The sequence below is a fragment of the Meriones unguiculatus genome, assembly GCF_030254825.1.
Source record: "Meriones unguiculatus strain TT.TT164.6M chromosome Y unlocalized genomic scaffold, Bangor_MerUng_6.1 ChrY_unordered_Scaffold_35, whole genome shotgun sequence".
NCBI lineage: Eukaryota > Metazoa > Chordata > Mammalia > Rodentia > Muridae > Meriones > Meriones unguiculatus.
The window spans coordinates 1-144,179 of NW_026843712.1; the positions used below are offsets into that span (position 1 = coordinate 1).

At 39.8% G+C, this 144,179-nt stretch overlaps 2 protein-coding genes across 2 annotated transcripts; one reads left to right on the top strand and one right to left on the bottom strand.

Annotated features, from left to right (window-relative positions):
- Nucleotides 1-3,495: 3,495 nt before the first annotated feature.
- Nucleotides 3,496-86,023, top strand: LOC110543549 (transcription initiation factor TFIID subunit 1-like). Its single transcript, XM_060376867.1, is given in 40 exon segments — nucleotides 3,496-3,615; nucleotides 4,216-4,330; nucleotides 4,469-4,582; nucleotides 9,164-9,286; nucleotides 10,741-10,982; nucleotides 12,545-12,736; nucleotides 12,738-12,764; nucleotides 13,167-13,385; nucleotides 13,922-14,129; nucleotides 16,425-16,601; nucleotides 17,473-17,600; nucleotides 17,701-17,808; nucleotides 17,905-18,078; nucleotides 18,916-19,089; nucleotides 19,614-19,718; nucleotides 25,742-25,942; nucleotides 26,077-26,218; nucleotides 26,553-26,683; nucleotides 27,958-28,035; nucleotides 29,466-29,615; nucleotides 29,787-29,906; nucleotides 30,149-30,324; nucleotides 30,975-31,153; nucleotides 31,472-31,682; nucleotides 32,177-32,342; nucleotides 36,735-36,946; nucleotides 42,569-42,677; nucleotides 43,481-43,579; nucleotides 44,733-44,910; nucleotides 48,171-48,238; nucleotides 50,756-50,878; nucleotides 52,438-52,530; nucleotides 52,616-52,700; nucleotides 69,607-69,674; nucleotides 71,417-71,533; nucleotides 77,665-77,790; nucleotides 78,440-78,553; nucleotides 78,813-78,969; nucleotides 79,858-80,035; nucleotides 85,807-86,023. Coding segments are annotated over 40 exon segments (5,724 nt in total).
- Nucleotides 86,024-130,440: 44,417 nt separating this feature from the next.
- Nucleotides 130,441-135,611, bottom strand: LOC132651893 (transcription initiation factor TFIID subunit 1-like). The gene is made up of 5 exons (XM_060376847.1): nucleotides 135,606-135,611; nucleotides 132,686-132,811; nucleotides 131,923-132,036; nucleotides 131,507-131,663; nucleotides 130,441-130,622 (listed from the first exon to the last, which is right to left on the bottom strand). The coding sequence occupies exons 1-5, from the start codon at nucleotides 135,609-135,611 to the stop codon at nucleotides 130,441-130,443; spliced, it is 585 nt and encodes a 194-aa protein (XP_060232830.1).
- Between the last annotated feature and the right edge of the window lie 8,568 nt (nucleotides 135,612-144,179).

Below are 144,179 nucleotides of genomic sequence, written 5' to 3' on the forward strand. Positions count from 1 at the left end.
ACAAACAAACAAACAAACAAACAAACAACAACAACAAAAAAAAAACAGAATTAGTAGCAGAATGATTTGAGCCAAAATACATTTTCTCACTGACATGAGATTGCAAACTCAATCCTTCTTAATCTACAAACTCTTTAATGACAAAGAATGGGGTTGTTTTAATCTCTAACTTTGAAGAGAATCTAAGAATAGTATCTCAAACCTACAGGGACTTAAACATATTAGAAGAAAAATGCTTTGATTTGTGCTAGAGGTAGGATTGCTACGTACTTATTCTGAATTTACATTAAATCCTCATCATCCTTGTCATTAATCAACAATTTGAGACTGAACATTACAAAAAGAAAGGCCTGAGTTTGGTGAAAGCGGATACCTACTACCTGGAACTGAACTGACAATGGCAACAGCAGACAGAGCACATGTATAGGAGTCAAGTACAATGACAGAAATCAAGTATAGAAGTTAGAGCCCAAAACAGACTTATACAGGAGAAAAATGCACTACACCACCAATTTCACAACATTAAAGAATGCTGGGAATCTTTAATCCCAGCACTTAGGAAACAAAGGCAGGTGGAACTCTACCACCCCAGGACCATATGGCAATATATATAGTAAGTTCCAGAACAAGCAGGGCTATCTATGTTGAGAGACCTTGGCAAAGGCGTTGCAAGCTCCTCGTTGTATGCTGGTATCTTTGGCTTTCATCTACTGCCACCTCATTGATGTCTGAATAGTCCACAGCATCTTCTCTACTCCTATTACACCCTATGGATAAAAAACAGAGAATACTCAAGAAAAAGCAACTAGTTATCACTTTCTTAGCTGGTCCCCACTTAAAAGGGAGTGTACAATAGCTAGCCTCCTCCCAGACTCACACAATACTCCCCACAATCCACACTTCACCTTCATCATTTACCAAGGCACCGTCAGTCTCAGCCAATTCTTCATTCACCGTGAGTTCAGTGATGTGGCTGCCCAGGCCCAAAGCCCCCAAGCCTGCCACATGTTTCTGACACTCCTGAAAAAGGGACAGCCCAAGAGTCAAAATTAACAATAAACCTGAAGGTCCTACATGAGATCTATTTCCCTTGCTTATAACAAAGTCACAAATCCATTTGAGAAATTATTCCACAACGTGCCCAAGAAACATCATGTTCAAAAACTGTGTAGGAAATCCATGAATTCCAAACATTCCAGATCCAAACAAGATAGGTTCCATCCATAGTCCTGGCTTTGTAATAATTCCAGATCAGCAAAAGGCAGAAAAACATAGTTCTAACCGTCTTCAAGGAGGATCTTACCCAGTAGCGGTTCTGAGAGGTCTACTAGGTTTATCTATTAATTTTCCAACCAGGCAAGCAGACCGTTAGGTTCAAACAAAACCTCAGCGGCAATGAAAGGCACTTAACTGTTACCCTCTTTTCTCCCTGTTTTTCCTCAGAGTTGAACACCGCCTCTCCCTCCAGTGTTCCCCAAACCCAAGAGAAGGCGGATCCTCTGTGTCCCCAGAATGGGCTAAAACTCCCTCTACTACTACAGGTTCCCAACCGCCTGCACTCTTCCACCCCTAGTCTCCTGACACACTGCCCTCCGCCTCAGGCCCACGCCCAAGTCTCACATCATCCAAGAGGCTTTCACTCTCCAGCTGCCCTGATCTACTGATGTTGCCAAACGGGAAGCCTGTTAAAGTAAATGGGTCTCCTCCATCGGAATCGCCATCACCATCTGTGTCTGACATGATGGCGGCAGGTGGGCCGACACCCGTCACGTTCAGCCGCACAGCACAGCACAGCCTGGCTCCACGGGCCGGAAACAAATACTTCAGTCGCAGGAAAGTGACTCGTTCATGTCTGACGTATCATATCCTTCCGGAAAGTGAAAAGAAAAAACCGGAGTGAGCTGGCTGTCCTTCGAGATCAGAGACTAAGGTGCCCTACTTCACTGTTTGTGATTGGCCCACCCAAACTGTCGAAAACCTTCAGGTTGCTAGGGTAACAACGGCAGATTTTCCTCCAATAGGAACGAAGTTCTAACGGCTCATGACTTTTGCCCCCTGGAAACTTCGGGTCATAGGTTACAAGACCCGGAAGGAAGGATTCGAAACAGGATTTTCTGGATCGGGCCATTTTTCCAAAGGAAAAATGCTTTGATTTGTGCTAGAGGTAGGATTGCTACGTACTTATTCTGAATTTACATTTTTCCAGAGAAAAATGTGGAGCTTAGCATAGCGAGCGACCAAAGCTTCGACATTCACAACCTATAACAATTTCATACCTTTTTTTTTTTTTTTTTTTTTTTTTTTCTGAGCATTAGTGGACAAGGTGCTAGGTTTCGTTCCTGGCACCAACCAAAACAGATAGATGATAGATATTACAAAAACTGAGAGATGATAGATATTACTCCCTCCCCCATACACTTCCTGCCATTCGCTCTCCAGCTGTTTCTATCCTATCTCCAAAACAGATAGATGATAGATATTACAAAAACTGATAGATAGATGATAGATATTATTCCCACCCCCATACACGAGAGGGAACTTCGGGTCATAGGTTACAAGACCCGGAAGGAAGGATTCGAAAAAGGATTTTCTGGATCGGGCCATTTTTCCAACCAAAACAGATAGATGATAGATATTACAAAAACTGATCCTTTTTCGAATCCTTCCTTCCGGGTCTTGTAACCTATGACCCGAAGTTCCCTCTCGTGTATGGGGGTGGGAATAATATCTATCATCTATCTATCAGTTTTTGTAATATCTATCATCTATCTGTTTTGGAGATAGGATAGAAACAGCTGGAGAGCGAATGGCAGGAAGTGTATGGGGGAGGGAGTAATATCTATCATCTCTCAGTTTTTGTAATATCTATCATCTATCTGTTTTGGTTGGTGCCAGGAACGAAACCTAGCACCTTGTCCACTAATGCTCAGAAAAAAAAAAAAAAAAAAAAAAAAAAAAGGTATGAAATTGTTATAGGTTGTGAATGTCGAAGCTTTGGTCGCTCGCTATGCTAAGCTCCACATTTTTCTCTGGAAAAATGTAAATTCAGAATAAGTACGTAGCAATCCTACCTCTAGCACAAATCAAAGCATTTTTCCTTTGGAAAAATGGCCCGATCCAGAAAATCCTGTTTCGAATCCTTCCTTCCGGGTCTTGTAACCTATGACCCGAAGTTTCCAGGGGGCAAAAGTCATGAGCCGTTAGAACTTCGTTCCTATTGGAGGAAAATCTGCCGTTGTTACCCTAGCAACCTGAAGGTTTTCGACAGTTTGGGTGGGCCAATCACAAACAGTGAAGTAGGGCACCTTAGTCTCTGATCTCGAAGGACAGCCAGCTCACTCCGGTTTTTTCTTTTCACTTTCCGGAAGGATATGATACGTCAGACATGAACGAGTCACTTTCCTGCGACTGAAGTATTTGTTTCCGGCCCGTGGAGCCAGGCTGTGCTGTGCTGTGCGGCTGAACGTGACGGGTGTCGGCCCACCTGCCGCCATCATGTCAGACACAGATGGTGATGGCGATTCCGATGGAGGAGACCCATTTACTTTAACAGGCTTCCCGTTTGGCAACATCAGTAGATCAGGGCAGCTGGAGAGTGAAAGCCTCTTGGATGATGTGAGACTTGGGCGTGGGCCTGAGGCGGAGGGCAGTGTGTCAGGAGACTAGGGGTGGAAGAGTGCAGGCGGTTGGGAACCTGTAGTAGTAGAGGGAGTTTTAGCCCATTCTGGGGACACAGAGGATCCGCCTTCTCTTGGGTTTGGGGAACACTGGAGGGAGAGGCGGTGTTCAACTCTGAGGAAAAACAGGGAGAAAAGAGGGTAACAGTTAAGTGCCTTTCATTGCCGCTGAGGTTTTGTTTGAACCTAACGGTCTGCTTGCCTGGTTGGAAAATTAATAGATAAACCTAGTAGACCTCTCAGAACCGCTACTGGGTAAGATCCTCCTTGAAGACGGTTAGAACTATGTTTTTCTGCCTTTTGCTGATCTGGAATTATTACAAAGCCAGGACTATGGATGGAACCTATCTTGTTTGGATCTGGAATGTTTGGAATTCATGGATTTCCTACACAGTTTTTGAACATGATGTTTCTTGGGCACGTTGTGGAATAATTTCTCAAATGGATTTGTGACTTTGTTATAAGCAAGGGAAATAGATCTCATGTAGGACCTTCAGGTTTATTGTTAATTTTGACTCTTGGGCTGTCCCTTTTTCAGGAGTGTCAGAAACATGTGGCAGGCTTGGGGGCTTTGGGCCTGGGCAGCCACATCACTGAACTCACGGTGAATGAAGAATTGGCTGAGACTGACGGTGCCTTGGTAAATGATGAAGGTGAAGTGTGGATTGTGGGGAGTATTGTGTGAGTCTGGGAGGAGGCTAGCTATTGTACACTCCCTTTTAAGTGGGGACCAGCTAAGAAAGTGATAACTAGTTGCTTTTTCTTGAGTATTCTCTGTTTTTTATCCATAGGGTGTAATAGGAGTAGAGAAGATGCTGTGGACTATTCAGACATCAATGAGGTGGCAGTAGATGAAAGCCAAAGATACCAGCATACAACGAGGAGCTTGCAACGCCTTTGCCAAGGTCTCTCAACATAGATAGCCCTGCTTGTTCTGGAACTTACTATATATATTGCCATATGGTCCTGGGGTGGTAGAGTTCCACCTGCCTTTGTTTCCTAAGTGCTGGGATTAAAGATTCCCAGCATTCTTTAATGTTGTGAAATTGGTGGTGTAGTGCATTTTTCTCCTGTATAAGTCTGTTTTGGGCTCTAACTTCTATACTTGATTTCTGTCATTGTACTTGACTCCTATACATGTGCTCTGTCTGCTGTTGCCATTGTCAGTTCAGTTCCAGGTAGTAGGTATCCGCTTTCACCAAACTCAGGCCTTTCTTTTTGTAATGTTCAGTCTCAAATTGTTGATTAATGACAAGGATGATGAGGATTTAATGTAAATTCAGAATAAGTACGTAGCAATCCTACCTCTAGCACAAATCAAAGCATTTTTCTTCTAATATGTTTAAGTCCCTGTAGGTTTGAGATACTATTCTTAGATTCTCTTCAAAGTTAGAGATTAAAACAACCCCATTCTTTGTCATTAAAGAGTTTGTAGATTAAGAAGGATTGAGTTTGCAATCTCATGTCAGTGAGAAAATGTATTTTGGCTCAAATCATTCTGCTACTAATTCTGTTTTTTTTTTGTTGTTGTTGTTTGTTTGTTTGTTTGTTTGTTTGTTTCCAAGACAGGAATTCCCTGTGTATCCCTGGCTGTCCTGGAACTTGCTCTGTAGACCAGGCTGTCCTTGAAGTTACAAAGCTCCCCCTGCCTCCTTGAGTGATGGGATCAAAGTGGCATGTGCCACTATGCCCTGCTATTGAGCAGATTTTTGAAAGGAAAAACACTTTCAGCGGAGACCACCCAGCATTTCTGTTTTCTTTTGTTTTGGGATAGGGTGTTATGTTTCACAAGCTGGCCTCAAGCTTCCTATATAGCTGAGAATGACTTCAGGGGTTGGTTCTCCTGCTCCTGTGCCCTTTATGTTGGGATTAAAGACTTAGTGACTCAGACATTTGTTGTAAAGATATGACTTGTCTAGAGATTTGAGAGGATGAGAAATAAGAAAGTAATGGTGAATCCAGATGTGGTGACTCTAACCAGCACCCTAAAGGCAGAGGCAGAGAGGCAGAGAGAGGAGAGAGAGGCAGAGGCAGAGGCAGAGGCAGAGGAGGATGGATCTCTGTAAGTCTGACACCAACCTGGTGGTCTACATACTGAGTTCCAGGTTAGTCAGAGCTACTTAGTGAAACCCTGTCCCAATCAAACACGTAAGAATTAGCAGGTAGCGTTTGCTGTTTTGAGACAGGGTCTGGTCACATTGTGCAGCTGGCAGGCCTGGAACTTACTAGGTAGACAGACTGGCCTGGAATTCACAGTGTTTTATTTGCTTCAGCCTCCCATGTGTTGGGATTAAAGATATGTGAGTATCAGGCCTCAGCAGGCTTTTTTTGTTTATTTGTTTTTGTTTTGTTTTAAGAAATGAGAAACATACTGCTAAGTGGGAAAAACCAAGAGTCAAACATTTTGTAGCTTCTTTATGTATATATATTATTTGAGACTTGGTGCCATAATAAGTTGCTGGCTAACATGATTGTTAAATACTGTAGTAGAATGAAAAGAATATATTTCAGATTCAGAACGCTAAAGATTCTAATCCTAACTCCGTATTTCAATTATTATATGACATTTGAATTTTTCACTTGGAGTAAGTTTTCTTCTGCAACCAATAAAATTGTTAATGCTTTGGGAAATTTAAACTTTTGTTGACATGATGGAAAAGCATCTAGTAACCTCCGCCATCCCCAGCCCACCCCATAAAAAAGAGCCTTGATAACCTGACTGGAAAGGTCCTCTTAGGTAGCCACGTTGTGGAAAAATTATAGAAATAAGGTAAGTCAGGGCAAAATACATCTTTTTAGATTAAAATTAGTGGGGTGGGAAGCAGAGGAGGTGGATTTGGCTCAGCCTCTATTTTTTGTTATTTTATATTTTAATTTTGTGTGTGTGTGTGTGTGTGTGTGTGTGTGTGTCTGTATGGAAGCAAATGAGCCAACACATGTACAGCTTAAAAGAATCAGTTCTTCTGTCATGTGGGCCCTGGTTATCAACCTCAGGATTAGTTTTAGGATTAGTGGTAGGCACCTTTACCCACTGAGCCATCCTGCCAGCTCCCTTTGGAGCTTTTTGGTTGCTGTCTTGAGGGAGGATGTCATATAATTTAGACTGGTATGTAGTTAAGGATGGTCTTGAACACCTAACCATCCAGCCTCTCACTCCCAAGTGTTGAGATTACAGGCATGTTCCACCGTACTGGCTAGTAAGGGTGATGGTTGGAGAAGGGAAATATTTAGAATAAAAGAATATTTGGGCAGGTGAGGTAGTGGATGCTTGTAATCCCAATACTTAGGCTACAGGTGACTTTATGTCAAAACATTAAATACAGAATGTGGGGGGCTGGAGAGAGGACTCAGGAGTTAAGAGCTCTCTTCCAGGGGTTCTAAGTTTAACTTCCAGTAACCATATGTTAATTTACGACCAGCTATAATGGGGTCCAATGCCCTCTTCTGGTGTACAGATGTACATGCAGACAAAGCACCCATATGTATAAAATATATTAACAGACCTTTACCCAGTTGTGGTAGTGCTCACCTTTAATCATCCCAGCAGTTGGGAGGCAGAGGCAAGTGCATCTCTGCTACACTAACTCCAGAACCGTCTGTATAGCATAAAAATGTGTTATGCAGGCATAAAACTATGCAAACAGACAAGAAGACACGTTTCCTATGGGAATCAGCTTCCTGGAAGTCCCTAGCAAGAACCCTAACATGGCCATCTAAGCCAAAAGACATATTTTAAGTCCCACGCTTATTTGGTTACATGACTGGAATTGATGAGCTCCTTTTTTGCTGTTTCTCTATGATTCTTGAAACAGTACAATTAACTATTCAAGGAAACATTTCTAATAGATCACTAAAAGCTTTAGCAAATAAGAGTAGAAGGAAAATAAAATTTTAGGAGAGGTAATAAATCAGATTCAGCATCGGGAATTGCTTGTGGAATAAACCAAACATTGTAGGTGGTAAAAGGACAAGAGTTTTAGGGCTTTCTAAAGAAAATGTTTAATCAGGATCTGATAGGATAAATGCTCTGGATATTCCCGCTGCAGTAAAGCTACTACAAAACCATTACCTACCACAGGTATTTATGATGAGGCAGAAAGAAAATAGGCAAACATAGGAGGTCAAAAAGTTTTGTATTATACTATAAAGTTTTACGGACAGGCTAGTTCAAGCATCTTATCTAAGGAAAGGTTGTAAATCTTTAGCTGACCTAGTTCGGATGATTATTAACAACCCCTAAGTAACTAACAATAAACTACGTAAACAGACCACAAGTTTAACAAGCCCCTGGCCCTCTACTCACTAAATTGGCAAACAAGCCACTAGTTCTATGTTTGCTCCGCTTATGAGGCTGTTAGGCCAAGATTTTTGGCAGACACTGCTTCTACCAGGTTACTCTTTCAGTTAAAATATAAACTTTGTAAATGTTCCGGGGGATATGTCAACTTTAAGGTGCTTCTTTGTAAGATTACTATAAAAGTGTTGGCTTGACTTCAGTAAAGCACAGAAGATCCAAACCAATACCACCTGATGTGGGTCTGACTGTCATTTCGCCTCTCTGTGCCTTCCTGATAGCCGAATTCTCTGATTTTCCCGCGGTCACGGGGCACCCGAGGGGCCCGGTCCTCGGCACGTCTTTTTTTGTTCAAGGCCCACCTCATGTACAGAGCAAGTTCCAAGACAACCAGGACTAATTAGAATCCTTGTCTTGAAAAACCAAAACAAGGGAGCTGGAGAGATGCCTCAGTGGTTAAGAACACTAGCTTCCAAATGGACCTGAGTTCAATTCCTAGCAAACACATGGCAGCTCACAGCTGTCTGTAACTCCAGTCCCATGTTTTCTGTCATGTTCATTCCAAGGCATGTAGAATTAAGTTAATTATTTAAATAGAAAAGAAAAACAAAACATGTTGTTCACCACCAATTATTGAATATTGCCAGTAGTTAAAACAGTGAAAAGAATGATCAGCTACGACTGATAGACAAAATGAAAAAAAAAAAAAATGTATCAAGGACTTGGGAACTGCGAAGAAAATCTAGTTTTTTGTTTGTTTTTTGTTTTTATTTTTTTTTAAACTGGGAGAGAATATTCAACTAGATTGAACAATGGAAAACAAAACCTAGTATTAAAAGGAAACAGTTTCAGACAGTTCCTGGAAGCTCTCATACCCTATGTAAAAATGAATATTTGGCTATACAATATCTTCCTCAAAACAGAGGCTATATCTTCTCTATTGTTTTTATGTTTTGTTGGTTTGATTTTTGAGATGCGTTTTTACTATGTGACCCTTTTTGGCCTCAAACTGAGATCTACCTGCTTCTGCCTCCTTTGTGCTGAGGATAAAGGCAAGTGGCACACACACACACACACACACAACTATTTGTGTATTCTTAAAGGGTTCATAATACTTCTGTGACGTTTTAAATTCTTGAGGGTTGAAGGGAGCTCCAGGGTATTATATAGCATTCTTCCACCTTCGTTTTAGCAGATTATGAAGAAGATGACTATGATGCTGACTGTGAAGATATTGATGGCAAGTTGATGCGTCTGCCTCCTCCACCCCCAGGACCAGTGATGACAGAGAAGGACCAAGATGGTAGTACTGGTGGTAAATAAAAATGGTCTACTTTCCTTTTAGGAAAGAGTTTCTGTTCATAAAATCAGGCTTTTGGCATGTTTAAGGGGCTTAAAATACATTATGGAAGGATGGGGCTTAGAGAATAATTATATATTGTCAAATGATGATATTGAATAGAAGTTTTCCTTTTAAAACGTTCAGTAACAGACAGTCAAGTAAATTAACCTGCTGCTTCTCAAGTTAAGCTGCTCATCACAGTTACCTAGATACCTGGTTCTTCTGCAGTGTTTGATTCAGAAGTGTTTCCAAAGAATCTTATTTTTAGACTGGTTCTTACTATGAAGCCCCTCATTGATATTTGTATAGTAGGCCATACTGCCTTCAAACCTATAGTAGCAACGTGTTTCTTAGTGCTGGGATTACACGTCTGAGCTACCACCTTCTTTGTTCCACCAAGTCTTTCTAATGCCACTGAATTATGCACTTGTATTTGGAACTTACATGTTTTGAAAAAACAAAACAAAACAAAACAACAACAACAACTTTAAATCTGGGCATGGTAGTGTATAGTGTACACTTATGTTCCTGTACTCTGAAGGCAGGAGGATGACTGCTATTTTGAGGCTTCCTAGGACTATGTAACAAAGCACTGTCTCAAAAATCAAGCTTCTGGAATGCAGAATCACTCATATTCAGAATTTTCAAAGATTGTCATGGTATTGAGCTGTCATTTCACCATTCTTATCCCTGTAACGGTGTTATTTCTGTCATAGGGGAGACAATAGAAAAAGAACCACTTCTTTTTTGTTGTTCTTTTGGTTTTTGGGTTGTTTTGTTTGGTTTGGTTTGGTTTGGTTTTGAAACAGAGCCTCACTGTGTATTGGTGGCTGGCCTTGAACTCACAGAGATTTACTTGCCTCTGTCCTGAGTGCTGGGATCAAAAGTTTATGCCCTGATGCCCAGCATTGGTCTTTTGTATTTTGAGCTTAGATTAACCTAAATTCCTCTAGTTGGAACTTTGAGCCATTTTCTTCAGTAAATTTAGTAGATAATTCAGAGTAAATGTTATTTAACTTCATGTATAGCCTTTATTTTTTTGTTATTATGTGGGGTTTAATGTTCTCCATCTGATAGATCTCTGAAATGAACATAACAGGGCCTGCTTAATGTGAAGTATCAATATAATTTCACAATTAATCACAATATTGGGCACAGTATTGGTCATTAGTGGAAAGTAGTAAATGTAGCGATACTGTTTGTTTCCTCTCATCACAAGTCTAGGGTACCAGGTCCTAGGTGAGTTGGGGATGGTGGGAAATGACAAGTTGGATGTGTTTCCTGGCCTGCATAATAGCAATCAGGGTCCTTGGAACTATATCCCCTGTCACAGAGCCATGCCTAGTAGCTTAGAAGTGGTTGTTGGCTGATTTTGAAGAACTGTGTTCACAGGTACATGCCAAAGGAGTTTCTCTTCCTTTTTGCAGTGTCTGAAGGTGGAGAAGACATTATCTTGCCCTCCATCATTGCCCCTTCCTCTTTGGCCTCAGAGAGTGTGCACTTCAGTAGTTCCTCTGACTCAGGATATGAGATGGGAGCTCAGGAAACAACACAGGCAGAATCTGAGGATGGAAAGCTGACTCTACCTTTGGCTGAGATTATGCAGCATGATGCCACCAAGCTGTTGCCACGTGTCACAGAAATTTTCCCCGAGTTTAAGCCTGGAAAGGTACTTTGCATGGAGAAAGTCCATAGTGAAAACTGACTTTTTTCAGAGTCCAAGTTCTGTAGTTATAATGCTGAATATACAGTGAATGAGATTTAATGATATTCTTACTCAGTGGCAGCTAATTATTTAAATAGGAACTTCTTATGCTATAATAGGTCATTTTTTGAAATTGTAGGTATTCATAGGAAATGTGAGTTAGAATGTTTGCATTTACCATCCAGCAAAAAGAAAAAAAGAAAAAAAGAAACAAAAAACAAAAACAAACAAACAAAAAAAACAACAAGCACGTCCTGTTGCCAAATGTGACTGTGAATGCCTTTAATCCCAACTTGAGAGGTAGAGGCCAGTGGGTCTCCATGACATGTAGGCCAGATTGTTCTATGTAGAGAGTTCCAGGACAGCTAACGCCTGTCTCAAACAACAACAACAACAACAACAAAGTTGGCCTGTTAGTGGCTGGTGACATGGTTCATTGGTTAAAGATACTTGCATGCATGTCTGAGGGTCTCCTTAGATCCCAAAAATTTTTCAGAGAGAACCAACTCTTGACCACCACACGTGTATTATGGCATGGACACCTGCCCGCGCGCGCGCGCGCGCGCACACACACACACACACACACATTAATTCATGGCTATTAAAATAAATTTCCTGATAGAACAAAAAGTATACCAAGTGTCATAGTTATTGTTCTGTTGCTAAGAAGAGACATAATGAGCAATGCAACTCATAACAGAAGGTGCTTAATTGGATGCTTGCTTCCAGTTTCAGAGGGTTAATCCATGACCATTATGTCAGGGAGTACAATGGCATCTAAGCAGTAGCTGAGAGCCTATGTCTGGATCTGCAGGCAGAGAGAGCTTGAGACTGGGTCTCGCCTGGACTTCAGAAACCTCAAAGTCCACCCCCAGTGATACACTTTCTCCAATGAGGCCCACCCTTTAATCCTTCCCCAAAAGATTCACTAACTAGGAACACAACATTCAAATGTTTGAGACTGTGGGTTCTATTCTCTTTCAACCATCACATCAAACTGAGCCGTGTAGACCTTTGACCCCAGCTACTAGGACGCTCAGACAGGAGGATCATAAGTTCAAGGCTTCCTGGGCTTCAGAGTGAGTTTGAGAACAACTGAGCAGCTTAGTGAGACTCTGTCTCAAAAAGCTGAAGACTAGCCAGGTAAGGTGGTACATGCCTTTAAACATAGGCAGAGGCAAGTAGATCTCTAAGTTTGAGGCCAGCCTGTTCTACATAGAAATTCCAGGCCAACGCTGCATAGAGAGACCCTGTCTTAGAAAACAAAAATAAAACAAAGCTAAAGATTGGGAATGTAGCTTAGTGGTAGAAAGCAAGTCCCTAGGATCAAATCCCAGTACCACCAGTCCCACCCTCATCAAGAAAAAGGAAAAAGAAAAAGAAGGAAAAACTGTCCTTTTCAGGGACAACATGTTTTGTGGTCTGAACTTAGCCCTCCTTCATTTTTCTGTCCTGCAACTGAATAGGCCACTTGAGAGTTTTTCAGATACTGAATCTCGGACATGCTAGTATATTCTGTGTTCTAGGTGTTACGCTTTTTACCGCTTTTTGGACCAGGGAATAATGTCCCATCTGTTTGGAGGCATGCACAGAGAAAGAGGAAAAGGAAGCACCGAGAACTTATAAGACAGAAAGAGCAGATCCAGGAGGAGTGCTCAGTAGAATTAGAAGTCAACCAGAAACCTCTCTGGAAATAGGACTACGCTCCACCCCTCCCTTGCAGAGCAATGTCTCTCTGATGATGAAGTAGGCAAAGCAGACATGGGATTAAAGTGCACAAGGGAATATGTAGAAAGCTCTCTCATTTATGTCAAAGTTGGAACTAACACTTTAGCATTAAGAGGGCTTTTTTGCTAATTATCAGTGAGTAATTATGAGTTAAATCCAGTGGTCTCACCTTCCCTGTTGTAACAAAATATTTGGTGAGTAAGGAAAGGCAGGATAGATGATGATACTTTGCTAAATACAAAACTATGACTCATGGACAGAACATGCCAGGATGTACCTCACAGTCTAATCAGGTAAAATTCTTGCGCCAGGGATCATCCTTGTGGTTCTTCTAAGTCTCCTTATAATTATTAATTCTCTGTAGACTTAGGTCCTTTGGTACAGGAAACCCCCACCTCAACATCTTTGACTCTGTTACAGATCACAATGATGGCTCCTGTGAAGTCCAAGCTTTCACAGTCAACTGGAGACACTGATAAAGTGATGGATACCAAACCAAGAGTGGCAGAATGGCGTTATGGACCTGCCCGGCTGTGGTACGATATGCTAGGTGTCCCTGAAGATGGCAGTGGGTTTGACTATGGCTTCAAAATGAGGAAGATTGAATATGAAGCTACAACAAAAGGCAACCAGATGAAGGTAATCAACTCCGGTATATGAGAGGATTCAGTGTGTTCACAAGGGTTTTATCATTTCTACAAACTTCTCAGCTGGGAACTTCTATGGTAGAGTCTTTAGTAGAAGATTTACACAGTAGGGCATATGATCTTATAACTAGGCCCGATTTTAAGGATTATCTTTTTGAAATGGGTGCTGTTCCAAAGTAGCAGTTGGAGAGGGGGCAGATATAATTTTTCTGTATAAAGTAATTTGCACAAGTAAAACCTCTTTTTTTGTTCTGTGCTGGAGATTGATCCCAGGGTCTTGCACATGCCAGACAAGTGCTCTACCACTGGGCTATTCCCAGTCCTTGGCTTTTGAAACAAGGTTTCACTGTGTATCCTGGACTGACCTCAGATTTGGAATTCTCCTTTTAGTTTTCCAAGTGCCAGGAGTGCAGGTATTGGACACTAACCCTGGAAAAGCACCACTTGTAACATCTCATGAATCATTTAGGATCTGGTTGTGAACTTTGATCAGTACTGGTTGATTTATTTTTCTTTCTACTTGTACAGAAATTAAGGACACTTGATGAAAGCGATGGCATTGATCTCCTGGCAGATGAAAACTTCCTAATGGTGACACAACTGCATTGGGAAGATGATATCATCTGGGATGGGGAGGATGTCAAACACAAAGGAACAAAACCTCAGCGTGCAAGTATGGCAGGCTGGATTCCTTCCAGAAAGACCAGGAATATGATGGCTTACAATGTTCAGCAAGGTGTGTTTCTGTGCTGGCACTATCTACCACACAGTTCTTCATCTCAGTCATCATAAAAGTGTTTGTTAAACACTTTTAGGCTGCTGAGGGATAGTGAAATGCTTGAAATCTCATGCCTGATTTTAAAAATAATCGTTCAGGAAGGCAATTTATCATTTTATAATTTTTTTCTCAACCCGGTTAAAATAAAGAATACTTTTTTAGTTGGGCAGTTACTGGCACATGCTGTTGATCCCAGCACTAGGGAGGCAGAGGCAGGTTGAACTCTGTAAGTTGAGGTCAGCCTGGGCTACAGAGTGAGTTCTGGGATAACCAGGGCTACACGGAAAAACCAACCAACCAAAAAAAAAAAAAAAAAAAAAAAAAAAAACAAAACAAAACAAAAAAAAAAAGCCAGACAAAAGCAACCCTCCATTGCCCATGCACACACAGACACACACACTCACAAATGTGCTGAACAGTATGAAAGCAGTGTCAGAAAGGAAAAGTCTGGTGTTCTAAAGATTATTAGTTACGTTAATTTTTTTTTTTTATATTTTGTTTTCTGCATGTATATGGTTAACTTTAATTACTTGATTCATGTTGAGATGACGTCTTTCTTTTTTAACTGAAGCTGACACTGTGTAGCCCAGGCTGTTGTCTTTAACCTCACCATCTTTCCAGTTCACACTTCCCAAGTACTATGATTACAGGTGTTTGTTGTCATGCCTGTTGTGAGTCAGTGTTATAATGCTGTTTGGTTGTTTTGTTTTTTGTTTTTGTGTTGTTTTTGATAGGGTTGCTGTATAGACCAAGAACTACCAGAGATCCATCTGACTCTGTCTCCTGAGTGCTGTGGTGGTGTTGTTTTTGGAGACAGGGTCTTGCCTATCTTGTATCCCAGATTAGTATCAGATTTGCTGCATTCTTCCTGCCTCGGCCTCACAAGTGCTGGGAATACATGTGTAAGCCACCACATCCAGCTATATATTCTGTGGTTTTTCTCTTGCTTTTTATTTTTCATTTTATTTATTTATTTATTTATTTATTTATTTATTTTTGGTTGTTGTTGGTGTAGTCCTGGCTGTCCCGGAACCTTATATGTGTAGAATAGGCTGGCCTGTAACTTAGAGAGATCTGCCTGCCACTGCCTCCCAAGGGTTGGGATTAAAGTTGTATGCCACCTTAAATTTTAAAATATTGTGGAACGGTGATTCTCTCCAGTTCTATTTAAATACTTTATGGGTTGCATATATACTTGAGACATCAAGTCTTGCTGTGGATCCCTGGCTGCCCTTCTTTCCCCCATCTCTGCTTCCTATGTTCTGAGATAAAGTGAGAATTCTGCCACACCCAAGTCAGTTACATAGTATACTTACTCTACTTTTTTGTTGTGTTTTGGGGACAGGGTTTATTTGTGTAGCCATAGCTTTCCTGGAGCTCACTCTGAAGACCAGGATGGCCTCTAACACACAGAAATCTACCTGCCTCTGCTTCCCAGAGTAATGGGATCACAGGCATACACCATTGCACCTGTGATCTCTCTGTCTGTCACTTTCTCTTTCTCTCTCCCCCCCCTCTCTCTTTCTCTCTCTTTCCTTGAGACAAAGTCTTGCCATGATTCACTGCTTGACCTCACTCTATCTCTGCTTCCCAAATTCTAGGATCAGAGGAGAGTGCTACCACCCCAAGACAGCTACATTGTATTTTTGATACAAGATCTTGATGTGTAGCCAGTCATGCCTCAAGCTCACATTTTCTCAGTCTCTGTGGGCATAGTATTTGTATTTTGTGCATAAAATTCTTAGAAATGAATTTTTTTACTTACCAATAATTGCTTTATTTGCTAATATAGTTTAAAAACAGTATTTATCACCATAATTTTTAATAATTTATTTTTGTGCATTTGAGTTTTGCCTGTATATGAATGTTTGTATAATAGGGTGTCAGATCCCCTGGAACTGGAGTAATAGTATTTAAAGCTATCATATGGGGGCTGGGAATTGATCCTAGGTCCTCTGGAAAAGCAGCCAGTGTTCTTAACTCCAGCTCCTCACCATAATTATTTAGATAGCCCCTTAGTAAGTAGGCTGTTTAATTATTATAAATAATATTGCAATGAATATTTTATCTGCACTGGTTTCTGTCAGTGAGATATACATGATCTCTGATAGATTCATCTTGATTAGCTATATGAATAAATGCACTAATTAGTCCTTTTTCTGTTTTCTAGGATCATGACTGAAAGAAGCAGTAATGTTTTGTTTGTTGACTGTGTTTTGTCTGTGAACTGTTTTATCTTCTTGTTTTGGCCAGGTTTTGCAGCCACAGTGGATGATGATAAACCTTGGTACTCCATTTTCCCCACTGATAATGAAGATTTAGTATATGGACGTTGGGAGGACAATATCATTTGGGATGCTCAGGCCATGCCAAGGATTTTGGAGCCTCCTGTCTTGACACTTGATCCCAATGATGAGAACTTGATTTTGGGTATGTTGATGTTAGAAGCCAGTGTTCTGTTATATTTGACATTGTACTTAATTAATGTCAAAGGGCAAGAAGAAATAAAAAAAACTGAGAGAAGACAAAAACTGGGAACTGTTAGGTGATGGTTTTTTAGAAAGAAGAGTTGTAGCTGCCAGTTTCTAGTGTATGAGTATTGTTTAGGAAAAACAGGAATGTTGAAAATTGTATCTTTTAAGATATCATCAGCCATGGCTGGGCAGTGGTGGCAAGCATCCTAAATGCCAGCACTTGGGAGCAGAGATGCAGGTGAATCCCCGAGTTCAAGGCCAGCCTGGTCTACATAGTGAGTTCCAGGACAGCCAGGACTACATAGGTAAACTGTCTCAAAACCAACCAACCAAACAAACAAAAACCATCAGACATTTACTTTCACTGGAGTGAATTTCCGTGTTTAAGTAGTCTGGAAGTGGAGTTAGAGATCTCTTAGAAAATCCACAGCTATCAGTGGGAAAGATGAACTGGGACCCGGTAGCATGGATCCAGTTATTTAAGAAGCCAAGGCAAGAAGACTGTAAGTTCGAGGCTACAGAGTGTGTTCCAGGGCAGAATTGGCAACTTAGTGAGATTCTGTCTTAAACTTTTGCAAAAAGAGGTCAAGAGAGTTGAAGATACAGATCATTTAAAGAGTCCTTGCCCAGCCTGTATAATACCTTAGTTTCATTCCTTAGTATAGCTCATAAGAATGAAGGAAAGGGCATCAAAAAAGGGAAGAAAAAGAGGTAAAGGAAGAGGAGGAAAGAAAGAAAATGAGCATTTAGGAAAGCAAGGAAGAGGAGAAAAGAAAATGAGCCTTTTGGGATAGTAATTCCAAAGTAATTTCTTGTTATAACCTCAGAAATCCCCGATGAGAAGCAAGATGCTACTTCTAATTCCTGTTCCAAGGCAAGTAAGAAAGAATCACCTCTGAAGAAGAGTCGAAGAATCTTAGGAAAATCAAAAGTCACTAAGGAAGAGCCACAGCAGGTTGGTGGAAAAAAAAAAAAAAAAAGACTTGGTATTTAGAAGAACAAAGAAAGGTATTAGGAAAGGGTAGTCTGATGATGCTTATTTGATCTGTCATTAGAACATGTCTCAGCCAGAAGTGAAAGATCCATGGAATCTCTCCAATGATGAATATTACTATCCCAAGCAACAAGGTCTTCAGGGCACTTTTGGAGGGAATATTATCCAGGTACAAAAAGCTGCTTTGGTTTTGATGGAGGATATGGGTAAATACTGCTTGGGAAGGAGTTAGTATTTGCTTTTAACTCTCATGTTTCCTGTTTAGCACTCAATTCCAGCTCTAGAATTACAGCAGCCCTTCTTTCCCACCCACATGGGAGCCGTCAAACTCCGGCAGTTCCATCGCCCACCTCTAAAAAAGTACTCCTTTGGGGCATTATCTCAGCCTGGTCCACACTCAGTCCAGTCTTTGCTGAAGCACATCAAAAAGAAGGCAAAGGTATAATTGACTCCTGGTTAGAAGAAAAGGTCTACAAGATAATTGGGGTACAGATGGGGGGCTATAATGGATATTGGATTATATTAGGGAATTGTTTGTCTTCTCAGATGTGATAGTTTCGTTTTGGTTATGCAGAAGAATATGCTTATTCTTAGAAGATACATATGGTTATACTTAAGGACAAAATATATCAGCGTTCAAAACTGATTTAGCAAATTCTGTAGAAAATTTTCAGATAAAGAGGAAAAATGTTTAAGGAGTGAAATAAAAGATATTCAGAGTACTAGTCTTCGAGTTTTAGTGGTATGTTTAAAAGTTTCCACAATGAAATTGTAAAAAATGTCATACAAAGAATGTTTTGGAGAAGACTGACAGTTACTCCACTGAAGGACTATTCACTCTGCTCAGATGTTGGCCATAGTTCCTCAGTATCCAAGTGAGCTCCATAGTAAGGGGAACAGAGACTGTCTCTGACAAGAACTTAGTGGCTGGCTCTTTTACCATATCCCCTGAGAGGGTAGCAGCCTTGCAAGGACACAAATGAAGACAATGCAGACAGTCCTGATGAGATGAAAGCTAGGATCAGATTGAAGGGTAGGAGCACCTCCCCTATCAGCAGACTTGAGGAGGGGCATGGCAGGGGATGACGGAGGGAGGGTGGGATTGGGAGGTAATAAGGGAGGAGGCTACAGCTGGGATATAAAGTGAGTGAGAGTAATTAATATAAAAAATAATTTTAAAATGAGAATGTTTTGGTATTATCTCAGATTGGATGATAACAGTGTGTGTAGTTTATCTTCCTGTGAGAATAGGCTGTTTTGTCTTCATTCTATACAGATGAGAGAAAAAGAGAGGCAAGCCTCAGGTGGTGGAGAGATGTTTTTTATGCGCACACCTCAGGACCTCACAGGCAAAGATGGTGACCTTATACTTGCAGAATACAGTGAGGAAAATGGACCATTAATGATGCAAGTTGGCATGGCAACCAAGATAAAAAACTACTATAAACGAGTGAGACTTTATTCCTATATATATATATATATATATATATATATATATACATACATATATATGTATGTATATATATATATATATTTATGATTTTTGTGGGTGTATGTTTAAAAATACTCATTTATTTTATGTGCGTGAGTGTTTTGCTGCACAAATGTATGTATGTGCACTACATATGTGTGCCCGGGGCCTTGGGAGGCCAGAAGAGTATGTCAGTCCCCTGGAACTGGAAGTGTAGATGGTTATAAGCAACCATTTGAGTGCTGAGAACCACACCTGGGGCCTCTCCAAGAACAAGTGTTCCTCAACTTGGAGCCATCCCTCCAAGCCCTGAATGTTTGTTATCAATATACCTAATTAGGTTTGTAGTGATAATCTGTGAACATATATTTTGCTGTATATATATTTTGGGGAGAAAGGAGGGGTATGTCTTGTTAATAGCCAATGCTACCCTTTTGGAAGATTACATGAACCTTTATTAATTTTATTATGTGAGTCTAACTGAGTTTCTATGTTTCTTCTAGAAACCTGGAAAAGATCCTGGAGCCCCATGTTGCAAATATGGAGAAACTGTTTATTGCCACACATCTCCTTTCCTGGGCTCCCTTCATCCTGGCCACTTACTGCAGGTGAAGAATTCTTTCCTGTCTTTATTCTCTCCTAAAGAATTGACAGATTATTTCAGCAAGTATACTGAAAGAGAAAAGATATTGCTCGACTGAAATAATGTTTATGTATTACATATAAGGTAGTATTATCCACTGGAGGTGATTGTGGGTATGAAGTTACGCACCCTTAATCTCAGCACTTGCGTGCGAGGCAGAATGTGAGACAAGTGTGGTCCACATATTGAGTTCCAGGTCATCCAGGGCCATGCCCCCAAAAGTGGAGGGGTCTGGAGAGATGACTAAGCAGATAAGAGCATTGGCTTCTCATGAAGTTTGATTTCCCAGCACCTACAAGGCAGCTCACAAACAATTTTAACTCTACTTTCAGGAGATCTGACCCTTCTGCTAGTCTCCTTGGCTACTTTATCCATGTGGTGCAGACATGGATGAAGACAAAACACCCATACATTTTTAAAAATTTTTAAAAGATTTAAAAGTAAAATATTAGTGTAATAGACTGGACATAAAGGACAGGAGGATCAGAAGTTCAGGGGATCATCCTTGACTGTGTAGCAAGTCTGAAGGCAGTCTGGTATATAGGAAACTTTGTCTCAAAAAACAAAACCAGCAAAATAGAAATATTAGTATGACTTAAAAATTAAGACAAACTTTTTTTCTTGAAAGTAGCTCTCTGTGTTGTTTTAGATTTTTAGTCTAAATATATAATGGTGAGGATTTTTATTGTTTGATTTGTGGGGGTTTTCTGTTTTCTGTGTGTCTGTGTCTGTGTCTGTGTCTGTGTCTGTGTCTGTGTCTGTGTCTGTGTGTGTGCTTTTTTGACCTAGTATCTTACTGTCTAGCACAGGCTGACCTGAAATTTATCCTGTAGCCTGGAATGGCCTCAAGCTTCAGGCAATCCTCAGCCATGTGAGTGCTGGGATTGCATGTGGGCTAATATAAAACAATTTTGGAAATACACACTGGCCAGGGTGGTAACGGTGGTAGTGGTGGCACAGTCCTTTAACTCCAGCACTCGGGAGGCAAAAGTGGGCTAATCTCCGAGTTTGAGGTCACACTGGCTGGTCTACAGAGCGAGTTCCAGGGTAATCAGGGCTGCTGCTAGTGGTGCCTGTTTGTAATCCCAGTACTAGTATGTCACAGGCATGAGGACAAAGAGTTTCAGTCGAGCCTTGGCTATAGAGCAAGACCATGTCCCCAAAATGAAAAAAATAAAATAAAAAATCAAAAGCCAAAATCACACCAGCAAGTATATATAGAATTAATGTAGGTGATAGCAGTTTTAAATTCTTTGTGTGAAATTAGTTTGATTGAGGGACTAGGGATGTTGCTCAGTGGTAGAATGTTTACCTAGCTTATTCGAGGCCTACCATTCGAGGGTTTGTGCCTACCACTGGCACGTTTTGGTGATAAATAATTATGGACATTGTTAATACTGAGCCATACTTGAATGTTATGGACTTGCCTAAGTAAAGTGCTACTTTCTGTGCTTTCTACTGAAGATTATAGTGAGGTCCTTTGGTAATGGCTTTGAAAAAGCATGATGGAGGTCCACAAATTATGTGGGACAGTCTCCAGAACTGCCCCCCGTTTCATTTCTCATGCCAATCTTTTCCTTTCTTTTTTTCTCTCTCTTTCTTTTTTTGAGACAGAGATTTATTCTGTGGTTTAGAAGTGGCCACGAACTTGGCATATAGACAAATCTGGCCTTATACTTGTAGCAGTGCCCCTAGTTCAGTCTCCCAAGTGATAGGATTGATTACAGGTGTGATAGGATTTAGGTGTGTGGCAGTGTCCACAGCAATCTCAATGGGGCATTCCTTTTTCCTTGCATCTTACTTATTTATTTCACTGTTACTATTGCTAGCGCGTGTGGGCCTGTAAAGTTCCTTTTTAATCATTTCCTTCTAGGTTAGTGGGGCCAGACTGTGCTGGAGGATTAAACCTGGAGCCTTGTGTATGCAAAGCAATTTATCTACTACCGAGTCACACCCTTAGCCCCTCTCAGCAGATTCTGATTATTGTTGGCTTTCCTATTACTGTACTTTTCTTTGTTGGTTTTTAAACAACCCTACTCTTAAGTGACTATATTTATAATTTCTTTTTTTGCACTCTTTATTTGTTTGTGTGATGGAAGTTGGAGGACAACCCGCAGGAGTCTTATCATATGGTTCTACCATCTGGGTCTTAAGGATTGAATTCAGGTTTAATTTTGTTGGCAAGGGCTATTACCTGCTGAATACTTGATGGCTCCTTTTGTTTATTTATTTTTTCATTCCTTTGAGATGAGAGTCTCATCGGGCACAGTGGCACACACTATGTAATCCTAGCACTCAGGGAGGCAGAGGCAAGCGGATCTCTGTGAGTTTGAGACCATCCTGGTCTACAAAGCGAGTCCAGGACATAAAAGGCTACACAGAGAAACGGTCTTGAAAAACAAGAGAAGGAGGAGGAGGACGAGGAGATGAGAGTCTTATGAGAACAGGCTGGCCTTCAACTCCTGCTACCTTTTCCAGTACTTCCCAAGTGCTGGGATTATAGGTGTGTTCCATCACTACAATGCCTAACTTACTTTTGTAGTGTGTGGGTATGTGTGTGAGTGTATGGATACATGTGCATGCAGAGGTCAGCTGGATCTTTTGCTTTTGTGTTTCTTCAAAATATCACACAAATGGCCCTGATGGACTGACTTTGAGGGATTTGTAAACCTCTGTCTAAAATTTCAGAATCCACGTCTCCATCATCTGCACCGTTCTCAGCATCATCTTCATAGTTTCCATAGAACAGCTACTTAGACTCTGTGCACTGAATAGCTTTCCCAGTCCAATGTTCCAACTTCCCCAAAACACACAAGAGTCAGGTATTTCACAGCAATAGCTTATGATCCTGGTGCCAGGTTCTGTCTCAAGATTTCTGTGATAGAGTACCATGACATACCAGTATTTACATGGTGAAAAGAGAGAACTGAATCATGCAAGTGGTCTACTTGACTTATACATGTACTGTGCTAACATACATGTGCCCACACATCTGTACATGTACACATACCTATACTCTCTAAAGGAATGAAAAATGTAATTAAAAATTGGAAGATGATTTACTATCTTTTGTAATTCTCTCTACAATGAATGTTTATTTTAATTTCTCAGTCACGTGGTGGTGGCGCATGCCTTGAATGATGGAACTTAAGAGGCAGAGGCAGGTGGATCTGTGAGTTGGAGGCCAGTCTGTTCTACAGAGCTAGTTCTGGGATAGACAGGAATACACACAGAAACTTTGTCTCAAAACCTCCCTGCCAAAAAAGAATTACAAATGTCCACTAATGTAAAAATCTCCCTTTTTAGTGTTCATTAGTAGGATTTTTTTTTTTTTTATTAGTTTTTGTTGTTGTATCTGTGCGAGGGTGTCAGACCCCCTGGAACTGGAGTTACAGAAAGTTGTGAGCTGCTGTGTGGGTGTTGGTAATTGAACTTGGGTCCTCTGGAAAATCAGCAAGTGCTCTTAACCACTGAGCCATCCCTCCAACCCTCATTATTAGGACTTTAAAACAATTTAATTTTATGCTGTGTGGTGGTGATCACAACTTAATCCGGTCATTCAGAAGGAGGAGGCAGGTGGATCTCTGTGACTTTGAGCTTGGTCTACAGAGTAAATTCCAGGATGCCCAGCACTGTTACACAGGAAAATCCTGTTTTGATAAAAAGCAAAAAAAAAAAAAAAAAAAAAAAAAAAAAACAAAACAAAACAAAAAAACAAAAAAAATAAAACCAGACAAACAAAAAGTAGTATCTGTGTATGCACGCATAGGAGTTCACCTGTGCAGATAGAAGAGGATGTGTCTGATTCCTTGCATCTAAAATTATGGGTATTTTCAAGCTGTCAGATGTGCATGTTGAGATTAGAACTCCAGGCCTCAAGACAGAGCATCTAGTTTCTGTGTCTCTGTCAAATATTTCTGTACAATTGCACTTTTGTGTTTTTGTTTGTTGTGCCCTCTTAGCAGACATACTTTGCTTCATTGTTTTTTTAATTAATTAACTAATGTATGAGAAAATCTTCTGAAGCCAGTTATGGTGTTAGCATGCTGTAATCCTATTCAACAGTCGGAGTGATACAGGAAAATTGCCTTGTTTTTAAGTCTTTTTTGGCTTCTGTGAGACCATATCCTCCTAAGTTATTTTGTCATCACATCTTGTGAGTGAGGCTGTAGGATAGGAGAATATTACCATGTTAATTATGAAGCTCTTCAAAGCAGACCTGTGGAATATACGCATTTTGAGTGTCCTGCATTTTGCAGCTAGGAAAACTTAAGCTCAGAAACTTTGACTTGTGTGACTTCATACAGTGTCCAGCAAAGGCTGTTTCTTCTGAATCTGAATACCTTTTTTGAGTCAAGAACTCTCTCATATAGCCTGTGTTGCCTCAGACTTGCTATGTAGCCATCAAGGATGACCTTGAACTTCTGATACTATTGCAAGAGCTGGGATTATGGGTATGGGTTATAATGCCTTTTCTCTAGCACCATTAATTAATTAATTAATTTGTGTGAGTGTGTGTGTGTTTGCGCTATCTGCACGTGTGGAAGCCAGAGCCGGAGGTCAGTGTTGGTTGCATTCCTGTATTACCTACTATCTTATTTTTTGAGATGACATCAACTCTCATAGATCTCAGGGTTCATAGCTCTTCCTAAGCTGGCAGGCTAGCAGGATTAGAGGACCTTCTTGTCTCCACTGTTCCTCTTCCTTCCACCACTGGGATAATAGGCTTATGCCTCTGTGCTAGCTTTTTTTTATGTGAGAGCTGGGGATGTAAACTCATGTTCTTACACTTGTACAACAAGCACTTGACCCACTGAACTATCTCTCTGCCACATTTTTTTTCTTTTTTGTTTTCCTCATTCAACCATGCTAGTCTCAAATTTACTAATGTAGTCAAAGCTGGCTTTGAAGCATAATCTTTCTGGATTTCTTTTGTTGTTGTTGTTGTTATAATTAGAATAGTGACAATTTATTACTATTATTTGTATTACATATGCAAGAAAGTAAATTTTTCCATAATTTTGATGAAAGACAGAGAAAAGAAGTCCAAGAACTAGGGACAAAGACAGAAACAGCAGACATTAGGCTATCAGTAACTGACAAAACATCAAAGACATACTAGCAATGGTACTCAGCCCCACAAAAACAGAATAAAAAATTGTAAAGAATTTACAGTAATAATAAACTGTAAAATAATAAATTGTGAAAATTCATTTACAAAGCTTTTCTTTAAAAAAAGAAACAAAATTAAAAAGTCATGGTTTATGGATATGGTTTTTCACATTTTTAGGAGACCAACTCTCAGAGCAAACTTCCTATTCTGACTTTTACAATCTTTCTGCCACCTCTTCATAATTATCCCTAAGCCTATTGTTTTATAATCTCAAAACTGATTTACAAAGAATTTTAAAACAAAGCATAGACATTTTTATCCTAAGCAACTTGAACACAGTATCCATCAAATTCAGCTCAATTTATGACTATGAATTTCAGTGAATATATATATATATATATTTAATTTTGTTCTTTTCTTATCAGTTACATTTTACCTAAATCTAGCATTACAGAATATCCCACTGTGCCTAGCTTTGACTCATTTTTTTTTTTCTTGAGAGACAATCTCCTGCCTGGAATTTACAATGTAGCCCAGGATGGCCCTGAACCTCCTGCCTCCCACTCCAGAATGTTGGATTTCCAGCATCCATTGCCATTTCTGGCGCTATTTTTAAAAAGGTTTTCTTTCTTTTTGTCTGTTAGATTCTAAAACAAAAAACACAAACAAACAAAAAAAAAACATAACAAAAAATAAACGGTAAGTCAAAAATATTAAAAATAATCTTGTTTTATATATCCCATGTATTTTGCTTAATTTATTGTATAGACTTTAGATCAATGATCTATATAGAAGCAAATTCTCTCCATTTTCAATAGTTGGCTGAATTTTCTAGAGCTTCTCTGTAAATGAGTTTTGTGGTTTACTTTCATTAGGCATTTGAGAACAACCTTTTTCGTGCCCCAATTTATCTTCATGAGATGCCAGAGACTGACTTCCTGATCATTCAAACAAGGCAGGGCTATTATATTCGAGAAGTAATGGATATTTTTGTGGTGGGCCAGCAGTGTCCCTTGTTGGAAGTTCCTGGTCCTAACTCCAAACGGGCCAATACACACATGCGAGAGTTTCTGCAGGTAAGGTGGGAGTTGTGCTAAGAGGCATGTGCTAATAGGAAGATGAAAACACATCTGTGCTTAGTTGGGGGGAAGGGAACCCGGTAAGGACTTTTGTCCTTTATCTAGTAAAATGTATTTGGCTCACTGGACAGGTTTTTATTTACCGCCTCTTTTGGAAGAGTAAAGATAGTCCACGGAGGATCCGGATGGAAGATATAAAGAAAGCCTTTCCTTCACATCCAGAAAGCAGCATCCGGAAGAGACTAAAGCTCTGTGCTGACTTCAAACGTACAGGTCATCAGTGTGACTACTTGTCTTCTCCAATGCTCTCATAATCCCAAAGACTTTCAGTTAAAATAAGTCATTGCTAATAGAATAGAAATTGCTGGCTGTCAAAATGAGAAGGTGCCAAATCTTGTCACTGGAGGCCTTGATTTTTTTTTTGATAATTTGATGCTAATTGGTTACTAATAAAGTCCATTTTTATATCTGTATGTCTTACATAAGATATAAGCAGGATGTTTGTTGACTAGGCATATCTAGGGCACTTCTTGGTTCAGTGTCTGTTTACTCTACTATTGCTTTTGGGTCTTTAGTATTCAGAACAGTTTCCCTGTATCTTTTCCAGGGATGAATTCAAACTGGTGGGTGCTGAAGTCTGATTTTCGTTTACCAATGGAAGAGGAGATCAGAGCTATGGTATCACCAGAACAGTGCTGTGCTTATTATAGCATGAGAGCTGCAGAGCAGAGACTAAAGGTGAGGCTGTTCCTGATAGGAACTGCTCATGTTCATATTTCTTTTCAAAGAGATAAAAGAGAATACTGTAGTCATGATAGCTACTAGATTAGTTCCAGTTAGTCAACAATTTAAACTGCATGAGGTACTTTCTGTGAGCATGGACTCTAAGGAAAGCTACAGTGTAGCTAAGTGTCAGTGGGAGGCTCAGTGAAGGAGTTAACTGCCTTGTCTTAAAAATGATAGTCTATTCATTTGAGTTGTATCTCTTCTGTAAAACAAGCCGGGACCTGTCTTCTCTGATTCCCAGGTTGGCAGAGAAGATAGCTGGAAGTGTGGTTTAGAGATGCACATCATATAAATCTGTCTTAATTAGGGTTTGTATTGCTGTCTTACACAGGAAAACATTGGGGTTATCTTACAGTTTTAGAGGTTTAATCCATTATCATCAATGACAGGAAGCACAGTGGCATGCAGCCAGATTGGTGCTACAGAGATGGAAGGAAGTTCCAAATCCAGATTGACAGGCCACAGGAAGAGAGCATTTGAGACCTCCAAGGCCACCCACACTGACACACTTCTTCCAACAAGGCCACATCCCCCAATAGCGATCCTATGGAGGACATTTTCATTGAAATCACTGCAAAGCCAAAACAGAAAAAGGGCAACTGAAAATTTCTGTAGTTAGGATTTTAGGTTGTTTACTTTTTAAATGGGCCCTAACTATCCACATGTCCACATAAGTTTCTTTGAAACTTTTGTCGTGGGGGGAGACCTGGAGAGATGGCTCAGTGGTTAAGAGCACTGGCTGCTTTCCCAGAGTACCCAGGTTCAATACCCAGGACCCACATGGCAGCTCACAACTCTCTGTAACTCCAGTTCCATAGGATCCAACACCTTCACACAGACATATGTGCAGGTAAAACACCAATTCACATAAAATGAAAAAAAAAAATAGATCATTTAAAACGAAATTCCAAAAAACCAAACTTGTTGTTTGAGCCCAGGTCCTTGCACATGCCAGGCAAGCATTCTACCATTGAACTGTTTCCCTAGTGCATCAAAATTCCTTGGAATTTGGCATATCTTCTAGTAGCTCAAGGATCTCAAGGATGTATAACAGTAACACATACATTAGCAATTACAGTATCCATTTTCCATGAAGATGGTCTGTTTTATATATATATATATATATATATATATATACATTTGATATTCAGTAAAACTGTTTTCAGAAGAAAAAAAAATGAGTTCTTCAGTTTACTTTATTTATGCATAGAATTGTCCTCTTTCAGGATGCTGGCTATGGTGCGAAGTCCTTTTTTGTGCCTGAGCGAGAAAGTGAAGATTTCCAGATGAAGATTGACGATGAAGTGAGACTTTACTATTTTTTTTCTGATACAAAATCTTGCTTTGTGATGCAGTCTGACCAGAAACTTTAACTCTTCCTACCACTGTCTCCCAAGTGTTAAGAGTATAGACACACCACCATGCCCAGAAACACTTTTTTAATCTTGATTGTATGAATGTGTGTCTGTGTGTGGGTGTGTGCACATAAGTAAGTGAATGTAGGTGCTTATAGAAGACCAAAGACATTGGTTCCTCTGTATGTGGAGTTGGTTGTAAGCTACCTGACATGAGCATTGGGAACTGAACCCAGGTCCTCTGAAAGATCAGCAAGCTTTCTAATCCCTAAGCCATCTCTCCAGCCTGTCTTCTCTCTCTCTCTCTCTCTCTCTCTCTCTCTCTCTCTCTCTCTCTCTCGCTCTTTCTCTCTCTCTCTTCCTGTGTGTGTGTGTCTGTTCCTCTCTTTTTCTTTTTTCTTTCACTCTCTTTCTTTCCTTCCTTCCTTTCTTCCTTCCTTTCCTTCTTTTTTTGTGTTTTTTTTTTTTGTTTGTTTTGTTTTGTTTTTCATTTTTCTTTCAACAGGGTCCCTTTTTTGTTGTCCTTGTCATTTTGGAACTCACTATGTAGACCAGACTGGCCTAGGATTCACAGAGATCTGCTTGCCTCTGGATTCCAAGTGCTGGGATTAAAGGTGTCACTATACCTGGCCCTGTGGCTTTCTTAATTTAAAGAAGACTTTTAAAGATTTATTTATTTATGTGTGCCTGTGTACATTATCTTAAGAGGGGATCATATAGATCTCTTACAGCTGTGTTTACAGGCTTTTGAGAACATAGGGCTTGTTATGTGTGTGTTTGGATGCACTGTTCCGCCCTTATGAGCAAATGCTTTAAATCACTGAGCCATCTCTATGGCCCTCAACTCTTGCTTTTATTAGTGCTTCTCGTTATCCCTTTCAAAATGAAGGTTTAGGGCTGGTGAGAAAGCACACATCTGTAATCCTCTCACTCTGGAAGCAGGAGGATCAAATATTCAAGTTTGAGCTCTAATTCATAGGGAGTTTCTGACCAACCTGGGGTAGAGACCCTACTATAAAATAAATGAGAATAAGTAAGCCATTTGTGTAACTGGACAATCAAATGCAGTTGTCCTTATAACTATGAGCATTATGTATATGGGTACAACACTAAAAACTGAAGTTCTAGGGATAATGGACTGAAGAACATCGCTGTTCCACATAGTTCTTATCCAGGTTGCACTCTGACTCTTTTTAATACCATGATTCAGGTACCAGAGAAGAGAGCTGAGCATTGGATAGCTGCTATATTTAAGTTGATGTTTGGATAATTTAGGAAACTGTGAATGGGATCAGGGTAGTTATTCTACCCATTTTAGATAGTGGCTAGGCATCAACCAATATTTTCCTCAACCCTGAGAATCCTTTTCTTTATCTCAGGTTCGTACAGCTCCTTGGAATACTACAGTGGCTTTCATTGCTGCCATGAAGGGCAAATGTCTTCTGGAGGTGACTGGAGTAGCAGATCCCACAGGCTGTGGTGAGGGGTTCTCCTATGTGAAGATTCCAAACAAACCAACACAGCAGAAGGTGAGGGTCTTTGAATTTCTTTAAATCACAGAGGAAGGGATGAGGGTTGGGAAATACAGATGAATAGAGTGGAGGTCCTGGAAATGGTTCATTTCCCTGAATAGCATATATACTACATTTCTACTCTTAGGAGATCAGTTTCATATTCTCACTTGTTTTTGTTTGAGATAGGGTGATAAGGAGCTTCAGCCTGTGAAAAAGACAGTTACAGGAACAGATGCAGACCTTCGTTGCCTGTCTCTGAAAAACGCCAATCAACTTCTTCGTAAATTTGGTGTGCCTGAGGATCAGGTGAGTATAGACAAGGGGAACTCCGAGTATGAGGCTTTCTATAGATAGAGAAACGGTAAGAAGGTATTGAAAGGAACCATCTGGGGTCTTTATGTCACACATATCATTCTAAATACTTTACCAAATCTTTCTTAACTTCATTTAGGTTTTGTGTTCTTGTCTATGTGTCCCTACTGTGGTCCTGGTTTGTAATTTTATGTCCCTGAATGAGTTATTTATGTGTAGCTCTGTGTTTTTCTCAGATTAAAAAGTTGTCCCGCTGGGAAGTTATTGATGTAGTACGCACAATGTCAACAGAACAGGCTCGCTCTGGAGAAAGCCCCATGAGCAAATTTGCCCGTGGATCAAGGTTTTCTATGGCCCAGCAGCAAGAACGTTACAAAGAGGAATGTCAGCGCATCTTTGACCTGCAGAACAAGTATGTTGATTCAGTAGTTTAGGAATTTTAAGCTGGAAATGGGTGGTTTCCTGTACGTGTTTTCTTTTGAACTACTAAGACAAATACTTTATCACTAAACTCTGTCTCCAGCTCCCAGGTACTATATTTCTGTTTTGAGATGAGGTCTTGCTATGTAGCCATGCTGATCTGGAACTTCCTGCTATGTAGGATAGGCTGGCCTCCTGTATCTATTTGTTTTAAGTGTGGTGATGAGTATATTGTGTCCTCTGGTGACTTAATAGTTGTGTGACAGAATAGTAATGTGCTATTAACGTGATCCATGAATGTAAATGTTGTGGTATGCTGGAGAACTGAGCAGTGCTTGGGAGGCTGAGACAGGGAGGATAATCCAATTTAAGTCATTCTTGGGGTAGAGGGAGGAAGAGCAAAGAGTGAGAGTCTCTTTCAAGAAAATTAACAAAAGTGGACTGTGTGCTAGCTTTTCTGCAATTCTGCAAATCTGTGAAATGTATAGAAAGATGTAGTTTTCTGTTATGGTTCCATATGTTTGTAGATATGTCCATACTTTTGAGTATTTTTTACAGTTGATTTCTCAGTTTACTACTCAAGCCTACTTCTTTGTACACTCATATTTCCCCTGGTCTTTAACTTTTTTCCTCTCTTGCTAGGGTTTTGTCATCAACTGAAGTCTTATCCACAGACACAGACAGCAGCTCAGCTGAAGACAGTGACTTTGAGGAAATGGGAAGGAACATAGAGAACATGCTGCAGAACAAGAAAACAAGCTCTCAGATATCTCAGGAGCAGGAGGAGCAGGAACGGAAGGAACTCCAGCAGATGCTACTGGGTAAGGGGGCTCCTAAGACAAGAAGAGGATCAAAAACGGGGCTTGGGTACCTGCAGGGTATAACTGAGTCCAAGCTGGAGGCAAATTAGAGAATGATTGTAGAGAAACCTGGAAATGATGTGGCTACATTTCTACAAACTAGACTGCAGTCTGTGGGGAATAAGTCCAGGTGTGTGTTTTTACAGGTAGTAACAACCCTGCTTTTAATAGAACTGTAGTTTTATGGCATGCTGAATGTCTCCATTCAACCCCAAGAAGAGGTCATTTGGGTGTTATGGGGAATATTTCAAAAACATTTTCTTTTTCACCTTGCATCAGCAGGTTCAACAGCAGCAAGAAATAATCACAGAGATGATGATACAGCTTCTGTAGCTAACGTTAACCCTTCTGCCACTGGCCGCTGTCTCAAGATTTATCGAACATTTCGAGATGAAGAGGGGAAAGAGTATGTTCGTTGTGAGACAGTCCGAAAACCAGCTGTTATTGATACTTATATGCACATACGGAACACAAAAGATGAAGAATTCGTGTGAGTTTTTGTTGTGTTGCTTTTGAGTGTGGCATGGAAAATGATGATGGAGACACACTATGTATGTGAGCTGTAGTGATAGGAATATACACAGTTATTCCTGGAAATCTGCTGTTAAGTAGGACCTTCTTGTCTTTAGATCTTTGGATTTGACCAGAGCCAGATTACTGGGAAAATATCCAGGTTGGCTACGTTTGGATTGTGGCTGTCTTGCAAAAGTCATTCCTACAATGGGGGATTTGACAGAAGGAGCAGGGATTGTAGACCAGTCTGGATTGCAAAACAGTGTCTCAAAAATCACCAGCAAAATATTACCTATTATTCAGGACTTGGACTGAGAAATGTTACTCAATATATGTGGGGGACTGACTACCAAGGAAGAGGAAGTTTATCTCACCGTAGTGGGTGAATTACATACATTCTGTGATAGAAGCTTTCAGGATACTCATCTTAATTTAGGTTGCTTAAGGTCCTGTATTTTTCCTGTTCTTCAGTCAGAAATTTGCCCTTTTTGATGAGCAACATCGAGAAGAGATGCGAAAAGAACGTCGCAGAATTCAAGAGCAATTGAGAAGAATTAAACGAAACCAGGAAAAGGAGAAGCTGAAGGGTCCTCCTTTGAAAAAGCCCCCAAAAATGAAGGAACGTCCTGACTTAAAAGTAAGTAGAGTAAGCTGGGCATGGTTGGCACATACCTTTTTAAATTAATTTTTATATGAGTTACAGTTTATTCACTTTGTATCCCAGCTGTAGCCCACTCCCTCATTCCCTTCCAAGTCTACCCTTCCTCCCTCATCTCCTCCCAACCTCTCTCCAAGTCCACTGAGAGGGGAGCACCTCTTCCCCTTCCATCTGACACTAGTTAATCAGGTCTCATCAGGACTGTCTGCATTGCCCTCCTCTCTGGCCTAGCAAGGCTGCTCCCCTCTCAGGGGGTTGTGGTCATAGAGCCTGCCACTGCATTCATGTCAGAGACTGTCCCTGTTCCCCTTATGAGGGAGCCCACTTGGATGCCAAGCTGCCATGGGCTATATCAGTCCAAGGGTTCTAGGTTGTATCCATGAATGGTCCTTGATTGGAGTATCAGATTCAGAAAAGACCCTTATGCCCAGATATTTTGGTTTGGTTGCTCTCCTTAAGGAGCTCCTGGCTTTTCCAGGTCCCACTATCTCCCCCTTCTTTCAGAGGATTCCCTGCACTCTACCCAAAGTTTGGTTAGGAGTCTCAGATCTGCTTTGATACAATGCTGGGTAGTGTCTTTTACCACAGAGATCTTCTGTGGTAGGCTCCTATCCTGTTGCCTGTTTTCTTGTTTGTCCTTCTGAGTGACGATTGATCATCTTACCCAGAGACCTCCTTTCTTGGAATCTTTAGGTATACAGATTTTAATATGATTATCCTATATTGTATGTCTAGTTTCCACTTATGAATGAGTATGTTCCGTGTGTCTTTTTGCTTCTGGGATAACTCACTCAGAATGATCTTTGCTAGATCCCACCATTTGTTGGCAAATTTCATAATTTTCTTGTTTTTAATTAGTAAGTCGTATTCCGTTGTATAAACATTCCCCAGTTTCTGCTTCCATTCTTCAACTGAGGGACATCTGGGTTGTTTCCAGGTTCTGGCTATTACGAATAAAGCTTCTACGAACATGGTTGAACAAAGGTCCTTGTTGTGTACTTGAGCATATTTTGGATATACTCCTAGGAATGGTAAAGCTTGATCTTGAGGTAGTGTTATTGCTAATTAGCTGAGAAAGTGCCAGATTGATTTTCAAAGTGGTTGTTCAAGTTTTTATTCCCACCAGCAATGGAAGAAGATTCCCTTTTCTCTACAACCTCTCCAGTATATATTGTCACTTGAGTTTTTGATCTTAGTCATTTTGGTGAGTGTAAGGTGAAATCTCAGGGTCGTTTTGATTTTCATCTCCCTGATTACTAAGGACGTTGAGTGGTTCTTTAAGTGTTTCTCTATCATTTGATATTCCTCTAAGGAGAATTCTCTGCATAGCTATGTAGCCCTTTTTTTTAAGTTTGAATACTTGATTTGTTGCTGTCTATCTTCTTGAGTTCTTTATATATTCTGGATCTTAACCCTTTGTCAGAATTGGGTTTTTAAAACTACTTTTTCAGTCAGTAGGCTGTCGTTTTGTTCTGAGGACAGTATCCTTTTCTTTATAGAAGCTTTTCTGTTTAATGTGGTCCCATTTATTGATTGTTGGTCTTAGAGTCTGTGCTGTTGGTGTTCTGTGCAGGAAGTTTTCTTCTCTGCCAATGAGTTCTAGACTCTTACTCTTAGACTTTTTCTTCTAACCAATTTATCTTGCCTGGTTTCATGTTGAGGCCTTTGATCCACTTGGACTTTAGTTTTGTGCAGGGTGATAAATATGGATCTATTTTCATTTTCTGCTTGTAGACATCCAGGTAGACCAGCACCATTTGTTGGAGATGCTGTCTGCTTTCCATTGTATGGTTTTAGTTTCTTTGTTCACAAATTACATGTCTGTAGGTATGTGTATTTATTTCTTAGCCTTCTTCAGGTTCATTGATCCATGGTTCTGTTTCTATGCTAGTACCATGCTGGGGTTTTTTTTTTTGTTTTTTTTTTTTTATTATTTTTTTATTTTTTCAATGCAGTTTATTCAGGAACATTGAACAATCCTCGGACCCTGGGGAAAGCCAGCCCACAGCTTAAATAGCCTCTGGGTAGCCAACCCAGGCGTGCCACGGGGGCAATGCAGATAGGTCCACATACATGGAAGCAAGCCAGGTCCTCGGCCTTAGCCAAATGTGGAGTTGTTCGTGACAGAGAGCACTCACCATCGGGAAGGTGGAAGGCGGAAACCAGCTCCATCTTTAAGGCATAGCATTCCGAAGCTCTCTACAGTTCCCCCTTTTTGTTTTAGACGCATCAGGCAAGAGTAGAGGTCTGATCTCTGATATTAGAAATAAATTGGGACTATATTTTATTATTACTGCTTTGTAGTACAGTTGGAGATCATGGATGGAGATACCTCCAGACAATCTGTTACTGTACAGGATCATTTTGGAAATTCTGTGGTTTTGTTTTTCTATATGAAGTTGAGAATTTTTCTTTCAAGTCCTGTAAAGAATTGCATTGGTAATTTGATGGGAATTGCATTGAATCTGTAGATTGCTTTGGCAGGATGGCCATTTTCACTATGTTAATCCCACTGATCCATGAGCAAGGGAGATCTTTCCATCTTCTGATATCTGCAATTTCTTTCTTCAGAGACATGAAGTTTTCCTTGACTAGAACTTTCACTTGCTTGGTTAGACTCACACCAAAGTCTTTTTTTTTTTTTTTATTAGTGGCTATGGTGAAGGGTTTTGTTTCCCTAATTTACTTATTGGCCCTTTTGTCCTTGGTATACAGGAGTGCTTCTGTTTTTGGTTTCTTTGTTTTGTTTTGTTTTGAGTTAATTTTGTATCCAGCCACTTTGCGGAAGGTGTTTATCAGTGAAGGAGTTCTCTGGTTGAATTTTGGGGTTGCTCATATATGCTATCATATCATCTTCGAATAGTGATACTTTTGACTTCTTCCTTTCTGATTTATATCTCTTTTGGTTGACTTAATGATTTAGCTAGAACTTCAAGTACTATGTTGAAGAGTTAAGGAGAGAGTGAGCAGACTTTTGGCACATATCTTTGGTCTCAGCACTTGTCAGAATCAGGCAGATCTCTGAGTTTGAGGCCAGCCTGATTTCCAAAGCAAGTTCCTGGAAGACCAGTGCAGTTTTACTGAGAAACCCCTTTCTTGAAAACAGCCACAACAAATGTTAGTATAGTCTAGCCAGGTGTGGTGGGACTCCCTGTAATCCTAGCACTTGATAGGCAGAGGAAAGATTGTGAGTTTGAAACACAGAGAGTCTCTGCCTCAAAAAGAAAAGGCAAGTAGAGAAATGTTTTGTGATATGACCACAGCTAACAAAGCAAAGGGAGAAAGTATACATTTTCCCTCAGCTTTTGTCATAATTGCTGACCAGAAATGAAAGCAACATTGTGGGGTGCTGGATTATATTATTTGATAATATACCTGTCACGACATCTGCCTTCCCAGCACTAGGGAAGCTGAAGCAGGAGGATTCAGGAACAGAGCAGCATAGCAAGTCCGAGCTCCTCTGGGCTACATGAGACCCTTGGGAAGAAGATACATAAACAAACACATACACTTTACTGTAGGATTTGACTATCTTTGGTATATTTTATTTATATCCATATACTTTTGTTATTGTACGTCAGACCCAGGACATGGTGTGTATTAGCTAAGTGCTCTCCTGCTTACCTATTTACCCAACCTCACAATCCTTCCTAACATGGCAGCTCACTAAAAGAAGGGGCTGGAGAGAGGGCTCAGGGGTTAAGAGTGCTTACTATATCAGAGGACTGGGGTTTGGATCTTAGCACTTTTGTTGTGTGGCTGCTGAACACCTGTAACTCCAGCTTCAAGGAATGTAACACTCACTTCTGTCCTCAGTAGTTACCTATACAAAGGCTTGTGCATACACATCACTTCACATACATAGAAAACATGCCTTAGGAACAGAGTTAGAAAAGGACAAGAATACATAGCATCCAGGTTGTTTTTTCATCACTTAAGTTAAAGATTCAAAGCACTGTTACATAATGTACACAATGAAATAAGGTATCTGTTGCAATTGGAAAGATCTGTGAACCTGGATTAGAAGATCTGGGTCTGGTTCTGCTACTTAGTAGCTTTGTGACCTTAACCTTTCTAAACCAGTTTTTATAAAATGTTGTCTGTTCACTGGAAGGTGGTGGTGAGATCATTTAATCTAGCATTCTGGAGGCCAGGGCAAGTGTCTCTCAGAGTTCAGGAAGCCAACCTGGTCCCTGGAGGAAGCCCAGGGCAGCCAGAGTTACACAGAGAAACCCTGTCCTGATCATGCCCCTTCCAGAAATGTATCATGACTATTCTTGTTTCTCCCCTCCTGCATATACATTTCTTACTAGTTTTGACATGTTTTACCCCATTTACATCTAACATGTTGATTTTTTTTTTCTGTTGCAGCTAAAATGTGGGGCATGTGGTGCTATCGGGCACATGAGGACAAATAAATTCTGTCCCCTTTATTATAAAATAAATGCTCCATCTTCTAACCCGATAGCCATGACAGAGGAACAGCAGGAAGAGCTGGAAAAGACAGTCTTTCATAATGATAATGAAGAACTTATAAAGGTTGAAGGGACCAAGATCATTTTGGGAAAACAGCTCATTGAGAGGTAAGGGACAGCAGGCAGGAAGTGCTGTAGGAAGATATGTTCAAGGTTGATGATGATGTTTGGTAGTTGTAAATGTGATGTGATTGTTCTTTCAAGTGGATCTAGGAGTTATGGGAGTTTTAGATTATCACCATGAATGTAATTTTTCCTGGTAATGAAAACTACAGTGATCATTAGTGTGCACTACTTGCTTTGTACACGCTATGCTTTCCTAATCTCAGAATTTTTTTTCTGTTTTTTGTTTGTTTGTTTTGTTTTCATACAGGATCTGTACACAGTCCTGCCTATCTTGTAACTTACTCTGTAGACCAGGCTGGCCTTGAACACAGACATCCACCTGGCTCTGCTTCTGGAGTACCAGGATCAAAAGTGCTTCACCTAGCTTGGCTAGTTTTAGTATTTATACAGTACCATAACCAGAGAAATTTTTTGATTTGTTTGTTTTTTTTTTTGTGTGTGTGTGTGTGTGTGTGTGTTATTCATAGGTGCTGCATGTAAGTAAGTGTTCTATCACTGAGCTACGGTCTTGGACCCTTGTACATTGTTTTAAGGTTTTTGCTAAATTACCCACCATGTTGGCCTCAAACTTTTAGTCTTCCACTAAAATCTAAGATTACTGGCATGGAACACCATACCTGGCATGAGGGTAGTGAGATAAAATGAGAGATGATGAAGGAAACTATGTTTATACCCAATCTTCTTATCCTCAGAATTTTTATTTTTAATTTTTGATTTTTCAAGATAGGGTTTCTGTGTGTAGCCTTGGCTGTCCTGAAGTTTCTTTGTAGACCAGGCTGGCATTGAACTCACATTAATCCATCTGCCTCTGCCTCCTGGAGTGCTGGGATTGACAGACATGTGCCACCATGCCCAACTGCCCGTAGAAATTTTAAAAATGAAAATAGAAATGTTAGAGATTTTTCCAGTTTTAAAATTGTGAACCAAGCCAGTCTGTGGTAGCACACCCCTTTAATCCCAGCATTTAAGAGACAGGCAGGCGGATCTCAGAGTTCAGGGACAGCCTGCTCTATAGAGTGGGTTCCGGGACATCTAAGACTGTACAGGGAAAACCTCTGTTGACCCCTCCCCCAATACAAACCTATTGAATAATTGAGAGTTCACAATAAAATATTACAAACTCACCTCTTCACCTTTTTGCCCTATTTGCTCAGTATTTGTATACCTGAAATATTTGTAATCTGAATAATTGAGAAGTAAATTACAGCTATCATGATAGTTCACTGTACACACATACACTTTTCTAAGAACTGGGCTGTAACACATGGTACTGTTACTACCTCTAAGAAATTAATATTAATTTAGTAATGTGTAATACTCAGACATTTTATTCAAATTATCCGTCATCTCATTGACCTTTATTAGCTCATTTCTTACTTCTCAATTCAATTCCAGTTTAAAAATTAGTGTATTTTCAGTCTGTCATAACCTAAAGCTGCCCTCACTATTTTTTGTACTGTTTGTGGTAGTGACTCTTTTTTTCAGCATTCAAATTGTTTCACAAAATACCCCAGTTTCTGGATCTTGTTTTAGGAAGAACAAAGTTTGGCTAAGGCCGAGGATCTGGCTTGCTTCCATGTATGTGGACCTATCTGCATTGCCCCCGTGGCACACCTGGGTTGGCTACCCAGAGGCTATTTAAGCTGTGGGCTGGCTTTCCCCGGGGTCCGAGGATTGTTCAATGTTCCTGAATAAACTGCATTGAAAAAAAAATGAAAAATCAAGAGTATGAGAGTTTTCAAGGGAGTAACTAATATCTGCCTTGTGTTCCACTGACTGGATCATATTTAAAATGTTCCATATGGTTGATGGTATGTATTTATTACATGTCAGGTTTTCCCACCATTTTGAAAGCCTTTCTTTTTTGGCTGGAAATTGAACCTAGGTCATTGAACCTTGCACTCACTAGGCAAGTACTCTTCCACTGTTCTCTGTCTCTAGACCTCCTGATCATTTTCTTAAAGTAGCAATCCTGAGATAAGGTAGTAAAGATGTACTTCTCTTTTTTAGTTAACATAAGGATATTCCAGGCTTAGTAGCTTTACTGGTTTTAGAACCATTGTTGATCATGGTGAAGTTATCTTTTTTTTTTTTTTTAGAGCTTTATTTGTTTATTATGTAGTCAGGGTTCTGCCTCCACAAATGCCGGCATCCCAGAAGAGGGCACTAGAACCACCATGTGTTTGCTGGGAATTGAATTCATGACCTTTGGAAGATCAGCCCATGTTCTTAAGTCTCTGAGCCATCTCACCAGCCCCTTGTGAAGTTATTTCATTGGGACTTGTGAGGTGGTGAACTCTCAAATCCTCCTTTTTATTATTGTTGTTGTTTTTACTTTTTTTTTGTTTTGTTTTGTTTTTTGCTTTTTGCTTTTTTGTGTCTTTTTGGTAAGGCAGTGTCTTCCTTTCTATTTTGACATATTACTATGAACTTTGTAACTATATTAGTTACATCTCAACTTGACTCATTTAAGCTAGATCCTGTGGTGTTTTTAAACATTCATTTTCATTTTATTAGTATATTACCTGTATGTATATACAGAACAGAAATGCACCTGGTGTCCACAGATGCTGAAGATGGAGAGTTGGATCCCCTGTATCTAGAACTGTATGAGAGGTGTTTTATATAGGCATACTGTATATAGGTATACTATATACTGTTGTATATAGGTTTTGGGAACTGAAGTCAGGTTCTTTGGAAGAGCCATAAACACCAACTGCTGAGCCTTCTCTCAGGCCTCTCAAATCTGTGTTTTTTAAATGATCCTATAAATCTTTGAGAAATCATTTGCTTTCTGGTACTAGTTGTTAAAACCTTTCCTTGTTTCAGACTTAGAATTCCATTTCTCTCATTTCTCTGAGGTCTCCAGACTCCTTGTTACCAAATGATAATTTAGAAACCAATATCTTGATAGGCATTGTGGTGCCTGCCTGTATTCCTAGCACTTAGGAGGCAGAAGAAAAGGGATTACAAATGTGAAGACAGTGACTCTTGTCTCAGAACACCTATAACAACAAAAAAAAGGGGCTGGAGAGATAGCTTACCAATTAAGAGCAGTTGCTTTATTTAGAAGACCCAAGTCAAGTTCCTAGCACCCATACCAGGTGGCTCACTACCATCTAATTCCAGTTCCAGGAGATCAAATGGCCTATGGCCTCTGCAGACTCATTTACTCATGTACACATATCCATACGTATCCATACATACCTCCCACACATAGTTAAAAATAATAAAAAGTAAATCTAATAAAAACAAATTGAAAAGGAAGCCAAGATCTTACTGTCATTTATGTATGTAACCACTGGATTATCCTTGTTTGGGGCTTTTTAGTGGACAGAACTAATAAGTATATTTATATTTTGAAACTGTAACTTCACGCTATTACTTTAATTAAGTTATAAATATCATCCCATTTCATATTTATTTCATTTTTCCTGATTCTCAACATCAATATGTTTGTCATCTCTTTCTGTCTTGTAAGTACAAAATTGTTCCAGAATTACTATACCATTAATAACAACAACAAAATAACACAATCCCATATAAAGTATGTTCAGAATTTTTTTTTTAGTTTGTTGTCTAACTATGCAGCTGAAGTTGGACAATGAGAGATTAAGTTCAGATAATGATGTAGAATCGTTGTACAGACCTTTAATCCCAAGTACTTAGGAAGTTGCACTAGGAGGATCAGAAGTTCAAGACCAGCCTGGACTGAAAAGTGAGTTCAAGGCCTGCTTTGGAGGGAGAGAAGAGGTAAAACAGAAGATAATGGAATACATATGAAGATGAAAGTTGGAAGAAAACTACTGGAGGAGACTTAGGGAGCCAGCAGGAATTAGGGGAGGAGGCTGGCTATGCAGAAGAAGTGAATGAGAACAAAGTAACATGAAATACGTGTATGAAATGCCATAATGAAACCCACTACATTATATGCTAACTTAAGAAAAGCCATCAGCCTTGGCAGCTTAGTAAGATCTTGTCTGAAAAATAAAAATAAAAAATAAGGCTGACCTTGGTAGTGTACTCCTTTGATCCCAGCACTTTCCATGAGTTCAAAGTCAGTCTGGCCTACACAGCAAGTTCCAATGCTACAGTAAGAGACTGTCTCAAAAATAATCAAAAAACCAACCACATCCAAAAACATTGTAAGTGCTGGGGAGATTGTTCAGTGTTTAAGCACACTTCTTGCTCTTGACTAAGAACTTGACTCAGTTTCCGGAACCTTTATGGCAGCTCACAACTATCTGTACTTCTGCTTTCTAAGGAGAATATCCTACACCCTTTTCTGGTCTCTCAGGTACTAGGCACACACATGCTGCATGTAAATTCATGCAAGCAAAGCATTCATACACAGAAATAGAAATGTCTTTGTTTTAATTGAAAAGAGGGATGGGAATATACTAGTAGCTCATTTGTAGACCTATTGCTTAGTGTTTCAAGGCCCTAGATCCACTCTTTCTGTATATAGTGTAGTTGTTGTATATAGTATAGTTACTATATTGTTTTTGCATTCAATTTAGGTTCTTCCATCCTTTATTTATCAATAAATGTAAGTCTTCATATCTTAAATATACATTAGAAAGAGGATATGTACCATCTTGAACCCCTACAGTGGAAAGGGAGAAGGTAGATTTTTTATTAATTTCTTTATTTTTTAATATTACTTAACAGTTTATTAACTTTGCATCACAGGTGTAGCCTTGCCCCCATTCCCTCCCTACCCCACCCTTCCTCCTCCTTGCAGAAACACCTTTACTGATTTTTCTACAATGTGTTTTAAAATTTTCCTCCTTTCCTTCTTGCCTTTTTTGTTTTTCTTTAACTACCTTTTTACCCCTTTTCTCCCCTTCTTTCATTTCTCCTTTGTGTCTTTCCTAGGACTATAGGCATACTTCTTTTTCATTTATGTTGGGTTTATGTATGTTGACTTGGCTTTCTTTTTGTTTGAATGAGATCTTGCAGCATAGAACTGGCTCTCCAGTAATTTTTTTGTAGGTCAGGGTAGCCTTAAACTCACTGAGGTCCTCCTGCTCTGCCACCCTGGTACACCACAATGTCCACACTCATTTATGTTCTGAATGAGTCAAATGTTCTAGCTTTTGAGCACCAAGATAGAGTATTAGAACCGCAAGGAGTTTTGAAGTGCTTTTAGCCTGGTGCCCTCATTTCCTAAAAAGGAAACTGAGGCAAATTTGTGATTTGCTTAGTTCTCTATTTAATTTGGAGGTTCTCAGGCCCTGTGTAATCTGAGCCTTAGAAAATGAATGTTTGACCTTTGGCTTCTTTGACTTTTATCATCCTGAGCTCACACTTAGGTACTTTGGACCTTTCATTGTAGTTATTTTATTGCTGGGAACTATAAAAATGTATTTTGAGTTATATGATTTATTTCATGTGTGTGAGTGTTTTGCGTTACATGTATATTAGTGTACCATTATGTGGGCTGGGTATACATAGAAGGACTGGGGTGAATGTAGTTGTGAGCTACAATATAGCTGAACCAGGGTCCTCTATGCAAGTACGTTTGGCCATTGAACCATCCCTCCACCCTTATTTATGGGAACTACTCTAAATAAAAAAGTATGACAGTGTTGTTGCTTGCAGTGCACATGAAGTTCGAAGAAAATCTCTGGTCCTGAAGTTCCCTAAACAACAACTTCCTCCAAAGAAAAAGCGACGGGTTGGAACTACTGTTCACTGTGACTACTTGAATGTGAGTATCTGCATTTTCTTCTTCTCTGATGGGTTCTCATTGATTCCCCAACCTTCTGTGTCATGGCTCGGTTAGTGTCCTGTGTTGCCTATGTCTATTCCTTGAGAATTGTGTGTACTATTTATTATATAACCTACTAAAATTCATTTACTGTTTTTTGAGACAGGGTTTCTCTGTGTAGCCCTGGGACTTTCATGGAACTCACTCTGTAGACCACCTGGTCTTGAACTCAGAAATCTGCCTGCTTCTGCTTGCCTAGTGTTGGCAGGCACCGTCCTTTTTATGTGGAATCTAAAGAGCAAATTATGGTCAATATCTTGTTGACAACTGTCATTACCCACTGAGACATCTTACTGCCTGCCCCGTTTTCTGCTGTGCATGAATGCTTTGCCTGCATGTGTATAAGTATGTTATATGCATGCCAGGTGCCAGCAATGCCCAGAAACGGGTACATTGTACAGTTAGTTGTAAACCACTCTGTGGGTGCTGGGAACTGACTCCAGGTCCTCTGCAAAAGCAATATGGATATTTAACCATTGAGCCATCTCTCCAGCTTACCACCTAGCTCAACTTTGCTTTTAAGATTGGGTTTTTCTCTATTCCAGGCTGGTCTGTAACTTTACATTATTGTGTAATGTAGGCTGGCCTGGAATTTTGCAATCCTCCAATCTTTGCCTTCCAGCTGCTGGGATTATAGACTTAAGCCCTACAAATCTAGCCTTATTGATGATTTCTAAAATGTATCAGTATATTTGAAAAATGTTGGGAATGTTTATCTAAATCATACTAATTTTTTTTTCTAGAAACCTCAGAAATCCATCCACCGACGACAGACAGACCCTATGGTGACACTGTCTTCTATCCTAGAGTCTATCATCAATGACGTGAGAGATCTTCCCAATGTGAGTTCATTGCATTAGATGTGTAGACTAGGAAAACCAAGAACCTTCTTTTTTTATTTGTTCTTTATTGTTGTTGTTGTTTTATACATAGAAATAGTGTGTGCACTTACGTATCTGGAACTCCCAATTCTTTTAAATTATTTAATTGAATATTAGGTGATAAAGAAGTGCAGAATGTAGGTAGAAGGACACATGAGTTATGAGGATATAAAGCTAATTTATTCTAGTTTCCATTCATTTTTTGTGATAGATATGTGAAGTCAAATATTTGGGTATTGAAGTAGCAAGAATCATTTTAATTATGTAATATGTGTATATCTCTGTATGCATATGCAAGTGTCCTTGGAGGCCAGAGAGACTTTTCATCACCCGGAATCAAAGTTACAGGAGATTGTGAGTCCCTAGACATGGGAACTGGGAACCAAACTTAAGTCCCCTGTAAGAGTGTATTGTGCTATTACAAACCACTGAGCCATCTCTCCAGCCTCAAACTTGTATGTCTTACAAGACAATTTTTTCATTCCATAAGTGTCTAACATATATGGAGTAGAAAGCCAGTTCAGAGGTTAGGAAGACATATTGCTGGGACTGGATAGTTGGCTCAGTCATTAAGAGCAGTTGTTGTTGCAAAGGATCCAGGTTTGATTCCCATAGAAGCTCACCCACTCTTCAGGCACCAGGCATACATGTGTTTCACAGACCAGCATGTAGTCACAACACTCATATGAAGAATATAATAAAAATAAATCTAAAAACATTTTTAAAAAGAATACATACTTGCTTCTAGAAGTTATGATTAGTTCCCAGCTCCCATGTTGGATGGCTCACAGCCACCTGTAACTCTAGATACAAAGAATTCAATATCTTGCCAGGTGTGATGGTACATGCAATAATCTCAGCACTTGGGAGGCAGAGGCAAGAAGGTCTCTGTAAGTCTGTGGCAAGTCTAGTCTGCAAAGCTAGTTCAAGGACAGCCAAAGCTAAACAGAAAATCCCACTCTCAAAAACCAAAGAGAAGAGGAAAAGAAAACAATGGTTTAATGCAATAAGCAGACTGAAAAATCCCTTTGCAAGTTGGTAAACCAGAATGATATAATTGGCTCTGTCAAGTGTTCTTTGCTCACAGATGGTGCTGGCACATTTGTTTCCACAGACATACCCTTTCCATACCCCAGTTAATGCAAAGATTGTAAAGGACTACTACAAAATCATCACTCATCCAATGGATCTACAGACACTCCGAGAAAATGTGCGCAAATGCCTCTATCCATCTCGGGAAGAATTCAGAGAGCATTTGGAACTAATTGTGAAAAATAGTGCAACCTATAATGGTAATAGTCCCTGTTCCTTAACTGCAAAGGTCACTTTTTCAATTCTTATCCCATTCCTTTTCTAAATTCGGAGTAAATTAGAATGAGTGAAAAGATTATAATGTGCATTCTTGAATATGAACATCAGGTGGTATACATTTCACTCAAATAATAAGTATCACTTTTTTTGTTTGTTTGTGCTGTTATCTTGAGACAGGGATTCTCTGTATAGCCTTGGCTGTCCTGGATTTATTTTGTAGACCAGGCTGCGTCTTGACATCACAGAGATCCCCCTGCCTTTACTGTCCCAAGTGCTGGGATTAAAGGCCTATACCACCACTCCTGATGTTTTACTTATTTTTACTTGCACTATTTAATCCTTTGTTTTAAAGACAAGGTCTCACTCCGCAGCCCTGGTTGGCCCGGAATTGACTATGTAGACCAAACTGGCCTCAAAATCAGAAAAATAGTTTGGATTCTTCCTCTCAAATGAGTGTCAGGATTAAAGCCATGTTCTACCTCACCATGTTCTACAAGCCTCCCACTATTTCATTTCTAATGTGAAACATTTGGGGTGAGTAGGGAGACAATAAAGAAAACCTAGGTAAGCTGAAGAGGCATTGGGTGTAGTCTACAAAGGCTGTTCCTATTATATTAATGATTATTAATATTTATTCTTGATTTATCTTTTAGTTAAACAGTGTTTGGTTATTCTTAAGCCAGCTGTATACCCAAATCACTACACAGTGACCAGGATTTATTAATTAACCTAGAGCATAGTGCTGGGCAATAATTACTTCATCCTAATACTCCAAGCCCACCTAGCCTTCTCCCATTCAGATTTTCCACATCATACTTTGTAGTCACATCTTAGGCCTGGTTCATCTCTCCTGCTTTTTCCAGATCTTCTCCTCTCAGATCTCCCTCCCAGCAATTCCTCCCACTCGCTTCTTATCCCCTCTCCTCCAGAACAGGATATCCAACCCTGTTCTCTCCATTGCTCAGCATTGGCTGGTTATTTTATTGGCAATTCAGAGAACAAATGGTAGCATATTTGCACAGACTTGAGACAGGTGATGCTTAGAATAAGCCTCACAATGCAATGTCCAGATTGAAGCCAGTGAATGAACAAGGGTAAATTATATACATTCAACAAAAACATTATACTCATACTATAGCCATAGTTATTTTGTATGTTTTAATTCAGTCTGCATTTTTGTTACAGGGCTAGAATCCATTTTGTTAAAAAAAAAAAACAAAACTAGAAAGGCAAGGAGGACGATATCATTGTGCATCAATACATATATAAGTATGGGTTTCCAGAGTATAGATAATACTAATAGAGCTATGATGGATACATTATTTATTTTCTCAAAAGCTCTTCTGTGTTTTTTATGTATAAACAGGACAAAAAATGATACCTAGATTCTGAAGCTTTACATAGCCAGTCCAACTTACTAATCAAATTTCATCTCCAAAGACTAGCTTCAATGCCCATTGTAGAATATAACCATACTCACCATTGTATTTCATTTTAATATCCCATAGTACTTCTTCATGTCTTTACAGTCATTTCTCTGAAGTTCCCTTTCTTCCCTTCAGTGGTGAATTTCCATTCTTATTTCCAAATGAAGTCATGTCATCCTCTCCAAAAGACGGATTATCAGATTACAGTTGGGTATGGTGGCACATGCCAATAATTCCAACACTTGGGAGTAGGGGCAGGAGAATCAGGGGTTCAAAGTCCTCCTTAGTGACTACGTAGTACATTTAGGGACATCTTAGGCTACATAAGATTCTGTTTCAAAAATCACAAATAATGTCACCCAGGTGGCTCACAGATAAAAGCACCTGAGTTCAATCCCCAAAACTTAGTGTAAGGATCTCACTGATTCTTGAAAGTTGTTTTGACTAAACATATGCCATGTGTGACTTACGTGCCCACATTTACACACACACACTATAATAAATAAAAAGAGGAAAAATAAAGAGAATTACTTATATCCTGAGATGGAATCTTTCAGGATAGTCATCTTAATTTAGGTTGCTTATGGTCCCGTATGTTTTTCCTGTTATTTAGTTGAAATTTGCACTTTTTGATGAGCAACATTGAGAAGAAATACATTTAATATAGAAGAAGAGAAATACTGTTTCATTTTATTTTAGTATCGTTAGACTTGAGGAGTGATAGGAACTTTGATTATAGTCTTAGGGTATCCAGGAACAAACTAAGTAGACAAGGCTACCCTGAAACTCTCAATGACCCTCTTGCCCCAGATTCCCAAGTGTTAAGATTTTAGATGTTTGCCACCAGGGTCAGATCAGTGTTCATTTTAAATAGTACCAATTTATTTGTGCGTTTTTTTCTCCAGAGGTTCTTAGCAAAATACATTATATGGCAGGCTAGGATGTGTACTTCTTTGATCCCAGTTCCCAGGAGGCAGAGGCAGGTGGTTTTATTAATTCAATGCCAGCCAGGGCTACACAGTAAGACTTTGTCAAAAAAAGCATAGTGTGGGGCCTGGCTATAAAAGATAGGTTGGTGAAGAAACTTCATGGTGGATCCTGCATTAATTCAACACTTGGAGGCCTGGCTGAAGCAAAAAGGTTATAATTTCATCTTTTGTTTTGCCTTTTCTTTTTTTAGATGAGATCTCACTATGTAGCTCTGGCTATCCGGGAGTAAACTATGTTCACCAGGCCAGCCTCAAACTCACAGAGATCCTCCTGCCTCTGCCTCAAGAGTGCTGGGATTAAAGCAGTGAGTTTGAGGCCATCCTGGTCTGCAGAGGTAGTTCCAGTACAGCCAACGCAACACATAAAGAATCCCTATCTCAAAAACCAAAACATGAACAACTACAAAAAAAAAAAAAAAAAAAAAAAAAAAAAGCAGCTGTAATACAAGAGTGTGTGGACATACGTAAAGAAAAATTAAAATTCATTCATATTGTGTGCCCTTTATATGTTAGACACTGAAAAGTGGAGTTAAAAACTGGTGGTATCTGTACCTGGTGTGATAGCACACACCTGCAATCCCAAGAAAGTAAAGGTAGAAGGAGTTGAAGTTGACAGTCATTCTCAGCTACCTAGTGAGTTCTAAACCAGCCTGGGATACATGTGACTCTCTTAAAAAAATAAAAAAGGGAATGACTGGTATGTTTACTTGGTTACTAGGCTGGTGCTTGGGACCTTTTGGGTCCTTTAGTAAATGAATTAAGTGTTGGAAATATGTGGCAGCTTTGAGGTGCCATTTATAATGGCCATTTCTTATCCTTCTGTAGGTCCACAACACTCATTGACTCTGATTTCTCAATCCATGCTGGATCTCTGTGATCAAAAACTCAAAGAGGTAAGAATTAAAGATAAGAGAAAGTAGTGGGCACAGTGATACACACCTATAAAAAAAATGGGAGTTGGAGATAGGAGGACTAGAAGCTTACAATCATCCTCAGCTACATATGGAATTTAAGATCAGCCTAAGATACCTGGGACTTAGACTCAAAAAAAGAATTAAATTTATAAAATGAGAAATACTGTGTTATATGAAGGTGGAAAAAAATGGAGTTTGGGAACTAGAGTATTTAACAGAAGGAACAGTACCTGAGGGAATGACAAATCTTTGCTGTATTTGAGGGCTAGGGATTTAGAAATTGTATAGACATTATCTTCTGAAAGTGGGAAAGCCAAGTCCAAACAGGAAAATTACTTTCTCTGGAATCATACAGGATTAAGAACCAGAGGCTTTAGGAATGATGATGGAAAATGACTCTCCCGGAGATCTCCTGTAGCTTACATTACTGTTCATTGCTATTCCAAAGAAGCATATTTAAAAAAATTGGGGCTACTACCCAATATAGCTCAGGCTAGCAGGGAACTCTCTGTGTCTAATAGTTGGCCATAAATTCATGATGCTCTTTCCCCCCAACTTCCTCAGTTCTAGGATTATAGATCTGTCTGAGCCACTAGGCCTAGGGACAGTTTAATTTTTAAAAAGTAATCTAAAACGTTAAAGGATAATGTTTTAGGCTGTTGTTTTTTTTTTTTTTTTTTTTTTTTTTGTTTTCTTTCCCTGTGTGCTAAAAACTGAACCAGGGTTTTTCTCACTAAGTAAGCACTGTACCACTAAGGAACAGCCTCAACTCTCTATAAACCCATGTTCTTAGCAAAGAAGATCGTGGTACCTTCTAGGTTTATAAAAAGCCCAGGTAAAAATGAAAGTTGATACTGACATAGATAGTTCACAAAAGAGAACATGAGTGATAAACATGGAAAATTTTCTCACCTTGACATAAATTCCATGTTTAAGCCACAGGTAGCTGAACATTGTAATATGTGTCTGTAATTGTAGCACTTGAAAGTCAGAGGCAGAATGAATACAATTTCTGGGACAGCCTGGCTACACATTGAGACCATGTCTCAAAATTAATAAACAAAACACCCTCACCATTAGATTTGTCTTTGTATCTGTTAAAAAGCTATAGTCCTGCATCCAGTATGGAACTTTAATATTGGTACACAGGATAGGCAGAGATTCAGAAATCCAAGGTAATCTGTGACAACATTTCAAGTTCAAGTTTAGCCTGTGACTTAGGAGACCCTGTCTCAAAAACAAAACAAAAGAAACATCATCAACAACAACAAACATGGCTACCAAGCCTGAAGATTGAAGATACAATGAGATTACAGAATTTTTTGTAGTATGCAGACTGATGCGAATTTGTTGGATTAAGATGCCTTACATAAGGGCAGGAGAGATGGCTCAGAGGTTAAGAACATGGGCTGTTCTTCTAAAGGTCCTGTGTTCAATTCCCAGTAACCACATGGTGGCTTGTAACCATATATATTGAGATATTGTGCCATCTTCTGGTATGCAAGCAGAACACTGAATAAATAATAAATAAATACACTTTTTAAAAAGAAGTATTCTTACATAAACCACTAATCAAGTCAATGTTCATTATATACTGAATGTAAAGCCAATCTGGAATTAATTGGATACATACCCTTATAGAAAAGCAAACAAAAGAGCCATTAACTAATCGTAATGTTGTTCTGAATTCTCAGCATTCATTTCATAGAAAAGACAATGTTCTATAAGCCTAATTTACCAAAGAAAATTCTTACTGTAGCTAAACTATAAGAATTGGGCTTTCTGGATAGGAGCTCCACAAGGACCAAACATATCTGGGCACAGGATCTTTTCTGAGATGGACATTCAACCAAAGTCCATGAGAGGACAAAACCTAGAACCTCTGCTCGGATGTGACCCGTGATAGCTCAGTAATCAATTGGTTTCCCATAGTAAGGGGAACAAGGACTATTTCTAACAGGAACTCAATGACTGGCTCTTTGACCTCCCCACCTCCCAAGGGAGGAGCAGTCCTGTTAGGCCACAGAGGAGGACTTTGCAGCCAGTCCTGAAAATACCTGACAAAAGGGAGTCATATGAAAGGGGAGGAGGTCCTCCCCTATTAGTGGACTTGGAAAGGGGCAGGGAGGAGATGAGGGAGGGAGGGAGGGTGGGATTGGGGAGGGAATGAGGGATACAGCTGGGTTACAGAATTAACAAAATGTAACTAATGAGAAAAATAAAATTATGGAGAAAAAAAAAGAATTGGGCTTTCTATTCTTGGTAATTACACAGGGATGAAATGTAGAACACTGTATTTGCTGACATGTCTCTTTGTAATTCTTTAGCAAAGTATCATTTATCTAGATTGGCCTAAAATTAAATAGTAGATCATTTAAAGGTGAATTTTTGTGGACAAAACTCATATACAGCTAGCTGGACTTTAAGTTATCGTTAGCTTTTTCTGGTGATCACACTTTAGGAAAACTGCCTTCATTTTGCTTTGTTTTATTTCAGAAAGAGGATAAGTTGGCACGTTTAGAGAAAGCTATCAACCCCTTGCTTGATGATGATGACCAAGTAGCATTTTCTTTTATTCTGGATAACATTGTCACTCAGAAAATGATGGTAGTTTCAGATGTAAGTGAATTTCATGCCAAGAATTGTATGGATAGTCCTAGGAGATGGAAAGAGGTATTACAGGTTAAGGGTGTATGTATTAAGAGTATCTGAATAATAGTGTATGTCCATAGGAACTGGTGTGTAGTTTAAAATATCAAGCTTTTTTTGTTATGAATTCATTAACATGGAAAGCAAAAATGTCAAGTGCCTTTGAATATTAAGAGTTTCTTACTTTTGTCAGTATTTACTATTTGTATACTCTTGAATATTGTGGGAGAGAAAAGCTGTCAACTAATAGTAGGTTTTTGATGTAGAACTGGTCCTATACAAATATACTTTCAACATTTTTTATTTATATTTATTTATCCATGCATGTGGGAAAGAAAGGCTTAAGTCATGTTTGTGTGTATTCAGAACAACTTGGTTAGGTCTGATGGTACAACCTTTCATCCCAGCACTTGGGAGGGAGAAAGCAAGTACCTACACAGTAGGATCTTGTCTTTAAAAACAAACAAACAAACAAATAAGGGCTAGAGAGATGGCTCAGTGGCTAAGAGAACTTTGCTGCTATTCTAGAGGTCCTAAGTTCAATTCCCAGCAATCACATGGTGGCTCATAACCATCTAGATTGAGATCTATTGCCCTCTTCTGGCATGCAGGTATATATGTAGCTATAAAAGTATTCACATTGATAGATAGATAGATAGATAGATAGATAGATAGATAGATAGATAGATAGATTTCAAAAACAAACAAACCTTGGGAAACTGGGCCTCCCTTCTGTCCTTTAGGTTTCAGGAATTAGATTCAGATCATTGGAATTGTTGGTAAGCAGTTCTACCCACTAGGGCATCTTGCCTGTTCACAGAAAACACTTTAGTAATTACTCAATGTTTGCTGTCATTTTTGTTACTTCAAGTTTTTATTCTCATCTATCATACTGGTTCTGTGAGCCATTATATTACATTATATTATATTATACTAATAATTAATAATTAATAATATAGTATATATAATAAAAATAATATAATTATATTAATTTAGAAATTCTGAATTAAATTCTCTATTGCATATAGTCATAATATTCTGTCTACAGTGTTATAAAGTATCTAGGTGGTAATTGACTAGGATCAGAAGGAAGGAAAAAAAGTCCTCCCCTATCAGTGGACTTTGGGAGGGGCATGCAGGCAAAGGGTGGAGAAAGGGAGGGATTGGGACAGGAGGAGGGAGGGAACCACAAAGTGAGTAAAGTGTAACTAATAAAGAAAAATAAAAATTAAAAAAATGTATCTAGGTGGAATTATGGAATAAGGAATTTCATTCTATTTTTTAAAACTTAGTTATTATCAAACAAACAATTAAGACGAGTTATAAGTTTAGAAGACAGAGACATACCTTATGAGGGTGTAAGAATACTTAATGAGATCTTTAATTTGCACACAGTTCTGTGTGAGGATGTGTATTTCTGTGGAAAGAGATTATAGTTTTCAGTAGAAATATTTGTAACTCAATGAAAATTGGGACTCTCTGGTACAAGTATGGTTTTCATTTGACTTCCCATGCTTTCTTTTTATGAGTCTTGGCCATTTCATCACCCAGTTAATAAGAAGTTTGTTCCAGATTATTACACAGTGATTGTTAGTCCAATGGATTTGGAGACTATACGTAAGGTAAGTGATTTTTTTATAATCAGTGCCATTTAATAATCAATGTTTTTATATAGATAGCCAAATGCCTGATTGTTTTTTATCATAGAATATCTCCAAGCACAAGTACCAGAGTCGAGAAAGCTTTCTAGATGATGTAAACCTGATTCTGTCCAACAGTATTAAGTACAATGGTAGGTATTTGTTTCTTCCTCTTTCATTAGTCTTAACTATCCAATATTAATTTGCATTATTAACATTTTATGGCATAAGGAGCTTTGAGCAGTGATAGCTAAATCATGTAAGTCAGTTTAGTCAGTTTTGTTTCTACATTTATCTACTTCTGTTAAGGGTGGGGATGCTGTTCAGGTATGCTTTTGGAAGTTAAAAGACAACATGGTTCTCTGCTTCCACTATATGGGTTCCAGGGACTGGATCTAGGATGTCAGTTTTGGCACTGAAGGATTGAATCTGCTCAGTTTGGTTCTTGTTTTATAAAGTAGACACACTTTTTAGTGTGTGTGATGTAAGAGTGACTATTAAACTTTTAAACACGGAAATCAATTTATCTTTCATTTTGACATTTTCTAAAGCATAGGAAAATGAGGTATGAATAAACATCGGATGGATGTTTCTTGTCCTTTCCATACTTGTGTTTCTGTAAGATTTGAGAAGTTACCTCCCAACCCCACATGGAACTGAGGCTGAAATGTGTAGCGGGCTATAGACCATGCCAAACATTGCTGTATGGAATTTTACTCAGCACATAATTGATGGAATAATATGTGCTAAATTATTTGCTAGCTGCTTAATCTTCTGATAGGAAGGATGGTCTCTGTGTTAAAGTACTTCATACTTCAGCTGATAGCTTGAAGGATGTACATATGCATTAGAGAGAAAATAATACTTTTTTTATAATAATAACCCTAGAGCTAGGAAAGGTGTCATAACTAGTTAAATTAAAAGTTTTTGTTAGCTACTAGTGATGGCACAAGCCTGTAATCCCAGCACTTGAGGAGACACAGGCAGATGGATCTCTGTGAGTTCGAGATCAGCCTAATGTACAGATTGGAGTTCTAGGATAGCCAGAGCTACACAGATAATCCCTGTCTCTAAAAAATAATATTTAAAGCACGCGTAATGGTGCATGTCTATTGTCCTAGCTACTAAAATACTTTGAAGTTTAGGACCAGCCTGGAAAACATAATGAAGACCCTGTCTCAAGAAAATTCAACCTGAAAAAGTATTTTGGATCCACCATATTACTATTTTCATAATTCTAGAGATTTGAGATGAGAAAGGGATTGAGATGTTCATTTGAAAGGTTAAAAAAAAAAAAAAAAGGCAGGGTAGATCCCGATCAAAATAGTAAGTTCCAGGCCAGCCAGGGCTGGGACCCTGTCTCAGAAAATAAAATAAACCTCAGTCATAATAGTTTCTTAAAAATTGTGAAGTATGTTTGTCAGTTGGCGACATGTTGTTATCAAGATATGAAAATCTCAGGTCATTCAATTTTGACAAACAAAGATGCAGGAGCCAGATGCTGGGATAAAAACTTCCTAGCTCAGAGTCAGATAAAGTACCCATCTGACCTTCCTACTCAGCTCATGTCCCAGAGGGAAGCCCAAGGCCAAATGCTTGCTGGTTCAGTGCAGGAAGAGAAAGGCAAAAGCCAAAAAGCCAGAACTAAAGAGCTGCTTCTTCTCTGTGCTGTCTTAAATACTCTTCAATTCAATGCCCCTCCTTTCTACTTAATCCCTGCAAGCTGGTTTTTACTCCTCCTCATGACCTAGGGTTAACTTTATTAAATTACAGAAAGGCTTGAGCTAGGGCACAGCCATACCATAACCACCTGTTTACAATAAACAGAAAGTGCTTGTATAAAAGGTGTGTTTATGGCTGAACAAAATAAAAGACAGTTTTTTAAAGTTCACAGAGACAGGATCTCCCTTAGTAGTCTTGGCAGGTATTAAATTCATAGAGGTACGCCTGCTTCTGACTTCTGAGTCCTGGAATTAATGGCATGCACCGTCACATTCAGCTTATGTTATTCTGACTGTAGAACAGTAGGATTTGGTTATGGGGACCAGGGTGACCTCTGCTTATTAAGCGTTGGTATTTTTTCTGCTTGCTTAGTTTTGTTGCTTTTCTTTCTTTCTTTCTTTCTTTCTTTCTTTCTTTCTTTCTTTCTTTTTTTCATTTTCTTGAAGGAATATTCATTTTCTAAGGAGGAAGTTATTTCTAGTATGGTAAAAAAAAATAGTATTTAGGGTACTACAGCCTAGGAGTAATTCCAAACCTGTTTACCTAGTGAACAGGTGATTTTCTTTGAAATTTTAGAGCTATCTAGCAATAGTAATGCTTGCTTTCTCCTCTCCTTTCTTTGTTTGCTTCTCCTTACATTGCTTTATATTTTTTTCTCATTTTATTTTAATTTTTATTAATTACACTTTGTTAACTTTAAATACCCCAGTAAATACCTCCTAGTCCCACCCTCCCTTCTCCTTTTTCATGCATGTCCCTCCCCAACTCCATTGATAGGGGAGGTCTTTCTCTCCTTCCTTCTAATCCTAGTCTATCAGGTCTCATCAGGAGTGGCTGCATTGTCATCCTCTGTGGCATGGTAAGGCTGCTCCCTCCTCAGGGGGAGGTAATCAAAGAGCAGGCCAATCAGTTCCTGTCAGAGACAGTTCCTGTTCCCATTACTATGGAAGCCACTTGAACTTTGAACTTGTAGTTCAAAGTTTGTAGTTATGGGCTACATCTGTGCAGGAGTCATAGTTATCTTAATCAGTAGTCCTTGGTCAGAGTATCAGTCTCAGAAAAGACCCTGTGCCCAGATTTTTTGGTTCTGTTGCTCTCATAGGGGAGCTCCTGTCCTCACCAGGACTTACTATTTCCCTGTTTCATAAGATTCCCTGCACTGTGCCCAAAAGTTGACCATAAGTCTCAGCATCTGCTTTGATGCCCTGCAGGGTAGAGCCTTTCAGAGGTCCTCTAGGGCAGCATCTTTTCCTGTTCCCTGTTTTCTCCTTCTTCTGATGCCCATCCTTTTTGCCTTTCTGAATGGAGATTGAGCATTTTAGCCAGCGTTCTCCTTCTTGATTAGTTCCTTTTGGTGTACAGATTTTAGTAGGTTTATCCTGTATTATATGTCTAACATCCACTTATGAGTAAGGATATACTGTGTGTGTCTTTCTGCTTCTGGAAAAGCTCAGTCAGGATGATCTTTTCAGGTTCCCACCATTTACCTGCAAATTTCATGATCTCCTTTTTTTTTATTTCTTATTGCTGAGTAATATTCCATTGTGTAGATGTACCACAATTTCTGTATCCATTCCTCCATTGAGGGGCATCTGGATTGTTTCCTGGTTCTGGCTATTAGGAATAAAGCTGCTACAAACATGGTTGAGCAAATGTCCTTATTGTGTACTTGAGCATCTTTTGTATTTATGCGTAGGATTGGCATAGCTGGATCTTGTGGAAGTGTTATTTCTAATTGTGTGAGAAAGCTTCAAATTGATTTCCAGAGCGGTTGTACAAGTTTACATTCCCACCAGCAGTAGAGGAGGGTTCCCCTTTCTCCACAACCTCTCCAGCATTCACTTGAGCTTTTGATCTTAGCCATTCTGATGGGAAGATTTTTTTTTTCAATGCAGTTTGTTCAGGAACCTTGAACAATCATCTGACCCTGGGGAAAGCCAGCCCACAGCTTAAATAGACTCTGGGTAGCCAACCCAGGCATGCCACGTGGGCAATGCAGATAGGTCCACATACATGGAAGCAAGCCAGATCCTCAGCCTTAGCCAAATGTGGAATTGTTAGTGACAGAGAGCACTCACCATCGGGAAGGTGGAAGGCAGAAACCAGCTCCATCTTTAAGGCATAGCATTCCGCAGCTCTCTACAGTTCCCCCTTTTTGTTTTAGACGCATCAGGCAAGAGTAAAGGTCTGATCTCTGATATTAGAAATAAATTGGGACTTTGTACCGATGTTCATTTAGGTGTCATCCACCCAAAGAGCATCAGACCCATCCGATACCTTTTTCTCAGAGGCGGGACCTGGGGCATCAATCCGCATGCAATCAGACATGCTCTTCTCTGGGTCCAAAGCAGCTGACCCTGAGTGCAGTGCTTAGCCTCGCATCCTGAGCATAACATTTTAGCTTTTTATGGTATCCAACCATGCTTGGGGAGAATGTCCTGCTTCAATGGCTGTAAAGGCCTGAATGATCATGGCTGCATCACACTGTTGTGAGACTCTAATCTTGCATATATACCACAGGCAAACCAAGGAGACCAACACCAGAAGGCTTGCTAACACTCCCATGCCCACCCATTCCTTCAGATGATTCATGGCTGCGGCAATCCATGATGATAATCCTGTGGCTAGTCCTGCGTCCACTCTGGTAGAATTTACTGTGACAATGGCCACTCTCAGCTGCTCCATCGTAGTATCGAATTCTCCAGTCCAATTACCTAAAATATAGCTCGACAATTGTTTAGACAGATTTGCAGCACAGGAGAAATTCTCATGTTATATGCTAGTGACTCAAAGTCCAGCATATTTTCATTGACAGCCAAGGTGAGCAATTTGCCATAGTGTATCAATTTGCTCCTGCACGAGGTCAATCCTCTGATTGAACACCATCAAGCTTCCTTTTAGTTGAGCATTAATTCCTTTATGTACAACTAAGGCATGAGCTACATTGGCTAAATGATTATTCAGGGTCTGAGCAGTCTGCCCAGTATGGCTCATGGCTAATGCCCCGGTGGTAGCTCCAACAGCCACCAATGAGATGGTAGTAACAATGGTGGCTGTAGTTCCAAGATCCCTTTTCTGTCTGAAGAGAGTCATGGCGTGAGGGGCATCAATGGGCACAGGCACCCAGTGAGGCATGCGAGTAACCAGGGCATACCTAAATTTACTAGCATTCCAGCATTGGGCAAAAAAGCAAGTATCATTACCACAATTACTTGGCTCTATCTGGCTAATAATGAATAAAAATGGGGGATATAGACAAACAGGTGTGGGCTTATAGGAAATATTATGAGAAGCCTTAACCCCTCGTTGGAACATCCTGCGTCAGTTCTAGAACTAGCAGTGGTGGTGTCCGAGGTCTGAGTAGGTTCAGGAGACCATTGCCCCCAGGGGCGAGACGTGCTCCATGCCAATTGACTAACTCCATGTTTTCCTCCACTTTTGAAAGTCATTTAAGGTTCTTAAATTATTTTTTCCTTTTTTTTTTTAATTTTTTGTCAATTACACTTTATTCATTCTGCATCCCCCCATAAGCCCCTCCCTCCTCCCCTCCCAACCCCACCCTCCCTCCTCCCTCTGCTTGCATGCCACTCCCCAAGTCCATTAATAGGGGAGGTTCTCCTCTCCTTTCTGAACTTAGTCTGTCAGTTCACATCAAAAGTGGCTGCATTGTCCTCTACTATGGCCTGGTAAGGCTGCTCCCCCAGAGAGGAAGGTGATCAAAGAGCAGGCCAATCAGATTATGTCAGAGGCAGTCCCTCTTCACATTACTATGTAAGCCAATTGGACTCTGAACTGCCCTGGGCTACATCTGTGCAGGGGTTCAGGGTTATCTCCATGAATAGTCCTTGGTTGGAGTATGAGTCTCTGGGAAGTTCCCTGTGTTCAAATTTTCTTGTTCTGTTGCTCTCCTTGTGGAGACCCTGTCCTCTCCAGCTCTTACTATTTCCCAGTTCTTACCTAAAATTCCATTCACCTGCCCAACAGTTGCCCATCAGGCTCAGCATCTGCCTTGATAGTCTGAAGGGCAAAGGCTTTCAGAGGCCCTCTGTGGTAGGTTCCTAGGTTGTTTCCTGTTTTCTTTATCTTCCGATGTCCATCCTCTTTGCCTTTCCGGATGGGGATTGGACATTTTAGTTAGGGTCCTCTCTCTTACTTAGTTTCTTTACATGCACAGGTTTTAGTGGGTTTGTCCTATGTTGTATGTCTCTATGAGTGAGTATATACCATGTGTGTCTTTTTGCTTCTGGGACAACTCACTCAGGATGATCCTTTCCATATCCCACCATTTACCTGCAAATTTCATGATTTCCTTATTTTTCATTGCTGAGTAATATTCCATTGTGTAGATGTACCACAATTTCTGCATCCATTCTTCAGTTGAGGGGTATCTGGGTTGTTTCCAGCTTCTGGCTATTACAAATAAAGCTGCTGCAAACATGGTTGAGCAAATGTCCTTTTTGTGTACTTGAGCCTCTTTTGGATATATGCCCAGTAGTGGTATGGCTGGATCTTGAGGAAGGGCTATTCCTAGTTGTCTGAGAAAGCGCCAGATTGATTTCCAGAGTGGTTGTACAAGTTTACATTCCCACCAACAGTGGAAAAGGGTTCCCCTTTCTCCACAACCTCTCCAGCATGTGTTGTCACTTGAGTTTTTGATCTTGGCCATTCTCATGGGTGTAAGGTGAAATCTCAGGGTTGTTTTGATTTGCATTTCCCTAATGGCTAGTGAGGTTGAGCATTTCTTTAAGTGCTTCTCTGCCATTCGGTATTCCTCTACAGAGAATTCTCTGTTTAGCTCTGTTCCCCATTTTTTAAGTGGATTACTTGGTTTGCTGCTTTTCAGCTTCTTTAGTTCTTTATATATACTGGATATGAGTCCTCTGTCAGATAAAGGGTTGGTGAAGATTCTTTCCCAATCTGTAGGTGGTCGCTTTGTTTTGATGATGGTGTCCTTTACTTTACAGAAGCTTTTCAGTTTCATGAGGTCCCATTTATTGACTGTTGCTCTTAGAGCCTGTGCGGTTGGTGTTCTGTTCAGGAAGTTTTCCCCTGTACCAATGAGTTCTAGGGTATTTCCCACTTTTTTTTCAAGCCGATTTAATGTGTCTGGTTTTATGTTGAGGTCTTTGATCCACTTGGACTTCAGTTTTGTGCAGGGTGACAAGTATGGATCTATTTTCATTTTTCTACATGTAGACATCCAGTTAGACCAGCACCATTTGTTGAAGATACTATCTTTTTTCCATTGTATGATTTTGGCTTCTTTGTCAAAGATCAGGTGTCCATAAGTGTGTGGGTTTATTTCTGGGTCCTCTGTTCGGTTCCATTGATCTACCATTCTGTTTCTATGTCAGTACCATGCAGTTTTTCTCTGTAGTACAACTTAAGATCAGGGATGCAGATACCTCCGGAAGATCTTTTATTGTAGAGGACTGTTTAGCAATTCTGGGGTTCTTGTTATTCCACATGATATTGAGAATTTTTCTTTCCAGGTCTGTAAAGAATTGTGTTGGTAATTTCATGGGCATTGCATTGAATCTGTAGATTGCTTTTGGTAAGATGGCCATTTTTACTATGTTAATCTTGCCAAGCCATGAGCATGGGAGATCTTTCCATCTTCTCATATCTTCTTCGAATTCTTTCTTCAGAGATTTGAAATTTTTTTCATACAAGTCTTTGACTTCCTTGGTTAGGGTTACTCCGAGGTACCTTATGTCATTTGTGGCTATTGTGAAGAGTGATGTTTCCCTAATTTCTTTCTCAGCCCTTTTGTCTTTTGTATACAGGAGGGCTACTGATTTTTTTTTTTTTTGAGTTAATTTTGTATCCGGCCACGTTGCTGATGGTGTTTATCAGCTGTAGGAGTTCCCTGGTAGAGTTTTTGGGGTCACTCACGTATACTATCATATCATCTGCAAACAGTGATAATTTGACTTCTTGCTTTGCAATTTGTATCCCCTTGATCTCCTTCAACTGTCTTATTGCTCTAGCAAGGACTTCCAGCACTATGTTGAAGAGATATGGAGAGAGTGGGCAGCCTTGTCTTGTCCCTGATTTCAGTGGGATTGCTTTAAGTTTTTCTTCGTTCAATTTGAGGTTGGCTATAGGCTTGCTGTATATCTCCTTTACTATGTTTAGATATGTGCCTTGTATCCCTAATCTCTCCAATACTTTGAACATGAATGGATGTTGGATTTTTGCCAAAGGCTTTTTCAGCATCTACAGAGATTATCATGTGGTTTTTTTCTTTCAGTTTGTTAATATGATGGATCACATTGATGGATTTCCATATATTGAACCACCCCTGCATACCTGGGATGAAGCGTACTTGGTCATAGTGGATAATATCTTTGATGTGTTCTTGGATTCGGTTTGCAAGTATTTTATTAAGTATTTTTGCATCAGTTTTCAAAAGGGAGATTGGCCTGAAATTCTCTTTCTTTGTTGAGTCTTTGTGAGGTTTAGGTACCAAGGTGACTGTGGCTTCATAGAATGAATTTGGTAATATTCCTTCTGTTTCTATTTTGTGGAATAGTTTGTAGAGAATTGGTGTTAGCAATTCTTTGAAGGTCTGGTAGAATTCTGCGCTGAAGCCATCTGGTCCTGGGCTTTTTTTGGATGGGAGACTTTTGATGACCGCTTCTATTTCTTTGGGGGATATAGGACTATTTAGTTGATTTACCTGGTCCTGATTCAGCTTTGGTAAGTCAAATCGATCAAGAAAATTGTCCATTTCATTTAGATTGTCAAATTTTGTGGCATATAGACTTTTGAAATAAGTCTGTAGTTATATCCCCCTTTTCATTTCTTATTTTGTTGATTTGGGTGGTATCTCTTGCCTTTTAGTTAGCCTGGCTAAGGGTTTGTCGATCTTGTTGATTTTCTCAAAGAACCAGCTCTTGGTTTCATTGATTCTTTGAATTGTTTTATTTGTTTCCAATTGATTGATTTCAGCCCTGAGTTTGATTATTTCCAGCCGTCTACTCCTTCTTGGTGTGTCTGCTTCTTCCTTTTCTAGGGTTTTTAAGTGAGCCATTAGGGTGCTTGAATGAGCTGTCTCGAATTTCTTCTTGAAGGCACTTAGTGCTATGATCTTTCCTCTTAGCACTGCTTTCATTGTGTCCCACAAGTTCGGGTATGTTGTGTCTTCATTTTCATTGGTTTCTAGAAAGACTTTAATTTCTTTCTTTATTTCTTCCCTGACCCAGCTGTCATTTAGTAACAAGTTGTTCAGTTTCCATGTGTGTGTAGGCTTTTTGCTATTTCTGTTATTGTTGAGGTCCAGCTTTATTCCGTGGTGATCAGACAAGATACATGGGATTATTTCAATCTTCTTGTATCTGTTGAGGCTTGCTTTGTGACCCACTCTATGGTCTATTTTGGAGAAGGTTCCATGAGGTGCTGAGAAGAAGGTAAATTCTTTTGTGTTTGGGTGTAAAGTTCTGTAAATGTCTGTTAGGTCCATTTGATTCATGACCTCTGTCAGAGACCTTGTTTCTTTGTTTAATTTCTGTTTGGTTGACCTGTCCTTTGTTGAGAGTGGGGTGTTGAAGTCTCCAACTATTAATGTGTGGGGATCTATATGCGCTTTAAATTTTATTAATGTTTCTTTCACAAATGTGGGTGCCCTTGTATTTGGGGCATAGATGTTCAGGATTGTGATGTCTTCCTGGTGGAATTTTCCCTTGATGAGTATGAAGTGTTTTTCCCCATCTCTTTTGATTAATTTTGGTTGAAAGTCTATTTTATCAGATATTAGAGTGGCTACTCCTGCTTGCTTCTTGGGTCTGTTTGCTTGGAAAGTTGTCTTCCAACCCTTTCCTCTCAGGTAATGTCTATCTTTGTGTCTTAGGTGTGTTTCTTGTATGCAACAGATTGCTGGGTTTTGTTTACATATCTATTCTGTTAATCTGTGTCTTTTTATTGGAGAGTTGAGTCCATTGATGTTGAAAGAGATTAATGACCAGTGGCTGTTAGGTCTCTTGATTTTGATGTTGGCTGTGGTCATCAGATTGTGTGCTTGGTTGCTTTTTGTTTTACTGAAGTGAGGTTATTTATTTCCTGTGTTTTCTTGAATGTAGCTAGCTTTCTTGGGTTGTATTTTCCCTTCCAGTGTCTTCTGTAATGCTGAATTTGTATGTAGGTATTGTTGAAATTTGTTTTTGTCATTGAATATCTTGTTTTCTCCATCTATGAGGACTGAGAGTTTTGCAGGGTATAGTAGCCTGGGCTGACATCTGTGTTCTCTTAGGGTCTGCATGATATCCGTCCAGGCCCTTCTGGCTTTCATAGTCTCTGTTGAAAAGTCAGGTGTGATTCTAATGGGTTTGCCATTATATGTTACTTGGCCTTTTTCCCTTGCAGCTTTTAGTATTTTTTCTTTGTTCTGTATACTTACTGTTTTGATTATTATGTGGCAGGAGGATTTTCTTTTCTGGTCAAATTTGTTGGGTGTTCTGTAGGCCTCATGTATTCTAATTGGCCTCTCCTTTAGCTTGGGGAAATTTTCTTCAATGATTTTGTTGAAAATATTTTCTGGGCCTTGGAGAAGGGAGTCTTCTTTTTCCTCTATACCTATTATTCTTAGGTTTTGTCTTTTCATATTGTCTTGCATTTCTTGGATGGTCTGTGTCAGGAATTTTTTCAGATGTAACAGTTTCTTTGACAGATACATCGATTTCTTCCACTGTATCTTCTACACCTGAGATTCTTTCTTCCATCTCTTGTAGTCTGTTGGTTATGCTTACCTCTGTAGTTCCTGTTTTCTTCCCTAGATTCTTCCTTTCCATTATTTCTTCCATTTGTGTTTTCTTTAATTTTTCCAATTCTATCTTCAGGTCTTGAGTTGTTTTGTTTACTTCCATCACCTGTCTGATTGTACTTTCCTGTTTTTCTTTTAGTTCCTTCAACTCTGTTCCTATCATTTCATTCAGTGTTTTAAGCATTTCCTTTCTAAAGGCCATAAACTGTTTGGCTGCAGCTTCCTCTATTTCTTTACGGATGGCAATATTCTGTTTGAGTTTATCTTCCTCTATGTCTTTACGAATCTTATTTGTTTCCTCTGTTATCATCTTCATGAGCATAGTTGTTAGGTCATCTTCTTGGATTTCAGTTATGGTGGGGTGTCCAGGGCTACTTGCCCCTAGATAACTGGGTTCTGGAGATGCCATATTGTTCTGTCTTTTGTTGCTTGAGCTTTTACGCTGGCCTCTACCCATTGTGTTATCTTAGGTGTTTGGGGTTATTTTCTGGTGGTTTCTGGGGATCCTGTGGTGGAGAGAATCCTCTTTGCAGAAAGCTGGTTTTTCCTGAAGGATGTCTTCTCAGCTTTTTGGGTATAGTCCCTGGATGGCTGGTGTTTTTTCAGGAGTTGCTCACCTCAGGGATATAGACCTGAGTGGTAACTGTGGTCTTTGTTAGTCGAGAGGGTTCTCCTCTCACCCAGGGAAGTCCTGAGGGCAGCTGCCCTGTTTCTGGGTTTCTTGTTGCAAATTTAATGATCAGCTGCTGTTTACCCAGTTGGACATCAGGCGCGCCTCACCTGTTTGTGCTTGTGTCTGGAGCACAGCTGAGTGCTGGCGCCTCGGCCCCACTAGACTGCTAGACTTTTTCTAGGGAAGGATTGGGTGATTTAGATCAGTCCAGTTTCCTTCCTTCCCCGTGGATTCTCTGGAGACACGGACTCCCAGTGTCTTTTTTTGCCCTGGTGCACACTGCTCAGTGTCCGCCAGCTGGCTAGCCACAGAAATTTGCCTGTGCCTGGAGCACAGCTGTGTGATGGCAGCTCAGTCTCTGCCAGCTGTCTGGTGCGCAGAAACTGCCTTTGTCTGCCTTTGCGGCTTTTGGGAGCCTGAGTGCCTCTCTAAGCTGGGTAATTTTCCGGGGACCTTTTCAGGTTGGGGGTGAGCTGAGTGCTCTGCGATCAGACCTGCCGTTTCTATCTCTGGCGGCGAATCAGGCGCGCAGGCAGGCAGGGCTCTGTGCCGGAACCTGGGTCCCCGGCTCTGGCTCAGGGCTGGCTCCTGGGGTGCCTGTGGAACCCGAGTCTTTTCCAGGGGATGTCTGGGTGACCTAAGGCTGGTCCCAATCTTTTCCTGTTATCTCTCGACTGAAAATTCCAGTCTCTGATAGTGTGGTGTACACGGTTCAGTCTGGGACCGTGACCAGAGACACTGGCTTGTGGCTCTGGACTGGGGCTGGGGCTGGCGGCCGGCAGCCAAGCGTCTGGCGAAACCGGAATCTCTTCCGCGGTTTAGCTGGGTGAGTTAAAGGCTGATTGAATCCCCCACCGTGGGGTATCCTCTCACCTTGGAAACACAATGACTGTGTTTTATGGCTGAGAGTTCTGATTGCTGGTCACTGTGCTGATCCTGCTGTGCTGCTGCTCAGAATGAGAGTCCTCCCGGCGCCGACATCTTGCCCCTCCCCGAAGATTTTTTTTTAATCTTGATGACATGTTGGTTTCTTATAGTAGTCATTGAAATTATCACTATTTAAGAACATGTGGTGTGATTGCATGTGATTTACTTAATTGGGTAAACGCAATTAATTGGGTAAAGTATTTTTTGTAAGACAATTGAAATCCCTTTGGTCATGATTTAATAAAAAAGTCAAATATATTCAGTATTTTTTGAAAGTGGGGAACATAATCTATTGGGCAGAATGATAGTTTATCTTTCCTGTTAATTATGGCACTTTTCTGGAAACAACTAGTGTGACTGTGTGTGTGTGTGTGTGTGTGTGTGTGTGTGTGTGTGTGTGTAATTCTCCCTCCCAGTAGCCTCAACACTTTTATTGTTCCCAAAGAGGCCATTTTTGTTCCCAAAGCTATAAAGCAAACAGCTGATCATCCTTCTTTAATAAACTCCTGATGTATTTCAAGAAATATGCTATTATTTTTAGCTTTATGAAGGTGGGTTATGAAGGAAAATTATTTTTGATAATTTTCTACCCTGAATAAGATGCATTACATATAGAATTTCTTTCAGGGAGTTTGTGAATATCTTTGTTTCATTACTTCTTCATTGAAGAACTGCTGCTATAGCTAACAGTAAGAAATGTCTTGTTATTTTTATCCACTTCTCTCAACAGTAGTTTACCAACTCTAGCATGTTTCATTATAAGGACTTAAAGGCTACTTTTCTTATAGTATCATAATGGAATTAAAGAGCTGGAAACCCTGTACTCCTGAGCATAGAGTGTCTAAAACTAGGAGCAGTTACAAATAACTAAGTGATAAAAATCAGATATGAAAGTGATATCATTTGAAAATTTTTTGTATTCTAGAGGAATTGTCAGTGAATATTTCTAAGAGTTGTTTGCTTCAAAGGAAGTGGGAAGGGAATAGATCTTTTCAAAATGATTAACTAATTGTCCATTTTTTATAATTTACATGTTGAGAAATTGATCTGTATTTACATGTTAAAACTGAAGTAAAATAAAGGCTGAATTCCTAACCGATGTCCTTGTAGGCATAAGAACCAGTGTACAGAAACTGGTGTTATACTAGTTCAATTTAAGGAAGCATATAGTCTATCTGTAACATTGATTTTTCTCTGTATCATTATATAACCATTACATGAAAGATTGATGAATCCAAGTTCATATATAAAGTCTGTCTTTTAAAAGGGAATGTGTGCGTGTTTGTGTGTGTGTGTGTGTGTGTGTGTTCATTCATGTACACACATGTGCCTATATGCAAGCACAGAAACTAGAAGGCATTGGATGTCCTTTTCTCTCATTCTCTGCATATTCCTTTGAGGAAGGTGCTTTTCTTGAATCTGCGTGTCTTGTAAAGTGTGAATCCAGCAAGCCCCAGCAATCCTCCTGTGTCTGTTTTGCTCAGGTCTGGTGTTACCAATGTTTGGGGTATACACAGCTTATTATGTATATGTTGGGATCTGACTCCAGTCTTCATGATTGCAGAAAAAAATGTTCTTTTTTTTTTTTCAATGCAATTTATTCAGGAACCTTGAACAATCATCTGACCCTGGGTAAAGCCAGCCCACTTTAAATAGCCTCTGGGTAGTCAACCTCAGCATGCCACGTGGGCAATGCAGATAGGACCACATACATGGAAGCAAGCCAGATCCTCAGCCTTAGCCAAATGTAGAGTTGTTTGTGACAGAGAGCACTCACCATCGGGAAGGTGGAAGGCAGAAACCAGCTCCATCTTTAAGGCATAGCATTCTGCAGCTCTCTACAGTTCCCCCTTTTAGTTTTGGACGCATCAGGCAAGAGTAGAGGTCTGATCTCTGATATTAGAAATAAATTGGGACTTTGTACTGATGTTCATTTAGGTGTCATCCACCCAAAGAGCATCAGACCTGTCCGATACAAATGTTCTTTACCACTGAGACAAATGTTCTTTACCACTGAGCCATGACTCTCTGTCTGCAATACGTTTTTATTAAAACAGACTCCCATCAGGTGGCGGTGAGCACTCCTTTAATCCCAGCATTCTGGAGGCAGAGGCAGGTGGATCTCTGAGTCTGAGACCAGCCTGGTCTACAGAGTGAGTTCCAGGATAGTCAGGGCTATACAGAAAAATGCTGTCTCAGGAGTGGCAGTGGGGTTGGGGAGGCATAGTCTCACTGTACAGGTTGGTCAAGAACGTGTAATAATCCTCCCACCTCAAGCTCCCAAAAACAGGAATTACAGGCATGAGCCACCATGTATAGCTTGCATGAGGACCTTTGTAGTCTCTTTTTCTGTCAGTTTTTTTAAGCTACTGGTTGTTTAGAGCTAGGAGGTAAAAAAAAAAAAAAAAAAAAAAAACCCAGAAAGAAGTTAACAAACTGTTCTTTTCTTTGTGTTGGGGAAGAAGGTAGCTGAGACACTGTTTCTTTTGTGAGTTGTACTGGCCTCCTGGCTCAGCCTCTCTAGTACTGAGCAAAAAGGCTAATGACAGTACACTCTTCTTAATTATGTGTGTCCTTAATATTTTGATGATTGGCTAAAGTTTCCTTTTTGGTTTATTTGTGTCTGGCATAAAGATATATTAGTATTATTTTGTTTTTTGAGACAGTATTTCTATGTATAGCCCTGGCTGTGCTACAATTTGCTCTGTAGGACAGGCTGGCCTCAAATTCAGAGGCTTGCCTACCTCTGCCACCAAAGTGCTGGTTTTGAAGGGATGCACCACCATCACCCAGTCAATTTCATTTCATTTTGCATCTTTGTGTGTATGCTTTAAAAGTTGAATCTAGAGCCCTGCATATGCCAGAAAAGTACTCTACCACCAAACTATATCCAGTTCTGTCTGATTTTTTCCTAAAGATTTTTCTGTGTGTGGTGATGGTTACCTTTTATCCCAGTACATGGAAGGAAGATGCAGGGGGATCTTTGTGTGTTGAAGGCAAGCCTGGTCTACATAGCATATTTCAGGATATCCAAGTCCACTTAGAAAGACCCTATCTAAAAAAAAAAATTTTTTTATTCATGTTGTGGTATGTGTGTGTGAGACAGAGACAGAGAATTAATACGTCTGTCCTAAGGAGTCAAAAGAAGACACTGGATCTCTTGAAACAGTTGACTATGAGCTACCTAATGTGGGTGATTAGATCAGAACTGGGGTCCTCTTCAAGAAAGAAAACATTCAGCCCCTGGATCTTGGATATATGATACAAGGTCTCTAAGTTTTATATGCTACCCTCAAATTTAGCTGTAGTCCAGGTTAGCATTGAGTTCATCCCTCTCTCCCCAGCATTATCATGCCTGGCTTCATTTCTTATAGAGAATAGTTGGCATATATTCAGTTGTTTTACTTCAGAAGGACTTGTTCTTTTGTAGATTATTTTATGTGAATGGATGTTTTGCTCTCATGTATTTCTCTGCATCACCTGGCACCCAGTGTGGTCAGAGAGCATTTTGGATCCTCGGGAACTGGAGTTTCCACCATGTGAGTGTTGGAAAATCCATGGGAATATTCTGTTAGAAGAACTCTTCTTCCCCACTGAAACCCTCTCTTCAGCTCCTGAAAAATACTCCATTATTCATATAATGACTTCTAATAATTATAGTAGATATGGCTAGAAATATGGAAAAACAAAAACCCAGAATTGCCAAAACAGTCCTGTACAACAGATCATCTGGAGGTATCTCCATCCCTGATCTCAAGCTGTACTACAGAGCAATAGTAATAAAAACTGCATGGTATGGCAAAGAAACAGAAAGGAAGATCAATGGAATCTTTTCTGAGATTGATAGTCCAACCAAGGACCATGCATGGATATAACCTGAACCCATGCACAGAGGTAGCCATGGGTTCCCTAGTAATGGGAACAGGGACTGTCTCTGACATGAACTCAATGACTGACTCTTTGATCATCTCCCAGTGAGGGAGGAACAGCCTTACCAGGCCACAGAGAAAGACAATGCAGCTAGTCCTGATGAGACCTGATAGGCTAGTGTCAGATAGAATGGGAGGAGGTCCTCCCCTGTTAGTGGACTTGGAGAGGGGCATGAGAGAAAAAGAGGGAGGGAAGGTATGATGGGGGAAATGAGAGAGGGGATACAAAGTGAATAAACTTTAATTAATATAAAAAATAAAATTATAAGAAAAAAACAGAAAAGAAGAAAAAAGAGAAAGGAAAAAAGAAATAAAAGCAAAAATAAAAATTTTCATTTATAAAAGTCAAGCAGAAGTTTTAAGTTAAAGATTAAACATAGATTTTCTTAGTCATAAATAATGATACACTATTGGGTAACAAATTCTAAAATTCTTATTTTTAATTGCAATGCATGAGGCTAGAGAGATGATTAAAAACATCGGCTGCTCTTCCAGAGGACCTACATTGACTTTCCAGTACATACTGCAACTCTAGTTCAACAGCCTTTTCTGGCCTCTTTGGGCACAAGGAATGCATATAGTGTGCAGAAACACACATGGACTAAACAACTACATATGTATTAAATAAATAAATTTCAGCAGTCAGGTTCAGTGGTGCATGCCGGTAAATCCAGCACTCTGGGAGACAGAGGCAGGTAGATCTCTATGCCTCCAAGGCCAGCATGGCCTACAGAGTGAGGCCAGGACAGCCAAGGCTACACAGAGAAACCCTGTCTTGAAAAAGGAAAAAAAAAAACTGCCCAGTTGGTAGTTTTGTTTTGTTTTTTTTTTTTAAAGTCAGGCAAACTTTGTGAGATCAAGGCCAGTCTGGTCTATGTAGCTAGTTCCAAGACAGGCCAGGGCTACACAATGAAGCCCTATCTCAAAAATAAATAAATAAACTTTAATAATTATTTTAATAAATAATAAATGTTTTAAATCAGAATGTTAGAAAAATATAAAATTCTTGAAGTTACAGAGGTAATGGCATTCTACTTCTTTCATAGGACCTGAGAGTCAATATACAAAGACTGCTCAGGAGATTGTGAACATTTGTTACCAGACATTAACCGAGGTAGGTGATAGAGAAGATCTAGCTCCCTGAAAACTTTCTCTTGTGTCCTTGAATTTGATGTTTTCGCTGACTACCCTGTTCTCTTTCAAATGTAAGATTCTACTTTCTACCCTCATTCCATCATTTCTGTCTCTGCCTGGTTTAGGTTATCAGCCATGTTCTGCTACTAGAATAGAAACACTATAAAGACAACAATTCTTTTCTACTCATCTTCTTACTCTATTTGTGTATACACCATACTTTAATCACTCAGGGTAATTTGCTGTTACATGTATGAGTCCTACCATAATTTTTGGATGGTTTTAAACTTTATTTATTCATTTTACATTGCAACCTCAACCCCTCCCTTATCTACTCCTACCCCCTTTAACCCTCTTTGCCCTTTCTTCCTTTTCCTTTTCAGAAAGGGGAGTCCCACACCCATATCAGTGCACAATAGCACTCAAGTTGCATCAGGACTAAATGCATCCTCTTCAACTGAGGATAGGCAAGGCACCCTCTCTAGGGGGAAGTGATCCAATATCAGGCAACAGAGTCCATGTGATAAACAGCCCCTACTCCATTGCTAGGGGACCCCCCATGATGACCAAACTGCTGATCGGTTACTTTTATGTAAGGGGGCCTAAGTTCAGACCATGCATGCTCTTTGGTTGATTATTCAGTCTCTGCAAGTCTCCTTAGGCCTAGGTTAAGGAGACTTGGTCTGTTGGTCTTCTTGTGGAGTGCTTTCTAACATTACCCCAACACTTCCACAAGGTTCCCTGAGCTCTGCCTAGTGTTTGCTGTGAGTCTCAGCATTTGTTTTCATCCATTGCTAGGTGAAGCCTCTCAGAGGACAGTCATGATAGTCTGTTGTCTGCAAGCCTAGCAGGGTATCTTTAATAGTGTCAGGGTTTGGCTATCACTTATGGGGAAAGTCTCAAATTGGGCCAGTAACTGGTTGAACATGCATTGTCTCTACTCCGTCTTTATCCCTACTCATATTGTAGGCAGGCCAAAATTTGAGTTGAAGATTTTGTGGGTCATTTTGTGTCCCCCTCCCTCTACTAGGAGTCCTGCCTGTCTAGAAGGTGGCCACTTCAATCTCCATGACCCCCGCCACTAGGAGTCTCAGCTAGAGTCACCACCATAACCTCCCAGAACCCCATCCTGTCACAAGTCTCCAGCCTGAGTTAAAGATGGCCTTCCCTGGGTTTCCCTTCTTTCTCCCAGCTCTGTCACCTCCTGCCCCTGCTCTTCCATCATCTGATCCCTACCTTAGGTCAGCCTCCCCACACCATCTCCTACCAAGTTCGCTCTCTTCATTCACTTCCACTGTTTATTCTATTTGCCCTTAGTGCAATTCAAGCAACTTCCTTTAGGCCCTCCTTGTTATTTAGCTTATTTGTGTCTGTGGATCATAGTATGATTATCCTGTAATATATTGCTAACATCAGGTTAAAAGTGACTACATACCATGTGTAAGATAGCAATATTTAAAGATCTATCTATTCATGTATTTTATGGATAGGAATGCTCTGTCTTCATGTACACCAGAAGAGAGAATCAGATTCCATTACAGATGGTTGTAGGCCACCATGTGGTGCTAGAAATTGAACTCAGGTCCTCTGGAAAAGCAAACAGTGCTCTTAACCATTTGAGCCATCTCTCAATCCTAAAAGACAGATTTTCATGTGTGCTTTGTTTAGTTTTGTATGCTCAGTACCTGAATGTTGAATGAAATCATTAATGTTGTTTCTCAGTATGATGAACATTTGACTCAACTTGAGAAAGATATTTGTACAGCTAAAGAAGCAGCTTTGGAGGAAGCAGAATTAAAAAGCCTGAACCCAATGATTCCAGGACCTTATTCACCTCAGGTAAGCCAAAGGATTGGGAATTTCTTACAATTCTCTTACGGTTTGGGAAACTGGGAGCATGTTAACAGATATTTTTACTGAGATAACATTCTTCTCTGTCCTTCCTTTTCATATGTCTTTTGTGTGCTTTCTTGTCTTCCCAAAGGGTAAGGTGAGTGAGGGCCATGGGTCTTCACAGCCTCCTGAATCCAGAAGAGGAAACTATGGGATGAATCAGTTGTTTATATTGTGTGAGAATACTAGATTCCTGACTGCTATAACCAGAGGTATCCTCTGGGTCTCCAGCTGTTTTGTTGGTAATTTGGGGGTTTTAGGATATCCCTAGAATGTAGGTTGCTCAGCTACAGATGGAGCCATATTGTTCTTGTACTTTCTAGATAGCTGATTGTCTAATACATGAGAAGTATGTCAGCATAGCTTTCATCACTCAATTTTCAGAATTAATTCACTTTCCTAGTAAATGAAGACTGTTCTAAGTTTATATGTTAGAAGACTAGAAAGCAGGGTGAATAAGAAACTTCTAGTTTTTTTTTCTGGTGTGACTGAACCATTTTGAGTGTTTCCTCTATATTTCAGTCTTAGAAAGTTGGCATATTTGAAGGATAGGCTTTAAGAAGGATGTTAACAGATCCTTGGTTCCTATACTGAAGACACATTGATAGAATGCAAAGAACATGAGATTTGACATAAAACAGGTCTAGATATGAGTCTTAGCTCTGCTACTATCTAGTTTTGTGGTATTGGGAAATTAACACTTTTATTCCCATTTCTGTAAGATGTCCTTTCTAATGTTAAATGAGTTAATTTGTATGACACATAACAGGCACCCAATAAATATTTGTTTCCTTCTTTGTATGAAGCATTTTTTTGTAAAGTTTCCAGAGGCTCTTTGAAATATAACTAAATAGGTTAATGGAGAACACTTCTAATTCCTATAGGATTATTTTTACTTCTACCCACGTTTAACCCAAACTCAAATGCAGCACACGGACTTTCTGTTGGATTTTTGATGTCTCTGTGTCTCATTTGTATACTTTACCTATCTCTATTTTATCTTTCATCCCAAAACACTGGTCACTGAGGGGTCAGGTTTAAAGAACCCTCAGATGCTTCTTCAAGGTCCAGAACAAGGAAAGGCTGTTGTAGTTGTATGGGATGATTGGGTCAAGGGGGCTTGGGTGAGTGATGTTATCCAGGAAGGCCTTGTTTACTAATCAGCTTACAGTTTCCACTAGGTACTTTCTGGTAAATGAAAGCTTGTGTAGTAGCCATCATACTTCAGGAGACTATAATCACCAAGTGGTATGTGCTTTTCTCAGGTCTTGGATAGTCATAAACTTAGACTTTTGGTGAATCAAACCTTTGTCCTTCCTGAACAATAGCTGATCTTAGTATAGTTAGAGTTTCCTGTGGAGAGTATGGTACGTGTAGTACTGCTTCATTCTTTTCAGTTCACATTCTTTTTTAATTTTTATTTTTATTAATTACAGTTTATTCACTTTTTATTAATTTTTTAATTCTTTATTAATTACACTTTATTCACTTTGTATCCTCCCTGTGCTTCCCTCCCTCTTCCCGTCCCAATACCTCCCTTCCTCCACCCTCTGAATGCATGCCCCTCCCCAAGTCCACTGATGAGGGAGCTCTTCATTTCCTTCCTTATGATCCTAGTAAATAAGATCTCATCAGGAGTGGCTACATTGTCTTCTTCTGTGGCCTGGTAAGGCTGCTTCCTGAACCTCAGGGGGAGGTGGTTAAAGAGCAAGCCAATCAGTTCATGTCAGAGACAGTCCCTGTTCCTATTACAATGGAACCCACTTGGATACTGAACTGCCATGGGCAACATCTGTGCAGGGGTCTTAGGTTATCTCCATGCATAGTCCTTGGTTGGAGTATCAGTCTCAGGAAAGACCCCTGTGCTCATATTTTTTGGTTCTGTTGCTCTCCTTGTGGAGTTCCTGTCCTCTCCAGATCTTACTGTTTCCCACTTCTTTCACAAGATTCCCTGTACTCTGCCCAAAGGTTGGCCATAAGTCTCAGCATCTACATTGATAGTCTGCAGGGCAGAGCCTTTAAGAGGTTCTCTGTGTCAGGCTCCAGACTTGTTCCCTCTTTTTTCCTTCTTCTGATGTCCATCCTCTTTGCCTTTCTGGATATGAATTGAGCATTTTAGCAAGAGTCCTCTGTCTTGATTAGTTTCTTTAGGTGTACAGATTTTAGTAGGTTTATCCTATATTACATGTCTATATGAGTGAGTATATACTGTGCATCTTTCTGCTTCTGGAATAGCTCACTCGGGAGGATCTTTTCCAGATCCCACCATTTATCTGCAAATTTCATGATTTTCTTGTTTTTCATTGCTGAGTAATATTCTATTGTGTAGATGTACCACAATTTCTGTATTTATTCCTCCACTGAGGGGCATCTGGGCTGTTTCCAGCTTCTGGCTATTACAAATAAGGCTGCTACAAACATGGTTGAGCAAATGTCCTTGTTGTGTACTTGAGCATCTTTTGGATATATGCCTAGGAGTGGTATGGCTGGATCTTGAGGAAGCGCTATTCCTAGTTGTCTGAAAAAGTGCCAGATTGATTTCCAGAGTGGTTGTACAAGTTTGCATTCCCACCAGCAGTGGAGGAGGGTTCCCCTTTCTCCACAACCTCTCCAGCATGTTGTCACTTGAGTTATTCATCTTAGCCATTCTCATGGGTGTAAGGTGAAATCTCAGGGTCGTTTATTCACTTTTTATACCAGCTGTAGCCCCTCTCCCATTCTCTCCCAATCCCACTCTTCCTCCCTCTTTGTCTCCTATATCCATCTCCCAGTCCAGTGATTAGGGGAGGTCGTCTTCTTCTTCCATCACAATTCACACTCTCATCATTCCCTTCATTTATGTGTATAAATGTTAAGATAGCCCAAGTAATTGCTTCTTAACTCAAGGAAGATAGATTCCCCATGTTTGAGGAGCATTACTCATTACTATGTAAAATTGAAACATTATTAGAAAGTGTCTATATAATATTAATCTGTCAAACCAGGCGTGGCTGTACACGCCTCTGATCCTAGCACCCTGGGAGGCAGAGGTAGGCAGATCTCTACGAGTTTGGTCTAGGAAATGAGTCCTGGTCTCATTGGTCTAGGAAATGAGTCCAGGACAGCCAAGGCTACACAGAGAAACACTGTCTCAAAAACCTAAAATAATAATAATAATCTGTCATAATACAGTTTTGATTGTGTAGAAGCATAGCAGTTTTCATGTTAGTTTCAACTTTGAAATGTCAGTGTCAGTCAGTAACGTATTTGCATCTGGGTATTTCAACTGAACTTCAATTGAGCTCCATATTTGGGAATTACTCATTTTACAGTTTCCCACAATCCTCTTTTCTTTGTATATTTTAAATTTTACAGAAATCTTATCTGTTTACTAATGTTTTTTAATCTGTTTTACCTTTATTTTGGAAATGATTTTCTCAATTCTTGTTTTCTTGCTTGTGTACTGAGCAGCACATGTTTGGGTATGCATTTGTGTCTTTGAGACAGGGTCTAGCTGTGTGGTCCAAACTGGCCTCAAGTTTGTGATCTTCTGATTGAACTTTTCTGATCCTGGCACTATATATAGACTTGTACCACTGTGGTTTGCTCATGGGAAAGTTTTGTTCTTTGTGGGGTTTTGTTTTGTTTTGTTTTGTTTGTTTTTCCCTTCTTATCAAAGTTATACTATAGTTGGACACTATTAGAATATGAGGCTTGAGAGATGGCTCAGCCAGTTAAGAGTGCTAACAAGCACTCTATCAGAAGGCCCTACATTGGCTGCCAGCATCCATGTTCCATGGCTGTTTTAACTCAACATCCCGAGATTCTGACACATTCTTCTGGCCTCTACAGACACTGCACTCACATACACAAATCCACACTCAGACATTCACACAGACATGTAATTTTTTTTAAGGTAAGGTTTCTCTATGTAGTCTTGGCTGTCCTGGAACTCGAACTCACTCAGTAGACCATGCTGTCCTCAAACTCACAGGGATCCTCCTGCTTCTGCCACCAATGCGATGGGATTAAATGCACAGACCATGGTAAAGATGTATTTCTTTATTATTTCTATATTATTTGCATGCATGTGTGCCTGAAAAACAGAAAAAGGCACCAGATCTTATCACAGATGGCTGAGATACACCATGTGGTTCCTGGGAGGTTAAATCAAGACCTTTAAAATAACATCAAGTGCTGATAACCTATCAGCAATTTCTCTAATTCCATTCAGACACATAATTTTTTACTTTATATTTTATCAATTACACTTTATTCACTTTGTATGCCCCCTGTAAATCCCTCTTTCCTCCCCTCCCAATATCACCCTTCCTCCTCCTTCTCCACACATGCCCCTCCCCAAGACCACTGATAGGGGAGGTCTTCCTCCCCTTCCTTCTGATCTTAGTCTATCAGGTCTCATCAGGAGTGGTTGCATTGTCTTCCTCTGTGGCGTGGTAAGGCTGCTCCCCCTTCAGGGGGTGGTGATCAAAGAGCAGGTCAATCACTTCCTGCCAATCACTTCAAGTCCCTGTTCCCATTACTATGGAACCCGCTTGGACACTGAACTGCCATGGGCTACATCTGTGCAGGGTTTCTAGGTTATCTCCATGAATGGTCCTTGGTTGAATTATCAGTCTAAGAAAAGACGGCTGTACCCAGACTTTTCAGATGTGTTGCTCTGCTTGTGGAGCTCCTGTCCTCTCCAGGTCTTACTATTTCCCACTTGCTTCATGAGATTCCATGTACTATGCCCAACAGTTGGCCATAAGTCTCAGCATCTGCTTTGATAGTCTGCAGGGCAGAGTCTTTCAGAGGCCCTCTGTGGCAGGCTCCTAACTTGTTCCCTGTTTTCCCCTTCTTCTGTTGTCCATCCTCTTTCCCTTTCTGAATGGGGATTGAGCATCTTAGCCAGAGTCCTCCTTCTTGATTAGTTTCTTTAGGTGTACAGATTTTAGCATGTTTATCCTATATTATATGTCTGATAGCCACTTATGAGTGAGTATATACCGTATGTGTCTTTCTGCTTCTGGGATAGTGCACTCAGGATGATCTTTTCCAGTTCCCACCATTTACCTGCAAATTTCATGATTTCCTTGTTTTGTTTTGTTTTTTATCACGGAGTAATATTCCATTGTGTAGATGTACCACAATTTCTGTATCCATTCCTCAGTTGATGGGCATCTGGGCAGTTAGCCACATAATTTTTAAAAATTAATAAATTAAATCCTTTTATAAAATTGAAGATACAAATAAGAGGTGTGGTACTACTTATCAATTCCATCTTTCAAAACATCAATCGCTAAGTGTTTTGAGGTTTTTCGTATCTATGGTTATGTATGCTAATCTCTGTATATATACTTTAAAGTGAAACTGATGATTATTTTTCTTATTCTATTAACTTCAGGAATGTTTTATCTAGTCCCTCTTATTATTGACTAGAACCCATTTGCTAAATCTCTGCTCTTTTCAGGGATGATAAAGGAAGCTATCATTTATTGAGTACCAGGTACACATAGCTCTTAATTCTCACTACAACCATGTGAGGTAGATATTATATCCATGTGTCACAGTTCAGGAAAACAGGTGGTTAAATATGTTAGAGCTAAGACTCAATCCTGGCCTGTTTACTCCAAAGCTCTTGATTTTATTCCCGTGCCATTTTGCTCCGAATCATTGTTCATAAACTCATGAACTGTCAAACCATTCCCTGTTCTTGTTTAAATTTGAATTCCTTTATCCAGTTTCCTTACATGTCCCTAAGTCTGTAAAAGTATAACTAATATGAATACCTGAGATTAAAAACAGCAAGGCGAGGCTTAGAAAAATAAAGTAGGTTACTGAGCAGAGAGGCTGTTACTTCATAAACTTGTCCCTAAGCTTTATGCATTTCTGCTTAATTTTTGAACACATATACTAGATACCAGTCTGCCACAATGTTTGTTATTCATAGGATTCTAAAGATTTGTCTACAGAGTAGTACTGGGCTGTGTTTCCTCTTTTACTGGGTTGTATTTGATATCCCTATTCTTCAGTGAATGTTATAAAGTATTTCTTCTAACCTTGGTAGACGCTAAGTTGTGTGTTTTATGCCACAGCCTCCTGATTTGTGTGACAAGAGCACATCACCCAGTGTTTCTCGAGATGCTTCTGTTTATCAAGATAAGAGCAATATGTCTGTCTTGGATATTCCCAGTGCTATTTCAGAAAAGCAGCTAATGGTAGTAGGATGTTATTTCTCTTTGCAAGATAGCTGGTCTTCCTGGTGGGTGAATGAGGAGGGCTGGGCTGTAACATGCATACATGAAGGAAAGCTGGATCCTTTGGCCCTGCAACACAACAGACCTTCAGGGGAAGTGTTTGAGGCAGGAGAGCAGCCTAATAGGTGACTGACTAGAAAGACCAGCTGCATTCAGAGACAGAGAGAGAGTTCACAACCACTAGTGTATTGTTTTGTGTCTCTTATATGTTATAGGCCAAATTAAAATATGTATAATTTTAACTGGCCATTGCCAGAGTTATCAAAACACAATTCTCATCTAAAGCTGTACCTACTCTCAAGGTTCCATAAGAGAGTACAAAATTCAGAGGGAGTTTCTCCTTCAAAAGTTTGGGTTAGAAAGGAAACATTCCCTACTGATGACAGTTAAGAGTGTACCAAAAACATTCCTGTTCTTTGGTTTGTCTTGCCATATCTGTTATTTCTGAAGAATGACTGGGGAAAATGCACGTCTTGAGCTGTATAAACAACCTCCTCCTAGCAGTGGGATTGGCAGGGATATCAGGGACGTACATCTGTACTATGTAAAGAACCCTAGATTAACTCCTACAGGCACATACCTCAATGATGTGCTATTTGTGCTCCTCACTCAGATTCTCCAGGGCCAAGGTAGGCTGGGTGAGGAAGTCTCTGGTGTAGATATTGAAGGGTATAAGGAGGAGAAGGAGAAGGAGGAGGAAGATGGAAAACCTAAGACTCCAGCCACAGTGAGTATGCTTACAGAAATCTTGAAGTTACATTATACATTTATGTGAAAGGAGGTCCTGTCCTGCAGGGAAGGCCAAATCTCAAAGGTATTATCATAGTCTCTCCATAGTGAGCCTCAGTCTGACTTTAATCATTGAAATGAGCCACACAAATCCATTCACTACAATTATTTAACTTCTTGTGAGGCAGCCAATGGGATGAGGGGGGAAAGAAGGTATGCTTGTCTCAGTGACTGGACTGATACCTGGACTTGTTTAGGAAGGTGAAGACAGAGATGGTGATCTTGCAGATGAAGAGGAAGGAACTGTACAACAGCCCCAAGCCAGTGTCCTGTATGAGGATTTGCTCGTATCTGAAGGAGAAGATGATGAGGAAGATGCTGGGAATGATGAAGAAAAAGATAACCCTTTCTTTGGTGAGTCTTGCACATTTACTTCTGTTTCTGTGGAACTCAGTGTTGTACCTCAGGACTGAACAGGAAACTCTTTGCTACTTACTGTTTGCTATCATAAAAAAAGCTATCTATTTTCTTGGAGTCCTACTAGTAGACATGAGAGTACTGAACACACGCTCAGAGGATGATCATGCCCATTATCCTTAGGGGAAGTGAAGATGAACAGGCACACACTGCAAAGAGGTAACAGTGAAAAAGTCAGTGTCCAAGTAGCAGCTTTGAAAGGTTGTATTTGAGAACAGGAAAAGAAAAGTAATTAAGATATTAGAAATGTTAAGGTGAAAGTGTTGGAGACGATAAAAAACAGGTAGATTAGACTAAGAGGAAATAAGGTACTTAAGTTTCTATAAATGTTGCTGCTATTAACCCTTGGTAATTAAAAGAGATGCCTGAGAGGTGAAGATTATAGACTCAAAGTCTGTATAAACTAGTTTTGGAGTGATAGGCTGAAGATGTTAATTCTGAGAAGAATTACTGTTGCTGAGGGTAGAGAGATGGCTCAGAGGTTAATAACGAGCACACTGGCTGCTCTTTGAAGGTCCTGAGTTCATTTCCCAGCATCCACTTGGTGGCTAAGAAACATGTATAATGAGATCTGGTGCCATGTTCTGGCATAGAGGCAGAACACTATATCCATAATAAATAAATAAATAAATAAATAAATAAATAAATAAATAAATCTTAAGGAAAAAAAGAATTCCCATTTCTTTCTCTAGCTCTTATTTTGTTTTATTTTTGTAATTTTGAACATACTATCTCATAGATGTGAGGCAAACATCTATGAGCTATGAGCCATGTGCTAGTCCATCAAGCTTATATCTTGAACCACAATCTGTCTTTTTCCCACAGCTATTCCACTAACTAGAAGTAGAAGTGACTCTGATGTGGAATCTGGAAGTAAAAGACACAAACATCCTTGTGTGCTTCAAGAGAGTACAAGGATGGGCATGGAAAATGAAGAAAACATGATGTTCTCTGAGGGAGATGGTGAGGAAGCTTCCTGTGGTTTGGAGGAGAGCAACATCAGGTAATAGACAGCAATATGCTACAGGGCTGTGGCATCATTTTTGTCAGCTATGGTGACAAAGGACCTAGCATAAGATAGCTTTCCTCTATCAAACATTTCCTGAACACTTCTACTTGGATCTGGGAATGCACACAGGAAGAAGATATGACCTTCCCTTGAGTAGCTCTTCTAGTGGAAAAGATTGGCACAAATCATTATAGATTCAATGTCATAAGTACCTAGGCACAAATAGGTATAGAGTGCTGAGATATCCCTAAAATGGGCATGATTTACTGCGCTTTGAAGTAATCAGGGTAACTTTCATGTAGAAGTATATGAACTTTGCTTAAATGATGGACACGGGTCTGCAGAGCATATACAGTGGCAGCAAGGAGATAGATCTTTAACACATGAAATAATAATTTAGAGGCATAGATATTCAACATGGAGTGTGTTCGTGGATAAAGGGAGGTGGTTGGAGAAGGAAGACTTTTGAAATAGCAAGAGACTGTATTGTGGAGGACCATAAGTGACATGCCAAGGCATTTGGTTTTGTTCTGTTAGGAGTCTGTAGGTTTAAGAAAAGAAAGTTGTTAGGTATGCTGGCGCAGATCTGTAATCTCAGTACTTAAGAAGTGAGAGAAGAGGATCCTAAATTAAAGGCTGGCCAGGTGTGATGGTATATGCCTAAGAAGAGACAGGTGGACCTGTGATTTGAAGGCCAGCCTGGTCTGCATAGTGTAAGATCCAGGGCAAGAAAACCCTGTGTTTTCCCTCCCAAACTTGGGTATGTATTGAGGACTTATGTAAAACAAAGCAAAACTCTGGATGTGGTGTAGGTCACCAAGGCACACTTTTGTTGTAGAGGTAGGAAGACAGGGATTAAAGCTAATCCTCAGCTGCAGGTTGAGTTCAAAGCAAGCCAAGGCTACATGAGACACTGTCTCAAACAAACAAAAACAAAAAAGGAAGAGAAAGTAACATCAAATTGTATGTTAGATAATTTTAAGGGCATACGGAACAGAAAACAGTAGTATTCATTTGAATTTGATTGCTAAGTCTGATAAACAATAGAATTTCATTGAGGAAAGAAGAAAAACAGAAAAGTATGGGAAATGATGTTGGTTTCAAACATGTTGGATTTACTGCACATGAGATACATCTTGCCAGAAAGAGGATAAAATCATTTATTTATTTATCCTGCAAATGTTTATTTTATCATGAGTGAAAACACAAGTAAGATATGGGATTCCTTCCTTCAAGGAGTTCTGCCTTCCAGGAACTATTAAACCGGCCACTGAGCAGCAGTAGTATAACATGAAGGACATGATAGGTAACCATAGGGTTTTTCTGGGTCATGGAGGATGGTGGGGAGGGAAGCTGATAAAAGAAGGAAACTGAGTCAAATATGAATAGTAGTTCCATAGGGTAAGAAACATAAGGTATCCCAAAGACTCAAAGTGGCATTGTTGTTAGGATTGTGCAGCAAAGTTACACAGTGGGTTCACAAATCAAGTCAAGCAACTGGTTTCACATGCAGGGGAAGGGGAAAGGGCTCAAAGAGACCGTCTCTGGGTAGGGCAAATGAGAGAGAGAGAGAGAGAGAGAGAGAGAGAGGAGGTGATATGAGTTCTCTTTTTATTTTTGTATTTAATTATTTCATTTTTATTAATTACACTTTATTTACCTTGTATCCTCCCTGTACCTTCCTACCTCTTCCCCTCCCTATCCCCCCCATTTTCCCTACCCATGTCCCTCTCCAAGTCCACTGAAAAGGGAGGTCCTCCTCTCCTTCCTTCTGAGCCTAGGGTATCAGATCTCATCAGGAGTGACTGCATTGTCTTCCTCTATGGCCTGGTAAGGCTGGTTACCCCTCAGGGGGAGGTAATCAAAGAGCAGGCCAATCAGTTCCTGTCAGAGACAGTCCCTGTCCCCATTACTGTGAAGCCCACTTGGATATTGAACTGCCATAGGGTACCTCTGTGCAGGGGTTCCAGGCCATTTCTATGAGTGGTCCTTGGCTAGTGTATCAGTCTCAGAAAAGACCCCTGTGCCCTGTCTTTTTTGATCTGTTGCTATCCTTGTGGATCTCCTGTACTCTCCAGGTCTTAATCTCTGAGTTCTTTCATAAGATTCCCTGAACTCTCCAAAGACCATGAGAGGATAAAACCTAGAACCTCTGTTAGGATGTGACCCATGATAGCTCAGTAATCAATTGGTTTCACATAGTAAGGGGAACAAGGACTATTTCTAACAGGAACTCAATGACTGGCTCTTTGACCTCCCCACTTCCCAAGGGAGGAACAGTACTGTTAGGCCACAGAGGAGGACTTTGCAGCCAGTCCTGAAAATACCTGACAAAATGGAGTCATATGAAAGGGGAAGAGGTCCTCCCCTATCAGTGGACTTGGAAAGGGGCAGGGAGGAGATGAGGGAGAGAGGGTGGGATTGGGGAGGGAATGAGGGATACAGCTGGGATACAGAATTAACAAAATGCAACTAATGAGAAAAAAATTTTAAAATAAAAAATTTAAAAAAAAGAGATTCTCTGAACTCTGCCCAAAGTTTGGCTATGAGTCTCAGCATCTGCCTCGATACCCTGCTAGGCAGAACCTTTCAGAGGCCCTCTGTGGTAGACTCCTGTGCTGTTCCATTTACTCCCTCCTTTGTTGTCCATCCTCTTTGCCAGCATCTTAGCCAGAGTCCTCCTTCTTGATTAGCTTCCTTAGGTGTACATATTTTAGTATGTTATCCTATATTATATGTCTAATATCCACTTATGAGTCTTTCTGCTTCTGGGATAGCTCACTCAGGATGATCTTTTCCAGTTCACACCATTTACCTCCAAATTTCATGATTTCCTTGTTTGTTTTTGTTTTGTTTTTTGCTGAGTAACATTCCATTGTATAGATGTACCACAATTTCTGTATCCATTCCTCTGTTGAGGGGCATCAGGGATATTTCCAGGTTCTGGCTAGGCCTAGGAGTGGTATAGATGGATCTTGAGGAAGTACTATTCCTAGCTGTCTGAGGAAGCCCCAGATTACTTTCCAGAGTGGTTGTACAAGTTTGCATTCCCACCAGCAGTGGAGGAGGGTTCCCACATCCTCTCCAGCATGTGTTGTCACTTGAGTTTTTGACCTTAGCCATTCTAGTCAGTGTAAGATGAAATCTCAATGTCGTTTTGATGTGCATTTTCCTGATGACTAAGGGCATTGAGCATTTCTTTAAGTGTTTCTCTGCCATTGATATTCCTCTACAAAGAATTATCTGTTTAGCTCTGTACCCCATATTTTAATAGGGTTACTTGATTTGTTGCTGTTTACTTTCTCGAGTTTTTTGTATATACTGGATATTAGCCCTCTATCAGATAAAGGGTTGGTGAAGATTCTTTCCCAATCTGTAGGCAGTTGTTTTGTTTTGATGATGCTGTCCTTTCCTTTACAGAAGCTTTTCAGTTTCATGAGGTCCCATTTATTGATTGTTGCTCTATGAGGTGACCCAGAGCATGTGCAGGAGGTGGTCTGCAGGTGGCTTCACATATACCTGCTATCTGGTTTTTCAGGTGCCTTGGGGCTGGCTGTAGAGATGCCTGGTTATGGATCCCAACAATTGTCACAACCCAGAGGCATGAGACACTTTTTTAACTATTTATTTAATTTACGTACTGAAAATTATGTCCTTTCACCCCACCTCCTCTACACCCCAATCCACTGTTTCTCTTCAGAAAAAGGGAGGTGTCCCATGGATATCAACTAGCCCTGGCTTACAAATTTACAGTAAAACTTGTTACACCCTCTTCTATTGAGGCTAGATTAGGCAAACCAATAGGGTTAAAGGATCCCAAAAGCAGGCAACAGAGTCAAAAACAGCCTCTGCTCCTGCCATTAGGAGTCCCACTTAAAGACCAAGCTACACAACTGTTACATGTGCAAAAGACCTAGGTCAGTTCCATGCAAGCTCCCTGGCTGGTGGTTCATTCTCTGTTTAGCACCTGTGCAACACTCTTAAAGAATACCAGCAGGTCAGAGTTTTGATTGATCCATGTGGTAGAACTGACTCAAAAAAAAAAAAAAAAAAAAAAAAGAAAGAAATATCTTTTAAAAATAGTAGTAAAGAACCAAATTGTGAAGGACCCAAATGTTGTGGGAAAGCCTTGAGTGAGAAGAGTGTTTGATCTGCTGTGTGTTTTTGAAAGATTGCAATGTGCTCTAAAAAACCAGGATATAAAATGTGAGCTAGCCAGGTACTCTGGTGCACACCTTTAATACCAGCACTTGGGAGGCAGAGGCAAGTGGATATCGTAAATTCGAGGGAGTCCAGCCTGGTCTACAAAGCAAGTCTAGGACAGCCAGGGCTACCAAGAGAACCCCTGTCTCAAAAAACCAAAACAGAAAGTAAAAACGGTATGATCTAAAAAATTCATAAAACTAATTGGCCAATAACTGTAGTTTATAGCTTCTGTAATAATCCAATAAGTAAGGTGAACAGTGTGATGTAGCTTCTTACCTGTCAAGTTGTTAACCATTTTTGGAAAGGGTATGAGGAAAAAATTACATTCTCATATATCTGGTGACATTTAAATAGTGTGAATGGGAGAGCAATAGAGTTTTATCCGTATAAACAAAAACTTTAAATATGTACCCCCTTTGGTTCTAAAGTACCACATTTAGAAAACTGTCATGTGTGAACACTTTTATTAAGGTTTTTATACAGCCTTAATAAAATGATGGTACAAACTCTTTATCCCAGCTCATCACTGTGAGTTTTGGGATAGCCTGTTCTACAAAGCCAGTTCCAGGACTGCCAGGGTTACCTGGTGAGATTCTGTCTCATGCAAACATAAAAGATGTACAAAGATTTTTATCACAGCTCATTGTTTCTTTGATTAAAAAAATCAATTATTTACTATTTATTTACAGAGTTCTGTCTACACGTATGCCTGCAACACCAGAAGAGAGCACCAGATCTCATTGTAGATCTTTATGAGCCACCATGTAGTTGCTGGAAATTGAACTCAGGACCTCTGGAAGAGCAGTCCAGTGATTCTAACCTCTGAGCCATCTCTCCAGTTTTCCAATTGTGAGAGAAATCAGAAACAGCTAAACATATTAGTGAGAGACTATTAAATAAATCCTGTTATAGCCATATATCGGAATAGCATGCAACTGTTAAGTCTGGCACACTAATCCCTGCACTTCAGAGAATGAGTCAGGAGAATCAAATTTGAGTCAAGACTAAACTGAATAGTAAGACTCTGTCTCAAAAAACAAAACAAAACTAACAAAAAACTTCCAGAGACTTATGTTGTAGTCTGTATTTATACAGAAGGATGTTCATTATAGCCATTATTTAAAAAGAATAAAATTTCTGAAAAGTAAACACCTTTTATTTTTTTTTAAATTTGTCTGATGTTATTTGTGTATTTCAAGACTGTTTTCTCTGTGTAACCCTGGTTGTCCTGGAACTTGCTATTTAGACCAGACTAGTCTCAAACTTGGAGACCCGCCTGTTCCTACTCCTGAGGGCTGATTTAAAAGGCATGTGTGAATCATTTTATTTTGAAATATGAAATATTTAAAGTATCTAAAGTGCATTAAAGAAATAGGTCATACATAAGAATATTATTTCTGTGTGGTAGATACACTGCTAATCTTCCTTAGGGGCACATGAAAAACAGCCAAGAACCTATTTTTTTAGTATCCAGGAGGGAGGAGGGGTTGAAATGGGCTGATGCCTTGACAGTACAAAGCATGGGATGGTACCCAAGCTTGAAATGTTTCTCTTGTCAGTTTTGGAAGCTATGAGGAGCCTGTTCCCAAGTCGAACACCCAGAATACAAGCTTCATGAACATTGGTGGGTTTGAGGTAGCAGAGGAGGAAAGAGATGAGGAAGAGAAGCACTCTGGGCCCAGCGTACTGAGCCAGGTCCACCTGTCAGAAGACAATAAGGACAATTAGGATTCCCACACAATTGCTGGAGAGAGTGATTTGGACTCTGATGAGTGAGGCTTCCTTTAAGACTCTTCATTCAACCCAGGTCCATTACCTGTCCCCCAGCTTATTAACATTTGTATGGTGGCTAATAATGATATTACCAGATTCACACCTTAGCTTTAGTAATGAGTAAAACAGAAATCATTTCTCCAGATTCTCGAACAGCAAGTTCTTCCCCCTATCTGTTGGGCCCCTGAACTGGGGACACCCTCCATTCCTCAGGATAGACGCCAGACCCCACTGACCCACGAAGATGCTTACTTGATACAAAACAGCAAGAAGCTTTTATTCAGTATCCAGTGCACCAGGGCCCTACACAGTCCTCTCAGGAGGCAGGAAGCATTTCTTAATAATGCTTTGTATCATGACTACAGAGGGGCATTGGTAAGAACTAAAGTTTACAAGTTCAGGTTCCTAGGGTATGGGGCCAAGTAAAAAATTTCTATCCTTACATTCCCTCCTTCTTCTAGTAACTGCTACAACCATGAAGCAGCATCTTCTGGAGCTTCTACAGTGCTGACCATTGGACCGTTGGCATGCTAGTCAAAGGCTGGGCAATGGGGCAGTCCCAAGCATCTAGTTAGTTGATCCAATTGAAGAAATTGGGAGAGATCTTGTCAGCTTTCACCAAGTCCAAATTTCATCTCACAGCCCATAGCTGATTCAGCAATAGAGTCAGACAGGTAAAAATCTGCTGAAACAAATTTAGACTAGAAACAGAAGTTAACATTTATCTATTGAATGGGAAGGACCAGGGAAAATCTCATCTGCAACCTTTTTGAGCTATGCCACATCCAGATCATATCCTGAAATGCATATGAATTTTTGGTACACAAAAGGACATATATGTTAAAAAGCTCAGAAAATTAACATATCAGCAAATCTAATATAACAACATTTTGAGAGTAACAGGTAAAACTGCATCCCACTGAATGAGTATCAGTTAGCTGTTTGTTTTATAACCTTTATAAACAACTTAAGTGTGTCCATGGTCTGGAACTCTACATTCTAATACTTTTTCTGTGGGCACAGCTGTTGGTAATCAGTCTCCAATAGAGCTTGGCCATTTTTCATACACTCAGCATCTACTTTTAGCTCCCCTGTTCACACTGGAAAGTTAGGTGAAAATACGTTATTGGTATCTTCAAGTCTATCTCCAGAAGACAACCATAGAAAATTAAAATCTCAAGCTAGTGACTGAAGAATAAGCAGTCAGTGCTCCATCAACTTATAAGAACTCTATTGATTAATGCCAAAACTCTGAACTTCTAAAATCTTATAAGCACAACAATAGCAAAGAGGGGAAAGAAATCTAAAGTATCTCCCATTTTTAATATGTTTTAAATTATTTTTTATATTTGTATAGCTCATAATTATATATCAGATCAAGTAACAACATTTTCTAGATTTTTACAATCTAAACTCCTATATCTTTAGACCCTACATAAGCTGGATAATTTTTATCCAGTTATATTTTAAAACACAGGTAACTGACATGAATCCTATGAGCAAAGCAAGCCTGTTTTTTTTTTTTTTTAAATAAGACATCTAATACCTAGTAGTTTTAGCTGGCCAGTGAACTAACCAATAATCTGTCTGCTATTTAGCTGCAAAGCTACCTTTAGCATAGCCATCAAAGTAATCAGAGACATGAGAAGGATGAACTATAGCTAAATAAATATACCAATCAAAATGACAGATGACTAGTTAGTCCATCACCTAGGTAGTGTGTACCTGGCATCTGTGGTCTCATGGCATCCTGAACAGAGGTGGTCCAGCCAGGCACAGAAGATGAAAGACTGTTTCTGTGGAAAAAGAAATGAGAGAATGGCCTCACTTTACCCTTAGCAATGTGAAACATTGACTCCAGGTGCCCACAGTTTTGTCTACAGTTTAGGCTGGGCCCAGGCAGTGGGCCAGTTGGAGCAGTCTTGCCCAGTGGCTAGCATACTATCCTGAACAGAGTTGCATTGTGCCCAAATCTTCTTGGAGACCTTAGGGGAGCTACTGCCAGGATTTTGGGACTCTGTCACAATAAGCTTACATATATTAAAATGCCATATTTATCAGATCTCTGACAAGCTTGAGGGCCAGCATATCTGAATTACTTTGTCTTTATCATCTGCTCTAAGTTGTGTCTTCTAAAATAGAATACTATAATCTCTAATTTGGCATATTTCCAAAATGCATGTTTTAGAACTATATTTTAAGTTGCCTAGGCTTAACCTTAAAAAAACCTAAGCAAAGAGACCAGGTAAGGCTCAATTGCAGTATTTAGCATCACTTTAAATCTGCTCTTTCTGAACTAAAATTTAAGCAAACCTTTTAATCAGATACAGTTTATAAAAAGGCTAGCAAATCTTGCTGATCCTACCACTTTGCATTAAAATTGAACAGTAAAAAGCTTTGCACTTAGCACTAATCAGAGGCCTGACCATAACAGGCCTACACAAAATGGTGGCAAACTCATGGCTCCACCCTCTATCCCTAAACCATCATGGCAGCTATCCATATGTTAGCACAGGCTGTGACTGACAATACCAAACATAGCCATTAGGTGTTTCTAATGGCATTGTTACCTCCCAAGATACAGAAAGTTCTGTGAAACATTTGCAGTTTTTTTTTAATAACCAAAAGTCATAAAAGTTATAAAAGTTCTGACATTGTGATTAAATAAGTTTTGGAACCAACTTCATAACAGAACAGTACAGAACAATTTTAAACTGTATGAAATATTCTCGCCACACCAAACCTATCAGCCAGAATTCTTCCATCTTAAAAGAGCATAAGAAATCATTTTGCAATGAAGAATCATCAGCCCTTCAAATGAAGTACAACATATTTTTAAATAATCTGAAATTACTTTCCTGTATCAGATAACATAAAGGTCACATAAACAAACTCTAAGGAACTTAGAACAAGCTTTAAGGAACTTGGTGGAACTTCCTCTTTTCTCTGTCTCAAGGTGATAACAAACACCACAAGATATATTCCAAAAAACTGCATTTTTTTCATTGTCTAAAATGCTGATAAATTTTAAACATTTTATAGCCTTAAACATATTAAACATTTTCAAAACGTGTTTTTGCAGTATCAAAATAGAGTACCCCTTTTGTAGGAGAGAAGTCACAAAGCATAACCATAATTTTAAAAGTCAAAACCAGATTTTAAAACCAGAATTTACCAGTGTCATCCTTTTAACCTAACCTTAAACATACCCAATTATTTTTGATCATATTAACCATTTAAGATCAGATGAAAACAATCATAATGGTCATATATTTAAACAGATGGAATAAACTCTTTTTATGAGACTTAGCTGTAATTTTAAACATTGCAGTTAAGTGTAGTTACTTTCCTTCATCATTGCATGGTTTTCGTGCAGCAATCAACTTAAGCTCGCTGGATGGGAGAGGAGGAAGGGCTTGGTGAGCTCTGGCTGATTCCCACTCAGAGCACTGCTCTGCTGTCTGCTTAGCCCAGTGGAGGGGAGGAGCCAGGCAGATTTACCCATTCTGCGCCATGAGCCCTGCTGTTTACCCTAGTTCGCTTTCCTGCTACCCTAATTTGCTTTCCCGCAAGGCTGGCCCTGAACCTGCTCCTCTGCCTGGTTTCCCTCATGTTCCTCGGCTGGTGTACAAGCCTTTGTTATGACACAGCTCCCAGCCACCAGAAAGGTGCACGTGGCTGCCCAGAGAGGCCGCACAACTGATAGAATTCCAACTCAAGGTCGGCCAGCTCCTGTGCATTTCCCCAGCCACCCGCAAGCATTCCTGCCATGGCGTGTGCACACAATAGTGGCTTTCCCCTTGAGACCAGCAGCAGCGGCTAGCCTCGGGCATATCGTCCCCAAGCCCTGGGGCAGTTGGCGCTGCGCCTAAGACCAAACTGTCCCGAAAGTGCGAACCGAAAGCGCCTCTGCGCAGATGAGGAGCACGCTGGCACAGGTGAAACAGACAATACAGAGACAAAATGTTTGGGCGCCTTTTTTCACTTCCGAGGTCGAAATCGTGAGTCAGGGGTCCGTCCCTATCTCCCTAGGGCCCCCAAATGTTGGGCCCTTGAAGTGGGGAGATCCTATGTTCCTCAGGATAGACGCCTCCCGCTGGCCCACGAAGATGCTTACTCGATGCAAAACAGCAAGAGGCTTTTATTCAGTATCCGGTGCCCCGAATAGCAGAAACACAGAGTATATATAAGGCAAAATCCACAAAGCAGAAGGGGGTCTAGAAGTTAGGGACTTTCCTAACGGGGCAATTGGTGGTTGGTTGTATCCAGGTGCAGTGAGTGCAACATAAACAGGAGGGGTCTAGGGATTGTTTGCATCTCTAGGTCAATGACTACAGACCATTTCTCAGAAACGGTTTTTATCAGATCCTGCGTTTCTCAGTAACGCTTTGTTTGTGATCCACAACTACAGAGGGGCATTGGTAAGAACTAAAGTTCAGGTTCCCAGGGTATGGGGCCAAGTAAAAATTTTCTATCCTTAAATAACCACTATCAAAAGAGTCTCAGTCTTCCCCATTACACTCCTTTAATGCCATTTATTACTCTTGGTTATAAATATGGTACCATTTCACTTTCTAATTTGCAGGATGGAATTAGAGACAAAAACTCCTCTGCTAAAATAGAGAATTACACACTAATGGGTTTGCTGTGTGCCACATTTAAAATACAAACCTGTTGAACAGCCTGCTTATTAGAAGGGCATGGCTATAAATCCTTGAAACAACCTATGTGTTCCAAATGATAGGTGGCCACATGACTGTGCTCTCTCCAGCCCTAGGAAAAATTATAGGAAAATGGTAAGTTCCTTATGGCAGACTGTCTTTTGTCTCTTTTTATGCTTAGGTTATGGTTCTATGCAAATTAACTACTCAGTAAATGTTCTTAAAATCATGAATCCTGCTGGGCATTGGCATGCACGCCTTTGATCCCAGCACTCAGGAGACAAAGGCAGGCAAATGTCTTTGAGTTTAAGGCCAGGCTGGTCTACACAGTGAGTTTCAAGACACCAGTACTACACAGAGAAACCCTTTCTCAAAAAAGAAAAAAAGAAAGAGAAGAAATCATGAAATTCCAACAGATATGTTATTGAGCACTGTCAGGTCCTTGAAGTGCAAAGGTTAAATAAGAGCATTCCATCAAGTTGGAGCAGGGAGAGTGGAATGCAAACCATGTTAATAAATCATAGAACTGTTAGACAAGTGCAATTAAGAGTTTAGCTGGAATGTATACAGAAAAAAAATAAGAAATCATGTGTGGAAAAACAGAGTTGTCCAGAGGCCACCTGAAAGTTGATTGTTGAGAAGCTACTGGTAGGAATGCACCAGCTCAAAAAGTGCAGGCATGGTGTTAACATGAAGGAGAAAGTTCACAGTCTAGACAGGACAAAATGTGTTCCTTGTTTTTTTGTAGGAGTCTGGTTTCAGAAAGGATGCTGGAGTGACTAGACATGACACTGAAATACGGATAGGAAGCATATCTTCAACAGCTTTGCATTTGAGCCAGGCATGGGGGCACACACCTTTAGTTCCAGCACTCAAGAGTCAGAGACAGGCAGATCTCTGAGTTCTATTGACAGCCTGGTCTACTGAGTTCTATTGACAACAGAGAAAATCTGTCTCAAAAATACCAAAAAAAGGAAAGAGAGAAAGTAAGAGAGAGATTATTTGATACTAGCAAATGAACTTTATATTTAAGAAAATGAAGTCTTGAGTGCATTACAATTGTTTCAAAATATTTCTGAATGTTGAGTGAAGACAGAAATTGAGTCAAATAATATATTTGTATGTGCAAAGGGAGAGATGTGGAATAATGCATGTTAAATTATTCACAGTGGTAACCTCTGGGGGATGGGAGTGGAGAGGCGGTGGTTCATTTGGTACATGAGTATTCTACTTTTATTTCTGTATCATCTGAATTTTATAGGAGTATTATTTTTGTAACAAAACTTTAAAAATTCTACAACAGCAGTATAGGGAGTATTTGGGGGGAAAGCAAATATAATTCAAGTGGAGTGGAACCTAAAGTACAGCGCTTCCATGAGAATGAGGAAATGTGTGGCAGCATTTAGACATCTTCAGAAAAGGCAATAGGACTTCATTACCAATTGGCACATGGGATGAAAAAAGGAAGACAGGAAAGGGTTTCTAGAATTTTGACTTGGGAGAGTACATAGATACATGATATTCATTTTTATATTGCCCATTTTAAAAATTTCATTTATCTTTCATTAAAATATAATTAAATCATTTCTTCCCACCATCTCCTTCCCCTAGCCCTTCCCAACCCCCTTCTCTCAAATTTATATTATACTACCTATTTCTTAAAGCAGTAAAAGACATAACTGTTTGTGGTGTCAGATGCCTCTCTTTGATGACAGGCACAGCTCTGAATTTGAGACCATCCTGGTATACAGAGCAAATCACAGGATAGCCAGGGCTACACAGAGATCTCTGTAAGTTTGAGGCCATCCAAGACTGCATAGTGAGACCCTGTCTAGTGTAAAAAATTAACCCCTACGTGCACACACACACACACACACACACACACACACCTGTTGGAAGTTGGGAGCTGGCGAGATAGCTCAGTGGTTAAGAGCACTAGCGACTGTTCTGTAAGAGCCAGACTGAAATCCCAGCATTCACATGACAAGTTAACACAGGCTTTAACTCCAGTTCCAGGGACTATGATATCCTCTTATGGCCTCCCAGCCACTGAAAGAATGGCTGCATAAATGTACATGCAGGTCATACACATAAAAAATAATAAGATTAAAAATGAAAAAAAAATAATAAAACAAAATAAACTTTTAAAAGAAAAGCTGAGAATGGTGGTATGCACCTATAATTTGAGCATTTGGTCAGCAGAAAAAAAGAGGATCACCACAAGTTCAAGACCAGCCTGATCTACCCTGCAGCTCAGGGATAGAAGCCAAATCAACATGAGATCAACAACAACAAACAGGCTGCCAGGTGTAGTTGCTCAAGACTCTAATCTAAGCATTTAGGAGATTGAGGCATAAAGGTTAATATGAGATTGAGGCTGTCCTGAGCTACATGGTGAGACCATCTCAAAAAATAACTGGCAGAAAAGGAACATATACACGTAACTATAACTAAATGAAAAGTGCTCAAGTCAGCAGTCTCAGAACAATGAAATTAAAAACCATAGTCAACTATGACTATGTATATGCTCTACAATAGCAAAAATCAACTCCACTGGCTATAGTAAATATTGGGCAGGATTTGGTGGCACTGAGATTTTCATATCAGAGTGTGAAATAATAGCCTGATAAGGTTAAAATAGGTAGCTGTATACCTACCCAATGACTGGTGATTGAGATAAATGCAAGCACACATCGAAAAACACACACCTTTATGACAGCTTTACAGTGGCAGAAACAATTCTTTCATGTATCCTTGTGACTGATGACTATCAAGCCACTAAAAACAAGGAAATGTTGATTTTTCCAAATACTTATGTGTAAGTCTCATAAACATGCTGAGAAAATAAGTAAACAAGGTGCTGGGGTGGTGGCTCAGGGGTTAAGAACCCAGGATTGGTTCCCAGCACCCGCATTTCACAGCTTCTTGTAGCTCCAGCTTCAAAAGACCAGATACCTTCTTCTGGCCTGCAACTCCATCACACACCAGCAGCATGATGTTCCTCCTCCACATGCACATAAATTAGAGTAAATTAAATAGGTTTTAAGGAACCAATAAATAAAAAAATCATAAATCAAGAAAAAATTAATAAGTAATAAAAAAGTTAAATTTAAAATGAAGAGAAACTGAAACATAAAAGAAGGGACTAGAGATATGGCTCAGCAGTACTTCCTGCTCTTTGACAGTCAAGTTTGATTTCCAGACCCAAAGTCTGGTGGCTCACAACCATCTTTAACTCTGAGCTTTAGGGAACCCTAAGACTCTAGCATCTATGTGCATATGTACACACATACAGACATGCACAACTACATATAATTAAAGGTAATAAAAATAGATTCTATAAAAGGAAAAATACAGTGAACACTATAGAGATTAAGCTGAACTTATGAGGTGACATATATACTTGGGTTTTTTTTTTCTTTTCTTTGAGATGGTGAAAAATCAGAGTTTATTTTAGTGTTTTTAGTTTCTAGCCCATTTTGCTCATTTCTACCTGCTTTGCTAAGGAAGCACACCAACACAGTACTAAGGCACTAGGGACATGCACTTCTTCATTGCTGCTTCCCCACAAACACTTGCTAGAGAAAAAAATGGGTTACTGAAAATAAGAACATTTTTATTGTATTTTTTCCCTTTCAATGCACTATCCAGACATCATTTAATGGTTGCTGGCTGAAGTCACATAGCCAGCTTCTAATGCCTACTTGTTTTTTTCCTTTTCTTTTTTTATTATTATTAATAACACTTTCTTCATTTTGTATCCCCCATAAGCCCCTCTCTCCTCCCCTCCCGATTCCATCCTTCCTCTCCTTTCTTCATGCATGCTCCTCCCCAAGTCCACTTGAAAAATGTTTTTCAAGCAAATGGTTCCAGAAAACAAGCAGGAGTAGCCATCCTAATATCTAATAAAATAGACTTTCAACCCAAGTTAACCAAAAAAGATAAGGAGGGCCACTATATTCTCATCAAAGGAAAAATAAACCAATAAACCAAGAGGACATCACAATTTTGAATATCTATGCCCCAAATACAAGAGCACCTACATTCTTAAAGGAAACAATATTGAAGCTTAAATCACACATTGATCCTAATACCTTAATAGTGGGAGGCTTCAACACTCCACTCTCACCAAGGGACAGATCAACTAGACAGAAAAAAATAGGGAAATAAAAACACTTACAGAGTCCCTAAATCAAATGGACCTAATAGATGTCTACAGATCTTTTCATCCAAACTCAAAAGAGTACACCTTCTTTTCAGCACCGCATGGAACCTTCTCCAAAATAGACCATATAGTTGGTCACAAAGCAAGCCTCAACAGATACAAGAAGATTGAAATAATCCCTTGTATTCTATCTGACCACCATAGACTAAAGCTGGACCTCAACAACAACAGAAATAAGAAAAAGCCTAGGCGCTCATGGAAACTAAACAACATGTTACTCAATGACAGCTAGATTAAGGAAGAAATAAAGAAAGAAATTGAAGACTTCCTAGAATTCAATGAAAATGAAGGCACAACATACCCAAATTTATGGGACACATTAAAAGCAGTGCTCAGAGGAAAATTCATAGCACTAAGTGCCTTCAAGAAGAAATTCGTAACATCACATACAAGCACCTTAATGGCCCAACTAAAAAACCTAGAAAAAAAAGGAGCAGATACACCCAAGAGGAGCAGACAGCTGGAAATAATCAAACTCAGGGCTGAAATCAATCAATTGGAAACAAATAAAACTATTCAAAGAATCAATGAAACAAAAAGCTGGTTCTTTGAGAAAATCAACAAGATAGACAAACCCTTAGCCAAACTAACTAAAAAGCAAAGAGAATCTATCCAAATGAACAAAAGGGTGACATAACTACAGACACTGAGGAAATTCAAACAATCATTAGGTCATACTACAAAAGGCTTTATGCCACAAAATTTGAAAACCTAAATGAAATGGACAATTTTCTTGATAGATTCTATCTTCCAACATAAGGTCAAGATCAGGTAGAAACACTGAATAGCCCAATATTCCCTAAGGAAATTGAAGCAGTCATTCACAGTCTCCCCTCCAAAACAAGCCCTGGGCCAGATGGTTTCAGTGCGGAATTCTACCAGACCTTCAAAGAAGTGCTAACATCAAGTCTCCTCAAACTATTCCACAAAATAGAAACAGAAGGTACATTACCAAACTCATTCTATAGAGTGACAGTCACCCTGATACCGAAACCACACAAAGACCCAACAAAAAAAAGAGAACTTCAAACCTATCACTCTTATAAACATTGATGCAAAAATACTCAATAAAATACTTGCAAACAGAATCCAAGAACACATCAAAGATATCATCCACCATGAGCAAGTAGGCTTCATCCCAGGCATGCAAGGGTGGTTCAACATACGGAAATCCATCTATGTAATCCACCACATAAACAAACTGAAGGAGAAAAACCACATGATCATCTCCCTAGATGCTGAAAAAGCATTTGACAAAATCCAACACCCATTCATGTTTAAAGTATTGGAGAGATCAGGGATACAAGACACATATCTAAACATAGTAAAGGTGATATACAGCAAGCCTATAGCCAACATCAAACTAAAGGGAGAGAAACTTAAAGCAATCCCACTGAAATCAGGGACAAGACAAGGCTGCCCACTCTTTTCATACCTCTTCAACATAGTACTTGAAGTCCTAGCCAGAGCAATAAAACAACTAAAGGAGATCAAGGGGATACAAATCAGAAAGGAAGAAGTCAAAGTGTCACTATTTGCAGATGATATGATAGTATATATGACTGACCCCAAAAATTCAACCAGAGAACTCCTCCAGCTGATAAACACCTTCAGCAAAGTGGCAGAATACAAAATCAACTCAAAAAAACCAGAAGTCCTCCTGTATACCAAATACAAAAGGGCTGAGAAAGAAATTAGGGAAACAACACCCTTCACAATAGCCACTAATAACATAAAGTACCTTGGGGTGACACTAACCAAGCAAGTGAATGACCTGTTTGAGAAAAACTTCAAGTCTCTGAAGAAAGAAATTGAAGAAGATATCAGAAGATGGAAAGATCTCCCATGCTCATGGATTGGTAGGATTAACATTGTGAAAATGGCCATCCTGCCAAAAGCAATCTACAGATTCAATGCAATTCCAATCAAAATACCAACTCAATTTTTACAGACCTATAAAAAAAGATTCTCAGCTTCATATGGAGAAACAAAAAACACAGAATCTCCAAAACAATCCGGTACAACAACAGTTCATCTAGAGGTATCTCCATCCCTGATTTCAAGTTGTACTACAGAGCAATAGTTATAAAAACTGTATAGTATTGGCATAAAAACAGAAAGGAGGATCAGTGGAACCACATAGAAAACCCAGAAATAAACCCACACACCTATGAATACTCGATTTTTGACAAAGAAGCCAAAAACATTCAATGGAAAAAAGATAGCATCTTCAACAAATGGTGCTGGTCCAACTGGCTGTCCACATGCATAAAAATGAAAATAGATCTATAATTATCACCCTGCACAAAACTAAAGTCCAAGTGGATCAAAGACCTCAACATAAAACCAGATACTCTAAATTTTTTAAAAGAAAAATTGGGGAACAGCCTAGAACTCATTGGCACAGGAGACAACTTCCTGATCAGAACGCCAACAGCACAGGCTCTATGAACAACAATCAATAAATGGGACCTCATGAAACTGAAAAGCTTCTATAAAGCAAAGGACACTGTCATCAAAACAAAACAACTGCCTACAGATTGGGAAAGAATCTTCACCAACCCTTTATCTGACAGAGGATTCATATCCAGTATATACAAAGAACTAAAGAATCTAAAAAGCAGGAAACCAAGTAACCCAATTAAAAAATGGGGAACAGAGCTAAACAGAGAATTCTCAACAGAGGAATATCCAATGGCAGAGAAACACTTGAAATGCTCATCCTCATTAGCCATCAGGGAAATGCAAATCAAAACAACTCTGAGATATCACCTTACACCCATCAGAATGGCCAAGATGAAAAAGTTAAGTGACAACACATGCTGGAGAGGTTGTGGAGAATGTAAACTGGTACAACCACTCTGGAAAGCTATCTGGTGTTTTCTAAGACAATTAGGAATAGTGCTTCCTCAAGACCCAGCTATACCACTGCTAGGTATATACCCAAAGTTTCCTCAAGTACACAAAAGGGATACTGGCTCAACCATGTTTATAGCAGCTTAATTTGTAATAGCCAGAACCTGGAAACAAACCAGATGTCCATCAACAGAGGAATGTGTACAGAAATTGTATATTTACAAAATGGAATACTACTCAGCAATCAAAAAGGAGGAAATCATGAAATTTGCAGGCAAATGGTGGGATCTAGATAAGATCATTCTGAGTGAAATATCCCAGAAGGAAAAAGACAAACATGGTATATACTCACTTATATAGACCTATAAGATATGATAAACATAATGAAATTTATACACCTAGAAAAGATAATCAAGAGAGCAGACATGGGGTAAGATGATCAATCCTCGTTTAGAAAGACAAATGGGATGTGCATTGAATGTATGACAGAAGTCTACTGAGCTCATCTGAAAGACTCTAACTAGCAGTGTTTTCAAAGCAAAGACTCATGACCAAACCTTTGGCAGAGTACAGGGAATCATAAGAAAGAAGGGGAGTTAGTCTGATGGGGAAAGGATAGGAGCTCCACAAGGACCAAATATATCTGGGCACAGGGTCTTTTCTGAGACTGACATTCAACCAAGGTCCATGTATGGATATAACGTAGAACCTCTGCTCAGATGTAGCCTGTGGTAGCTCAGTAACAAACTGGTTTCCCAAAGTGAGGGGAACAAGGACTATTTCTAACAGGAACTCAATGACTGGCTCTTTGGCCTCCCCACCCCCAAGGGAGGAGCAGTCCTGTTAGGCCACAGAGGAGGGCTTTTCAGCCAGTCCTGAATATACCTGATAAAACAGGATCAGATGAATGGGGAGGAGGTCCCCCCCTTCAGTGGACTTGGAAAGGGGCACAATGGACATGAGGGAGGGAGGGAGAGAGGGAGGGACTGGGAGGGAATGAGGGATCAGGACATGGCTGGGGTACAAAGTTAATAAAATGTAACTGATAAAAAAATTAAATTAAATAAATAAAAATAATAATAATCATTACACTTTATTCATTTTGTATCCCCCCATAAGCTCCTCCCTCCTCCCCTCCCAATTCTACCCTTCCTTCCCTTTCTTCGTGCAAGGTCCTCCTCTCCTTCCTTCTGATCTTAGTCTATCAGATCACATCAGGAATAGATGCATTGTCTTCTTCTGTGGCCTGGTAAGGCTGCTCCCCCCTCAGAGCGAGGTGATCAAAGAGCAGGCCAATCAGATTATGTCAGAGGCAGTCCCTCTTCCCATTACTACCTAACACACTTGGACACTGAACTGCCATGGGCTATATCTGTGCAGGGGTTCTGGGTTATCTTGGTTTGAGTATGAGTCTCTGGGAAGATCCCTGTGTTCAAATTTTCTTGTTCTGTTGTTCTCCTTTTCGAGTTCCTGACCTCTCCAGCTCTTGCTATTTCCTACTTCTTACATAAAATTCCATTCACTCTGCCCAACAGTTGGCTATCAGGCTCAACATCTGCTTTGATAGTCTGCAGGGCAGAGGCTTTCAGAGGCCCTCTATGGCAGGTTCCTAGGTTGTTTCCTGTTTACTTCTTCTGGCTTTCAGAGGCCCTCTGTAGCAGGTTCCTAGGTTATTTCATGTTTTCTTCTTCTTCTGATGTCCATCCTCTTTGCCTTTCAGGATGGAAATTGAGCATTTTTGTTAGGGTCCTCTCTTTTGCTTAGTTTGTTTACATGATCTTTTCCAGGTCCCACCATTTACATGCAAATTTCATGATTTCCTTATTTTTCATTGCTGAGTAATACTCCATTGTATAGATGGACCACAATTTCTACATCCTTTCTTCAGCTGAGGGGCATCTGGGCTGTTTCCACCTTCTGGCTATTTCAAATAAAGCTGCTACAAACATGGTTGAGCAAATGTCCTTATTGTGTACTTGAGCCTTTATTGGATATATGCCTAGGAGCGATATGGCTGGATCTTGAAGAAGCGCTATTCTTAGTTGTCTTAGGAAGCACCAGATTGATTTCCAGAGTGGTAGTACAAGTTTACATTCCAACCAGAAGTGGAGAAGGGTTTCCCTTTCTCCACAACCTCTCCAGCATGTGTTGTCACGTGAGTTTTTGATCTTGGCCATTCTCATGGGTGTAAGGTGAAATCTCAGGGTTGTTTGGATTTCCATTTCACTAATGGCTAATGAGGTTGAGCATTTCTTTAAGTGCTTCTAATATTCCTCTACAGAGAATTCTGTTTAGCTCTGTTCCCCATTTTTTAAGTGGATTACTTGGTTTGCTGCTTTTCAGCTTCTTTAGTTCTTTATATATACTGAATATGAGTCCTCTATCAGATAAAGGTTTGGTGAAGATTCTTTCCCAATCTGTAGGCAGTCGCTTTGTTTTAATGACGGTATCCTTTGCTTTGCAGAAGCTTTTCAGTTTCATGAGGTCCCATTTATTGATTGTTGCTCTTAGAGCCTGTGCTGTTGGTGTTCTGTTCAGGAAATTTTCTCCTATACCACTGAGTTCTAGGGTATTCCCCACTTTTTTCTAGCCGATTTAATGTGTCTGGTTTTATGTTGAGGTCTTTGATCCACTTGGACTTCAATTTTGTGCAGGGTGATATGGATGTAGTTGCATTTTTCTACATGTAGACATCCAGTTGGACCAGCACCATTTGTTGAAGATGCTATCTTTTTTCCATTGTATGGTTTTGGTGTCTTTGTCAAAGATCAGGTGTCCATAAGTGTGTGGGGTTTTTTCTGGGTCCTCTATCCGGTTCCATTGATCCACCATTCTGTTTCTATGCCAGTACCATGGAGTTTTTAAAACTGTTGCTCTATGGTACAACTTAAGATCAGGGATGGAGATACCTCCAGAATATCTTTTATTGTAGAGGATGGTTTTAGCAATTCTGGGTTTCTTGTTATTCCATATGAAGTTCAGAATTTTTCTTTCCAGGTTTGTAAAGAATTGTTGGTAATTTGATGGGATTTGCATTGAATATGTAGATGGCTTTTGGTAAGATGGCCATTTTTACTATGTTAATCTTGCCAAGCCATGAGCATGGGAGATCTTTCCTTCTTCTCATATCTTCTTCTAATTCTTTCTTCAGAGATTTGAAATTTTTTTCATACAAGTCTTTGACTTCCTTGGTTAGGGTTACTCCGAGGTACCTTATGTCATTTGTGGCTATTGTGAAGGGTGTTGTTTCCCTAATTTCTTTCTCAGCCCTTTTGTCTTTTGTATACAGGAGGGCTACTGATTTTTTTGAGTTAATTTTGTATCCTGCCACTTTGCTGAAGGTGTTTATCAGCTGTAGGAGTTCCCTGGTAGAGTTTTTGGGGTCACTCACGTATACTATCATATCATCTGCAAATAGTGATAATTCGACTTCTTCCTTTGTAATTTGTATCCCCTTGATCTCCTTCAACTGTCTTATTGCTCTAGCAAGGACTTCCAGCACTATGTTGAAGAGATATGGAGAGAGTGGGCTGCCTTGTCTTGTCCCTGATTTCAGTGGGATTGCTTTAAGTTTCTCTTCGTTCAGTTTGATGTTGGCTATAGGCTTGCTGTATATCACCTTTACTATGTTTAGATATGTGCCTTGTATCCCTGATCTCTCCAATACTTTGAACATGAATGGATGTTGGATTTTGTCAAAGGCTTTTTCAGCATCTAAGGAGATTATCATATGGTTTTTTTCTTTCAGTTTGTTAATATGGTGGATCACATTGATGAATTTCCGTATATTGAACCACCCCTGCATACCTGGGATGAAGCCTACTTGGTCATAGTGGATAATATCTTTGATGTGTTCTTGGATTCGGTTTGCAAGTATTTTATTAAGTATTTTTGCATCAATGTTCATAAGGGAGATTGGCCGGAAATTCTCTTTCTTTGTTGAGTCTTTGTGAGGTTTGGGTACCAAAGTGACTGTGGCTTCATAGAATGAATTTGGTAATATTCCTTCTGTTTCTATTTTGTGGAATAGTTTGAAGAGAATTGGTGTTAGCTCTTCTTTGAAGGTCTGGTAGAATTCTGGGCTGAAGCCATCTGGTCCTGGGCTTTTTTTGGATGGGAGACTTTTGATGACCGCTTCTATTTCTTTGGGGGATATAGGGCTATTTAGTTGATTTACCTGGTCCTGATTCAGCTTTGGTAAGTCAAATCGATCAAGAAAATTGTCCATTTCATTTAGATTTTCAAATTTTGTGGCATATAGACTTTTGAAGTAAGTCCTAATGATTGCTTGGATTTCCTCCGTGTCTGTAGTTATATCCCCCTTTTCATTTCTGATTTTGTTGATTTGGGTGGTGTCTCTCTGCCTTTTAGTTAGCTTGGCTAAGGGCTTGTCGATCTTGTTGATTTTCTCAAAGAACCAGCTCTTGGTTTCATTGATTCTTTGAATTGTTTTATTTGTTTCCAATTGATTGATTTCAGCCCTGAGTTTGATTATTTCCAGCCGTCTACTCCTTCTTGATGTGTCTGCTTCTTCTTTTTCTAGGGTTTTTAAGTGAGCCATTAGGGTGCTTGAATGAGCTGTCTCAAATTTCTTCTTGAAGGCACTTAGTGCTATGAACTTTCCTCTTAGCACTGCTTTCATTGTGTCCCACAAGTTTGGGTATGTTGTGTCTTCATTTTCATTGATTTCTAGAAAGACTTTAATTTCTTTCTTTATTTCTTCCCTGACCCAGCTGTCATTTAGTAACAAGTTGTTCAGTTTCCATGTGTGTGTAGGCTTTTTGCTATTTCTGTTATTGTTGAGGTCCAGCTTTATTCCATGGTGATCAGACAAGATACAAGGGATTATTTCAATCTTCTTGTATCTGTTGAGGCTCGCATTGTGACCAACTAAATGTTCTATTTTGGAGAAGGTTCCATGAGGTGCTGAGAAGAAGGTAAATTCTTTTGTTTTTGGGTGTAAAGTTCTGTAAATGTCTGTTAGGTCCATTTGATTGATGACCTCTGTCAGAGACATTGTTTAATTTCTGTTTTGTTTACCTGTCCTTTGTTGAGATTGGAGTGTTAAAGTCTCCCACTATTAATGTGTGGGGATCTATATGTGGTTTAAATTTTATCAATGTTTCTTTAACAAATGTGGGTGCTCTTGTATTTGGGCATAGATGTTCAGGATTGTGATGTCTTCCTGGTGGAATTTTCCTTTGATGAGTATGAAGTGTCCTTCCCCATCTCTTTTGATTAATTTTGGTTGAAAGTCTATTTTATCAGATATTAGAATGGCTACTCCTGCTTGCTTCTTAGGTCCATTTGCTTGGAAAGTCGTCTTCCAACCCTTTACCCTCAGGTAATTTCTATCTTTGTGACTTAGGTGTGTTTCTTGTATGCAACAGATTGCTGGGTTTTGTTTACGTATCCATTCTGTTAATCTGTGTCTTTCTATTGGAGAGTTGAGTCCATTGATGTTGAGAGAGATTAATGACCAGTGGCTGCTAGATCCCTTGATTTTGATGTTGGCTGTGGTCATCAGGTTGTGTGCTTGGTTGCTTTTTGTTTTACTGTAGTAAGGTTAATTATTTCCTGTGTTTTCTTGACAGAAGCTAATTTTTGGGGGTTGTATTTTCCCTTCCAGTGTCTTCGGTAATGCTGTAGGTATTGTTGAAATTTGTTTTTGTCATTGAATATCTTGTTTTCTCCATCTATGAGGACTGAGAGCTTTGCAGGGTATAGTTGCCTGGGCTGACATCTGTGTTCTATTAGGGTCTGCATGATATCTGCCCAGGCCCATCTGGCTTTCATAGTCTCTGTTGAAAAGTCAGGTGTGATTCTAATGGGTTTGCCATTTTATGTTACTTGGCCTTTTTCCCTTGCAGCTTTTAGTATTTTTTCTTTGTTCTGTATACTTACAGTTATGATTATTATGTGGCAGGAGGATTTTCTCTTCTGGTCAAATTTGTTGGGTGTTCTATAGGCCTCATGTATTCTCATTGGCCTCTCCTTTAACTTGGGGAGATTTTCTTCAATGATTTTGTTGAAAATATTTTCTGGGCCTTGGAGAAGGGAGTCTTCTTTTTCCTCTATACCTATTATTTTTAGGTTTTGTCTTTTAACATTGTCTTGGATTTCTTGGATGGTCTGTGTCAGGAATTTTTTGAATTTAACATTTTCTTTGACAGATACACCGATTTCTTCCATTGTATCTTCTACACCTGAGATTCTTTCTTCCATCTCTTGTAGACGGTTGGTTATGCTTACCTCTTTAGTTCCTGTTTTCTTCCCTAGATTCTTCCTTTCCATTATTTCCTCCATTTGTGTTTTCTTTAATTTTTCCAATTCTATCTTCAGGTCTTGAGTTGTTTTGTTTACTTCATTCCCCTGGCTGATTGTACGTTCCTGTTTTTCTTTTAGTTCCTTCAACTCTGTTTCTTTTATTTCATTCAGTGCTTTAAGCATTTCCTTTCTAAAGGCCATAAACTGTTTGGCTGCAGCTTCCTCTATTTCTTTACAGATGGCAATATTCTATTTGAGTTTATCTTCCTCTATGTCTTTACATATCTTATTTGTTTCCTCTGTTATCATCTTCATGAGCATAGTTGTTAGGTCATCTTCTTGGATTTTAGCTATGCTTGGGTGTCCAGGGCTACTTGCCCCTGGGTAACTGGGTTCTGGAGATGCCATATTGCTCTGTCTTTTGTTGCTTGAGCTTTTATGCTGGCCTCTACCCATTGTGCTATCTTAGGTTATTTTCTGGTGGTTCCTGGGAATCCTGTGGTGGAGAGAATCCCCTTTGCAGAAAGCTGGTTTTTCTCAGATTTTTGGGTATAGTCCCTGGATGGCTGGCATTTTTTCAGGAGTGATAGAGAGCTGAGGGATAGAGACCTGAGTGAAAACTGTGGTCTTTGTTAGTGGAGAGAGTTCTCCTCTCACCCAGGGAAGTCCTGAAGACAGCTGCCCTGTTTCTGGGTTTCTTGCTGTAAATTTAATGATCAGCTGTTGTGACCCAGTTGGACATCAGGTGCACAGCAACTGTTTGTGCCTGTGTCTGGAGCACAGCTGAGTGATGGCGGCTCGGCTCCGCTGGTCTGCTAGACTTTTTCCAGGGAAGGACTGGGTGATTTAAGTCAGAACAGTTTCCTTTCTTCCCTGTGGATTCTCTGGAGATAGGAACTCCCAGTCTCTTTTTTGCCCTGGTGCACACTGCTCAGTCTCCACCAGCAGTCTGGCGCGCAGAAACTGCCTGTGTCTGCCTTTCTGGCCTTTGGGAGCCTGGGGGTCTGCCTAAACTGGGTAATTTTCCTTAGACCTTTTCGGGGTGGGGGTGTCGGCTGAGTGCTCTGAGATCAGACCAGCCATTTCCCTCCCTGTGTGTTTGCACCAGTGAAACTCATTCCCTGGTGCCCTGGTGTCCACAGTTCTATCTCAGGTGGCACATCAGGTGTGCAGGCAGGGCTCTGTGCCGGATCTTGGGTCCCCCGCTCTGGCTCCGGGCTGGCTCCTGGGGTGCCTGTGGAACCCGTGTCTTTTCCAGGGGATGTCTGGGTGACCTAAGGTTGGTCCCAATCCTTTCCTGCACCGTGGGGTTATCTCTCGACTGAAAATTCCATTCTCTGATAGTGTGGTACACATGGTTCAGTCTGGGACTGTGACCAGAGACACTAGCTTGTGGCTCTGGGCTGGGGCTGGTGGCTGGCAGCCAGGCATCTGGGGGAACTGGGATCTCTTCCGCGGTTTAGCCAGGTGAGTTAAAAGCTGATTGAATTCCCCACTGTGGCGTATCCTCTCACCTCGGAAACACAATCACTGTGTTTTATGTGCGTGAGTTCTGATTGCTGGTCACTGTGCTGGTCCTACTGTGCTGATGGTCAGAATGAGAGTTCTCCAGGCGCTGCCATCTTGCCCCGCCTCGACATATATACTTGTAATCCCAGTACTTGGGAGGTCCACACAGCCTCATGATTTGAAAGCTAGACTTGGATACGGGAGACACTGCCTCAAAGAAAACAAGAAAAAGAAACCCCAAAGTATTTTATTTAGGTATAAAAGTAGACTAAATATTAATGCACTCTGTAATAGAGATAACTTGAATTAGCCACATGTAAACCTGAAGTAGCCAAGAAAGATGACATTTTCTTGTGAGACAATTTGTGGGAGGTATACATTAACTTCTGATTCTACACATGATTTTAGTCAATAGTCCAAGAAAAGTCCATATATGCCTCCAGACAGGGATGGCACTAAGAGCTCCAAGAATGGTGTATACCACTGTAGCATCTTCAATAAGAGAGGCTGTGAGGCTGGAAATGGAACTCCCTGCTTGATTGCTCACCTAGCACTGCAAGGTCCTGGGCTAGTGCCAATGCTGAAGAAGAGTTTATTAGAAACTGGTTTACAGAGGGAAGGACAAATGTGGAAGGTTGCATTTTCCCAAAGTTGCTGCCCTCCTGCCTCCCAGAGAGTCTCCTGTTTTGTACCACCTAGCATTTTCACAGTAGAGGGGAACCACAGATTTGACCCAGACTCTGGGAAGGAGTTATTTGTATACACCCCATTTTTGTCCTTAGGATGGACTGCTCTAGATTCAGGAAACATTGCCCAAATGTGAGCAGTTTTCCCGAAGTCAGGCACATATAGTTGCTACCTCATGACTTGTGACAGCATGGAGTTACTTGCCTGGTGCTACTGGTGCATGACTTTAATCTCATCACTCAGGAGGCTGAGGCAGGTAGATCTGTGAGTCCTAGGTAGGCCAGACTGGTCTATAGACTTCCAGGACAGCCAAGGCTACACAGAGAAACCCTGTCTCAGAAAACCAAGATCCAACTGTTCCCTGCAACCCCCAGCCACCCCTTCACTCCTTCAGCTCCTTTAAAGCTAGATGAACTTATTGTAACTAGGAGTAGAGGACTAGTCTCACCACATGTATGATCCTTTTTTTATTTTTTGTTTTTCCAAGACAGGGTTCCCCTGTGTGGCCTTAGCTGTCACAGACTCACTCTGTACACCTGGCCAGTCTCAAACACCCAAAATGCTGGGATTATAGTCCTGTCCACCACACCAGGCTAACATGTATGTTCCAATTTAAGTGTTCAGGAAAGACACAGTTACAGGAACCATGAATAGTTTCCTGCAGTAGGAAGATGGGGTAACTGAAAATAGGTAACTTTGAATGGTGATGAAGATATCCTAAGACCAAATTTTTATTTTTTATTAATTACAGTTTATTCACTTTGTATCCCAGCTGTAACCACTTCCTTCATTTCTTCCCAATCCCACTCTCCTTCCCTCATCTCTTCCAATGCTCCTCTCCAAGTACACTGATAGGGGAGGTCCTTCCCCCCTTCCATCTAACCCTTGCCTATCAGGTCTTACCAGGAGTGGTTGTGTTGTCTTCTTCTGTGGCCTGGTAAGGCTGCTTCCCCCTCAGGGGGTGATGATCAAAGAGCTAACTACTGACTTCATCTAAAACCAGAGTTTTGAATTTTATTTTTATTCTAATTTGTTGTGTGTGTTTTGGGCTTCATGTATGTATGTACACCACTTGCATGCTTGTTGCCCAAGGCATTCAGAAGGCTTTGGATCCCCTGGAACTGGAGTTAAGGAGAATTGCAAGCCACCATGTGGGTGATGGGAATGGAGCCAGGGTCTTCTATGAGAACTCAACTGCTGAGCCACTTCTGCAGACTCATGAACTTTATTTTTTAGATAAGGTCTTTATATATCCCTGGCTGGTCTGGAACTCACTATGGAATCTAGTCTGGCCTCAAACATGCAGAGATCCATCTCCATTTGCCTATCATGTGCTAATGTTAAGGGTGTGCTTTGCCACACTCATATTTTTTTAAATATTTTTTCTTGAGAATTTTATACATGAACCCTGCATCCATACTTAGACACCTCTATTTTCTCTCTCCAACTCTACCTGAAAATTTATGCTCTCTTCTTTATTGTTGTTTCATACAAACACACATACACACACATATATATACCTTACTTACTATGTGTATTTATTTATTTATTTGGATTTCTTACAATGAGTTGGTTGAGGTAATCATGGCTGGCCTGGAAGTCAGAGTGACCAGGCAGGCCTTGATCTACTCACTTCTGCCTTTGTCTCCCAACTGGTGCTTTTAAATGTGTGTAACACTTTGCCAAAGGTACAATACTTCATAAGAGTACTTTGTTTACCCTAAAATGCTAAAGCAGGCAGTAAAATAACAAAGAATCAAAGCTTGTCTAAGGAGTGGAGCACAGTGAGGGGAAGGGGTCCTTACCTAGCATGTGTGAGATCCTGGGTTCTATTTCCAGCAACACAACAGGATTCCAGGGGCTAGGTGTGGTAGTATATGCCTTTAATCCCAGCACTCAGCACACAGATCTCTGTTAGTTGTGGTACAAGTTTCCATGACACACAGGCAGAGCTATATAATGAGACCCTCTCTCAAAACTGTTGTAGGAGTTATTGATATTTACTATTGTTTTATCTTCTTGTAATGCTGCTGTTAATCCTCAGCAGCTGTATAACCAAATCACCACACAGAGACTGGGTTTTTAGTTAACCTAGAACACAATGCTGGGCAGTATTTACTCCCTCCTAAACCTCCATGCCCTCAGTTTCCTAACATTTAGATTTCCCACATTATACTTGCTTTTTGTGAAATCTTAGTTCTGGTTCATGTTCCACGTCCTCCAAGATCTCTCCTCCAGCTCTGCTCTCCTCGTGCTCCCTCCTCGAGCTCCTCCTCCTTCTCACCCCTTCCTGTTCTCTAGCTCCTCCCCTCTTTCCTGTCCTCTGGCTCCTCCCATTGCACAACATTGTATCTAGTTGCTTTGTGTCCTGTTTACACAAGAGTTGAGACAGGATGCTTACAGTGAGTATCACAATGCAATATCCAGATTGAAACCAGAGAGTTGGGGGTGGGAAAATCAGCATTTGAATTAACAAGGGTAAGGCATATACATTTTAAAAGAACATTATACCAACACAAAACAAACACAAATCAAAAAAAATATGATTCCACAGTCACATAGTTACTATTATTATTATTATTATTATTATTTCACTTTGTATCCTCCCTCACTTCCTTTCAGTCCCACACTTCCTCCCTCTTCTCCCACTATGATGCTGCTCTAGAAAAACTCTGTCTCAAATAAAGGATGGTTTTTGGTTGCTTGGTTGCTTGGTTGCTTGGTTGCTTGGTTGCTTGGTTTTGAATTTGTTTGTTTGTTTGTTTAATTGTTTTGTTTTTGTTTTTTGAGCCAGAGTCTGGCTCTACAGTCCAGACTGGACTCATGACAATTCTCCTCCCTAACTGTCCTGAGTGTAATCCATAGATTTTAGCAAGCATATAGTAGAAATAATAATTTAAAAAAACATGGATCACAGTGATCTTTATCTAGTTGACTTTTATAGAAGATTCTCCTCAGAGTAACAAGACATAGTTTTGGGCTTAAAAGCACACCCTCAGAAAGGCTCAGTGCTATGCTAGGATCCAGAACACAGGGTAGTTGTCTGCTGCCTAATGAAGTCTTTGTATTTGCTTAAACTACTGTCTCAGCAGTCTTCTCTGGTGAATACCACACAACACCAATAAATGGGAAAATGCATTCATTTTTATGTGTGCTGCTTACCATAATTAAACATATTCTGGCCACAATGTAAGTATGTATTTAGTTTTTCAAGACAGATTTTCTCTGAATAGCCCCAGCTGTCCTGGAACTCACTCTATAGACCCACTCTACTTTAATTGCCATGCCTGAGCTGCCTTCTTATCCTGTTTCCATCTATATACCTTTGTGAAGGTGTCTGGTAGTTGGAATTCTTCCTCTTAGCCTTGGCAGATGTGGGTCTTATCCATCATTCCATTTCTCAGAGATTGTCCTTGGTGGTCAGTCTCTGCAGGTGGGGTGCTCTGAGCCTGAGAAGTAGATAGCAAGCTCCCTGCACCCTTGGGAAACAGACAGCAAACTTTGTGCAACCTTGAGTTAATTCCTGCATGCCTTGCCAGGTGGCACAGATGTGTTGCTACTGTGAAAAAAATTTGCTTGTACGCTTTGCTTTATAAGTGTTGTTTGCACGTTCAGTAAATTGAGACTTGATCAGGAATCTGTTTTGCCTCCATTTTTCATGTCTCTGTAAGACCTGGGGTCTCACAGCTCAGGAGTTTAATCACGCCCTTCCCAGAAACTCCCCCAGACCAAGACTCGTTGCAAAAGCAAGAGGTTTATTTACCATTGTACAATGGGGTCACCCCCGCTGGTCAGCAAAGAGTGGCACCGGGAGACAATGGCCTTTAGGTTTTTAAAAGAAAAATTGCGGGAAATTTAAAGTTTAAGTTTTGGCAATTTAGGATTGGATGAGGAAGCTATAAAGATAATTGGTTAGGCTTAGATGCTCAAGCTTGACCAGTCCTACCAAGTGTGGATGCAGCTGCAATTTAAGGTGGGGGTGGTTAGCTCATCCTTGAAGATTAGGGGCTGCGGACTCTTGGCTGGAGGTCAAAAGCTAATCAGAAGAAGTCTAGGTTCATTGCTAAGAAACTCTATCTCGAGGACAAGGGTCTGGTCCTTCTTTTGCTGAGTGAAGGTCATTGCTTGCTTGCCCTTTTTTTATATCTGTCCTCACGGATAGGGTCACATTTCTTCACTCTCTGGAAAGGTACTAAGAGGCTTTAGCTTAACTGGACCTAAAACTCAAAACTACAGGCTTTAAAAGACATATAGGTTACAAAGTTAGCCTAACCCTTTCATTTCCCCCTTCTCCTTGTAACTGCTTCAATCATGAAGCAGCTGCAGAGTGAGAATTTTATCTTAAGAATTCTTTTTTGACTCAACATTTTAGCCTGTAGAATGGGACAATGGGCCGATGATCCATCTTCTGGAATTTTTTCATGCTGATGATGGATCGTTGAAATCTCAGTTTAAAAGAGGCTGAAATGCTGGTCAAAAGTTGAGGAGAGTACATGGGTAAAGATTACTAGGAGGCAGTCAAAGGCTGGTCAATGAGGCAGTCCTTAACAGTCTCTGGTTAGTGGATCCAATTGAAGAGACAGGGAGCAGTCATGTCAGCTTTTAACAAGTCCAGATTTTAGCTTGCAGCCCAGAGTCAACCAGGTGAAAATCTGCTGAGACAAATTTAGACTAGAGACAGAAGTTAAGATTTGTCTGTAAAACGGAAAAAGTGAGGAATCCCAACACCAGGGAAAAACTATTCTGGGATCCATTTGAGCTATGCCAGATTTAGGTCTCATGACCTTTTGATTTTTATAAACTCATATGAATTTTTGGTACACAAAAGGAAATATATATATATATATATATATATATATACACTCAGAAAAGTAACATATCAGCAAATCTAATACAGCAACATTTTGAGAGTAACAGGTAAAAACTATATCCAACAGAATGGGTACCAGTCAGTTGTTTGTTTTATATCTTTTATAAACAACTTAAGTGTGTCCATGTGGCAGCCTTTTTGGAGTTAACGGCATCTGAGCAGCGGAACTCAGCCTCTTGGCGATTTTTTAAAGTCCAGTCTCTCACAGACTGACCTTGGTGATCTTACAGCAGACTGCTCTGACCCTGAGAAACTCCGTGCAACCATAGTAACCAGACAGCAGGCTTTGTGCAACCTTGAGTAAACCCTCCTATATTTTGGCTAAGTAAAATTGCCTGCGTGAGAAACTGCTTGTACTTTTTTTTTACTTAAGTGTTAACCTGACGTCCATTAAATTGACACTTTGATCAGTATGTAGATTAACATTTTTTAGATTTTTATAACCTGAACTCCTATATCCTCAGACCCTATATAAACTTTATATTTTTTTATTTAACTATTATTATAAGACATTGGCAACTGATTTAAAGCCTGTGAGCAGGGTAAACCTGTTTTTATTTTTTTTTTACACAAAAGATATAGTACCTAGTAGTTTTAACTAACTAATGAACTGTCCAATGAGCTGATAGTGAACCTAACTGTCTGCTCTTTAGCTGCCAAGTTACTGTTAAGTAAGCCTAGCCTTTTAGCCTAGCTGTCAATGTGATCAGAGACCTGAGAAGGATAAATTATGAGCTAAGTAAATGTATCGATCAAAATGACAGAGATGACTAGTTAGTCCATCACCTAGGCAGTGTCCCTGTCTCCTGTGGTCTCCTGGCTTTTTGAGCAGAGGCAGTCCAGCCATCAAGCATAGAGGATGAGAAACTGCTGCTGTGGAAAGAGGAACAGGAGAGATTGACCTCACCTTGCCTCTCACAATGTGAGACAATGGCTCTTTAGGTGTCCCCGGCTTTGTCCACAGTTTAGGCTGGGCCCTAGCAATGGACCAGTTGGGGCAGTATTGCCCAGTGGTTAGCATACCACAATCCAGAGTTGCAGTCATCTGTCGTTGTCCAAATCTTCTCAGAGACCTTGGGGAGCTACTGCCAGGATTTTGGGACTTTTTGTCACAATAAACTTACATATGTTAAAATGCCATATTCATCAGATCTCTGATAAGCTTGAGGGCCAGCATATCTGAGTTACTCTTTGTTTTTATCATCTGTTTTAAACTGTGTCCTATAAAACAGAATGCTATTTAATCTAGTTTTAGCATATTTCTGAGATGTATGTTTTAGAACTATATATTTTAAGACAAATAGGCAAACTTTATAGTTACCCATACTAGGCTTAACCTTAAAAAAAAAACCTATACAAAGACACTAGGTAGAGCTCAACATCTTAACCAACTGCAGTCGTTAGCATAGCTTTAAGTCTGCTCTTTTTGAACTAAAATTAAAGCAAACATTTTAATCAGATACAGTTTATACAGGGGCTAGCAAATCTTGCTGATCCTACCACTTTGTATTAAAATTGAACAGTAAAAAGCTTTGCACTTAACACTAATCAGAGGACTGAACATAACTGAGAGACCTAAACAAAATGGTGGTAAACTCATGCCTCCACCCTCTTTATCTCTGAACCAGCATGGTGGCTGGCCACATGTAACTGAACTCAGCTGGAAGTCCTAAACAAATATGGCAGCAAAACTACAGCTTTATGTGCTCTTTATCCCTGAACATCATGGCAGCTAGCCATGTGTCAGTCACAGGCTGTGACTGACAATACCAAAAATAGCCATTAGGTGCTGTTGATGATACAGCAAACACTGTGGAGCATCCATAATCCCCCACAAACAAAAGTTTTAACATAGTGATCAAATAAGTTTTAGAACCAACTGCATAACAGAACAGTACAGAACACTTTTAAACTGTATGAATTATTTTAGCCATACCAAACCTATCAGCCAGAATTTTTTTCCCTTAAAAGAGCATAAAAAAACACTTAGCAATGAAGAATCACCAGCCTTTTAAATGAATTATAACATATTTAAATACAGGTTTTTTTTCTCAAATCATATTAACTCTCTGGCTTTTTATAATACATCCACTAACCTTTTGCAACATCCTATATACCTTCAGGTTCCTAGCTTTCTTTTTCTGGCTTAACCGACATTTTTGTTTTAGACAAGCTATTTTTTTTAATATCTCTTGCTCACTCTCTCTTTCTTTTTAGACAACAGAAAAACTCCCATTAATTTTTTTCCAAGGGTTGGGAAACTGTTTTAAGTTCATTGTTGGACTGCCCAAGAGTTATTGCTTAAAAATTCTGATAAATTGTAAATGTTTTATCCTCTTAAACATTTAAACAATTTTTAAAACTTGTCTCTGCAATATCAAAGCAAAGTATCGTTTTTAGGAGTGAATTTACAAAGCATAACCATAATTTTAAAAGTCGAAACCAGATTTTAAGACCAAAATTTATCAGTGAAAACAACCCAATCTTCAGAACCAATATTAACTTAGAATAAGACTTTTTTCTTATCCTAAAAGGAAATAAAATCATTTTGACTCAGAGATTTTGCAACCTTTGTTTTCTTTTTTTTGAGCCACACCATGTGGCAATTTACATTGTTGTTATTTAAACATATGCATTTATAGACCCTACAAACACATAGGCACATATGTGTTTTTATCCGAATTTTTATCAGTCCAAGTCTACCAAGAAACAGACACAGAAAAATACATACATACATGAGAAACACAGGATTTAAATTGCTAGGGGAGCAGAATCTCTCTGCTCCTCCCTGTTCACAGAAAGGGGCAAGCTGAGTGTCCTACAGGATGTCCCATGGACTTGGCATTAATGACATGTTTGTCTGCCTTAATGAAACCGTTCTAGGCGAGTGGCCTCGAACACTCAGGGGACTGGAACCCCTTCTACAGATGTTCTCAAGCTAGACCATTTCCCTGTCAAAAGAATCAGAGAGGCAACAACAACAGAAACACAAAGAATCAGGCAAGTAATCAAACAAGGACACCCTTGTGAGTGGTACCACAGTGCTCTGATAGAACGGCTGCCTGGTGGCGATCGTTCTCTACGAAAATCAGACGGGAGGAGGACCGTCTCAGATCCAACCTCCCAAACGGAAACTTGGGGCGTCCCCCAGTTCCCAGTCAAGCGATATTCTGACACCGTCTGTCAATCGCAATGACTGATCAGATGACCAAAAAGGTCCAGATAGGCGCCTAAACTGAAACAGATTGGTACCACAGAAATCTAATTGAGAGGCTGCCTCATGGCAGCCATCTCTGACAAGAAACAGATTGGTAAGACAGAAACAGACTAACCTGTTCCGAGCTCGACCTCCGAGTTCAGTCTGATGAGGGTTGGGGAAGGGGCACGCCCTTTCCCAGCCAAACACACCAAAAATGTAAGACCTGGGGTCTCACAGCTCAGGAGTTTAATCACGCCCTTCCCAGAAACTCCCCCAGACCAAGACTCGTTGCAAAAGCAAGAGGTTTATTTACCATTGTACAATGGGGTCACCCCCGCTGGTCAGCAAAGAGTGGCACCGGGAGACAAAGGCCTTTAGGTTTTTAAAAGAAAAATTACGGGAAATTTAAAGTTTAAGTTTTGGCAATTTAGGATTGGATGAGGAAGCTATAAAGATAATTGGTTAGGCTTAGATGCTCAAGCTTGACCAGTCCTGCCAAGTGTGGATGCAGCTGCAATTTAAGGTGGGGATGGTTAGCTCATCCTTGAAGATTAGGGGCTGCGGACTCTTGGCTGGAGGTCAAAAGCTAATCAGAAGAAGTCTAGGTTCGTTGCTAAGAAACGCTATCTCAAGGACAAGGGTCTGGTCCTTCTTTTGCTGAGTGAAGGTCACTGCTTGCTTGCCCTTTTTTTATATCTGTCCTCACGGATAGGGTCACATTTCTTCACTCTCTGGAAAGGTACTAAGAGGCTTTAGCTTAACCTGGACCTAAAACTCAAAACTATAGGCTTTAAAAGACATACAGGTTACAAAGTTAACCTAACCCTTTCATCTCTGTCCCCCAATTTCCACTCCCTCTTTCAGATGGACCCTGTTCAAGGTGGACCCTGTTCAATTAGCGGAGGGTCAGGTCAGTTGGCGCCTGAACAGAGACCTTGAAAAGGAGGGGCAAAGAGAGAAACACTGGTATTTGGAGCTCCAGATGCCTAAGTAAAAAAAAGTGCTTCGTGACGACTGCTCATCGCATGGCAGCGCTATCATGGGACAGAGCAGTAACGGAGTTATTTATGAGGACTTTAAAGTCAATGCTAATAAACTCGAGGAACTTGGAGAAATGACCTTATTCCCTTTAGTTTGTAAATGAAGTATGTCCCTGGTTCCTAGTTGAAGGTACGTAAATCTGGAAACTTGGGAGAGTAGAAAAAAGATTGCAAGAATATTATGCTACTAATGGTCCTGAGAAGGTACCTGTTGTAACTTTTTCTTGGTGGACTCTAATTAGAGACATGCTGGATCCTAAGCATTAGTGTGATAAAATGAAAAATTTGATCTCACAAGCTAAAGAGTTGCTTGGAAAAAATAGAGCAGCCAAACAAGCAGAGGAAAAAAAAAAGGTACTTCTAATGTTCATAAAGGAGCTCAAACATATTTGTGTAATTTGAGAGCAAAAAATAATTTAAGAGCTAGATAGTGAGGATGAAACGGAGTCAGAGGTAAATACTGCCAAGTCTCATAATTCAGATTGGCTGCCTGTACCCTCTGCCTGTGCCCTCTGCCCCCGTGGCTTTCCCTGCCACATGTGCAGGAGATACGGGACCACTGCAGGAAGATATTACTGTTCTCCAAGAAAAAGTCCAATTAGAAAGGAAACAAGTTCAGTTATTAAGAGAATTAGAAAAATTAAAATAAAAACAATAGTAATAATAATAGTAGTAATAATTAATATTAATAACTAATAAAATTGGATTATTTGCACTGGTAAATTTTAAAGTTGGTTTACTTTTAAAATTATAAATGTGCTTTATGATTTCACTTCTAAAGAGCATGCTTTGTTTTAATATTATAAAAACAGGTTTTAAAAAAATATGTAAATGTTTAAAAAGCAGGTACTGCAGTTGTTTTTTGTCTTTGTCTCTGTTTTTTTGTTTTTGTGTGCTGGCTGTCTGCTTTGGTTTCTGGTTTTGGTTTGCTCTCGAAGTCTGGGGAAACTGGGAGAGTTTGCAGTCTGGTCGAGGGAATATGGAGGACGCTCCTTTTCCCAGGGAAGAGGCCCATAAAAGCTCTACTTCTTTTAGCACCAGGAGAGGGCCGTGGGGGTTCTGCTCCTTCTGGTATCTATGTGTGTGGAGAAGACCCGTGCAAGTGTCCACTCCTTCTGGATTTTGTGGTACTTGTGTCCGGTAGAGGCTGGTCAAGTCCTGGTATTTGAGTATTCTGGTTACTCCAAGGTGACAATGGAGGATTTCTATGTTCCTTAGCTATGTCTCTATGTGGTGTATATGTTTATTTGTGGACAAACTGACAATATTTTAAAATCTGACTGACGATATTAATATTTTTAGACATGAGACAGTTTGCCTCAACACCTCTGAGTTTGGTCCTGGACCATCAGAGTTAAATTCTATAAAACATTTTAAAATGTATCAGGTATTTTAAAACAATAATCCTTGGACAGTCTAACAAGAAACTTAAAACAGTTTCTCAACCCTTTGGGGGAGGTCAAAAGACCTTGGTATTTATTTTATTAATTTTACAAAGTAAAACCAAGCCATGCTGTTTCTTTCTGGCCTATAAATTAGGTATGGCCAAAATAGTGCACTTTTGCTGAGGGCTGCAGGCTGTGTTTAATTCTCTGTTTAATGCTAAATAAAACTTTGTCCTTCAAATTTTTGGTATTAAGTTTTAATACAATATAATAGGATTAATAAGATTTACTAGCCCCTTTATAAATTATGTTTAATTAAAAGTTTTGCTTTGATTTTAGTTTAAAAAGAGCAGATTTAAAGTTATGCTAAAAATTATAGTTAAGTACAAGATTGAGTTTTACCTAGTCTCTTTGTTTAGGTTATTTATTTTTTAAGATTAAATCTAAAATAGATAATCATAAAGTTTGCCTATATAGATCAACCTAAAATTTGGTTCTAAATCATAGGTTTAAAATTAAAAATTATAACATCCTGTTTTATATGAGGCAGTTTAGAGAAGATGATAAAGCTAGACAGATTAACTCAAATATGCTAGCCCTCAGACTTCTCAGATATCTAATAAATATGGCATTTCAACATATGTAAGCTGGTTATGACAGAGTCCAACTTGTTGAGGCACAAAAAAAAAAACCAAGTTAATTCAGTTTGTAAAGGTACAACCTATAGTTTTTCCATTTAAAACAAAAGTTAGCCCAATTGTTGATACTTTAATGGTATTTACTGATGGTTCATTATCTGGTGTTGCTGCCTATGCTTATAAAAGAAAAAACAGTTTCTTTTCAAGTGTCTAGCACATCTGCACAAATAACAGAGTTATTTGCAGTATTGTCTATGTGTTCAAAGTTTTAATAAGCAGTCTTTAAATATTTTTACAGATAGTGCATATATAGCTCACTCTTTGCCTAGGTTAGAGACTGCAGGTCAAATTCAGATATTTTCTCCTGCTAGAATTTTATTTTTACAAATTCAAATTTGATAAAAAAAAAACTTTCCCTTTTTCATAGGACTTTCAAGGGCTCGTTCTAATTTGCAAGGACCCATGCCTAAAGGAAATGCATTGGCAGATAAAGTTACCAAAGTTTATTGTTCACAGTTAAAAAGAGCTCAGGATGCCTATAATATGCATCATCTTAATAGTCAAACCTTGAGACTTAAATATGGGTTGACTAAGGAACAGGCCCATAGTATAGTCAAGGCTTACAGGACTTGTCCTCAATTTCAGCCTGTTCTTCATTAGGGAGGCAATCCTAAAGGATTGGTTCCAAATCAAATTTGGCAAATGGATATTACTCATATTCCTAAATTTAAAAAATTAAAATATGTACATGTTTGCATAGACACCTATTCTGGATTTATTTTTGCCATTCCTCAACCAGCAGAAGCCACAGAGAATGTTACTGCTCATTGTCTGCAGGCTTTCAATGTTCTGGGGTTCCTAAGCAATTTAAAACTGACAATGGAGCAGGATATACTAGCAAATCTTTTAAATGATTTTGTCAACAGTTTCAAGTTTTTCATATAACTAAAATATCTTACAATCCTCAAGAACAAGACATGGTAAAATCTGCCCACCAAACAATTAAAATGTATTTACTAAAAACAAAGAAGGGGAGCTACTCCCCTGGACACCTAATAATCATCTTAATCATGTGCTTTTCATTCTGAATTTTTTAAATTTGGATAAGCACAGTAAATCTGCAGCAGATAGATTTTGGCATACGAAAACAAAAAAACAAAAACAAAACAAAACAAAAAACTTTGCCAAAGTAAAATGGAGGGATCCTTTAACAAATCAATGGCATGGACCTGACCCTGTACTCATATGGGGACAAGGGGCTGTCTGTGTTTTTTCAGAGGAAAATGATGCAGCTCTATGGCTACCGGAACACCTGGTGCGACAAGTGGATGAGGAGTTTTCTCCTGATAATGATAATGATGTCAATGAAGACCCCTCCAGTCAAGATGACTGTTTATTAGACATGCGTTCCTGATCCACCTTTACTACATCCAATTTCCTGGGATGATCCAAAAGTCGTTGTTTATGTCAACAATTATTGGCTGCTGGGTTTTTCTGCTTTTGAAGGAACACAAGTAAAAGAGACTCTTAATTTTTCAGGAATGGGAAGAGGTCATCCTCTTTGCTTTACTAGAAAGAGTATTCATCAGGACTGCTTACCAGTCTCCCCTTGTAGGTCATAGGTCGGAATTCCTACCACTCTAAAGTTGGGGTGGCAATTCAAGCCTCCTTTTGCAACCAGGCAAAGTGGAACATTGGAGGGATATGATTGTCCCTTCCTATGGGAGTTAAGAATGACAGTCTTACATCTCCAATAAATTACCCACCCTGTGAGAAAGGGGATCAACACACTTGTCCTCGATCAATGGTTCCTTGGACAAGATGCATTGGAGAAAAGCGCACCATCTACTCCTGGGACAATGACAGTGAATTTATAGTCATGGACTGGTCTATCATCAATGGTATTAAGAACTTGGCTTCTGATATAGGCAGTTAAAATTCTTTTGTGTTAGAAAAAGCTGTTAGTGCTGGACTTTGGAAGACTTCAAATAAATATTGGCAAACCTATGTATGGAAATTGAGGGCTGCCTTGGGATATTTGGCATTCTCTCTGGGAATGCAAGTAGCTTTGCTGAATTAAGCAAGTATACTTCTGTCTTGGCATGTGTTAATCCTTCTTATTTGCTACTAACTGGAAACATTGTAGTCAGTCATTTTAAGAACAATGATACTTATTCAATTAAATGTGTATATTGCAATCTTACTAATTGTGTTAGTGCTGATAATAATGCTCCTTCAGTATTAGTTGTTAAGCAATGTGCTTTTGTTATGATTCCTGTTAGGATTTCTGATTCGTGGTATGATAAAACAATATTTAATTGGACTCAGGTTCAGAATTATCTTGCTGGTATTTTGTCTAGCAAAAACTTCTCATTGGACATGTTAATGATGAGAAATAAGATCCATGACATAGAATCTGCCAAGGAACCTAGGTTGGAATTGGCCAATACAGCCTGGGATATATTTACTAGCCTCAGGAGGAACTTTCCATCCTGTGACTCTGTGTTTAATTGGGGACATGCCACTTGCAGGCATGGTGGGTATGGGTTTGTTGGCCTGTGCCTGCCTTCCTTCTGTGTTACAGTTCCTTCTTCAACAACTTCAACACATGCAAGTGCAGTTGCATGAATTTAAACTAAAGATCTCTAACAACCCTGTTTGACATGGAGGTAAGCCAATGACGGGTAAGTATGAAATTGTGTTTTTTCCAGCCTAAGACAGAGAGGCTCATAAAAGTCACTTCGGAGATCTTTATGATAAGTAAGTGAAAAATGTGCATTTCACCAACCTAAGACAGGTTCTCCATAAAACAAAGAAGGGGAAACTTAAGGAGTCTGGTAATTGGAATTCTGCCTCCTGGCCTTGGCAAGTGCAGGCCTTATCCATAGTTCCATTTCTTAGAGACTGTCCTTGGTGGTCAGTCTCTGCAGTTGGGGTGCTCTGAGCCTGAGAAGTAGATAGCAAGCTCCCTGCCCACCTTGGGAAACAGACAGCAAACTTTGTGTAACTTTGAGTGAATTCCTGCATGCATTGCCAGGTGACACAGATGTGTTGCTACTGTGAAAAAAAAATTGCTTGTACCCTTTGCTTTATAAGTGTAGTTTGCACGTTCAGTAAACTGAGACTTGATCATGAATCTGTCTTGTCTCCATTCTTCATGTCTCCCCAATTTCCACTCCCTCTTTCAGGTGGACCCTGTTCGATTAGCCTGTAGACGGGTCACCTTTGAGACAAATATTTTTCAGTGTGGGACGACTACAGGATCTTCATGTTAGTGCCATGAGCTTAGTATTCATTAGTTCTTTAAGAGACTGTGTCCTATGTCTTCTGTGTGGTCATTTCGCTTCTCAGGCACATCTTACCTTAGGGACAGACCACAAGTATTACCCCAAGTAAGACTTTTGGAACTTTGCTTTTCTGCTTTTGCTGATCTGGTATAGCTACAAAGCCAGGACTATGGATGGAACCTATTTTGTTTGGATCTGATATGTTTGGAATTAATGGATTTCCTACACAGTTTTTGAATGTGATGTTCTTTTGGGCACACTGTGGAATAATTTCTCAAATGGATTTGTGACTTTGTTATGAACAAGGGAAATATACTTTGGATATATTCATATATATAATATCCAAATATATTTATATATTATATATATACTTCGGATATATACTTCAGGTTTATTGTTAATTTTGACTCTTGGGCTGTCCCTTTTTCAGTGTCAGAAACATCTGGCAGGCTTGGGGGCTTTGAGTTTGGGCAGCCACATCACTGAACTCATGGTGAATGAAGAATTGGCTGAGACTGATGGTACCTTGGTAAATGATGAAGGTGAAGTGTGGATTGTGGGGAGTATTGTGTGAGTCTGGGAGGAGGCTAGCTATTGTACACTCCCTTTTAAGTGGGGACCAGCTAAGAAAGTGATAACTAGTTGCTTTTTCTTGAGTATTCTCTGTTTTTTATCCATAGGGTTTAATAGGAGTAGAGAAGATGATGTGGACTATTCAGACATCAATGAGGTGGCAGTAGATGAAAGCCAAAGATACCAGCATACAACGAGGAGCTTGCAACGCCTTTGCCAAGGTCTCTCAACATTGATAGGCCTGCTTGTTCTGGAACTTACTATATATATTGCCATATGGTCCTGGGGTGGTAGAGTTCCACCTGCCTTTGTTTCCTAAGTGCTGGGATTAAGATGCCCAGCATTCTTTAATGCTGTGAAATTGTTGGTGTAGTGCATTTTTCTCTTTTATAAGTCTGTTTGGGGCTCTGACTTCTATACTTGATTTCTGTCATTGTACTTGATTCCTATACATGTGCTCTGTCTGCTGTTGCCATTGTCAGTTCAGTTCCAAGTAGTAGATAGACTCTTTCACAAAACTCAGCCTCAAATTGTTGAATAATGATAAAGATGATAATGACATTTTGTCTACTTGCTGGCAAGATGTATCTCATGTGAAGTAAATCCAACATGTATGAAACCAATATCATTTACCATACTTTTATGTTTTTCTTCTTTCCTCAATGAAATTCTATTATTTATCAGACTTACCAACCAAATTCAACTGAATACTACTGTTTTCTGTCCCATATGCCCTTAAAATTATCTAACACAATTTGATGTTACTTTCTCTTCCTTTTTTGTTTTTCTGTTTGTTTGTTTGTTTGTTTGTTTGAGACAGTGTCTCATGTAGCCTTGGCTTGCTTTGAACTCAACCTGCAGCTAAGGATTATCTTTAATCCCTGTCTTCCTACCTCTACAATAAAAGTGTGCCTTGGTGACCTACACCACATCCAGAGTTTTGCTTTGTTTTACATAAGTCCTCAATACATACCCAAGTTTGGGAGGGAGAACACAGGGTTTTCCTGCCCTGGATTTTACACTATGCAGACCAGGCTGGCCTTCAAATCTGAGGTCCACCTGCCTCTTCTTTTTTTATGCTTTACTATTTTATTTTTTTCTTATCAGTTACATTTTATTAACTCTGTTTCCCAGCTGTATCCCATTCCCTCATTCCCTCCCAATCCCACCCTCCCTCCCTCATCTCCACCATGCCCCTTTCCAAGTCCACTGAAGGGAGGGACCTCCTCCCCATTCATCTGATCCTGTTTTATCAGGTATATTCAGGACTGGCTGCAAAGTCCTCCTTTGTGGCCTAACAGGACTGCTCCTCCCTTGGGGGGGTGGGGAGGTCAAAGAGCCAGTCATTGAGTTCCTGTTAGAAATAGTCCTTGTTCCCCTCACTTTGGGAAACCAGTTTGTTACTGAGCTACCACAGGCTACATCTGAGCAGAGGTTCTACGTTATATCCATACATGAACCTTGGTTGAATGTCAGTCTCAGAAAAGACCCTGTGCCCAGATATATTTGGTCCTTGTGGAGCTCCTGTCCTTTTCCCATCAGACTAACTCCCCTTCTTTCCTATGATTCCCTGTACTCTGCCTAAGGTTTGGTTATGAGTCTTTGTATCTGCTTAGAAAACACTGCTAGTTAGAGTCTTTCAGATGCCTTCAGTAGACTTCTGTCATACATTCAATGCACATCCCATCTGTCTTTCTAAACAAGGATTGATCATCTTACCCCATGTCCACTCTCTAGATTGTCTTTTTTAGGTGTATAGATTTCATTATGTTTATCATATCTTATAGGTCTATATAAGAGAGTATATACCATGTTTGTCTTTCTGCTGGGATATTTCACGCAGAATGATCTTTTCTAGATCCCACCATTTGCCTGCAAATTTCATGATTTCCTCGTTTTTTATTGCTGAGTAGTATTCCATTGTGTAAAAATACCACAATTTCTGTACCCATTCCTCCATTGGGGGACATCTGGGTTGTTTCCAGATTCTGGTTATTACAAATAAAGCTGCTATAAACATGGTTGAGCAAGTATCCCTTTTGTGTACTTGAGCAAAGTTTGGGTATATACCTAGCAGTGGTATAGCTGGGTCTTGAGGAAGCACTATTCCTAATTGTCTGAGAAAACACCAGATAGATTTCCAAAGTGCTTGTACCAGTTTACATTCCCACCAGCAGTGGAGGAGGGTTCCCCTTTCTCCACAACCTCTCCAGCATGTGTTGTCACTTGAGTTTTTCATCTTGGCCATTCTGATGGGTGTAAGGTGAAATCTCAGGGTCATTTTGATTTGCATTTCCCTGATGGCTAATGAGGGTGAACATTTCTTTAAGTGTTTCTCTGCCATTCGATATTCCTCTATTGAGAATTCTCTGTTTAGCTCTGTTCCCCATTTTTTAATTTGATTACTTGGTTTGCTGCTTTTCAGCTTCTTTAGTACTTTGTATATACTGGATATTAGTTCTCCCTCAGATAAAGGGTTTGTGAAGATTCTTTCCCAATCTGCAGGCTGTCGTTTTGTTTTGATGATAGTGCCCTTTGCTTTACAGAAGCTTTTCAGTTTCATGAGGTCCCATTTATTGATTGTTGCTCTTAGAACCTGTGCTGTTGGTGTTCTGATCAGGAAGTTGTCTCCTGTGCCAATGAGTTCTAGGCTGTTCCCCAATTTTTCTTCTAACAGATTTAGTATCTGGTTTTATGTTGAGGTCTTTGATCCACTTGGACTTTAGTTTTGTGCAGGATGATAAATATAGATCTATTTTCATTTTTCGGCATGTAGACGTCCAGTTGGACCAGCACCATTTGTTGAAGGTGCTGTCTTTTTTCCATTGAATGATTTTGCCTTCTTTGTTAAAAATCATAGGTGTGTGGGTTTATTTCTGGGGCTTCTAGTCCATTCCAATGATCCACCTTTCTGTTTTTATGCCAATACCATGCAGTTTTTATGACTATTTCTCTGTAGTACAGCTTGAGATAGGGGATGGAGATACCTTCAGATGATCTGTTGTGTTCAGGATTATTTTGGAGATTCTGGATTTTTTTGTTTCTCCATATGAAGATGAGAATCTTTTTTTCTAGGTCTGTAAAAATTGAGTTTGTATTTTGATGGTAATTGCATTGAATCTGTAGATTGCTTTTGGCAGGATAGCCATTTTCACAATGTTAATCCTAGCAAACCACGAGCATGTGAGATCTTTCCAACTTCTGATATCTTCTTCAATTTCTTTCTGCAGAGACTTGAAGTTTTTCTCAAACAAATCTTTCACTTGCTTGATTAGTGTCACCCCAAGGTACTTTATGTTATTAGTGGCTATTGTGAAGGGTGTTGTTTCCCTAATTTCTTTTCTCAGCCCTTTTGTCTTTGATATACAGGAGGGCTTCTGATTTTTTTTTAGTTGATTTTGTATTCTGCCACTTTGCTGAAGGTGTTTATCAGCTGGAGGAGTTCTCTGGTTGAATTTTTGGGGTCACTCATGTATATTATCATATCATCTGCGAATAGTGACACTTTGACCTCTTCCTTTCTGATTTGTATCCCCTTGATCTCCTTTAGTTGTTTTATTGCTCTGGCTAGGACTTCAAGTACTATGTTGAAGAGGTATGGAGAGAGTGGGCAGCCTTGTCTTGTCCCTGATTTCAGTGGGATTGATTTAAGTTTCTCTCCATTGAGTTTGATGTTGGCTATAGGCTTGCTGTATATTGCCTTTACTATGTTTAGATATGTGTCTTGTATCCCTGATCTCTCTAAGACTTTAAACATGAATGGGTATGGGAATTTGTCAAATGCTTTTTCAGCATCTAAGGAGATGATCATGTGGTTTTTCTCCTTCAGTTTGTTTATGTGGTGGATTACATTGATGGATTTCCGTATGTTGAACATCCTTGCATGCCTGGGATGAAGCATACTTGGTCATGGTGGATGATATCTTTGATGTGTTCTTGGATTCTGTTTGCAAGTATTTTATTGAGTATTTTGCATCAATGTTCATAAAAGAGATAGGTCTGAAGTTCTCTTTTTTTGTTGGGTCTTTGTGTGGTTTAGGTGTCAGGGTGACTATTGCTTCATAGAATGAATTTGGTAATATACCTTCTGTTTCTATTTTGTGGAATAGTTTGAGGAGTACTGGTTTTAGCACTTCTTTGAAAGTCTGGTAGAATTCCGCGCTAAAACCATCTGGCCAAGAGCTTTTTTTGGAGGGGATACTGTTAATGACAGCTTAATACTGTTAAGGACTGTTATATCCTTGGGGGCATATAGGGCTATTCAGGTTTTCTACCTGGTCTTGACTTAATGTTGGAAGATGGAATCTATCAAGAAAATTGTCCATTTCATTTAGGTTTTCAAATTTTGTGGCATATAGCCTTTTGTAGTATGACCTAATGATTGTTTGAATTTCATCAGTGTAGTTATGTCACCCTTTTCATCTCTGATTTTGTTAATTTGGATAGATTCTCTCTGCTTTTTAGTTAGTTTGGCTAAGGGTTTGTCTATCTTGTTGATTTTCTCAAAGAACCAGCTTTTTGTTTCATTGATTCTTTGAATAGTTTTATTTGTTTCTAATTGATTGATTTCAGCCCTGAGTTTGATTATTTCCAGCTGTCTGCTCCTCTTGGGTGTATCTGCTCCTTTTTTTTCTAGGTTTTTTAGTTGGGCCATTAAGGTGCTTGTATGTGATGTTACGAATTTCTTCTTGAAGGCACTTAGTGCTATGAATTTTCCTCTGAGCACTGCTTTTAATGTGTCCCATAAATTTGGGTATGTTGTGCCTTCATTTTCATTGAATTCTAGGAAGTCTTCAATTTCTTTATTTCTTCCTTAACCCATCTGTCATTGAGTAACAACTTGTTCAGTTTACATGTGCTTGTCGGGTTTTAGTTATTTCTGTTGTTGTTGAGGTCCAGATTTAATCCATGTTGGTCAGATAGAATAAAAGGAATTATTTCAATCTTTTTGTATCTGTTGAGGCTTGCTTTGTGACCAAATATATGGTCTATTTTGGAGAAGGTTCCATGCGGTGCTGAAAAGAAAGTACACTCTTTTGAGTGTGGATGAAAAGATCTGTAGATGTCTATTAGGTCCATTTGATTTAGGGACTCTGTAAGTGTTTTTATTTCCCTATTTTTTTCTGTCTAGTTGATCTGTCCCTTGGTGAGAGTGGAGTGTTGAAGCCTCCCACTATTAAGGTATTAGGATCAATGTGTGATTTAAGCTTTAATATTGTTTCATTTATGAATGTAGGTACTCTTGGATTTGGGGCATAGATATTCAAAATTGTGATGTCCTCTTGGTTTATTGGTTTATTTTTCCTTTGATGAGAATATAGCTGCCCTCCTTATCTTTTTTTATTAACTTGGTTTGAAAGTCTATTTTTTATTAGATAATAGGATGGCTATTCCAGCTTGTTTTCTGGAACTATTTGCTTGAAAAACATTTTTCCAGCCCTTTACTCTGAGGTAGTGTTTATCTTTGTTGCATAGGTGTGTTTCTGGGATGCAACAGAATGTTGGATCCTGTTTCTGCAACCATTCTGTTAGTCTGTGTCTTTTTATGGGGGAGTTGAGTCCTGTGATGTTGATAGATACTAGTGACCAACAATTGTTACTTACTTTTGATGTGGGTTGGTGGTGTCATTGAGTTTCATTGCTTGTATTCTTTTAGTTTTTTTGTTGTGTAGTTATCTATTTCCTCTGTTTCCTTAGAGGTAGTTGTTTTCTTTGGTTTGGAATTTCCCTTCTAGTAACTTCTGTAGAGTTGGATTACTATGTAGATATTGTTTAAATTTGGTTTTGTCATGGACTATTTTGAATTCTCCATCTATGTTGATTGAAAGTTTTGTTGGGTATTGTAGTCTGGGTTGGAATCTGTGATCCCTTAGGACTGTATGGTCTTTGTCCAGGCCCTTCTGGCTTTCATAGTTTCTGTTGAGAAATCTGGTGTGATTCTGATAGGTCTACATTCATATGCTACTTTGCCTTTTTCCCTTGCTGCTTTTAGAATTTTTTCTTTGTTCTGTAGGTTCAGTGTTTTGACTATGATGTGACATGAAGAATTTCTTTTCTTGTCTAGTCTACTTGGTGTTCTGTAGGCCTCTTGTATGTTTATGGACATCTCTTTCTTTAAGTTAGGAAAGTTTTCTTCTATAATTTTCTTGAAAATATTTTCTGGACCTTTGAGCCTGATGTCTTATTTTTCTTCTACTCCTATTATTCTTAGATTTTGTCTTTTCATGGTGTCCTTGATTTCTTGGATGTTTTGTGTTTGGAACTTTCGTGATTTTATTTTTTCCTTGACAGGCATGTCAATTTCTGCAAGTGTATCATTGGCTTCTGAGATTCTTTCTTCCATCTCTTGTATTCTGTTTGTGATGCTTACCTTTGTAGTTCCTGATCTTTTCTTTATGTTCTTCAGCTCCAGGTTTTTCTCTATTTGTATTTTCTTTATTGATTCTAATTCTGTATTGATTCTAATTCATGTCTTGCACCATTTCCTTCATCTGTTTGAATGTGGAGTCCTGCTTTTCAATGACAGCTTCTATTTTTTTTGTCAGTTTCCTCTCTATGTATCACTAATTGTGCCTCTACTTCTTTGGCTATAATTGCCCGTTTTTCTATGAGAGCTTTGTTTATTTCTTTTTTATTTGCGTTCATTTATGTGGACATTTCTTTGAGAGATTTCTTCATTTCTTCTTTGTTTGCCTTAATTTTCGTGGTCATTTCTCTGAGAGCTCCATTTGTTTCCTCTTTGCTCGTCTCAATTTATTTAACTATTTCTCTGCTTTGTTCATTTCATCTTTATGGGCCTCTAATAGCTGGAGAAACATAGTTTTGAGGTCGTTTTCTTGTATATCTAGTGAATTGATGTGTCCATTATTTTGTGGGGTTGCTGGTGAGGTCATTATGTCCTGATTTTTGTTGGGTGTGTTCTTAGGTCTGCCTCTAGCCATCTGGTTATTTATAACCCTCACTGTTTGTTTCTTGAGTTTGTAGTTCGGGCTATGATCATCTCTTTCTGTCTTCTGGACTATTTTTTCAGGAAGATGAGAGAGGTTCACTGGTTTGGGAGTGTGTGTTGTAGTTTCAGTTTTGCCTAAGTAAGGGATATGACCCTGGCACTATTCGCATGTGCTTTTAGCAGGTGCAGTGTGCATGTGTGGATTCTCTAACTATTGCAGTGGCCTGCAGGCCACTATTATGCAATTCTGTCTGAGATTCATGGATTGTTTGCCTGGATTACACTGGTGGATCCACAAGGCAGAGGCTTCAATGTTGGGGTCACTATCCCAAGAATCCCTATGATGCCCACACTAGGGGTGTGGGTGGCAGGAATCTCGTCTGGTTGCTCTGTGGAGAGGCCCTGGGTCTGGGGCAAACTCTCCCTAGAAGGCTTACTCACTCTCTTGCAGTACCAGTTGGAATGCACAGGGGTTCCCCTTGCTCTCTACTCTCTGATTTGGTCCTGCTGCAGAAAATGCGTGGGTAGACTAACAGTCAGCTCTGTGGCACTGTGGCCGCAGAACTCGGTGTCTACCTTTCCTGTGTGCTTCCTCTCTGTCCTTTCCCTCTGCCAGGAGGGGTTATGTTGACTGGTCCCGGGATAGCACGGGAAAGAGTTAGGTTGAGTGTTCTCAATCCCAGATCCCAGGCCCATATCTCTCTGCCAGAAGCAGACTGGCAGTAGAACTTATGTTTGCTGATTCCTAGAGAGTACCAGGTATGGTTGAGTGTCCTCAGATCCAGAGCTTGGGTTTCTCTGCCAGGGGACACTGGATGAGCTGGAGAGGGGGTGCCGTGTCCTGTGGCAGGCTGCCTCTCTGTCCTTCCCCTCTGACCTTCCCCTCCGCTAGGGCAAGCTTATGGCTGCACACTCAGGGGGGTGCCCGAAAGAGTTGGGACTTCTCTCTCCTGATCCTGAGCTGAGGTTTCTCTGCCAGGGGTCAGGGGCACCGGTGTTAGGACTTGGTGCTAGACCTTATTGCACTGGACCCAGGAGAGTTTCAGGATGTGTTGAATGACCACAGTCCCAGATCGCGAGCTGAAGTTTGTTTGCTAGGAGCAGCTGGCAGCACTGGGGTCCAGGCACTGTGAAGCTGCTGTGCACCTTTCTATCCCTCCACTCTGCTGTGGCAGGGTTATGGCGGCATCAGGGGGAGGAGTGCCTGAAAGGATAGGGTTTTCTCAGCCCCGATCTTGGGTTTTGTTTGTTTGTTTGTTTGTTTGGTAGGAGCTGCAGCTCTCACTGGGGGTGAGGTACAGACAGTGTGGTCTGTGGCAGATTCTGCTGGATGCCTCCTGCCTCCTCCGAAGAGGGAGCAGGGTTTTGGGTGCCGGGAAGAGCCCGGGGATCACCTCTCAGGGTGTCTCCTCCCAGAGGAGTCTGCTGTGACCTAATTCTAGAAGGACTCAGATCATGGTTAGTCTCTTTCTTCTTGGAAGTCTAGATAACTCTGTTCTGGGTTGATCAGCCCCTTCACTCAACAATTTCTGCATTGCAGGTCCTATCCCCTTCAGCTAAGCTGCACAGTAGCCACCACCATCTTGGAAGCCGGATCCACCTGCCTCTTCTTAGGCATACACCATCACACCTGGCCAGCCTTAAATTTAGGATCCTCTTTCCTCACTTCTTAAGTACTGAGATTACAGATCTGCACCAGCATACCTAGCAACTTTCTTTTCTTAAACCTACAGACTCCTAACAGAACAAAACCAAATGCCTTGGCATGTCACTTAGTCCTCCACAATACAGTCTCCTGCTATTTCAAAAGTCTTCCTTCTCCAACCACCTCCCTTTATCCACGAACACACTCCATGTTGAATATCTATGCCTCTAAATTATTATTTCATGTGTTAAAGATCTACCTCCTTGCTGCCACTGTATATGCTCTGCAGACCTGTGTCCATCATTTAAGCAAAGTTCATATACTTCTACATGAAAGTTACCCTGATTACTTCAAAGCGCAGTAAATCATGCCCATTTTAGGGATATCTCAGCACTCTATACCTATTTGTGCCTAGGTACTTATGACATTGAATCTATAATGATTTGTGCCAATCTTTTCCACTAGAAGAGCTACTCAAGGGAAGGTCATATCTTCTTCCTGTGTGCATTCCCAGATCCAAGTAGAAGTGTTCAGGAAATGTTTGATAGAGGAAAGCTATCTTATGCTAGGTCCTTTGTCACCATAGCTGACAAAAATGATGCCACAGCCCTGTAGCATATTGCTGTCTATTACCTGATGTTGCTCTCCTCCAAACCACAGGAAGCTTCCTCACCATCTCCCTCAGAGAACATCATGTTTTCTTCATTTTCCATGCCCATCCTTGTACTCTCTTGAAGCACACAAGGATGTTTGTGTCTTTTACTTCCAGATTCCACATCAGAGTCACTTCTACTTCTAGTTAGTGGAATAGCTGTGGGAAAAAGACAGATTGTGGTTCAAGATATAAGCTTGATGGACTAGCACATGGCTCATAGCTCATAGATGTTTGCCTCACATCTATGAGATAGTATGTTCAAAATTACAAAAACAAAACAAAATAAGAGCTAGAGAAAGAAATGGGAATTCTTTTTTTCCTTAAGATTTATTTATTTATTTATTTATTTATTTATTTATTTATTATGGATATAGTGTTCTGCCTCTATGCCAGAACATGGCACCAGATCTCATTATACATGTTTCTTAGCCACCAAGTGGATGCTGGGAAATGAACTCAGGACCTTCAAAGAGCAGCCAGTGTGCTCGTTATTAACCTCTGAGCCATCTCTCTACCCTCAGCAACAGTAATTCTTCTCAGAATTAACATCTTCAGCCTATCACTCCAAAACTAGTTTATACAGACTTTGAGTCTATAATCTTCACCTCTCAGGCATCTCTTTTAATTACCAAGGGTTAATAGCAGCAACATTTATAGAAACTTAAGTACCTTATTTCCTCTTAGTCTAATCTACCTGTTTTCTATCGTCTCCAACACTTTCACCTTAACATTTCTAATATCTTAATTACTTTTCTTTTCCTGTTCTCAAATACAACCTTTCAAAGCTGCTACTTGGACACTGACTTTTTCACTGTTACCTCTTTGCAGTGTGTGCCTGTTCATCTTCACTTCCCCTAAGGATAATGGGCATGATCATCCTCTGAGCGTGTGTTCAGTACTCTCATGTCTACTAGTAGGACTCCAAGAAAATAGATAGCTTTTTTTATGATAGCAAACAGTAAGTAGCAAAGAGTTTCCTGTTCAGTCCTGAGGTACAACACTGAGTTCCACAGAAACAGAAGTAAATGTGCAAGACTCACCAAAGAAAGGGTTATCTTTTTCTTCATCATTCCCAGCATCTTCCTCATCATCTTCTCCTTCAGATACGAGCAAATCCTCATACAGGACACTGGCTTGGGGCTGTTGTACAGTTCCTTCCTCTTCATCTGCAAGATCACCATCTCTGTCTTCACCTTCCTAAACAAGTCCAGGTATCAGTCCAGTCACTGAGACAAGCATACCTTCTTTCCCCCCTCATCCCATTGGCTGCCTCACAAGAAGTTAAATAATTGTAGTGAATGGATTTGTGTGGCTCATTTCAATGATTAAAGTCAGACTGAGGCTCACTATGGAGAGACTATGATAATACCTTTGAGATTTGGCCTTCCCTGCAGGACAGGACCTCCTTTCACATAAATGTATAATGTAACTTCAAGATTTCTGTAAGCATACTCACTGTGGCTGGAGTCTTAGGTTTTCCATCTTCCTCCTCCTTCTCCTTCTCCTCCTTATACCCTTCAATATCTACACCAGAGACTTCCTCACCCAGCCTACCTTGGCCCTGGAGAATCTGAGTGAGGAGCACAAATAGCACATCATTGAGGTATGTGCCTGTAGGAGTTAATCTAGGGTTCTTTACATAGTACAGATGTACGTCCCTGATATCCCTGCCAATCCCACTGCTAGGAGGAGGTTGTTTATACAGCTCAAGACGTGCATTTTCCCCAGTCATTCTTCAGAAATAACAGATATGGCAAGACAAACCAAAGAACAGGAATGTTTTTGGTACACTCTTAACTGTCATCAGTAGGGAATGTTTCCTTTCTAACCCAAACTTTTGAAGGAGAAACTCCCTCTGAATTTTGTACTCTCTTATGGAACCTTGAGAGTAGGTACAGCTTTAGATGAGAATTGTGTTTTGATAACTCTGGCAATGGCCAGTTAAAATTATACATATTTTAATTTGGCCTATAACATATAAGAGACACAAAACAATACACTAGTGGTTGTGAACTCTCTCTCTGTCTCTGAATGCAGCTGGTCTTTCTAGTCAGTCACCTATTAGGCTGCTCTCCTGCCTCAAACACTTCTCCTGAAGGTCTGTTGTGTTGCAGGGCCAAAGGATCCAGCTTTCCTTCATGTATGCATGTTACAGCCCAGCCCTCCTCATTCACCCACCAGGAAGACCAGCTATCTTGCAAAGAGAAATAACATCCTACTACCATTAGCTGCTTTTCTGAAATAGCACTGGGAATATCCAAGACAGACATATTGCTCTTATCTTGATAAACAGAAGCATCTCGAGAAACACTGGGTGATGTGCTCTTGTCACACAAATCAGGAGGCTGTGGCATAAAACACACAACTTAGCGTCTACCAAGGTTAGAAGAAATACTTTATAACATTCACTGAAGAATAGGGATATCAAATACAACCCAGTAAAAGAGGAAACACAGCCCAGTACTACTCTGTAGACAAATCTTTAGAATCCTATGAATAACAAACATTGTGGCAGACTGGTATCTAGTATATGTGTTCAAAAATTAAGCAGAAATGCATAAAGCTTAGGGACAAGTTTATGAAGTAACAGCCTCTCTGCTCAGTAACCTACTTTATTTTTCTAAGCCTCGCCTTGCTGTTTTTAATCTCAGGTATTCATATTAGTTATACTTTTACAGACTTAGGGACATGTAAGGAAACTGGATAAAGGAATTCAAATTTAAACAAGAACAGGGAATGGTTTGACAGTTCATGAGTTTATGAACAATGATTCGGAGCAAAATGGCACGGGAATAAAATCAAGAGCTTTGGAGTAAACAGGCCAGGATTGAGTCTTAGCTCTAACATATTTAACCACCTGTTTTCCTGAACTGTGACACATGGATATAATATCTACCTCACATGGTTGTAGTGAGAATTAAGAGCTATGTGTACCTGGTACTCAATAAATGATAGCTTCCTTTATCATCCCTGAAAAGAGCAGAGATTTAGCAAATGGGTTCTAGTCAATAATAAGAGGGACTAGATAAAACATTCCTGAAGTTAATAGAATAAGAAAAATAATCATCAGTTTCACTTTAAAGTATATATACAGAGATTAGCATACATAACCATAGATACGAAAAACCTCAAAACACTTAGCGATTGATGTTTTGAAAGATGGAATTGATAAGTAGTACCACACCTCTTATTTGTATCTTCAATTTTATAAAAGGATTTAATTTATTAATTTTTAAAAATTATGTGGCTAACTGCCCAGATGCCCATCAACTGAGGAATGGATACAGAAATTGTGGTACATCTACACAATGGAATATTACTCCGTGATAAAAAACAAAACAAAACAAGGAAATCATGAAATTTGCAGGTAAATGGTGGGAACTGGAAAAGATCATCCTGAGTGCACTATCCCAGAAGCAGAAAGACACATACGGTATATACTCACTCATAAGTGGCTATCAGACATATAATATAGGATAAACATGCTAAAATCTGTACACCTAAAGAAACTAATCAAGAAGGAGGACTCTGGCTAAGATGCTCAATCCCCATTCAGAAAGGGAAAGAGGATGGACAACAGAAGAAGGGGAAAACAGGGAACAAGTTAGGAGCCTGCCACAGAGGGCCTCTGAAAGACTCTGCCCTGCAGACTATCAAAGCAGATGCTGAGACTTATGGCCAACTGTTGGGCATAGTACATGGAATCTCATGAAGCAAGTGGGAAATAGTAAGACCTGGAGAGGACAGGAGCTCCACAAGCAGAGCAACACATCTGAAAAGTCTGGGTACAGCCGTCTTTTCTGAGACTGATAATTCAACCAAGGACCATTCATGGAGATAACCTAGAAACCCTGCACAGATGTAGCCCATGGCAGTTCAGTGTCCAAGCGGGTTCCATAGTAATGGGAACAGGGACTTGAAGTGATTGGCAGGAAGTGATTGACCTGCTCTTTGATCACCACCCCCTGAAGGGGGAGCAGCCTTACCACGCCACAGAGGAAGACAATGCAACCACTCCTGATGAGACCTGATAGACTAAGATCAGAAGGAAGGGGAGGAAGACCTCCCCTATCAGTGGTCTTGGGGAGGGGCATGTGTGGAGAAGGAGGAGGAAGGGTGATATTGGGAGGGGAGGAAAGAGGGATTTACAGGGGGCATACAAATTGAATGAAGTGTAATTAACAAAAATTAAAATTAAAAAAGAAGAAAACTTCACATCTCTTAAAAAAGCCGCGCCTTAAAGATGGAGCTGGTTTCTGCCTTCCACCTTCCTGATGGTGAGTGCTCTCTGTCACAAACAACTCCATATTTGGCTAAAGCTGAGGATCTGGCTTGCTTTCGTGTATTTGAACCTATCTGCATTGCCCACGAGGCACGCTGGGATTGGCTACCCAGAGGCTATTTTAAGCTGTGGGCTGGCTTTCCCCAGGGTCAGAAGATTGTTCAAGTTTCCTGAATAAACTGCATTGAGAAGAACAAAAAAAAAAAAAAAAAAGATCAGAAAGAAGGAGAGGAGGACCTCCCCTATCAGTGGACTTGGGGAGAGGCATGCATGCAGAAAGGAGGGGAGGGTGGGACCGGAAGGGGAGGAGGGAGGGGCTTATGGGGGGATACAAAAGGAATAAAGTGTAATTAATAAAAGTTAAATAAAAAATTAAAAAAAAAAGAAACTGAAGATGATTTCAGAAAATGGAATGTTCTCCCGTGCTCATGGTTTGGCTGGATTAACAAATTAAAAATGACCATCTGACCAAAAGCTATCTACAGACTCAATGCAGTTCCCTTCAAAATACCAACACAATTCTTTACAGACCTTGATAGAAAAATTCTCAACTTCATATGGAAAAAAAAATCCCAGAATGTCCAAAATGATCTGTGTAACAACCGATCTTCTGGAGGTATCTCCATCCCTGATCTCAAGCTGTACTACAGAGCAATAGTAATAACAATGGTATGGTATTGGCATAGAAACAAAATGGTGGATCAATGAAACCAAATAGAAGACCAAGAAATAAACCCACACACATATGGATACTTGATTTTTGACAAAGCCAAAACCTTTCAATGGATAAAAGATAGCGTCTTCAACAAATGGTGCTGACCCAACTGGATGTCTACATGCAAAAAAATGAAAATTACATCCATATTCATCAACCTGCACAAAACTAAAGTCCAAGTGGATCAAAGACCTCAACATAAAACCAGCTACACTACACCTGTTAGAAGAAAAAGTGAGGAAGCATCTTGAACTCATTGGTACAGGAGACAACTTCCTGAACAGAACACCAACAGCACAGGCTAAAAGAGCAATAATCAATACATGGGATCTATGAAACTGAAAAGCTTTTGTAAAGCAAAGGACACTGTCATCACAAAAAAAGGACAGCCTACAGATGGGGAAAGGATCTTCACCAACCCTATATCTTACAGAGGGCTAATATTCAGTATATATAAAGATCATAAGTCAAAAAGCAACATATCAAGGAATCAAATTTAAAAAATGGGCTAAGCAGAGAATTCTCAATAGAGGAGTATCGAAAGGCAGAAAAATACTTAAGTAACTGCTTAACGTCTTTAGCCATCAGAGATGTAAATTAAAACAACCCTGAGATTTCACCTGGAACCCATCAGAATGGCTAAGATTTAAAACATATGCTGGAGAGCTTGTGGAGAAAGGTGGTGGTAATGCATACCTGTACAACAACCAGTTTGGAAATCAATCTGGTGCTTTCTCAGACAATTAGGAATTGAGCTTCCTCAAGATCCAGCTATACCACTCCTAGGCATATATCCAAAAGATGCTCAAGTACACAACAAGGACATTTGCTCAACTTTGTTCATAGCAGCTCTATTTGTAATAGCCAGAAGCTGAAAACAGCCCAGATGTCCTTCAGTTGAGGAATGGATACAGAAATTGTGGTACTTTTACACAATGGAATACTACTCAGCAATTAAAAACAAGGAAATGATGAAATTTGCTGGTGTTGTATAAAGTTATTTATATTTACTATGGGTTTAACTTCTGGTATTGCTGCTGTTAATCCTCCGCAGCTGTAAAACCAAATCACCACACAGAGACTGGGTTTTTAGTTAACCTAGAACACAATGCTGGGCAATATTTACTCCCTCCTAAACCTCCATGCCCTCAGTTTCCTAACATTTAGATTTCCCACATTATACTTGCTTTTTGTGAAATCTTAGGTCTGGTTCATGCTCCAAGTCCTCCAAGCTCTCCTCCCGCTCTGCTCTCCTCGTGCACCCCTGTCCTGGAGCTCCTCCTCGTTCTCTAGCTCCTCCCCTCTTTCCTGTCCTCTGGCTCCTCCCATTGCACAACATTGTATCCAGTTGCTTTATTTGTGTCCTGTTTACACAAGAGTTGGGACAGGATGCTTATAGTGAGTATCACAATGCAATATCCAAATTGAAACCAGAGAGTTGGGGGTGGGGAAATCAGCATTTGAATTAACAAGGGTAAGGCATATACATTTTAAAAGAACATTATACCAACATGCTGGCAAGTAGTGGGAACTGGAAAAGATCATTCTGAGTGAGGTATCCCAGAAGCAGAAAGACACACACAATGTATACTCACTTATAAGTGAATACTAGACCTATAAAATAGGATAAACATACTAAAATCTGTACACCTAAAGAATCTAAGCAAGAAGGACGTCCCAGGGTAAGATACTCAGTGCTCATTTAGGAAGGCAAAGGTGATGGACATTGAAAGTGGGGGGGAGGGGGAAACAGGGAACAGAACAGGACTCTACCACAGGGGGGCCTCTGAAAGAATTTACTCAGCAGAGTATCAAAGCAGATGCTGAGACTTATAGCCCAACTCTGAGCAAAGTTAAAGGAATCTTATGAAAGACTGGAGAGATAGAAAGTCTTGGAAGAGACTGGAGCTCCACAAAAAGAGCAACAGAACCAAAAAATCTGGGCACAGGGGTCTTTTCAGAGACTCCTACCAAGGATCAATCATGGATATAACCAAGAACTCCTTCATAGATGTAGTCCATGGCAATTCAGTGTCCAAGTGTAATAGGAACAGGGGCTATCTCTGACTAGAACTCAGTGGCCTGCTCTTTGATCACCTCCCCCTGAGGGAGGAACACCCTTACCAGACCACAGAGGAGGACAATGCAGCCAGTCCTGATGAAACCTGATAGACTAGTGTCAGATTGAAGGGGAGAAGGATCTCCTGTATCCATTGCCTGGGAGTGGAGGATAGGATTGGTAGAGGATGAGGGAGAGGCTACATCTTGGATACAAATTGAATAAACTGTTAATTAATTAATTAATTTTCATATTAATTAACTGTTAATTAATTAATTAATATGAAAATAATAAAGTAATAGTAGAAGCCCAGTGGTGGTGGCCATGGCGCACACCTTTAATCCCAGCATTTGGGAGGCAGAGGCAGGAAGGTGTCTGTGATTTCCAGGTCCACCTGATCTATAGAGATAGTTTCAGGATAACCAGGGCTATTCACAGAGAAACCCTGCCTTAAAAAACTAAGAGAGATAGGGGTTGGAGAGATGGCTTAGTTGTTAAGAGTACTGACTGCTATTCCCGACGAATCAGATTTCATTACAGATAGTTGTGAGCCACCATGTGGTTGCTTTGAATTGAACTCAAGACTTCTGGAAGAGCAACCAGTGCTCTTAACTGCCTAATAATGTCTCTATCCTAGATCCAACACTCTTACAATGACATACGTGCAGGCAAAACATCAATGCACATACAAAATAAATTATGAAAAAGAAAGTTGAAGTTTATGAGTTAGAATATTCAGCAAGGGAGTCTGAAAAGGGCCAAGGAGGCAGACAGTTGTAATCATAATACAGTTTCAAGGAAATTACTAACTCTTGGAGCAAGAGCAAGATAGAGACTGTAAACTAATTATCTCAGGCAATTATGTGACCTTGTTCACTTAGTATATATACTTGGCATAGCAGAGGCTATATTAGAGAAAAAAGCTGGGTCAGTGGCATCAGAATTTACAATCCTAGAACTGAGGAAGTTGAGGGAGGAAGATGCTCAAGTCTGAGGCTAGCCTGAACAACATAGCAAGACCATCCCCAAAAGAAAACAAAAAGCTCTAAGTAAGTGAAACATTATTGGGAAAGAAAAACATGGGAGAAATAGTATATATTCAAAGAATTCTGGCTATCAGTAAAAAAACATGAAAATTTGAAAATCCTTGGAAATAGTCTTGTATATAATGTGGTATCATGAATAAAGGACATAAATTAAAATTAGAGTAAGTATGGCTGTGTGTACCTGTGGACTCAGCACAATAGCTGAGTCCACAATAGATTCTGAGACAGAATCACAATAGATTCTGAATCACAATAGATTCTGAGACAGAAGGATCACTCAAGTCAGGAGTTGCAGGACAGCCTGGGGAACACAGTAAGATGCTCTCCTCATCTCAAAATACAGTTTTAAAATGCAAGTTCTAAAATAAAAATCACTGTAAAACTTCATGTCAAATAGTTCCTATTCCCATTATAGCTAAAGATATCCTAGGTTATAATCCATAACATTTTTTGATATTTTGATACTTGCTTTTGAGATAGGGTCTTACTATGTAATCCTGGCTGGCCTGGAACTCTATGCAGAAGTCAGAGACCTGTAATCTGATTGTCTCCACTACCTGAATGCCACAAATAAAGGTGTGAGTCACACCCTTGGCTGAACGGGCTTTCCTTAATGAAAAAGTTTGACTCTAATGTTGCACTTAACACACACACACACACACACACACACACACACAGGATAATTATGAATGTATCAACTGTGGTCCAGTTATGAAGATATCAATCCTGCTTTGTCTGTGTTATCAGCCCTACCTTTCCATTCTTGTTGCTTCTTTTTGCTTTGTTTTGCCTTTTTGAGACATGGTTTCTCTGTGTAGCCTGGTGTCCTGGAACTAGCTCTTAGACCACCGTGGCCTCAAATACAGAGAGATCCCCTTGACTCTGCCTACCAAGTATTGAGATTAAGAGTGTGTGTCACCACCGCTGCCTTGCTTTGTTGTTTCATTGTTTCTTTGTTTTTGATACAGGGTCTCTCTTTGGACCCTGACTATCCTGGAATTTACCATGTAGAGCAGGCATCCTTGAACTCACAGAGATCTGCCTTCCACTACTTCCTGAGTACTAGGATTAAAAACCTGTGACCCATGCCAGGCCACATTGCAGTTTCTTAACTATTCAGGTTGTCAGATTTTTTTTCTTTGTTTTTCTTTCCTTATTTTTTAAGATGTATTTATTTATATGTATACAATGTTCTGTCTGCATGTACACCCGCATGCCAGAAGAGGGCACCAGATCTCATTATAGATGGTTGGGAGCCACCTTGTGTGGTTCCTCTGGAAGAGCAGCCAGTGCTCTTAACCTCTGAACCTCCAGTCTGCTTTGTTAGTTTTTCAACGCAGTCCTTGTTTAGAGTTTCTTTGCTTGTCTCCAACTCTTATTCAGCTCCACTTCATTTATTTGGATAACTTTCTAAATGGTATTTACTCAAACTAAATATCTCTCTCCTCTCCAACTGGTTTACTGGGACTTCCTGGGCCTTTCATCTTGGGTCTTACCCACTTTGTCTCATTTGATAATCAAACGTAGCCACCATTGTATACTCAAGCCAAACTTACATATACTTCTTCATCTAAAGTATTTCTGTGTATTTTTGCATTTGGCTGTCTTTCTGGAACTTCATCATCATTCTCCTCTTGACTATCTATTCAGCATAGTAGGTGCTTCATAATTATCCATGATAGTCAACACCCTTAGACTCAGGTAAAAATAAGTCTTGAGGATGGAAAGAAGACGCAAGTGGCTAAGAGAGTTTGGTGCTCTTGCAGAAGGCCTGGGTTCAGTTCCCAGCACCCATATTAGGCAACAGACAACCACCTATAACTCCAGAAGCAAGGGAGTTGGTGCTCCCTTCTGGCCTCCACAGGCACCTGCACTCACATATACATACCTCCACATATACATGATTAAAATATAAATCTTTTAAAAAATTTTAGTTACTTTCAAGACAGGGTTTATCTATGTAACACAGCCCTGGTTGTCCTGAACTCACTTTATAGACGAGGCTGGCCTCGAACTCACAGAGATGCCAGCCTCCATGGCATGTGTCACTATACCCAGCCCTAAAAAATATTTTTTAATAATAATAAATTTTGGATTGAATGTGGCTTTGCACATCTCTTTAATCCTAGCAGAGGCAAGGCAGAAGCAGAGGCAGGCAAGTCTTTGAGAGCTCTACATAGTGAGTTGAGGACAGCCCAGACCTATCTAGTGAGATGTTTTTTTTAAACTGAGTCATGCTTGATGCTACACAATATTGGAAGGAACTGTACAGATAGCTCAGTGGTTAAGAACACTGTCTACTCTTTCAGAGGTCCTGAATTCAATTCCTGGCAACCTTATGGTCATACACAACCATCTATAATATAATCTGATGCCCTCCATTGGCATGCAGCTGTATGTAGCTAGAGAACTCATATACATAAAATAAATAAATCTTTTTAAAAAAAATAAAAAAAAAACAAACATGGGAAGTGGAAGCAGGAAGATGAATACAAGGTCATTGTCAAGTTTACAACAAGTTCAAGGTCAGTTCAGGATACATGAATCCATGAATCAAAAACAAAACAAAACAAAAAAATTATTTTCCATGGTTTTTAATTTTTTTTTAAGATAGGGTTTCTCTGAGTAGCCTCAGCTGTCCTGGACTCACTTTGTAGACAAGGCTGGCATCAAACTCACAGATATCTGCCTGCCTCTGTCTCCCCAAGTGCTGAGATTACAGGCTTGTGCCATCACAAGTGGCTAACAAAAACTTTTAATTTTACTAGTTATGAAACCTTCCTAGCTCTAGGGTTAAAGTATTATTTTCTCTCTCATGCACTTTGTATATCCTTCAATTATAGACTTGACAAGCTATCAACTGAAGTATGAGGTACTTAAACACAGATCATCCTTTCTATCATAAGATTAGGCAGCTAGCAAAAATGTTAACACATTAATATGTCCAACAATTTATGTGCTGAGCAAAATTCCATACAGCAATGTTTGCTATGGTCTATATCCAGGTACACATTTCAGCCTCAGTTCCATATAGGGTTGGGATGTAACTTCTCAAATCTTACAGAAACATGATGATGATGCAAAGAACAAGAAATATTTGATTTTTATTAATGCTTCATTTTCCTATGCTTTCTACAATTCAAAAAGGAAGAATAGACTGATTTCTATGATTAAAAGTTTAATAGTGGTTCTTACATCACACACGCTAAAAAGTGTGTCTACTTTAGAAAACAAGAACCAGATTCAGAAGCAGATTCAGTGGTTCAGTGCCAAACCTGACAACCTAGGTTCAGTCCCTGGAACCCAAATGGTGGAAACAGAGAATCAACTCTGCAAGTTGTACTCTGAACTTCCAAAAGCATACCTGTACAGCATTCCCACTCTTACAACAAAGAGATAAATGCAGAAATAAAATTTATTAAGTAAACTGACTTGATTTCGCTTTCATTCCTCAAAGCTGCTTAAGCCATAACATGTTAATGATGCAATTTAATACTGGGTAGTTAAGACTGATGAAAGAGGAAGAAACAAATACACACAATTGTACTTAATACTGTAAGCCAGAATCAGGTTACATCATCTAGAAAGCTCTCTTGACTCTGGTACTTGTGCTTGGAGAGGTTATATGATAAAAATACAACCAGGCACTTAGCTATCAATATAAAAGCATTGATTATTAAATGGCATTGATTATAAAAAATCACTTACCTTACATATAGTCTCCAAATCCATTGGACAGACAATCACTTTGTAATAATCTAGAACAAACTTTTTATTAACTGGGTGATGAAATGGCCAAGACTCATAAAAAGAAAGCATGGGAAGTTGAATGAAAACCATTACTTGTACCAAAGAGTCCCAATTTTCATTGAGTTACAAATATTTCTACTGAAAACTATAATCTCTTTCCACAGAAATACACATCCTCACACAGAACTGTCTGCAAATTAAAGATCTCATTAAGTATTCTTACATCCTGATAAAGTAAGTCTCCTAAACTTCTAAACTTACAACTCAAGTCTTGTTTGTTTGATAAAAATTAAGTTTTAAAAAATAGAATGAAATTCCTGATTCCATAGTTCCACTGAGATATTTTATAATTTTATAACACTGTAGACTCAGAATATTATGACTATATGCAACAGAGAATTTAATTCAGAATTTCTGGGGATCCAATATAATAAAAAGACCCACAGAACCGGTATGATAGATGAGAGCCTTGCCATAAAACTTGAAGAAACAAAAATGACAACAAACTTTGAGTAATTACTAAAGTGTTATGTGAACAGGCAATGACCTGAATAATTCATCATCTTTCATCAGAGGACAGAAGGGAGGTCCAAATTCCCAAAGGTTTTTGTTTGTTTGTTTGTTTGAAATATTTTTAGATAAAAAAATATCTATCTATCTAGTTATCTATTTATCTCTCTATCTATCTAACTATATCCATATCTATATATCTGTATCTATCTATTGTAGTTTTTTTAAGAATTCAAAATTTTGTATATTTAATTCGCTTTCTTTTCCTGGACCAAATAAAACAGTTGGGTACATAAAGTAATAGTATTCCTCACTTGGCTAGCATTTAGTAAATACTAATAATAACATTCTGGTATTTTACGCGAATTATCTTAGTCCATCTCTAAAATCACTTCTTTTTTAATATTAGTTACAGTATATTAACTTTATACCCCAGCTGTATCCCCCTCCCTCATTCCCTCCCAGTGCAACCCTCCCTTCCTCATCTCCTCCCTGCTCCTTTCCAAGTCCACTGATAGGGGAGGACCTCCTTCGCTTTCATCTGACCCTCTTTTATCAGGAATCTTGAGGACTAGCTGCAAAGTCCTCCTCTGTGGCCAAGCAGGGCTGCTCCTCCCTCCATAGGGGGGAGGTCAAAGAGCCCACCATTGAGTTCATGTCAGAAATAGCCCCTGTTCCCTTTACAAGGATACCCACTTAGATACTGGGCTACACCTGAGCAGAGGCAAAACCATCCATGGTCCTTGGTTGAAGAAACAGTCTCATAAAAGACCCCTGTGCACAGATATATTTGGTCCTTGTGGAACTCCTGTCCTCTCCTGGTCACACTAACTCCACCTTCATTCAATGATACCCTGCACTTTGCCGAAGGTTTGATTAAGAGTCTCAGCATCTGCTTTGATACACTGCTAGGTAGTGTCTTTCAGAAGCCCTCTGTGGTAGGCTCCTGTCCTGTTGCTTGTTTTCTCCTACATTCAATGTCCACACCATTTTTCTTTCTAACTGAGGATTTATCATCTTAACCCAGGGCCTCATTCTTGTTTATCTTCTTTTGGTGTAAAAACTTCAGCATGTTTATCCTATCTTATACGTCTATGTAAGTAGGTATATACCATGTGTGTCTTCCTACTTTTGGGATACCTCACTCAGGATGGTCATTTCTAGGTCCCACTATTTGCCAGAAAATTTCATGATTTACTGATTTTTAATTGCTGAGTAGTATTGCATTGTGTAGATGTACATCAATTTCTGTATCCGTTCCTCAACTGAGGGGCATCTGGGTTGTTTCCAGGTTATGGCTATTATAAATAAAGCTGCTACAAACATGGTTGAGCAAATGTCCTTGTTGTTT

What these genes read in the sequence shown, in the direction of transcription:
- LOC132651893 (XM_060376847.1), bottom strand. An exon ending in CAGAAAAGCAGCTAATGGTA is followed by an intron (nt 132,037 to 132,685) that starts GTAGGATGTTAT and finishes CTCCTCACTCAG; the next exon opens with ATTCTCCAGGGCCAAGGTAG. An exon ending in AAAAGATAACCCTTTCTTTG is followed by an intron (nt 130,623 to 131,506) that starts GTGAGTCTTGCA and finishes TTTTTCCCACAG; the next exon opens with CTATTCCACTAACTAGAAGT.